This window comes from Acomys minous (assembly GCF_964271855.1).
Source record: "Acomys minous genome assembly, chromosome: 13".
Lineage (NCBI taxonomy): Eukaryota > Metazoa > Chordata > Mammalia > Rodentia > Muridae > Acomys > Acomys minous.
Window position 1 is genome coordinate 60,178,764 of NC_140495.1, and position 141,109 is coordinate 60,319,872.

At 51.8% G+C, this 141,109-nt stretch overlaps 2 protein-coding genes, 1 long non-coding RNA gene and 1 pseudogene across 11 annotated transcripts in view; 3 read left to right on the forward strand and 1 right to left on the reverse strand.

Moving 5' to 3' along the window:
- The first annotated feature begins 31,479 nt into the window (after positions 1-31,479).
- On the forward strand, positions 31,480-88,403 carry FOXP4 (forkhead box P4). Of its 5 annotated transcripts, none has more exons than XM_084753001.1 (17): positions 31,480-32,037; positions 50,502-50,739; positions 66,963-67,058; positions 75,004-75,126; positions 75,570-75,656; positions 77,138-77,285; positions 77,409-77,619; positions 77,847-77,951; positions 78,624-78,711; positions 79,733-79,816; positions 79,940-80,108; positions 80,224-80,300; positions 80,977-81,078; positions 84,294-84,415; positions 85,886-85,952; positions 86,241-86,410; positions 86,672-88,403. In XM_084753001.1, the coding sequence occupies exons 2-17, from the start codon at positions 50,518-50,520 to the stop codon at positions 86,817-86,819; spliced, it is 2,019 nt and encodes a 672-aa protein (XP_084609127.1). In that variant the 5' UTR covers positions 31,480-32,037; positions 50,502-50,517; the 3' UTR covers positions 86,820-88,403. The 5 variants fall into 5 exon arrangements, with proteins under 5 accessions (XP_084609127.1, XP_084609128.1, XP_084609126.1 ...); XM_084753002.1 differs by having other exon boundaries at positions 75,055-75,126; positions 77,406-77,619; XM_084753000.1 differs by having other exon boundaries at positions 31,481-32,037; positions 77,406-77,619.
- LOC311580721 (large ribosomal subunit protein uL10-like) lies at positions 60,997-62,452 on the forward strand (annotated as a pseudogene). Its single transcript has 2 exons — positions 60,997-61,005; positions 61,545-62,452. The product of its transcript is annotated as a large ribosomal subunit protein uL10-like (transcript).
- Positions 62,869-67,020, reverse strand: LOC311581089. The gene is made up of 3 exons (XR_014773652.1): positions 66,891-67,020; positions 64,205-64,358; positions 62,869-63,635 (listed from the first exon to the last, which is right to left on the reverse strand). It is a non-coding gene; the product is annotated as an uncharacterized lncRNA (long non-coding RNA).
- A 35,013-nt stretch (positions 88,404-123,416) lies between the features above and the next one.
- MDFI (MyoD family inhibitor) overlaps positions 123,417-141,109 on the forward strand; it is a 19,672-nt gene continuing 1,979 nt past the window's right edge. Inside the window, exons 1-4 of one of the 4 annotated variants that reach the window (XM_084751910.1) lie at positions 123,417-123,884; positions 125,155-125,229; positions 134,272-134,454; positions 137,959-138,183. In XM_084751910.1, the coding sequence (XP_084608036.1) occupies positions 125,166-125,229; positions 134,272-134,454; positions 137,959-138,183 (472 nt within the window). In that variant the 5' untranslated portion in view covers positions 123,417-123,884; positions 125,155-125,165. Of the gene's footprint in view, positions 123,885-124,046; positions 124,824-124,880; positions 125,062-125,154; positions 125,230-134,271; positions 134,455-137,958; positions 138,184-141,109 lie in introns of those variants that run through there. The other 3 variants (XM_084751913.1, XM_084751911.1, XM_084751912.1) reach the window with 3 other exon arrangements.

A 141,109-nucleotide genomic window follows, 5' to 3' on the forward strand; every position in this document is an offset into this window, starting at 1 on the left:
TCCTCTCACGTCAGGTGCTCATGTGACTGCCGTGAGGCTTTGGAAGTGAGTATGAGATAAGTGCAGATCGTCCACTTACGCCCGCTGTCACAGAAGCCCATCACATAGTCTCCTTATTTGTTTTTGTTTTATGTGTATGTGTGCCCCTGAGTGGGCACATGTTCCACCCAACTACAGATGCCCACGGAGGCCAAAAGAGGGCATTGAATCCCCTGATAACCGGAGTTAGAGATGATTGTGAGCTGTTATGTGGGTGCTGGGAACTGAGCTGAGGACCCTCTGCAAGAGCTGCCAGTGCTCTTAGCCACTGAGCCATCTCTCCAGCCCTATCTGTTGTTTCTTTCCATAAACCTCGGAAGCCAGCTGTGGGAGTGCACACCTTTAATTCCACCACACAGGCAGAAGGCAGGTGGATCTCTTTGAGCTGGAAGCCAGCCTGGTCTACACAGCAAGTTCCAGGACAGCCAGAGCCATATAGAGAAATATTGTAAAAAACAAAAACAATAACAAAACATAAACCCAGATTTTATCAGAGTCTAAGAGGTCATTTTACCATCCGTGCTTTTAGCAAAGCATGGTGGCACATGCCTAAATCCCTGGCATTTAGGATCTGACACCTCTGGCCTCCTCCTGTACCTACCTGCCCTCACATGCACATACTCACACACAGATACACACACATAGACGTACTTAAAAATAATTTAAAAGGCCACATGTGGTGGCACACGTGAATTTCTGTGAGTTCAAGATCAGTTTGGTCTACAGAGGGAATTCCAGGCCAGCCAGAGCCATATAGAGAAACCCTGTCTTTGGAAGGAGAAAAAAAAAAAGGCATCTCAACTCCATACAGAGTTTGGGGACAGCCTAGGGTACATGAGGCCCTGTCTCCATGGAACTGATGGCACTCTGGATCATCGGGAGAGCAAGAAAAACAGTGTCGCTCCCTACAGTGTCGTTCCCCACTAGGGAAGTGTCATTTCAAGTCTGACATCCATACCTCATCTTAAGGGAGCCCAAACCTCTGGGGTGTATCCCAGGGATCTTTCTGTGCCTCTGTTTCCCCAGCTGCAAAGCCTAGCTCATTACAAAATCTTTTCCTCGGATTTGTTGTAGAAATTAAGGCGGTGGTTCTCAGCCTTCCTAATGCTGAGACCCTTTAATACAGCTCCTCACCTTGTGGTGACCCACAACCATAAAATTATTTTCATTGCTGCTTCATAACTGTAATTCTGCTACTGTTATGAACAATGATGTAAAGGTCTGTGTTTCCCAATGGTCTTAGGGCACCCAGTGAAAGCCTCCACCCCTCACCTGCCCCCCCATTCAGCCCCCCAGCAGGTCGCGACCCACAGGTTGAGAAACACTAAATTAAGTGAATGATTTTTTTTTTTTTTAAAACAAGATCAGCAGGAATGTTGAAGGACATGTTAAAAGCCCCACCGTGAGTGCTTCCAGAATTCAGGTTGAAGGCAGAAGAGGACAAACAGCCAGGACCAGGTGACTGCCCTTAGGTTTCCTCACCCCCCCCCACCCCCAGCCCTACTCCTGTCTAGTGCACCTGGGCGAGGCCCACTGTGGCCTCGGTAAGGGGATGGAAGGCCAAGAAGAGGCTCACCTGCCTTCTATACAAAGTCCAGGGGGGCCCCACTCCCACAGCAGAGTGGTGGGTGCTGCCACACCCCAACCTGCCACCGCCTCTTGGAGTCTTGTGACAAGAACCAAACCTCCCCCCACCCCGCCCCTGCCTTCTCCTCCCCCTCCCCTTTCCCACTTTTATTATTTTCTTTTCCATAAAGATTTACTCTCTGCTGTGCCTCTATCAAGGCCCAGAAGATAAACATGTGGTCCCGAGGCTGAGAAACGCCAGGCCTGAAGGCCCGGCAACCCCCCACCCTGCAGCATAAACCCAGGGCTTTTAAGCAAGGAATGGTTTTCAGCAAATCTTCTGCTATCAGCAGAAACCTTTGAAAGAGTTTGTTTAAAGGCCAGAGAGATAAACAGCCAGGAGAAGCGTTTGTTTAAGAGGCATGCTCTGTGCGGGGCGGCGGCGGCCACTCTGGGGCCAGGATTTACATCTGTGGGGAGGGGAGCCCGCTAGGAGGCCAGGGTGGGGGGGCCTCTCAGGGGCACCCTTGGACTCCTGGGTGTGGATTCCAGTCCAGGTAAGCTACCTGAGTCCTGCGGGGCGGGGGAGGGGAGGGAGAAGTGGCGAGCTGTATGTACAGGTCCTCCTGGGCAAAAGGTGGTAGAGGGAAGCTAAGAGGAGCCCTTCTCAGAATGCAGCCGTTGGGAGGGAAAGTACCCAGAAGGGCTTGCACGTGGGATGGGGCCAGAAATCCCACGTGAAGGAGCTGAGCTATGTATGGCTCTGTCAGTAGCATGCCTGGCACACAGGCAGTAGAACAGAGCAGAGATGCCCAGAGCCCATGTCAAAAGCTTGGCCTGGGGTGAGGTGTGGAGGCAGGAAGGCCACTAAAGTTTACTGGTCTCCTGGCCTCTCGCCCAGCTGATGTACTTCAGCTCCACTGACAGGCCCTGTCTCAAAAAGTGAAGGTGGGGAGTCGGGGGTGGGGGTGGGTGTGGGGGAGGGGACCAGCAAGATGGCTCAGGGGGAAAAGATGCTCAGCACCCAGCCTGAATATCTGAGTGTAATTGCCAGGACCACCTACATGGTGGAAGAAGAGACTCTGGGAAAATGTCCTCTCTCATACATACGCAACCGTGCACACACAGAAACAAAGAATAATAATAAAGTGGTAAATAACTACAAAGCACACCTGATGTCACTCTCCGGCTACCACATCTATATTGTATGTACAGATCATATTAGTATATACACGCATCACACACAGTTAAACTGAAAACACAAAACTGTCCCCAAGCGTCCATTCTGCCATTTTCGAACTTCAGAGTAGGAATAGAGTCTCGGCCCACGCTACAAACCTTACACCCCACAACCCCACACACACCAGAGTGAACTCTCACACAGAATTAGATCTACTTGGCCTCTGACACCCTGGCAGGCCTGTCTCGCTGCATGCTAAGTATTGACCTTTCCACTGGCCAAATGTGCCGAGAACCCACTTTTCACCACGTGAAAGATGTATAGTTCAACATGCAACTGGCTACGGAGACCCCAGTTGAGGAATGGTTAAGGCTCCCTGGATGATGACTTTGGTAGGTGTTTCTGTAAAGGCAGAGGGACCCAGGCATGAGGACCTCCTCCGTGGGCAGATACCCAGAGGAGCGATGTGCTCTCCACAGAACCCTGAAATGGGTCCCACGGGCAAGAAGAACCATGGTACTTTCCACACCCTTGGTGTCCTTGCTGAGGTGGGTACGGGCTGGTGAGCCTTCAGGCAGGAAGCGGGCCACTCATATACTGTCTTTCCCCCAAGAACCTTCTCCCTTCCAGGCAGTAAGGACACAAGCTCTCAAGACGGGGAGACAATTCCAATGTGATGATGCCCTGGGGGGAGGGGGTCTAGGTGAGGAGCATCATAGCCCTTGAGGCAAGTCCTCAGGTGGGCCTGGGAATCTTTGCTTTCCTCCCAGCTCTGCCTTTCGCTAAGTAGGTGACCTGGACAACTGATTTCGAAGCTTCCTGGGTCTAGTTTTCTTCTCTACTAAGTGGGACTAATCTAACATCTCCTTCCCTGGGTGGGAAGATGGAAGTAGGGTGTTTGTGTATGGGGTATAGTAGATGCTCAGTAAACATTGGCTTTCCCAGTTGGGCCCCCTTGCACTCCCTCTTGGAAAGATGAGCTGAAAAGTGAGAGGTCTGTGTATCAGGTTCTGGAACTGGACAAAGGGAGGAGCAGCTAAGTTGTCTGCAGGCACTGAAGGGCCCTCTCATTGGACAAAGTCCAAAGTGACGCTGCGGGACTCACAAGGAGGGTAGGAACTCCAGAATACTGGTCTTTCTGTCACCCTCAGGAGGAAATCCAAGGGGTCGATGCTGTTGACCAGTACAAGGGACTTCGAGGCACAGAGATCCTGCGGCTGGGCAGAGGGAAGGCAGAGAGATGGGATGGGAGGGCTGCCCTGAGAGGAGTTTGGACCTACCAGATCTCTAGAGCCACTTTTACATTGAGATTTGGGGTTTTTTTCCAACACTTTTTTTTTTTTTTGGTTTTTCGAGACAGGATTTCTCTGTGTAGCCTTGGCTGTCCTGGACTCACTCTGTAGACCAGGCTGGCCTCGAACTCACAGTGATCCACCTGCCTCTGCCTCCCGAGTGCTGGGATTAAAGGCATGCGCCACCACCGCCCGGCTTTTTCCACCACTCTTAACAGGGGTTCCAAAAGTCAGCCATGTCCATCTCATGAAGAAAAGTCGTCTGTTGTTTGTCCTTAGTGTCCTGCCACGTGACAGGCCAGCTCACATCTGAGAGATAAGCCCATGCTAAATTTGGACCAGTAGCTTGTGAGCCTTAAGCGGGCAGCACAGGTGAGGTTTGCTGGGCCTTGAACGTGTTCTCTCTGAGGTACAGGGACAACACTCCAGCACCATGCGAAGGACAGAGGGACAGATGTGTTTGGGAGGCATGCTATATGTATTTATTAGTAATTAATATAAACATTTTATTTATATTATACGTAAAATATAGGTATTATGTTTATCACACAATTCCTAGTGTTCTAAAGCTCAACCTGGGCTTCTGCTGGGATCGTAGGATTGCAGCCACGGCCCAGACATTTATAGGGCAGCATTGTTGTCCCAGCCCCTCCCCTGTGGCAGCCAGAGTGCCTGGAGACCTCCGGGTTCCTTCTCTCTGCCCTGAGGATGCCTTGCCAAGGAGAACCCTCGTGCCTGGCAGCTGGAAGCCAGCACTTTTCTTTTCAAAGCGTCTCTATCTCCTTTGCCTCCTCCTCCTTCCTCCCCCCCTCCCCAATCCAAAAAAAGGGAGGATGCCCCTGTGTTGAGTACACAGCCTGTAATTTTGCTGTCAAACCTCAGCCAGGAGGTCAGTGTTGTGACTGGCTGTGTAAGTATCTCTCCCTTAAGGGTAATTACACTAAATTCCCCTCTGAAGGACAGCTCTCTCTGGATAGAATACAAGAAAAACCCCGCGTCCCTGTTCATGGAAATACTCAGGTCTCTGTGGCTGTCACTGGCGCTCTGGCACTGAGATACTTTGAGGCACTCTGAATCCTCTGAGTTGAGGCTGCAGGGTGACAAGACCCAAGGCCACGGGGAAGTATGACCAAACAGCAAGGGAGGAGGGCTCCAGAGGGCTCTGTCTTGGGCAGCTGGGGTTCTGGGTAGTCCAGAAGGGGCTTGGCTCTATTTGGAGTGTCTGCCTTAGCTGACAATACCCTGGACCAGGAAATGGAGAAGGTTCCATCTCCTGGCATCCAGACAGGAAGAGGAGACCCCTCCGCGCCCGCCCACCCCTCTAACAGGTTGGCCGCCAGAGCCCTGCATTGTACCAGGCACTAGAGGATCCCGCCCCAACAATGGACCAGTGAGTATGACCAGAGATGGACTGAAGATGGACCTGGATGGGGCAGCGATGCCCTTGAGAAAGAGAACTCTTATGCACAACAAAGCCCTCACAGGTGAACTAAAAACCCAGCACACCTGCCCATCATCAGGGGACACCACCTTCCCCAGTTTCCTTCTACCCAGAGGACCCAAAGATGGCAGGCAGGGGAAAAAAAATGTTCACAACCTTTCAGGTCTAGCATTGGAGCATCTCCTCACTGTCCCAGGGAGACCCCAGCGAGAACTGGGGAGTCACTTCACCCACAACAAACAGTTAAAAGGAAGAAAGCGGGTCTGGCGATATCAATGCACTTTGATAACAATAAACCCTGCTTTTAATTTATGCTAATGTGTGGGGCTGTGGTGACAGTAAGAACTAAATTACAGAGTGGCTTTCGAGCCAGTAATTATCCCTCCATTTTTCGCCGCTCTGGAAGATGGACACACAATTATGCTCTCTTGCTGTATATTAATACAGATTCTTGACATCTTCAGCAGACCCGGAGCTGTCATCCAGCTTTTTGTCTCCTTTAATTGAAAATTAATGGTTACTGGGTTGCCACGGAAACAGAGGCCACGGACGCCAATGGCGCTCACGTCTCACTAAGGGACTGGCGGCATCAGGAGTCCGGAATGACCTTGAAAGTTAAAAAGAAAAAAAAAAACTTAAAAAAAAAAAAGGAAGAAAGAAAGGGGAGAGGAGGGGAGAGGAGGACAGGAGGGTGGGAGACTGTGGGTCACATCTGAGAGAGCGAAGAGGAGGGAAGAGAGGGAGAGAAAGAGGGGAATGAAAAATTTTAAGAAAATTCCACAGGATGAGTGCTGGACAGAAAGAAATTAGTGTATTTCACCTCTCAAGTTGTTGGTTGGTTGATTGGTTTGCTGGGTTTTTTTTGTTTTGTTTTGGTTTTTGGTTTTTTTGTTTGTTTGTTTGTTTGAGACAGGGTTTCTCTGTGTAGCCTTGCCTGTCCTGGACTCACTTTGCAGACCAGGCTGGCCTCGAACTGATAGCGATCCGCCTGCCTCTGCCTCTGCCTCTGCCTCTGGGATTAAAGGTGTGCGCCACCAGGCCTGGCCGGTCTTGAACTTCTGATCCTACTGCCTCCACCCAACCAGTGGGTGCTGTTATTACAGGTATGTGCCATCAAGCCTGGCCTAGGCAGTGCTGGGGCTTGAACCCAGGACATTGTGCTTGCTAGACAAGCACTCTACCAATTGAACCACATCCTCAGCCCAATTACCTCCTCTCTCTCCCCGGACCGACAGCCTCTGCCTTGAGGGCCATTTCTCTGGTGAGGTGAAAGACAGTGAGTGAGTGGAACCAGGCCATGAGGGAGGGGTGGCGGGGGAGGGGCTTATCCAGGAGCCAATTGGGTGGTGCTGTTAGAAACAGGATCAGAAGAGAATACCACTGCCTGGGGAGCTGGGAAGCCATACACAGCAGGGGCCAGGTGAAAGGGCGCCTTCGGCCTTAAAACTTAACAAAAGACAGGAGAGAGTTATGGTTGGAGGTTTGTAGGGGTTGGAAAGCCTAGGCCTGGGAGGCAAGGCTTGGTTTACCCAAGAAGATTAGCACTGGGGCAGACTGCTCAGGGAATCTGGAATCTAGAAATACTGAGTTTAGGATTTTTTTTTTTTCTGGAAGAGGTTGTGGGCTCAGCACAGGAGCAGTGAAGAAGACCCCTGAGTGTTCTAACCCGAGAGCTGTGCTCTTATCAGCCAGGCCATCTGCTCCAGGGCATGCTGTTCACTAGTTCCTAAACACCCGCAGGGAACCCCAGGGCCAAGCTAGGCCTCAGGGGTCCTGAGGACAAACCAATGCTGACCCTTCCCAAGAAAGGCCGGAAATGGAAAGTGGGGGTAGATGGACACATAAGCAAACAATTACTGGATAAGCCACACTCCTTAAAAAATGTCTCTCTAAAGAGGTCCACTGTGGTGGTGTTTACCATAGTTTTGTTTTGTTTTTTTTAATGCAGATATAGTCTATATAACCAACCACTGGAAGAATGAGATGAAATGCTAATAAGCATAATAATAATAATAATAATAATAATAATAATAATAATAATAATAATAATAATAATAATAATATAGCTGCCGGGCATGGTGTCCCATGCCTTTAATCCCAGCACTCAGGAGGCAGAGGCAGGCAGATTGCTGTGAGTTCGAGGCCAGCCTGGTCTACAAAGCAAGTCCAGGACAGCCAAGGCTACACAGAGAAACCCTGTCTCGAAAAACCAAAACAAAAAACAAAAAACAAAACCAAAAAACAAACAAACAAACAAAAACAAAACAAAAAATAAGAAGCCAAGAGGCAGATCTTTTAAATCTTTTTAAAATTTTTAGTGTATGAATGCCATATCTGCATGTCCATCTGCAGGCCAGAAGAGGGCATCAGATCCCATTATAGATGGTTGTGAGCCACCCTGTGGTTGCTGGGAATTGAACTCAGGACCTCTGGAAGAGCAGATAGTGTTTTTAACCACCAAGCCATCTTTCCAGCTCTTGAGAATTCTTCTTTTTAAAGTTTTTTAAAATGGGTATTCGCGTCTGTATGTCTGAGTGTGTGCAGTGTGTATGTCTGAGTGTGGATGTCTGAGTGTGTGCAGTGTGTATGTCTGAGTGTGTATGTCTGAGTGTGTGCAGTGTGTATGTCTGAGTGTGGATGTCTGAGTGTGTGCAGTGTGGATGTCTGAGTGTGTGCAGTGTGGATGTCTGAGTGTGTGCAGTGTGGATGTCTGAGTGTGTGCAGTGTGGATGTCTGAGTGTGGATGTCTGAGTGTGTGCAGTGTGTATGTCTGAGTGTGGATGTCTGAGTGTGTGCAGTGTGGATGTCTGAGTGTGTGCAGTGTGGATGTCTGAGTGTGTGCAGTGTGGATGTCTGAGTGTGGATGTCTGAGTGTGTGCAGTGTGGATGTCTGAGTGTGTGCAGTGTGGATGTCTGAGTGTGGATGTCTGAGTGTGTGCAGTGTGGATGTCTGAGTGTGTGCAGTGTGGATGTCTGAGTGTGGATGTCTGAGTGTGTGCAGTGTGGATGTCTGAGTGTGTGCAGTGTGGATGTCTGAGTGTGGATGTCTGAGTGTGTGCAGTGTGGATGTCTGAGTGTGTGCAGTGTGGATGTCTGAGTGTGGATGTCTGAGTGTGTGCAGTGTGGATGTCTGAGTGTGTGCAGTGCAGTGTGACCCATGGGGTCAGAAGAGGGTGTTTGGTCTCCTGAAGCTAGAGTTATAAGTAGCTGTAAACCACTCCACAGATGGGGAACCAGACTCTCTGGGGGTACTGAGCCATCTCCCCATCTTATCTATTTTTTGAGGCAGGGACTTATTCTGTGTAGCCCAGACTAGCCTAGTCAGAGCTATACAGAGAAAGGTGATGTTAATTTTTTAAAAAGATTTATTATTGTATTTCATGTAGATGACTGTTTTGTGGGCAGAGGTCCAAAGAGTCAGATTCCCTGGAACTGGCGTTATAAATGGTTTCAAGTCACCTTGTGGGTGCTAGAAACTAAACCCAGGTCCTCAGCAAGAGCAACAGGCATGCCTAACCACAGAGCCGTCTCCCGAGTCCCTAACCTTGAACTTTTGATTCTGTTGCCTCCATCTGCTGGGAAAACAGGTGTGTGCCACCACACCCAGTTTGTTGGGTGCTTCAGATTGAACCCAGGGGCTCTGAGCATGCTAGGGTAAATACTACCAAACTATATAGAACCTGTATGAGACTCTTTCTCAAAGAAATTATTGCATGTGTGTATTGTATTCAGCCTCATGTCTGCAAATGAGCACATGTGTGGAAGGATCTCTAGTAGTGTATACAGTGTTACATGGCTACCTCTGTGCTTTTAGATCATATATGATCCTTATCTCCTTTGGTGTGTGTGTATGTGTATCTGTGTGTTGGTTTTGGTTTTTTGAGACAGGGTCTCCCGTAGCCCAGACTGGCCTTGAACTTGCTCTACAGGTGAGGGTGACCTTGAACTCCTGACCCTCCTGCCTCCCTGCTCCCTCTCCTAGTGATGGGATTACAGCTGTTCTCCATCATGCCCCTGTATGTTTTCTGAAATTCTATAATATGCATAACTTTGATTATGGTATTTTTTTTTGCCATTAACTCCAGGAACCAGCACCCTAGAGATTAAATTCCCAGCAAGGAGGAGGGGGCCTCCCCACATACTTATGCTGAGATGTGGCAGCTGGCCTATGGTTTTACCATAGAAACAGAGCCCTTCCCAAATTACGAAACCCCCATCCCAACCCCTCACTCAAATCCCCTCCTCACCTCAGATGGGGGAGGAGCTGAAGACTCCAGAAGAGCTGGCTTCTGGTCCAGGTGAGTAGATAGCCATGTGCCCTAGAGGCCATAGCCACCACTTGGTTCCTGAGCAAACCCTGAAATTAGCATGGCTAGTTTTTTGTTTCTTGTTTGATTTTTAGTTTTTTGAGATTTTTAGTTTTTCTGTGTGTAGCTTTGGCTGTCCTGGACTCGATTTGTAGACCTTGAATTCACAGAGATCCGCCCGCCTCTGCCTCTGGAGTGCTGGGATTAAAGGCGTGCGCCACCACACCTGGCTTAGCATGGCTAGTTTAACCCACATGGCTGCACATTCACAGGGATCATCAGCCCAGGGGCCAGGGGAGGGTCATATTCATTAAGATTCAGTGTTGACTGGACCTCATTGGTCACCCAGCTGATGATAAACCTTAAGCAGTCATTAACTACACACCACTATAATTCTTCTTTGTTGTTGTTGTTTTTCCCGAGACAAGAGTTCCTCTGTGTTAGCCTTGGCTGTCCTAGACTCACTTTGTAGACCAGGCTGGCCTTGAACTCAGAGAGATCATCCCGCCTCTGCCTCCTAAGTGCTGGGACTAATGGTGTTTGTTCCCACACGCAACCCTCTTTTTTTTTTTAATTGATTTTATTTAATGTGTGTATGAGTAAGAGCACAATATAATATGGCTCTTCTGCGTAGACATCAGAAAGCAGCTTTCAGGAGTCGGTTCTCTCTTCTATGCTGGGATCCATTGATCGATCTTAGGTCATCAAGCTTGCTTGGCAAGTGCCTGGTCTCATCCAGCCATCTACACACACACACACACACACACACACACACACACACACACACACACAGACAGTATATATACATACATATTCACATATGCAGTGTGTGTGTGTGTGTGTTGTGTGAGACAGGGTCTCATGTAGCACAGCTGGGTCTTGAATTAGCTATGTAGCACTTGTGACTACTACTCCTGAGCGCAGGCTAAGCTGTTCCTCTTTCTGAAGGTGGCTTTTGCCTTCCCCCCCCTGGGGTGTCTCACAAGGGCCCTGTTCTATCTTTACGTGTCCTGCAACCATATGGAAGACTAGAGTGACAGGGCAGAGAGCTCGTTCCTCCCTGCCCACAGCCTGACTAGCTGACCTGGGACATTAAACCGGGCATCTGTCCCATGACATAGAGGAGGCCGCCCCTCCTCTCAGCCCCCCTCCCTGCCTGTCCTTCTCCACACGTCTCCTGTCCTTGCCTCCACCTCTCCAGTCACCCCTGCCCACTTCCCTCCCTGCCCACTTTCCCAGAGAGCAAGTACAAGAGAACAAACGAGACAGACGAACCCAGAGGCGGCGGTGGTGGCGGCAAGGAGGGAGACAGGGGAACGGGCCTTCATTCCCCGGCTTCCCTGATCCCGACCTTAATCCCTGCTCAGCATCCTGTCAGCCGGCTGTTCGGAGCTGACATTGCTGCAGGCACCTTCTCGGCAGCCCTTCCTCAGATCTGCCTCCTCTGGGGACTTTTAAAGAGGAGCCTGAGGTTTCTCTGTTACAGCCTGCTTCACTCGCTGCCCTCCAGCAAAACCTGGTTTCCCGCGGGGCTGTCGGGAGGAGGGCTTCGGAGGAGGCGGTGCCAGTTCTGATGTTTCTGAGGAGGAGTTAGGATGGAGGGGGGTTGGGCCCCAGAGGTTTCTCGAGTGAGGGTCAGGCCTGGGGCAGGGGCCCAGCCAGTACTGCCTGTCTACATAGGCTGGGCAGGGATAGGGTGCTCTGGTCTTCGGGCTCAAGAAACTTAGAGTGGTGCTTGAGAAAGAATCTGGGGTTATGTATATAGGAAATCAGAACTTAGAGTGCGGTCAGCAAGATGGCCCAATGGGTAAAGCCAAGCCCCACGACAGTTTGATGGCTGAAACTCATATGGTGGGAGGAAAGAACAGACCTTTACTGTGCCCTGTGGGGACACAACATGTGAGCATGTGTATGTGGGTGCACATGTGTGTGCACACACTCACTGAATAAATGAAACAAGAAAAGGTTGTTTTAAAGAACTTGGAAATAGCTGGGTGTGGTGGCTCATACCTTTCATCCCAACAGAGGCAAGTAGATCTCTATGAGTTCAAGGCCAGCCTGGTTTACTTAGGGAGTTCCAGACACCCAGGGCTGCATAGTAAGACTGGTTAAAAGAAAGAAGGAAAGGAAAGAGAATTAAAAAAAAAAAAAATCTAACCAAAACCAACCAACAACCTTAAGAACTTGGTGTGGTTTGGAGAAGGGGTCAGGCAACGAATGCCAGCACCAAACAAAAGAAACATTTATACCTGCCAGGTGTTGCACGCCATCTCAAGGAGGGGGCAGGCTAATCCTAAAACCCACCCCTGCCATTTGCTAGCTGTGGCCCAGTTGCTTGCCTTCCTAAGCCTCCTTTCTTTCCTCTCTAAGGTTGGAAGTGGTGATAGTAACCGCTTTCTTACAGGATCCGAGGCAGAGTAGCTGGGTTTTACTGTCACTATTCAAGTCAGTATCCTCAGGGACTCAAAAATCTGCAGCTTTGGGTCTTCGAGAATGGTACTGGAGCCGGGTGTGGTGGCGCACGCCTTTAATCCCAGCACTGGGGAGGCAGAGGCAAGTGGGTTGCTATGAGTTCGAGGCCAGCCTGGTCTACAAAGTGAGGCCAGAACAGCCAAGCCAAGGCTACACAGAGAGACCTTGTCTCAAAAACAAACAAACAAACAAACAAATGAAAAGAATGGTACTGGAGTTGGGCAGTGGCACGCGCCTTAAATCTTGGCCCTTGGGAGGCAGAGGCAGGAGGATCTCTATGAGTCTAAGGCCAGCCTGGTCTACATCTTGAGCTCCTGGAGACCCAAGACTACAGAGAGATCCTGTCAAAAGAAAGAAAAAGAAAAGAAAAGAAAGAAAGAAAGAAACTTACTGTATCCACGATTACCGTATGTTATGCAGGATCCCAGAGAAGATGTTCTCAATCCTTGTATCAGAATCAAACTCAGTCTGTAGCCTCAACTGTACAAGGCAGCATGTCTGGTCAGCACAAAACGTCATACCATCTCCTGGTCCCTAATTGGTGTTGATAAAATCTCCTCTTTTCCATCCTTCCAAACTAATGTTGCCTTCCCTAGTCTCCAGCTGGAATCCACTCAGGGTAATTCCTGCCTCACCAGACAGGGTACTTCAGTCTTGGTCTGGGCATGGTGCAGGGGGATGCCTCAGGGGCCCCCTTGGCCACTGTTGCCTCCAGTGTTCAGGAAACCACCAACGGCTAGTCTCAGTATTCCTAGGAACCAGTCCCTGCAGGCTGACCCCTGGACACCCTATGACCAACTTGCTGAGTCCAAACCCTGAGAGGGGTCCTGGGAAGCAGCCTGTAAGAAGCCTTGCTAAATCTGCACCCCCCCCCCCTTACTGTTAAAGACTGCCTCCTTGTTAGATGTCCTGGCAAATGCCTGCAATCCGAACACTTGGAAGGCTGAGGCAGAAGAATCACAAGCTCAAGGCCAGCCTGGGCTACAGGACACCCTGTCTCAAAAGACAAATAGGGTGAGTAAGAAGGCTCAGTGGGTCAAAGTCCTGGCTGCACAAGACTGTCAACCTGAGTTCAGTCCTTGGGACCTACCTGGTGAAAAGAGAGAACCAGTCCCTAACACCCATATATGTGCACACACACTAAAATAAAAAGAAACTAAAATAAAGAAAACCCAGGCCAGGCATAGTGGCACATGCCTTTAATCCTAGCACTCAGGAGGCAGAAGAAAGCAGAGCTCTGTGAATTGGGGCCAACTTGTTCTACATCGTGAGTTCAAGGACAGCCCAGGCTACAAAGAGACTTTGTCTCAAAAAGGGGTGTAGGGGGAACCCACCTCTTGGTGGCTTTTCTCCCTTGCACTGGGTCACACTGTATGCTTTCTTTCTTATCTCCCCCGCCCCCTACCGCCCCCCTACCGCCCCCCTACCGCCCCACCCCCAGACAGGGTTTCTCTCTACAGCCCTGGCTGTCCTGGAATTCACTCTGTAGACCAAGCTGGCCTAGAACTCAGAGATTTGCCTGCCTCTGCTTCCTGAGTGCTGGGGGGAAAGGTGTGTGCCACCACTGCCCCCCCCCCCCCCGCAGTGTACGTTCTTATGTTGTCAAGATGTAAGGTCTTTTCTTAGCTAGAGATGTGGAAGCTGCTTGCCCTAGCCAGGAGAGGACACTTTGCAAATAACTCTGAGACCTCGGCCTGGATTCTGCCCTGAAATGGCCAAACTCTTCCCATACAGCTAGTAAAAGGTGAGAGCTTCCAGATCTAGTTTCCACAGTGGACCCTATCTTGCCAAGGTCCTTTGGTACCTCTGGATTCCTGCAGTAGTTGCCTGGGATATTCCTGAGGCTCCACGCCCAACAAAAGCCTTGTCACCCTGCCCTGAGAATCCAGGCTCTCTCAGGTGGTGGCCTGTGTCCTTTGGAGGCTGGCCAGCAGGCAGCTTTCTGCTGATTCCTTCCTCCGGCTTCAGTCACTGTGCCCACCTGTGGGAAGGGCCAAGGGGTTACTTCTTAGATTTCCCACAGTTCATATTTCCAGACAGCCCAACCTGTAGTATCCCATGGAAATTCCCACTGGCCTTAGCGTGAGTGAGGAAGACCAGTCCTGCCAAAGAGGTGCTCCTGGGGTAGGGGGGGCAGTGGAAAGAGGTGGCCTTTTCAGGAGCCTTGGGCCTGCATCTGAAGTCCTGACTGCCATGGCTAGTTGAACAGACAGAGCAAGCCCTTCCCCATGGTCACATCTGGGAAATCCATGCTGGGGGAACCTCAGTGAGATCCCCAACACTCAAAGTGAACCAGGGTAGGAATCTCTCATTCTTACTCTTTAAAAAAGAGACGTATTTTTACTTTTCAATCACGGTGTACATGCCTCTGCATATGGGCATCCGCACATGTGTGCAGGGGCCCACGGAGGCCAGTGGTGTTGAATCCCATGGGGCTAGTTACAGGCAGTCGCAAACCACTCAACATGAGTGCTAGGAACCAAACTCAGATCCTGTAGAAGCACAGCAATCGCTCTTACACCGAGCCATTTCTCTGGCCCTTTATTCTCTTGAGATTGAATTCTTCTGCTTCCCCCTCTACCCACCCCCCCATCCCCCACACCCCACCCACCAGTCCTGTGACAGGTGCAGGCTACCTGCAAAGCTGCTTTTCCAACTGGCTCTTTTTTTTTTTTTTTTTTTTTTTTTTTAACAGAGCCCCAGCCTTTAGCTGTCTGGCTCTTAAAGCAAGCCCATCTGTTTGGGAGGTTTCAGAGGTGGCTAGGAGGGCCTCCATGGTCCCTTCAAATCATTGCAGTGAGACAGCCCCTATTATCAGACAGTCCCAAAGCCAGGGTGTGATTCCAGGGTGAGAGGCAGTGCAGTGGGGGGAGTTGTCAAGGAACAAGGCATCATAAGAGGATTCTGGAAGCTAGACTCTGAAACTCCCATGGGTGTGAGACCAGAAACCCAAACCCTGGCCCTCTACCCCACCCCTCAAGCCACTGTCCGGAAAAAATAAACTATTTCCTGCGAGCAACTCCGAACCAGAGTCTGTGAGTCCGCTGTGACACATGTTACATAAATAGAAGCCACAGAGGGGAAAAGCCTGTTTTCTCTTTCATTATTTATCACTCTCTAACCATCTCCAGCTGGGTGAGTAAACAGGCGCATTGGCCCATAATGAAGAACAGACTGCTGCTGTGGGGCTGCTGGAGGGTGTGTGTGTGTGTGTGTGTGTGTGTGTGTGTGTGTGTGTGTGTTTAGAGAGCGATTGTGTCTGCTACTCCTGATACAAGAAGAGTGGAGGAGCGAGGAAGAATTTACGAGAGAGGAAGGCTGGTGTCTAAGCGGGTACCTGCTTCTAGAAGGCAAGGGGACATCCTCTGGTGGCCCATCTAGGGTAGGACAGAGCTGCCAGGTGCAGGTCTGGTGGGAAGAGGGAAATGCTGGAGCAGGAGGGAGGGAGGAATCAGAAGGAGAAGGCTGTGTGGGTGGGAGGGCATGTGAGATCAGAAGGCCAGTCTGAGGGTACTAATGTCTGGGGCTCTGAGCGTGACCTCCCTCAGGGTCAGGCCTCTGAGTGTGGCCATCACTGAGTGTGTGGTGGTAGAGCGTGGACCCAGAGGACCTGTGCGTGGCTGTTTGAGGCCACTGGTAGCATATTCCAGTATGTGTGACCTTGGATGTGGGTATGGGTACACAGATAAGTGTTACTGTGTGAGAATATTATATGCATGTAAGGTTTATGGCCACGGGTAATGTTAAGAAGCTAAATTGTACTCCTCCCATCCTACTGTGTGTGTGTGTGTGTGTGTGTGTGTGTGTGTGTGTGTGTGTGTTGTGTGTGTGTGTGACTTCCCAACATACAGCCCCTTGGAATATGATCTAATTTGGAAACCAGATGTTAACGTAAACAATAAAGAGGAATTGCAACTGGAGTTGGGTGGCCCTCAGGTGTTATGAGTGGGGGTTCAAAACTGTTCCTATGAAGGCACCAGCATATGAGAGAATGCCTTGAAACTGAAGGGGGCAATTGGAGTGGTGGTGTGTCTGTAAGCCAAGAAGCACCCAAGGGCCCCAGAATCTGGAAGAGAAGCCCCTCTCTCCCATAATCCTTAGGAGGAGCCTTTCTTTGTTTTTTGTGATAGGTCTCTTGTAGCTGGCCTTGACTCAGGTCATAGGCCTGCCTGCAAGTGCCTTACCCCACTGAAACATCCATCTCGTAGCCCAAAGCTTCTGAGCACATAGACTTGCCTCTATCCACTGCAGCCAGCCCATGTGGGAACAGCCTGAGTCCTACCATGCCTTAAAGTCCAGCACTCAGGGAGGCAGAGGCAGGTGGATCTCTGAGTCTGAGGCCAGCCTGGTCTACAAAGTGAGTCCAGGACAGCCAGGGCTACACAGACAGGCCCTGTCTCAGGGGGAAAGAAAAAAAAGAAAAAAGGAGCCCTACCTTGCTAGGATCTTTTCCCCTGAGAAGGGCTCAGATCCCTTGCCCAGCCACCTTCACAGTGATGTATCACCATGAAGCAGCCCAGTGGCCACAGACTTACTTTTCTTAAAAAGAAACACCTCGGGCTGTCGGGGTGGCTCAGCGGGTAAAGTGCTCACCTGTAAGCCTGACAACTTGAGTCTGGTTGGTGCCCAGCATCTACATGGTGAAAAGAGAGAATGGACTCCCGAAAGTTCCAGAAATGAAGTGACAGATGCTGATTGCCTCTCTCACACCATAACCACAGATGACCTAGGACCTGAGCCAGGATTGTGTGTGTGTGTGTGTGTGTGTGTGTGTACATGTGTGTGCAGGTGTGTGGTGTGGGTGTCGTGTGTATATTTGTGTGTGGTGTGCCGTGTGTAAGTATGTGGTGTGGTGTGTGTATATGTGATGTGTGTACGTGAATGTGGAGTGTGTGTGTGGTCTGGTGTGTGTGAGTGCGTGGTGTGTGTATGTATGTGTGATGTGCATGTATGTGTGTGTCTATGTGTATGTGCATGAGTGCATGTGTGTGTGTGTTTTGAGACAGAGTCTCCTGCAGCCCAGGCTGATCACCAGCTCCCTCTGTAGCTGAGGATGACCTGGAGCTTCTGGTCCTCCTTCCTCCCCTTCTGGGGTGCTAGGATTACAGATGCACAGAATCACACTAGGGGCTTGTGGCGCTGAGCCCAAACCTTTGGCCGCTCACATGCTCTCCATCCACAGAACTCCATCCCCAGCCCCCGACTGGCTTTAATAACAGAGGTAGTTATTTACCATCAGATTGATAATAGGGAGAGTTTTTGTTTGTTGTTTGTTTTAATTTTTTAAGACTTTATTTTATGTATGAGTGTTCTATCTGCATGTATGCCCGCATGACAGAAGAGGGCATCAAATCCCAGTATAGATGGTAGTGAGCCATCATGTGGTGCCTGGAAATTGAACTCAGGGCCTCTGGAAGGGCAGTCAGTGCTCTTATCCACTGAGCCATCTCTCCAGACCCATTAATAGGGAGTTTTGAATCCAATTACATGCTCCCTTCCTTCCTTCCTTTTTTTTTTTTTTAAATAGGCCTAGAACTCCCCAAATGTAGATCAGGCTGGCCCTGAAGTCACAAAGATTCACCTGTTCTGCCTTCTTAGTGCTGGTATTAAAGGTGTGTGTCACTGTGTCTAGCTGTATTAGTTACTTTTGCAATTCCCAGACTACAGCTCTGTGCAGGTACAACACAACAAGAGGGGGCATGGGGCTAAGGTGGGAGGGGCAGGGGTAGCTCATAGTTTTCAGAGAGTCCATCACAGAAGAATAGACACGGTGGAACAGCTTAGACGGTGGTGTCAAGAGCATGTGACAAATATCCTTGATATCACAGCCAACTCGGGAGCAGAGATTATGGCAGGAGCCAGGGAGGGATCAGGCACAGCCATCCAAGGCCTGCATATCCCCAGTGACCTACTTCCTCAAGCCAGGCCCCATCTCTTCAAGGTTTCCAGAACCTTCCAAAACAGCGACACCAGCTAGGGACTAAGTATTCAGCTCATGAGCCTGTGGGGCTATTTCATATTCAAACCAAATTATCAGTTAAGAGAGATGTTGGGACTGGCAAAATGGAAAAGCAAATAAAGGCGCTTGCCACCAAGTCTGATGACCTTAGTTAGAAGCCTGGGACTCACATGGTAGAAAGAGAAAACAGAAATCAGACAGTGACAGTGTACGCCTTTAATCCCAGATTTAGGAGGCAAAGGCAGGCAGATCTCTGTGAATTCAAGGCCAGACTAATTTTTCTAAGTCAGCAAAGACTTCATATTTCAAAGAGAGAGAGGGAGAGAGAGAGAGAGAGAGAGGGAGAGAGAGAGGAAGAGAGAGGGAGAGAGAGAGAGAGAGAGTAACCTTCCCCTGAATTCTACGTCTCTTGTTGATAGAACAGCACTACAAAAGAAATGACTAATTATTATTGTAATTTTAAATCAATAATGTGTATTATGAATCCTTACAGACCATCCTTAGTTCGGCCTCTTGGGCAGTAAAGCCAAAAATATTTATTCTCTATTATTGTGCAAAAAAAAAAAAAAAGTGTGCTGATCTGTGCTTCTACTACTTGCTCTGTCATTGTAGCACTAAATAGCTCAGATAGTGCATAAACAGATGGGCGTGGCCATGTCTCAATGCAACTTTACTTACAGAAAAGATGGTACGCAGGCTTTAGCCACTACAGCAGAACTCTGGAAGCCCTTTGCCATTTTATTTGGTTTGTTGGTTTGTTTGTTTGTTTGTTTGAGGGTTTCTCTGTGTAGCCTGGGCTGTCCTGGACTCGCTTTGTAGACCAGGCTGGCCTTGAACTCACAGCGATGCACCTGCCTCTGCCTCCCGAGTGCTAGGATTAAAGGCGTGCGCCACCACGCCCGGCCCTGGTGTGATAGATCAAGGAAAGCCTCCATCAGGTCGAGACGAGCCAGTGTTTGCTTGGACAATTCACTGGGCCAAGCTGGGCAGGGTGAGAGCCTGAAGTCAGAAATGGACGTCAGGACCTCTGAGAGCAAAGCCCACTCCGGGAAAGGCAGAAGTAAGCAACGGGAGGGCACGCCGGTGCTCTTTTGAGCCTCGTAGCACACAGCAACAGCGGCAAACCTCAACGAAACCTGCAGTTCCAGGAGCACATCTGATCCATTTCCATTGTTACTTAAGCTCCTTTGAAGTGGCTTTTCTGATGCGTGCACTGATACACAGCTCACAAAAGAAGAATGTGTAATCCAGCCTGGGGCATTCAGGGAAGACTTCCAAGAGGAGGTGCATGAAGACGGGTTCTTAGAGTCAGCAGTGAAAGCAAATGGGAGAAAGGATATTCTGCATGGAGGGCAGGGGTGAGAGGAAGCCCGGTTACACAGCACAGGTGTCAGGTGACAGAGCGGGAGGGGGGGGGAGTTGGAGGGGGGTGTGGAGAGGATGGAATGGGAGGTTTGAGAAAAGCACACCCCACACCCTGTGTGTCAGGCCAGGTTGCTGAATTAAAAATATATAAGTGAAATAAGTGTGTCTGTGTGTGTGTGTGTGTGTGTGTGTGTGTGTGTGTGTGTGTGTGTACAGGTGCTTGAGTGCTATGGAGTGTGTGTGGAGTGTGTGGAGGTCAGAGGACAGCTTACAGCTTTCAGGTGTCACTTCTCTCTTTCGGATGTGGGCTCTAGGGGACCAACTCAGACAGTCAGGGTTATGTGGCCAGGTCTTTTACCCACTGAAATGGGTCCCGGGCGGGGCATAACAAGTTCAGTCTGCCTCTCTGGGAATTGAATTCATGGCTTCACAAAGGCAGGATAGTAAACTTACTTTAAAAAGCATTCCCCCCCACCACAACTAGATTGCACATTTTTCTTGGAGTTACAGACAGTTGTGAGCCTCCATGTGGATGCTGGGAATTGAACCCTGGTCCTTTGGAAGAGCAGGCAGTGCTCTTAACCACTGAACCATCTCTCCAGCCCCCCCCCCCTTTTTTTTAAATATTTTTAGTGAATTTATGTGCATTTTCTTGAACATATAATTCTTTTCCTTTTTTCTTTTTTCTTTTTCTTTTTTTTTTCCTTTTTTTTTCTTTTTTTCTTTTTTCTTTTTTCTTTTTTTTGGTTTTTCAAGACAGGGTTTCTCTGTGTAGCCTTGGCTGTCTCACTTTGTAGACCAGGCTGGCCTCGAACTCACAGAGATCCACCTGCCTCTGCCTCCCGAGTGCTGGGATTACAGGCATGCACCACCACGCCCGGCTCTTTTTCTTTTTCTTATACAGGATCAAATATATAGCCCAGACTGGTCTCAAACTCACCAAGGATGACCTTGAACTTCTAATCTTCTAACCTCTACTTGACTACTAGGACTACAGATGTGTGTCATAACCCGGAGCATCATACATATAAGGCAAGCATCCTTCCAACTGGGCTATATTTTAAACCTGCTCTGTCCTCATTGCCCTTTAAGACACGGTCATGCTGTGTAGCCCAGACTGACCTCCCACTTGTGACTCATCTTCCTCAGCTTTCATCTTGCCAGGGTTACAGGTGTGGACCACAGGTCTAGCCTGGGGCTTTTTTGACCACTAAGGATGATGGATGCAATGGAGGGAGATTCTGAGAGAGAATCAGGCTGGAAATAGGGGTCCAGTTCAGAAGCCAAACTGTTCCGAGTCATCAGCAATGAGGGTCCCAGTGGCAAGCAGAGGATGGGTGGAGAAGGGAGCACGAGTGGTTCTGGAAATGCTTTGGAAGCTGCTTGGCAGGTCAAGTGCCTAACTGAGTGTGTAGAAGGGATAGAGGAAGCCAGTGGCTCTTAGTGGACCAATGAAAGAAGCAGGGTTTTGATGAAGGCAGTGATTCCAGAGCTGGGGATGAGCCTCCAATGGTAACACAAAGTCCAGGGCTTGCTCGCCAGCAGCGCATAAAGTGGGCCTGATGGTACATACTATAATCCAAGCACTCAGGAGGTGGAGGTAGGACCAGAGATTCAATGATGATGACTTGGGCTGGAGACATTTTGTTTTTGTTTTTCAAGACAGGGTTTCTCTGTGTAGCCCTGGCCGTCCTGGACTTGCTTTGTAGACCAGGCTGGCCTCGAACTCACAGTGATTCACCTCCCTCTGACTCCCCAGTGCTGGGATTAAAGGTGTGCGCCACCACAACTGGCCTGGGGTTGGAGACATGGAAGCTCACAGGAATAGGTGTGTGTGTGTGTGTGTGTGTGTGTGTGTGTGTGTGTGTGTGTGTGTGTAATCTAAGGCAGGATGATACAAGAAGCCACCAACATACAGGCACTAGTTAAATCCGAGAGAGTAAGGAGATAGAGAGCTGGCTCAGTATTTAAGAGCACTTGCTGCTCTTCTGGAGGACCAGAGTTCAGTTCCCAGCACCAATGTGACAGCTCACAATCATCTGTAACTCCAGTTCCAGGAGATCTGATGCCCTCATCTGACTTCTACAGGCACCAGGTAAGCATGTGGCATACATACATACATACATACATACATACATACATACATACATAAAAGCAACACACCACCCACAAAAAAAATTAAAATAAGCAAATAAACCAAGACAGCAGGACTAGCTAGAGGGCACAGGGTTAAAGGTCACGCTACGCAATGACACAAACTCAATATAGCTGAGTTCAATGCCCAGAACTCACATAAAGGTGGGAGGACAGAACCGATTCCACAAAGTTCTCTTCTGACCCCCCACATACACTATAGCATGTAGGACCCCATATGCACATATAATATTGGTAAGCAATATAAAGTAACTTTAAACCAAACTATGAGAGTAGATTGTCCAATAAGATAGTGTGAGGACAGCTTTGAGTCCAGCTCGGAAGCCTGGAAACCCTGAGCGCACGCACAGGAGGGGACAGTGGGAAAGGAAAGACGCCACTGAAACACACAAAAAGGGGGCGCTAAAGAGTGGCAGGCCCTGGCACCCCTCCCTCATCCCTCAGATGAACTCAGATGAACTTGGAAGGTTGGTCTCTGCCTACACCCACTCTTTGCCAGGAGGCTTGTTGTTGGTGTTGAGTTTTCTTTTTCCTTTCTGGTCAAGGAAATATTCATGGCTCCAGCTCAAGCTAACGTGGAAAGATAAGACATCTGCAAGCAGGCCTGCAGCCGTGCCTGAGGGGCTTGTGGAGAAAGATGCAGGCTCCATCTCCCTGGCCCTCTACACAGGGACTTGGGGTGCATTCCACAAGGCTCCTTGCGGATGCACTTCCCCTACATTGCTGTCCTCTCTTCCTCCTCTCCACCCCACTTCCCACCAATATTTTCTGGAACTGCCTCCTGGACCAACTGCTAGGATTCTTATGGCTGTTCTCCCTGTGGGAGGATGTAAGACACAAGATTCTATCACATCTTCCCCGGGTGTAACTTAGAAGGCATCAGGTCATCCTGCCTGCGGTCTTTATAAAAGAGGCAGACAGACAGATGTTGGGGCCAGAGAGACAGCTCAGTGGTTAAATGCACTTGTTGTTCTTGAAGAAGACCTGGACTTGGTCCCCGACATGGTACCTCACAACTGTCTATAATTCCAGTTTCCAGAGATCCCATCCCTTTTTCTGGGCTCTTGTATGTGGTGTACACACACACACACACACACACACACACACACACACACACACACACGTAAAATAAATAGATGTCTTTAAAAGGAGAGACTAAGCTGGGCACGGTGGTGCACGCCTTTAATCCCAGCACTTGGGGATGGCAGAGACAGGCAGATCGCTGTGAGTTCGAGGCCAGCCTGGTCTACAAAGTGGGTCCAGGACAGCCAAGGCTACACAGAGAAACCTTGTCTTAAAAAATAAAACAAACGGGGGCTGGAGAGATGGCTCAAGCGGTTAAGAGCACTGTCTGCTCTTCCAGAGGTCCTGAGTTCAATTCTCAGCAACCACATGGTGGCTCATAACCATCTATCGTGAGACCTGTTTCCCTCTTCTGGTGTGCAAGTGTACATGCAGGCAGAGCACTGTATATGTAATAAATAAATACATCTTTAAAAAAAATAAAACAAAGGGGGCTGGAGAGATGGCTCAGTGGTTAAGAGCACTGTCTGATCTTCTAAAGGATGAGGATTCAATTCCCAGCACCCACATGGCAGCTCACAACTGTCTGTAACTCCAAGATCTGACACTCTCACAGCAATCAGTGCACATAAATTAAAATTAAATAAGATACTTAAAAAAATAAAAATAAACAACAGCAACAAAGCAAAACAAAAACAAAAGAAGCAGACTAAGGTCTCCTCTGGTCCTAAGGTTCTCAGCATCACAGGATGAATGCACTTCAGCAGTGAGAAATTCTTTCCTGGACTGGGCATGTTGCACTGTGCCAAAACACTTGCCTAGCAAGCATGTAAAAGATCCAGCACCACAAAGCAACAACGCCCCCCCCCTCTCTCCCTCCCTCCCTCCCTCCCTCCCCCCCCTCTCTCTCCTCAGTTGCCTTTCTATAGGAAACGCTGGTCAGGCAAAAGCTTGGAAAGTGTCTTCAGCTATCATCCTTGTGTCCAGACACAGCCATCTTCTGTCTCACCCTCCAAGTGGCTCTCTTCCCGTCATTTGTCATGTCTCTAGCCTTCGAAGTCTTTACTCTTTCTCAGCTTTCAGTCTACAATGCCAGGTTCTGATTGGAACTGTCAGCCAGTCTCAAGAAAGCACAGGAGACTCAATAGCCCGGAAATACTTTCTACTTCCTGCCAGTGTCCACAGGACCTACCTGCTCCTCACCTCCCACCCTCAAGATAAGAATGCTAAGGAAGACTAAGGGATGGCTCAGAAGTTATGGGTACCCACTACTCATCCAGAGGATGTAAATGCAGTCCCAAGAACCTACATTCAACGCCAGAGGACCCAACTCCCTATTCTGGTTTTCTTGGGCACCTGTACATAAGTGACGTGTACTCTCACATAAATAAGAATTAAATCTTAAAAAACTATTTCATATTTACTTATTTACATGTGTGTATGTCTGTGTGCATTTATACAGGAGGCCAGAAAGGCCAGGGCATCCCCTGGAGCTAGAGTTACAGACGGTTGTAAGCCTTCTGATGTGTGTGCTGGAACTGAACTCAGGGCCTTTTCATGAAAGTGTCCCTAGCCATTGAGCCATCTCTTTATCTCCCTTCCAAACATCATTTTTAAAGTGTACTTTAATGCGTGTGTAGGTGTATTTTACTTGGATGTGTGTGCATGTGCCACATGTACGCCTGGTGCCCTAAAAGGCAAGAAGAGAGCATCAGATCCCCTGGAACTCAACTACAAACAGGAGCTACCATGTGGGTTCTAGGAACCACACTTGGGTCATTGGCAAGAGGACTCAGTGCTCTTATCTGCTGAGCCACCCATAACTCCAGCCCCACCCCCAGTAAAACCTAGCAAAACAAAACAGAGAAATGGTCTTGAACCCAGCTCTTCGAGGGAAACACAGGGGAGGGGTGAGGAGATACACATTGTATCAGAAGCCATGGCCTATTCTTTGTAATCATGAGAGTGTGTTCCAACCCCACTAACCTTCTTGCCTCATATAAAAATATAACAACTCAGGCCGGGAGTAGTGGTGCATGCCTTTCATCCCAGCACTCAGGAGGCAAAGGCAGGTGGATCTCTGTGAGTTTGAGGCCAGTCTGGTCTGCAAAGAGAGCCTAGGACAGAGGTGGGGAAATATATATATATATATATACATACATACATACATACATACACATGCCCATAGAAGCAGCCTGAGAGTACCATTGCATTGCAAACATGTGACCTGAAGGAATCCATGCAGGAGAGTAAGGAAATAAGACAGGAATGGGAGGAAGGCAATAAGTGATGTGCTTTCAGGTCAGCTACTAAGTGTGGTGCCAACTCCATCAGCAACCCCTGGGTATGTACAGTTTGTGTTCCTGAAAGTTATCTTTGTGGTGGTGTTTGTTCTACTGGGACAGGGTTTCACTCTAGCCCAGGCTGGCCTCAGACTCATGGTGATCCACCTCCCTCCTCCTCCCTCGTGCTTAGATTACACGTGTGAGCCGCTGTTCCCACACTTCTGTCCTTCCTTCCGTTTTTTTGTTTTTGTTTTATTTGTTTGTTTGTATTTTTTTGTTTTGTGTTGGGTTGGGTTTTTCGAGACAGGGTTTCTCTGTGTAGCTCTGGCTGTCCTGGACTCCCTTTGTAGATTAGGCTGGCCTCAAACTCACAGTGATCCACCTGCCTCTGCCTCCCAAGTGCTGGGATTACCGGCGTGCGCCACCACTGCCCGGCTCTTACTCGCTTTTGAAGTGCTGGGAATCCAGCCCAAGGTTCTACACAGACTAAGCAAGGCTTCTACCAGCGAGCTGCATCTTTGATCCATGCTTGAGTGGATTTTTTTTTTTGAGTGGGATATTTATACATCATATCCTATGTGTTATGTTAGAGGGCTCTCCTAGAAGATATTAACCCCCACACTCACGTTCTTCCTCCCTGTGGGGGAGTGGGCCCTGATTCTTCAAAGGAACCCTCAGGGAAGGAAACCAGTCATTGGTTATGGGGAACTGAAGGGTGAGGCAAAACAAGATGGCAGCCGCATCATGCCCATAGAAGATGAGGTCGTGTGGTGTGCAGGGTGCTAAGTGCTGAGTCTGGGGTACCGGTCTGATCCGCTGAGTTCCAGCCTCACTCAACACTCCAGCTGCTGGGCTCTGGGAATCTCCAGCTGCCTGACAATGGAGAGAATTGTGGGTAAGAAGGCCAGAGGCCAAGCACAGATGAGGTTGGAGGAGAGTGGATCCTAAATAATAAGGGGAAGGCCAGAAAGAAGGGGAAAGGAAAGTATCATAAAGGGAGTCCTGTGGCTCCAGCCTGGCATAGAATATGGCTGGGGCAGTGTAAGGAAACCTCTTAGACACCACACCCAATACAAACGCATAAAGGTTCTTTTTATCTTATCTTCGCTTTACTTTTCTTTTCTTCTGTCCACCCTACATCCATTGTCTGTTTGGGATACTGCTTGCTTGGGGGTGGGGGTAGGGTGGGGTGGAGAGGCCACTGGAGATACAGCCCAGTGATAGTGCCTTCACATAGCATGCGTGAGGCCTTACTTTCCATCTTCCGCCCCATATGGGACAGGGTGTGAGGATGGCAGTGGCTGGTAATGTCACGTGGGTAGATGGTATGGTGGCACTCACCTGCAGTCCCAGCACTAGGCAGGCAGAGGAAGGAGGACTTCCATGCTCCTGGCCTTGAGACCAACCTGGGCAAACGCAATGCAGTGAGATTCTCTCTCTCTCTCTCTCTCTCTCTCTCTCTCTCTCTCTCTCTCTCTCTCTCTCTCTCTCTCTCTCTCTCAGACACACACACAGAGTCTCTCCACTGTCTCACTATGTAGCTCTGGCTATGCTGGAACTCACTATGTAGACCAATTTGGCCTCAAACTCCCAGAGATCTGCCTGCCCTTGCCACCTGAGTGCTGGGATTAAAGGCGTGCGCTATGAGATTTCATCTCAACTTCACCTCCCTATAGACTGATAGAGACATGGCTAAGGTGCCAGTGATGTTCACCTGGTTTGTGCTAGATCTTTCTCACTTTTCCCACACAGAAGATCTTTTGATCCATTGATGCTGCTCTCTAATTAATGGAAAACAGCTCATGGCTTGTCATCATATTGTTCATTTCCTGATCTTTAATCAGAGATTTCCCATCAGTCCGTCCAAAATCCCTGTGTCCACCACCACGGGGGAAAAAAAATCTAAGTGCCTGTGTTCTGTAAAGTAATTTCAAGGCTGCTGCAATCACCTCCCCAGGCTCTGGCACAGGTCAATGCTTCCTCACCCAGGCTCGTGGGCCTCCACTCTACAGTGCCAGGGATGTAGGCCCACAGCATGGTCTTCTATTCGGGCCAATATGGTAAACTGATAAGCCTCCTGCAGGGGCTGGGGCTCCCTCTTAGTGTAAGGGGGAGTCTACAGAGTGCCTGGAAGGATCCTGGCACAGCTCATTAAGATATCAACCCTTAATGAAATATTTCTTTGTTTAAATTGTCATTTATCTAGGGGAGCAGGGGCCCTTGTGGGAAGAAAACACTGCCCTTGCATCACTTTCCCCTCCTCCACTCAGCAGACTCTGGATCTTTCTGAAAGGCTGCAAAGGGTAGATGAGGAGGGGGCAAACTTCCAGGGAGGGGGGCCTGGGGGGTGGGGAGAGACAGAGGGAACAACTCCTCAGAAGGGAAATGGGGAGGAGTGTCACAAAAGGAAGGAAACTGCAGTGAGACCATGATGGGCAAACATCCCGAGTCCTTCAGCGACAGGGAGGTGGTAAAGAAACAGACACGTGTGCCATGGAATGTTGTCTGGAGAGTCTGGTGTGACACAGAGACACAGGTGCAGAGCATGCTAAACTCGAACTTGTTATGTGGACTCTGGAGCCTTTTGCCTTGGCCTCCCCGTGTGCTGGATTAAAAGGAGGATCCAGAGAGGAGGCAGCTGCGAGCACACAGCTCTCTCTGAGAAGTCAGAGCTCTGTGCCAAGCAACCAAATCAGGCGGCTCACAGTCATCTGTAACTCCAGCTGCAGGGCATCTGGCACCCTCTTCTGGCCTTCTCAGATACCGAACACACTTGTATGTGTACACACACACACACACACACACACACACTCCTTTACAAAAATCTTTCAGAAGTGAGTGGGGGCTGGAGAAATGCATCAGTTATTATGAGCATCTGTAGCTATTGCAGACGACCTGGGTTTAGTTCCCAACACCCACCTTGAGGCTCACAACCATCTTTAATTCCAGTTTTAGGGGATCTGACACCCTCTTCTGGTCTCCTTGGCACTATACTCATGAGGTGCACATATATAGATGCAGGTAAAACACTCCTATGCACACAAAAAATAAAATAAATGAATCTAGAAGGAGAAAGCGATTAAAAACTTGCCAGGGGAAAGAAAAAGATACGCTCCCTGGCAGTGTGATGAATTGAAACAAAATATCTGGGTCTAGCTCTGTTCAGAGTATGGAATTAAATACACTGTTTCTAAACACAAACCCACCATCTTGTCCTCTCAAGCCTCCTGCTGGAAACAAGCTCCTCTAGTGGCCAGCTGGTGCTCAGGAAAGTCTGTTCCCCAGCCCAAAGACGACTTGATAGCAAGCACTTGCCAGGCCACCTCCTTTATTTGTTTTCTGACGCAAATCATCCCTCCTCTCTGAGCCACCTTTGCCAGTAGGTTTGCAGGGGGGGGGACGGGGGAGGGACAGGGGGGAGGGACAGGGGGGAGGGAAGAGCCACTGCAGGTGGCCCAGTACGCACCAGAATTTCCTAACTGGCAGCTCTTAGGACTTGGTTACCTCTGGCCTTCTGAGCTCACCGGAAGAGAATTGGGACTCCTAAAGGAAAAGCTGCGAGTTTAAGGCAAACACTTGAGGCCATGTGACCAGGCTTTGCCCAAGCTTTCCTCATGCCCTCCTCCCAACCCCTTAAGAGGGCATCCTCCCAATTCTGTGGCTGAAGCACAGGCAGGCTAGGACCTATAATCTGTCCAGGCCACACATACGTTAAGTGGCCAGGATGATGGTCAACCTAAGGCTGGCCGACTCCTCCGGCCCTCGTGGTCCTAACTTTGGCCTTCTTCTTCTAGTCAAACCCACAGCTACCACCTGAGCTGCTTGGGTACTTGTATGCTGGATGGGAGGAGGCATGGCGACTCCCCCTGGGGAACTTAGGGCTCCTGTGGGGGAACCCCTCCAAACTCTCACATTGGGGTTGGGGGGAAAGACTCTGGGCTGGCTACTGTGACTAAGACATGTTTGTTCTAGTACCTTCCTTCAAGAGGTCTGTTTCCTCCCCCTGAATTGCCTCAATTAGGACAAGAAGGGGTCTTCTGACTCCCTTGGGCTTCCCACCATGACTCACAAGTCCCACAGTCCCACAGGGGACTGAGTGGGCCCGAGAGCAGAGGGGTAAACCGAAATGCAAGAAAAACAAAAACCAAAGTTATTTTCCCAGTGTGCCCTGTGGGAGGTGGGGGAGGGGCTGTAGCAGTAAAGCAGCCTTCTGTGTGCAGCACAGGTCACCTCCCTGACAGAGACACCTTCCCTTCCCTATTCAGAGTCTCTTGTCCCTGCTCCACCCACTGCCTCTCCTGTGGACAGGATGGACGGGACCTGGGCAGCAGAGCAGGGTCACCAGCCCAGCAGTCCCTGGCTCTCTGTACACCACGCCGCTCCTCAGGCTGCCTCTCCACAGAGGGTAATATGAAGATCCTCTAGTGAAAGAGCTCCAGGATGACAAGTCACTCCTGTTGGAACGGCTCCATCGCTCATTAGCTATGTAAACTTATACACGCTGAGTGCCTTTCGTGCCTCAGTTTCCTCCTCTATAAAGGAGAGCTAATGAAATATCTCATAGGCTAATTATGAAGATGAAAAGAACCACCATGCCTGGCCTGAGGCGGGATTCACATGTCAGCCATTGCCTCATTGGATTAAAAGATTTTTAAATTTTAATTTATTTCGTGTGTGTACATATGTGCCATCGTGCATGTGTGTGGCGTAGAGGTCACGGAACAACTTTCAACAGTCAGTTCTCTGTGACTATGTGGGTCCCAGGGTCCAACTTAGGCCTATAGGTAGGTGATAGGCGGTGTCTCTACCCACTGAGCCATCTGGCCAGCCCTGTTTTGGATTTCTGAAACCCCATCTGTAGGTGAAGATGACCTTGAACTGCTGAACCTTCTGCCTTTACCACCCAAGTGCTGGCCACAACATCTACTGTCATTTGATTCCTATTTCTACTGGAAAGGTCAGTGTGATGTCCAAATATGAGTGAGCTGTGGGTGTGGCTAGGTGGGAGAACGTGTGTTTACTATTTATGAGGCCAAATTTGCTCTCCAGCAACACAAATAACTAATTAAATAAGTGGTATAATAGCCCTTCCCAGCTTGGCACCTATGTGTCTGCAAGACTTCAGCAGGGTCTACGCCTGTTGCATCTGCCTGTCCAGTAGGCAAACACTCTCCAAACCTGTTGTTATTTTCACCAATTTTCAACTCCTGGCTGTAGCACTCACAGAAAAGGGGCAGAATAAGTGAGCAGAAACAGCTTAAGCTGAGCATCATCTCTGAGACCCATTTTTAGAGTTTTCTCCAAAATATGCTATCCCCAGGAAACTAGGCCTAGTCCTTACCCGACGCATCCTCTATGGGGCACGGGCCTGCCTGTCCTTGGCCACCTGCCTCAAGGTAACCTGAAGCCAAGAGAGCCTTCCAGGCTCACAGGTTTCCTGGGCCCATCCCATAGCAGAGGTCTGGGGACCTGGCATCACTGGACAAAATGGGGCAGCTACGGATGGTGCCTGAGGGGTCCCTCACCTCTTCTCACACCCAGACAGGGAAGATGTTCGGGGTAGAGAGTGGGAGGATTTTTTTTTTTCCAGTTCTCCACCAGTCTGAGCTTGGCGCCTGCTACCCAACTTTGCCCTGCCCCCTCTCGGAACGTGGGCCTTTCCGTGCCCGGACTTCCCCCTCCCAACCCAAACACACCCACTGTCCCCACCCCCCACCCCCATCCTCCCAGCCCCCCCTGGGCACAAGCGGTATTCAGGGACGCCCGAGTTTTGTTTACAATCTAATTTGTTCAGATAATTGCCTCGACTTTGCTCTGTGCTTGGCCCGCGTGGATCCAGCCTGAAGCCCAGTCTTCATTGGTTCTCACAGCACTTTATAGGAAATTCCCCTTTGCAGACCGAGGCAGCGCGTGCACGCGGGGCTGGGAGAAAGACTGTTCACAAAGCCCAGAAAGAGCTCCCTAGCCCCAGCCCCAACACAGTGAGGAGTCGGAGGGAGGCTAGGCAGGGCCCTCGCCGAAAGCCTGCTCCGGACTCCCCGGGCAGTGGGGGTGCTGACCACTCCCCGCGCCAGGCGCAGCCCGCCCGAAACCAGTGAACCGTGTGCCTGCCGGACTCGGCCGTACCTCCAGGCTCCTGGAAAAGGCCACAGTTAATAAAGCATCCCATAGGATGGGTCCCCAGGCCAGAGTGAATCTCTGCGGCCTATCTGCTTTGGCAGATATGTAGCCCCATGTCCCCATTTTTCCTTCCCCAAAGTTCGGTCCACGTGGTCTTCGGCTTGCCGCTGGCCGCCTCGCGGGGGGAAAAGTGGCTGCACCTGCTTTAGGCGAATTATGGTAGCACTAGAAGTTAGTCTCCCCTCCCTCCGCCGCTCGCTCGCTCGTTCGCTCCCTCCTCCCAGTCGCTCGGCGCGCTCCCTCCTTTCCTCCACCCCTCCGGTCCCCCGCCCGGTGCGCCCCGCCCGCGCGCCGATCGCTCGCAGCCACTCGCAGCCGGGGCTCAGTCGCAGCCCCTCGGAGTCCGGAGCCGGCCGCCCTTGCGGACCGGACAGTGCCACCGGCGGCCCGGACGGAGCCCCCCAGCACGCGAGCAGGGCGCGGCGCAGGCGGCCGCGGAACGGTGGGGAGGAGCCCCGGCCGGAACCAGGGCTGGGCCGGGGGCGGGGACGCCGGGGTCCCAGAACCCCGGAGCCGGAGCGAGCTCAGGAGCGTCGCGGGAGCCCCGGGAAGGACGATCGGAAGCCGGAGAGAGCCAAGCCATCTTACAAAGTGCGATGCCCCCAAGGGGCTGAGGCGCGCGGCGTTTGGCCCTGGAAAGATCGCCCCGGAGCGGCGCGGCGCTCAGGGGCAGCCCCGGCGAGTGGCGGCGGGCCCGGGCTGCGACCCGAGCGAGCCCCATGCCCCGTGCGGGCTGACGGGCCGGAGCCCGCACTGAGCGGCCGGGCGGGACAGGTAAGTGGCCGTTCCAGGGACCCGGGTGGGGGCTGGGCCGGCGACTCGTCCAACTCCGTAGCTCGCTCACTCTCTGCCTGTTCTTTGGCTCACTTTGTGTTTGCAAACTGCCCGCCCCAGGCGCGCCGGGCCCCGGGAGGAACCCGGCCCGGGGCCGGAGCACTTTGTTTCAGCTGAGCTGGCCACGGCGCATTGAGCCTGGTGAGTTGAGAGACCCTGCCCCCCGGCCCGGGCCCCTAGTGGACCCGAGCTGTCTGGGGAACAGGTGGGGGCTGCGGCGCGGGGCTGGGGGCAGCGGGAAGCCGGCCAAGGGGGTGGCTTGGAGAGGCCACTGAGGCCCGCCCTGCCCCAAGAATCTGGGCTCCGCCCCCTCCTGGCCTCGCTGCTGGGAATGGGGTGTTAGGGGGCGCGACCCCCCCTCCCGGAGTGAGACAAAGAATACTTCCCGGCCCGGACTTTCCTGAGCCGGGAAGGGAAGTGGTGAAGTGGGATCCCCCCCTAAGTCCAGTCTGCACGGGACTCCCCAGGATAAGCAGAAGGGCTTAAGTGTGTGTGTGTGGGGGGGGGGGTCGACCAACAATCTCAAACACCTCGTCGCCTTGGTTTGCGGAGATCGCACCTCGGAAGTGCTGAGAACTAGTCAACCCTCTTTCCCCGCATCCCTTAATCAGATCTGAGATAGAGCGGAAAACTTCTTGGGCACTTAAGAGACTGGTAATGGCCCCTGTGATTTTTGTGCGCCGGAGCTGGTCGGTCGGGGATTGATCTGACGGATACCCTCCCTATTCGGACAGAACTCTGCAGACTAGTGGGGTTTGAGAGTAGGGGGCTAAGGTAACTGGAGGGAGGACCCAAGGCCACCAGAGATGAGGCTGCCGAAGTGACCAATCTGGACTCCATTCCCCCCAGACCGAGGATTCTGGTGACTCGCTAGACAGTCCTCTCGTTCTCCCCAGCACCCTCCTGGCTCGCCGCCACCCTCCGCGGCGCTTAAACCTTGCACTCCGCTTCTACGCAAAACTTCAACTTCTTGGGCTTCACCGGAGCAGTACCCGGTGGCGCCAGAACCAGAATGTGGGGTGCTCCGAGAGACCTGGGGCCGCAGTTACCTGTGTGAAGGAACGTGTGATTTCGTGGGATGCGGATTCCGAAGCAAAAGCTCTGACCATCACAGACAGATTGACTCTTTTCCCCTCAGCTGAAGTGGCCTCGTGAACACTCTGATATTACATCTGTAGGTTGGGACGACAAGGATATTGGGGGGGGGTCCTTTCTTTCATACAGTGCCCTTCTCTTGCGCCCTGGGCCTCTCGTGCCAACACCGCCCAGCGGGTTTCCACGTTCTCTTGCTTGGCACCTAGGGTTTCCGATATCTGTAGATAACACTTGTGGTGCACCTTTGCACCGGGTCTTCCCACCTGACGGACCGCGGCTCTCAGATCCCAATTTACCCAGCTTGGAGGCCCGGAGGAAAAAACTTGAGTCCGAAGCTACCGTTTGGCTTCTCAGGGTCAATCCGAGAAGATTTTTGGCTAATGCGGGATTTTTACCTTGAATTTAAAGGCGTCTTTGCCCGGTTTGCAGAGCACCCGCCTGGATTAGCAACCGATGGCTTTGGTTCTGGAATTCGGGGTTGGGAGAGTGAGCGCAGCTTCAGTGACTGTCGCTGTGCTTTGCCTGAGTGTCCCATCTCCCACGAAGAAAGGAGCAGCGGGTGGTCCACGTTGTTCCACTGCTCCCCGGAGAAGCTTTGACTTCCAATCTGCCCCCCCCCCCCGCGCCCCCGCGTTCCCGCAAACCTCAGTGGGTTGGCCCTTTGGCCTAGGTACCCTGCAGCACCGGCATTTTAAGCCTCTAGTTGACATCAACCGAGGAGCCAGGAGGAGCCTCCTGAAAGGGGAGCCTTCGGCCTCAGACGACCTCTGCCCGCCCCCGCGGAAAACCGCTGTGGGGAAGTCTGCACGCTTTTCTTTCTTTCTTTCTTTCTTTCTTTCTTTCTTTCTTTCTTTCTTTCTTTCTTTCTCCTTAAACTTAAGAAACTTTTACCTTGCCAGGGTGATTTAGGAACTGTCCCTTGGAGGCTCGAGAGTCACTTGGAGAGGCTTGCTGGCTCCGAGGTGCCCCAGAACAGCGAGTGGGCAGACTGTGCAGTGCATCACCACTCTAGGCAGTTGGGCAAGGTGGCCTGGGTAAAAGGGATGTTGTGAACCCCCCCCCGTCCCCCCACTTCACATCTACACCTATTGCAGACCCGGTGATATCCAAACCTCAGCTTGTGGGGACCCCTAAGTGCCTGGTTGGGCTGTTCTTGTGTCTTATTTTCTGGGCAAGGGTTGGAGAGACTTGAGACAATGTCTCTTTATGTGGCCTAGGTTGGCCTCAAACTCAGTGTGCTTCTTCTGCAGTGGCCTCTGGGATGCTGGGATTACAGGTTGTACCACATGCTACACCACACCACCACACCACCACCACCACCACCACCACCACCACCACCACCACCACCACGGCTCCTGCTTTATTTTGCCTTAGTCCCAACCTTGACAATAAGACGGAAGAGACCGTGACTACAGTCTGACACTAAGGCTAGGCCCCTGGGTTGGAGGTTGGATTTGAGGAACCTCTGAACATTGGGGTGCAGGGCTGATCAGGTCCAGCTTGCTGGGGGACCTGCTCCTGTTCCTTTCTAGATATCCCCACCCATTTCCTCTACCTTTGGCCAGAAACTTCCTTTCTGACTGTCTGGCAGGGAGAGAACCCTTCTTCCCAGGAATGCGCATATCCCGCTGGGCGCTGGCTCCAAACACACCTTTTCCTAGCAGGGGAGGGCCCCAAGGAGGATTGGAAGAGGGTGGCTTTCTTTGATCTGGTAATTTCCTCAGTGGTTGCTGAGAGCTCCAACCCTGTCTAGGCAGATCCCAGGCTGGGTACCAGAGTACCCTTGTGGTGCTGATGGGAGTCTCCTGTGGACTTCAGATTACTAGAAGAGAAGAAACAGATATGGGGGAGGGGTGGTAGGGAGCTGTGTGGGGTGGCATGAGAGGGAGCTGTGTGAGAGCGGGAAGACACATTTTTGGTTTTTTTCGAGACAGGGTTTCTCTGTGTAGCCTCGGGGCTGTCCTAGACTCACTCTGTAGACCAGGCTGGGAAGGGAAGACACATTTTAACCCTTCATCGCCCTTAGTACTTTTTGGAAGGTTTACCCTCTAGAGACAATGCGCTGCAGTTCAAGCCTTTATTCTTATTCCCTAAGCAGCGCAAAATACTTTCCTTCCATCTTCGTGGCTTCTCAGCTTCCCTGCTCCCACCCCTTTCCTTATCTTCTCTCAGTTTCCCCAGGTCCAAGGCAGCCATGGGCCGATTTTTGTCAGGATTCTGTACCTCCGTTGGCCGAAACGCTTCCTCTGAGGTGGTTCCGGAGCCCTAAAACCCAAGGCACAGAATTCGCGCCTCCCTAGGGCCAGACGTGTGTCAGAGTGAAAAGGGCTTTGGAAGTTGGCACTAAGATAGGGCTCTGGGGAACTTAATTAAGCTGCTGGAACCTCAATTTTCTTAGGTTGTAAAGTAGGTCAACAATGCCCAGAGTAGAACAGCAGCTTGGGAGTTGAACGGGAGGAAAAGTTCCACACCCCAGCAAGTGTCTGGCCAGTAGAGTGGAATGCCGGCCAGCGATGGCACTTGTTTCTTCCTTTTTTTTTTTAAATTTACCAGCACTGCCAGGCCACTTATTGGGCTGAATATTGGAAATATTGGAGTATAAACCTTCATTTTATAGGCTGGAAAATGAAGCCAAAGGAAGGTGGCAAACTTGTGTGAGGTTTTCGCTGTTGCTCCTCTGGCACAGAGCTAGGTCTAAATTGCTGGCCTCCAGAATAACCAGGGCCTGGAGCCCCTGCTGTAGGTAAGGGAGCCGGGCACAGAGGGAACTGGCCACTCCTCTCAGCAGCATGGCCCAGCCTCCTCTCTCCCTAGTGTGTCTGGACTGTACTTGCTTTTAGTAAGGGTCTGTAGTCCCTGACTGAACCTACCCTGGCTTGTCCTTTAAGCCTTAAAGGTAGTAACAGAGACAAATGCAAATGAGATGGCCCTGCTCCAGAAGGCTGAGAAAAAGAAAAAGAAAAAGAAAAACAAAACAAATTACTGGAAGACTACTATCTCTTCCTTTCAAAACGGGAGATTTCCTATTGTTTGCAAATGGAGCTCTCTGTTCTTATAGGAAGCCATCAGGCAGAGAATCTCAGGCAGGTTTGGGACCTTCCACTGAATGGTCATGTCAAAGCAGCAACAACCTTTCCTGCAGGGAGCCTGAGGCTGGCAGACCTCCCCATCACCCGCCTTGAACTCTCTATGGAAATGAATACTTTTGCTTACTACCGGTTGCGCCAAGCCTGGGTCCCAGTGGGAACCCCCGCTTCCTGTGGCCTCTGACTTTGTGCATGTTCTAGGCTCTCAGAGGGATTGGGGACACTCTGATGGAAAACAAGAGCACCCACACAAAAGGTACCTTCAGCATAGAACCACGGGATGAGGGGTCATGCAGTTCTTCTTGTTGTTTCGTCCTCCTTGGTTTCAGGACAGATGGACACACACCCATGCGTCTTCTCCCCAACCCTATCAGGCTGCGCTTTCAGCCTCACGTGTCTCCTCATATCCCTGCTCCCTTCCTCTGTGCCACTGCCTCAGGATGGCTGGGCTGCCTGGATGGGTGGGGCCAGGTGGACACCAAGGGGAATTTGTTTTCCCACTGGACTTGGTTCTGGTGGCCTCTGACCCCAGCCACTACTGTGTACATGAGCAGGGGGAACAAATGGTGGATTTCCTCATAGTGGGACATTGTGTAGAATTAAGAGTTCCATTTGTTTGACGTATGGACAGGGACAGAAGTGACCCAAATCAATCAGTCAGTCTGTCTGTCTGTCTGTCTATCTATCTATCCATCCATCCATCCATCCATCTATCATGGTGTAGGGCATTGCATGTCTCAGAATTCTGACTGGCAGGAAGAGAGGGCGGGGAGTGATGGCTGCCGGGTGTGAGGACGGGATTTGGGGAGTAGAGATGGGGTGCCCAGTATGTCCATTCTTTTGAACCATGTGCCTACTGTGTGCAGCAGGCAGACGCATTGGAAGGACCCAGAGAAGAGAGGAAATAGGGGGGCCTCTCTTGTAACTCAGAAAACCCAAACTAGAGCAAGTGGTGGGGAATGTAGATCTTTGAGTTCATTGCTAGGGTTCTGACGGTGCCTATGCTGGGCCAGAGTTCTTGCCTTACCCCTACCCTACCCCATTGTGAGGGCAAAGTGGAAGGATGGGCCGGCAAGGAGAGGGTTAAGTTTTCCTCAACCTTGCCAAACCAGAGCTGGCTCCTGAGTTACAGTTATAGCTGGGCCTGCATTTCTAGGGGGTGGTTGTCCCCATTTCTAGTAGACCCAGGCCTAAAGATGCCACTCCCCAAGAGAATGACTTCCTCCTTTTCTGCAGGAATTCCCTGTATGAAGGGAAGAAAAAGGCCCTGCCAGGGAGAATTTAAGGGGAATAGTGAAACACCGAGATGTGCCCAAGGTCCAGGGAGGGGGCAACTGCTAGAAGTGCTGGGGGAGTGAAGCCGAGGCTAATGGCGCTCAGAGTACTAGGTTGCCTTGAGGGTCTTGTCTTCAGTCATCTGGGAGAATCGCTCCTGGGTTCCCCTCAGAGACCACAACACCAGCTTCTGTATGCGTCTTTCTCCAGTACCAAGAGCATCAACCACCCTTGCTCCTTGGTGGAAGGTCACAGACAACTGAGACCTGAGCCTAGGGATGACGTTGTGAGTCCCCTAGACGCACTGTGTGTGTGGGTTCCTGCAAGGCACTGCTACCACTGCCTCCGCCACACCCCCTCACCCCCTCACCCCCACCCCCCCACCCCCATCTGGCCACTGGCATGCTGTTCTCTGTGGGTATCAGGTTTCCTGTTCAGTTGGTGAATGGGCATCCTCCTTTCCCTGGCCTCACTTTGTTGAGATTGCACTGTCTTTATCTCAGGACCGCGGTCTACTGCATCTGAAGGGGCTTCCTGAAGGGGGCGCTGTGGAACTCGGGGCAAGGGACCCTGTGGCCCTGGCAAGCCTCCTCTTTGCCAATTAGAGACCCAGAGTCTGACTAAAAGGGGGCGCCGCCCGCCTCCTCCTGCCTGATCCCCATCGACAAGATTTCCCTTCATCAGAATCGCACATCCTCCAGAAATTAATTTGATGCCTCTTGTTATCAATTAATTGAATCTCGTTGGGAGAGAGCTCCGAGAGGCAGGCTGCAGCGTGGCCCTTCTGTGTTTCTGTCCCCCAACCCCCACTTAGCAGGACAGTGTAACCCTCCCCCCAAACTCTTTCTTTCTGCTTTTAATTTCACATATTTTCTAAAAATCAACACCCCGCCGTGTTTGCTTGGATGGATACTTCCAGCTGGGGACTGGCTGGACTTACCTCAGAGTCTTCCTCGTTTTTTTTTTTTTTCTCCTTAAATAAACAAAATCTCACCTTTCCGGGTTTGTCTCTGACCCCGATCCTGTGTGCTGCCAGGGCTAGAACTTGGGAGGGGTTGGGACAGCTACATCCTAGTTAAGGAAGGAGATACACAGGATCAAAGTAGGGATCTCTCACCACCTTTTTTTTTTAAAATAACATTTTGTGTGTGCACACACATGAGCATGCATCATGGCGAACCTGTAGAAGTCCAAGGACAACCGACAACCAGCTTTTGGGAGTCAGTTCTCTCCTACCACGTGGATTCTGGGAAATCACACTTAGGTCATTGGGCTTAGTGGCATGCACCTTTACCTGCTGAGCCATCTCACTGACCCCGTCCTCCCACCAGCTTGGGCCGTCCTTTTTAGGAGTTATTTAGAAGTTGTTTGCCCTTGGCGGAGTGGACTTGTCAATTGTAGGGCTGAAGACACGGATGTGGACCCCCACCCATCCCCACCCCAGCTTTCTAACAGCCAGTATCTTTAGGAACCAGCTCTCAGCAGCATTCCCTTGAATGAAAGACGCTAGAGGAAAGTTCTATAAGATCTGCGCCCTAACCCCCCGCCCCAAATCTCCCTGGGAAGATACTTACTTTGCAGCAGTTCTCAACCTGTGGTTGCAACACCCTCCCCCCAGGGGGGTTGGTTGCACATCAGATGTTTACATTACAATCCATAATAGTAGCAAAACTATAGTTATGAAGTGGCAATAAAATACTTTTGTGGTTGGGGGGGCGGTCACCACAACATGAGGTGGCAGCATTGAGAAGGTTGAGAACCACTAGCCTACCCCACATCCAGGCGTAGTCCACAAGGTGTGACTGTCACTCTCAGGACAGAGGAGGGACCGAGGCCCGGGGAGGTGATCTGACTTAGTTGGAATCACCTACTCGCCGGAAGTTGTCTCCTGAAATGCTTCAGTATTGCAGGGTGTGTGTGTGTGTGTGACCAGTTGACTAGTTTCACCATTGATGATTTTTTTTTGTCAGCTCCCACCCTGTTCAGCCCATGGTAAATGTCACATAAACATTTTTGAACAATCAAACGCAGCCTGTATTTATGTGAAGTGAGGACATATTGAGGCTGAGTGACAGCTCTGTCTCCCCTGGCCTCGTCAGTGGCCATAGTAGCTACTGAGTGCATATTACTTTGCATTTTTCTTCTTTTTCTTTTTCTTTTCTGTACGGGTGTTTTGCTTGCATGTATGTCTGTGCACCACATGTGTGCCTGGCTCCCACAAGATCCTCTGGACGAGAGGCCAGTGCTCTTAACCACCTCTGCAACCCCAGCTCTTTCTCCTCCCCCGACACCCCCTACCCCCCGAGACAGGGTCTCTCTGTGTAGCCTTGGCTGTCCTAGAGACTCACTTTGTAGACCAGTCTGGCCTCAAACTCACAGTGATCCACCTGCCTCTGCCTCCCGAGTGCTGGGATTAAAGGCGTGCATCACCACCGCCTTTTGAAACAGGCTCTTACTGTGTAGCTGGGACTGGCCTTAAGATCATATATAAGCCCTGTCTTTGCCTCCCAGTTTCTGGGATTATAGAAATTAAAGCTGGTTAGCATCTTTCATATAGACATTTACCTGATCCCAGTATTTTCAAAGGACACCTAGGGTTAGGGCTGGTAGAGAGAAGCTGCCTCAAAGGCTCCAAAAAGCCTTTGCAGCTCAGAGAAGATGTTTAAGGACACTCTTGCCCAAATCAAAGGCCCATGGTGCTGCCTGAGACTTGATGGCGGTGTGCAGTTCTTGTTGGATTTAGGTGGTACTAGGGCTTGAAGTAGATACCATTAAACTCCGTGCCTACCAAGTCTTTTCCCCTTTCTCCTTTGAAGTGAATGTTAAAGCTCGTGGCTCCAGAGGCTGTGCAGGTCGGAAGGAGCCCATCCTCATCCAGGTAAGGCTCTCCATGGAAACCCATTGTCACCTCCTTACTTGTTCCCACTCAAGACGGATCCTCCTTGTTTGGGCAGGAGCCTGATTAGAAGAATCCTCGACCACCGCCCCCAACCATTCCCCTCACCAGAATCTCCCATCTTCATAATAATAATAATAATAATAATAATAATAATAATAATAATAATAATAATAATTTGATGCCTCTTGTTATCAATTAGTTGATAGTGAGGTGCAGTCCTCTAAGTATGGGATCACAGTGCATTCTGGCCCCGCTGAGGCCTAGAGAGAACAAGACACCTCCTGAAACCAGTCTCGATGGAGAGTCAGAGAGGGGTAGGGGTACTCAGCATTTACATATCTGCATGCCGCTGTGTTTTAGATGCCCTTGAACTGGTGCCTGAGATCCTTCTGGAGGCCATGCCTAGAAATCTTCTGTGGGGCCAGAGGGGCCAGGGCTCCCGGGTCAAGGGCCATGGAGTTCCAGACCAGGTGGTTCTGCCACAGACCTACAGGAACCCCCAGTGCCAAGGGCACCACCAGAACCAGACTCCAGACGGGGCTCCAGATGGTCACTTGGGCCCTGAATGGGTTGCCCCTACCCCTGAACCGGCAGGCCCCCCACGTAAGACGTCACTATTTAATTAGCTGTGTCTGATTAACCAAACTTGGCATTAGGCTCCTCTTGCCCTCATCTTTCTCAGCTCCGAATCAATGGCTTTGATATGCTAATTAGGGAGTAATTTAATTTCAAAAGGCCGCAATTAACAAGGGTGTTGTGGACATGCTGTAGTTAAGCGGAGTAATCTAATTTGCATTAGTAACAAGCAGGGACTAATTAGAAGCTTAATTAGACACTTAGATGGCTCTTATGTTTACTTTCTTAATGAGATGGAGTGGGCTCTTTGGTTCTCTCTCAGTCTCTCTGTCTCTGCCTCTCTGTTAATCCTTCCTTTTGGTCATGGTAATAGGGAAGAGCATTGAATGAGGCGTCCTTGCCAGGGCCTGGTGGAGGCATTGTGTGACATCCTCATTCACGTGGTAAAAGGTGGAATGGAGAGAGAGCTCCGGTGCAGTGTCTCAGGTCTGTGGATTTGTCACCACTGGGGTGGAATGCTGGGAAAGGTCTGGGGCCAGACGACCTTGTCAAGTCGTTTGTTATCTTGGAAAACTGGTTCCTCTTTCAAAGTGAGCCACACCGAGTGTGGAAAAGAGAAGAGGGTTGGGGTGTGGTGGAGGCCGTCAGGGGCCCCCCAGTGAACTGGCTGTGATTGAGAAGCACAGGCTGGCGGGACACAATCACAGGAGGCTCAGGGGGCTGAGGCAGGACAGTCTCACGTGTAAGGCCTGTCTAGATTACAGAGTGAGTTCAAGGCTAGCCTCGGGTACCTTAGGGAAACCCTGTCTCACACTTGAGGAGATAAAAATGCATTTTGAACTGTTGATGTCATAGCTCAGTAGTAAAGCCTTTGCCTGGCATCTCTGAGGGCCTGGGCTCAGTCACCAGTACCATTCATGGTACAGACACGCAGATTGGCGCAGAAGGACTAAATAAAATACATCGAGAAATTGTGCTTTGGGGGCCTTACTGCTTTGTGACATAGCTCAGAAGTCACCTGCAGGAGGCCTTTCCAGAGTATCACACACACCCCCTCCAGGCAGCCATTTTCCCTTTCAGTGCCTAACATAAAATTTGCAAAGTGGAGTGTGTGGATCTGAGTGCATTTTTTAAGCCTCCATCACTCTGAAGAACCTTACGCACTTTTGTTTGCTTGTGAGATTCTTTTTTCACTCCACCAAAGCCAAGGCTGTGTTTTGGTCACCTCTGTTTGCCAAGATCCCAACCACACGCATCCAGCATCAACTGCAGGACAAGGTCCACTCTCCTCTCTCTCTGTTCCAAGGGCTTGTTAATGCTGCAGGGGCTTAGTGTTGGGTCCTTATGTAGAACTGAGACGGTTTCTGAGGAGGCGCTGTGAAGAGCAGAAGGAAATGGCCACAAAGGTGTGTGAGCCTTCAGGATGAAAGGTCAAACCGGTGCTAATCGAGGGACATCAATGAAGTCATGAGCTTTAAAGATACACAGTGACGGCAGATGCCTGTAATCTGAACCACTTGGGCGGTAGAGGCAGGAGAAATCAAGAGTTCAAGGTAAACCTCAGCAAAATTGCTAGTAGGGATAATATAAGACCCTGTAGTCCCAACATTGAGGAGGCCAGGAGGAACGTCGGAGGTCCAGGCCATCCTGGTCTAGCTAGCAAAATTGTGTCTCAAAAAAAGCAAAGAAGATGACATAAAAGAAGAAGAAATGATTGCTCCTTCCAAGCAAAATATAGAGTCTATCCTGTGCTCACAGCAGTCTAGGCCTCAGACTCTGGGAGTTAACAGAATAAACTCCAAAGGCATGAGAGATAGACCAGGCTAACCCCAAATTTCTAGTGATCCTCCTGCCTCTGCTTTCTAAGTGCTCAGATTACAGGCTTAGGAAGCCAGACCTGGGTGCTTGTTTTTTAAAGACAGTATCTAATAAGTATATAGCTCAGGCTAGCCCGAAACTGTCATCCTCCTGCTTCAGCCTCCCAAATACTGTGATTATAGGTGTGCACTACCACACTCACCTATACATTCCCCCTTCCAAAATATTTTACCAAGATGTCTGTTGCTTTTAGAATTAGAAAATTTTTGTTTGTTTGTTTTTTGTCTTTTAATTTTTGTTTTTCGAGATAGACTCTCCCTGTGTTAGCCTTGGCTGTCCTGGACTTGCTTAGTAGACCAGGCTGGCCTCAAACTCACAAAGATCCACCTGCCTCTGCCTCCCCAGTGCTGGGATTAAAGGCATGCACCACCACCACGTCCAGCTTTTTTTTTTAATTTAGGGGAGAACCTTCCCTAAAAAGATAGCCTGGGACAGTGCCTCAGATTCACAGTCAAGGGCTGTGTAGGAGAGGAGAACTTTAAAGTGGGCTATCCTTGCCCCTGTAGCGCTGAAGTTTTGTGCTGAGAGACTTTGAATGGTCCCTGGAGTTGGGGGCAGGTACCTCTTAAAGCGCTGCACGTCATTTGTGGAGGATCTTTGGCTTGGTGCTCAGCCACATCTGGGCAATGGCCTCTGACCCACAGATGGGATAGTCCCTAGGAGGATACAGTGTAATTTGTTCCCTGAGGTGAAACTCAGGGCGTTGCTCATGGTGAACAGATGCTATACTACTGAGCTGGGCCCTCAGCCTTTAGTGGCCTTCTAGCTGTGGGTTCTACCTTAGCATTTCTCAATGGCTGCTGGACGAAAGGGGTCAGGTGAAAGTCTAAGCGACTGCAGGACCTTCAGGCACCCCAGGAACTGCCCTTGTCTGACCCTGTCCCTCATGCGCTATGTCTTATTGATCCCGAAGCATCCTTGGAGGGAAAGTTCATTGGTATCGGCCCCATATTAGACATTTGGACGCTAAGGTTCAGACTGGTGACCTCAGTGATCCATGTCATGAGTCGTGCCAGGAAACGGTTAGCACTGGGATGGCTAATGAGTGCCTGGTTGAAGTGGCTGCTGTCCTGACTGACCCCTCTCTGCTCCTGGCTGTCACTGAGAAAGGAGGTCCCTGGGTCCTTGACTTGAGAGGTACACTCCGCTGCCTGCAGGACTGAGGTTGATGGCTCTGAAAAGCTGTTTGCTTCCTGTTTCTTACTGAAGATCGGTTAGGCTAGCCAGAGAGAAAGGGACAGACAAATAAGATGGGCTCCATACTGTCGTCTGTGTCATATTCATGTGGCCTAGGAAATACCACCGTTTCAAAGACCTTTAGTCCTAGAAAGAGCTGAGCCCAGGAGGCTCTCTTTTGGTAAATGAAGGCCTTTGCATTGGGTTTTTGGAGTATGCAAGCAATAATGTGCCTGGCCAAGCCGGTTCATCCTCCATAGCTAAGGTTCAGCAGAGGAGGCCTTCCCTTTAATGGCTTCTGCATTTAAGATAGAGCCCCGAGTGTGTGGAGGGCTTTCGGATAATCAAAAGCCACAATGGTTTGTACACACGAAATTCTCAAGAATAAAGGCATTCTAGTTTTTTTAAATTAGAGTCCCATTTATTCCTTATACTCACATTAGATAGACCCCGTGTCCTCCGAGAGGCACTGTTTATGTGCCTTTATCATTTGTCACCCCTCACGGGAATACGATCTCTGCAACGATCTCTGCAACGGCAGGCTTACGCCTAGTCTCTGCATAGCCAGCGCGGTACTCTGTTGCTGCCTAAATGCTTCGCAAACTATGAGTGGATGAAGGATCACGGCTGGTGCAACAGACTCCTAGCTGGCTAACCGTGGAGGGAGAGAGAAAGGACTGCCCTTCAGGCTCTTGTGGCTAGATCTCAATTTCTAGCTTAATTGGACCCTAAGTGCTTGTTGAGTGAATACTTGGCCTTGGTGCGCCATCAACCTGTTTGGGCCACGGGAAAGCTTCTAACTGAAGTTTGCTCTGCTCCTCGGAGCTCTACTGCCTCAGACTAGCGGGTCAGTGGCACTGGGGACATTTAGGCAATACAAATTACCTCCCTATTCAGACCAGTAGAATTAGATGGAGCTCAATACGAGCACGCTAAGGTTTTGGTCCGTCTCTGGGCTCCTTCTCTATTGAATTGTGTTTTAAGCTGTTTTATCGCTCGCTCCCACCCCCACCCCGCAACTGCAGTCAGCGTCCTCATCTTCCTTTGGAGTTTTAAGCAGACAACTTTCACATACTCGCCTCTAGTCATTCAGCAAGTTTGTGTGACCGACAGGGCTGCAGCTAGACACCAGTTTTCTAACCCCCCTAAGTGTCAGGATCTCAGCAGGACCACGTTCTGCTTCTGGAGGGGGGGGCACCAGGACTCTGGGTACAGGTGACCTATGGCCACGCCCCCATCTGGCCGCCTTACCAGCTGCTCCCCGGGACGCGCGCCCTGAGAGCGCGCTGAAGCTGCTCGGTCTCCTCCCTCCTTCCTTCCCTCGCGGGTAAACTGCGGGCATCCATCAGTCTGTTAATTGCACTAATTAGAGATCGCGGAGGTGTTAATTGGAAAACCCTGGTATTGTGCCTGTTTGGGGGACGAAAACGTCAATAAAAATTAATTGATGAGTTGGCAGAGCGGGCGGCGCGGGTTCGCGGCGAGGCGCAGGGTGTCGTGGCAAATGTTAGTCGCTCAGATTAAGCGACTGTTAATTAAAACGCGACAGTAATTAATACTCTCCACGCCATATGGGCCCGCGAAAAGGCACAAAAGGTTTGTCCACGTGTAGGACTCTGGTGTCTTCCTCTCTGCCTCCCAAAAGCACCCCAGGCCTGAAGTGCCCTTTTGGCCCCTAACTAGGTGCAACTCGTCACTTCCGGCAGGGGCGGATCCTGCCTGGTTTAGAAAAGGCGTTGCTGTCTTTGCTCCCGCTGGGGTGCATCATAGAGGCAAAAGCCTCAGGGAAAGTGGGAGCCCCCAGGTGGCCACAGCGTTCCTGAAAGAGGTGGCTGTGGCTTTGACCTAGCTTCCTTCAGAAGACACCTCCTGGAGCCCGGGTTTGGCCATGGCTCCTTAGTGGCCACACTTCGCCAAGGGAAATCTGGAGAGTGGGAGACCAGGATCTACTCACGTGTAGGATCAGAGCCCTCCAAATCCTGGCTCTTACCCTATCCACCTCTACACACCCTTTAAATGGTCTTCCACCACCCACGATCATCTGGGAACGCTGAGGTGCCAGTGAGAAGGCTAGTGTTCGCAATCTAAGGAAAATTTGAAAATGTTTGGTGCTCACTCCTTGGTGGCTCTCTAGGGGAGGGAAAAGCAAGGGCTGCTGGCTTCTCCTTCACTGTTCAGCTGAGGTTGGCCTTGAACTGCTGATCCTCCTGCCTACCCCTTGTGAGTGCTGACAATTTCAGAAACACACTACGTCTGGAACTAAGTGGTCTGATCTCAGCTATGTGTGTCCTTCCCTGCTGCTGTAATGTTGACTTATACATTGCTGTGGAAAAGGGGTGACAGGGATGGATGAAGTCAGTAAGAGTCAAGTGTAAGAATGAAGGGGTCCCCAGAGCAGCCAACTGGGGGTGCATGTTGGATGGAGCTTTTGGGATAAAGGACTACAGCTGTGACTCTCGTGGCCTCCTCGTGGCTCCCAGCAGCACCCAAAGACTGTGGCTTCACGTCCACCAACTACCACCAAAACTAGGGAGTTTTGCCACAACCCCTCCCCTGCTGCCCCATATGAGCTCCTGAAACAAACTCCTTTCTCCTGGAGAGAAGGCAAACGGCTTTCGGCTGACTTGTGACCCAGCATAGGTTGCCTTCTCTCCTAGCCAGGGTCATAAGGCCCACCACTCCCTCTCGGTTACTAGGCACTGACAGCAAAGTGTACTCCCACAACACCCCATCCCACCCAGGCTCTCAGCGCCTGCTCACCCACAGTACAGGGAACACCCCGTCTTCATTACAGCACCCTGCAGAGAGGTGGGCAGGAGTCCTGAGGCTGTTGGCAAGCTTAGCCTTAGAGGGCAGGTTTCCCAGGGCAGAGGTGAGGCTTCCCAGAGGGCCTGGAAGTTTGAGGGGCTGGTGGTGGTGGTGGTGGTGGTGGTGGGCGGGAGCCTGGAAGGAGGCGTAGGGGGTGTGTATCAGTGGGCAAAGGCGCCAGGAGAGGGCAGAGCGCCGCACCAGGGAATGGCCCTGCAGAAATGACTTTTCAAATGCATATAATCTCAAGCATGCAAATGAGAGGTTTGCTTCACCCTGTTCAATGTGAGTGATCGGCCCTTGAATGGCACATGGCCTCAATTATGTAGTTCACTTGGGTTTTGCTATAGCCCCCCCCCCCCCGCCCCAAAGAGATGGGACAGGAAGGGACACCTCTAGTGGCACCCTCCTTCATTTCATTCTCCGTGTTCCAAACTTGCTGTCAGAGCCACAACTTTGCTGTGCTCCTGTGAATGTTGGAAGGGGACCACTTTCCCCCTCCCCCCCGGGGGGGGGAGGAGGGAAGTAGCTGCCGGATTCTCTTTGCTTTCTCTTGCGCGTGCTTACACCCCTGAGGCGCTGGGCTTTGTCCCCTGGGGCCCAGGAGTTCTCAGATCTCAGAGCAGCTAAGTCTGGGATTCTGAGCCGGCAGCTGCTCTCTACCCTAGTATGGCTGGAATTGGAGGAGAGGGAGCGCTGAGTGGGCCGTGTGCTCCTGCGCGCCCCTGCCGTCTTCCTATTCCCTCACCCCCAGCTGAGACCCAGGCCCGAGTGGGGGAAGTTGCTCTCCGTAGTTTGCAGGGTGGGTGGTTTCAGGGGAGGGGGCTAAAGCCCTGTGCCTCGGTGGGTGGAGGCCAGAGCCCACCCCATCCATCATTTGGCAGCCACTAGCCCTGGGGCTGACATGGCCATTAAGGCTTGGAACTGAGTGCTTAATCTCTTCCAAACCGTCGCCCCCACACCCTACCCCTGCCCTAGCTCCTCTCGGAGCTCGGGGGTGGGAGCCACCGATGAGAGAGGACACAGTGGGACTGAGGGCCACTTCAGCAGTACCTGGACACTTAGGATCCCTTTCCCCAACCTTACAGGAGACAACCCAGAGTCAAACACAGAGAAAGCCTCCAGAGTGGTGTTGTGGCCCCTCTGCACCCCAATACCCTTCCACTCCTCCTACTCGGCTTCCAGCGGGGATAAAGGCTGAACAAGTGGTCCAGGGGAGAGAGGGCAATGCTTAAATGTTGGGGAAGGGAGAGAGATGCTACTGGGAGCCTCCACCCTGGGGAGAGGAGTAATTTAGCCACTTCCTGCTGTTTCCCTAATCTGTTACCTGGAGGGCCTCGTGCTATTGGTCGAGAGAGCCACGTGGGACCTGGCTGGTTTCTCCACTCCCCGCTGGATACTCCAGGGGCTTGGTCCCCCTGTGACGTCAGGCAGGTTTTTAACCACTCCTCACTGCTGCCCTCGCAGTTAGATGGAGAAGGGGCTATCAGGGCTTCCTTAGACAGGTGCCTTGTCTTGAAGGAACTCTAAGAGGTGGGGGCTACTTTGACAGACAAGGAAACTGAGGTCTAGGGGGTATGCGACATACTTTAAACTGCAATCCATGGTGGGTACCAACTGTTCCCTTTAGGGTGATTGGATATTCATGAGGTAATAGAATCTAGAATTTGAGAAGAGCTCTGTGTGTGTGTGTGTGTGTGTGTGTGTGTGTGTGTGTGTGTGTGTGTGTACTACTGAATGCTGAGGGGCAGGGCTGAGGCAGGGACTTACTCTGGAGCTCAGGTTAGTCATGAACTTGTGATCTCTCTGCCTCAGAGTCCCAGGATTGTAGACATGTACCCCGGGGGTCAAAGACATACACACCAGCCCTCCTAGCTTCAGAATAGCTTTTTTTTTGTACTAAATGTCCCCTCCTGAGGGCCTCATGTCAAGCCGGTGGGAGGTTGGGCTTCTACAACTAAGGGAAGGGAACTCAGGCCTGGCGTGGTGGCGCAGGCCTTTAATCCCAGCACTCGGGAGGCAGAGGCAGGATCGCTGTGAGTTCGAGGCCAGCCTGGACTACAAAAGTGAGTCAAGGACAGCCAGGACTGTTACACAGAGAAACCTTGTTTTGAAAAACAAACAAACAAACAAACAAACAAACAAAAAAAAAAAAAAAAAAGGAAGGGAACTCAGCCACTCCTCTCTCTCCCTGCTCGTCACTGCTCCAGATGCAGGCCTCTCTCTGGAGAATTTACAGGGGATCCATGTCTAAGGAGGAGCGATTCAGGCCTTGTCCCTTGTGCTTTGAATAAGGCACCTGACTCTTGGTTTTTTCAAGACAGGGTTTCTCTGTGTAGCAAGAGCCTTGGCTGTCCTGGAACTCTCTTTGTAGACCAGGCTGGCCCCTAACTCACAGAAATCCCAAGTGCTGAAATTAGAGGTGTGCGCCACCACCGCCTGGCAAATTAATTGTTCATTTGTTGTCAGTTTTTCCCCCTCAGATTGTGTGTGTGTGTGTGTGTGTGTGTGTGTGTGTGTGTGTGTGTGTGTGCGCGCGCACGTGCGTATAGACACACGCTTATGCTGGTGTCCGAGGAGGTCAGAAGGGGGTGTCAGATCTCATGACGCCGGAATTATAGGCAGTTGTTAGCACTCCTGTGTGGGTGCTAGGAACTGACAGCAAGTGCTGTTAACCTCTGAGCAATCTTTGCAGCTGGATGTTTTTGAGGCAGGTTTTCCTGGAGTTCAGGCTGGCCTGCAACTCCCCCTATCATAGTCTCCCGAACTGAAAATTTAAGTGTGACAGGTTTTTTCTTTCTTACTTAACTCACATACTCCCTGCACTCCCATTTACTTAGTGGGGGTGGGGGCGGGTAAAGGAAGCCAAAGTACCACCTGCCAAACACACTCTGTCCTTGAGTGCATTTACTGCCCCATTTTCGGGGTGGGGCTTGGGCCTGTGAAATCCAACATGCTAAGCCTTTATTTTACCTAAGCCTATACTCCTTGCCTCTGTTTTCCCATCAGTGAAATGGGTCTTGAATACATATCTCACTGCTCTGGTGAGGAGGGTCTCCTGGATTGTGGGTAGTAATAAATAAAGCAAAATAGCCTGGCTGATGACTTGGTAGGGGGCCCAGGATGCCTTCTGTAGATGAGGGCTAGGACTCAGGGCGGCTAGTTTCCTGTGTTATTAGGGCCTTCTGTGTCCCGGGGGGAAAAGCAGCTCCTGCCCGGAGGCAGCTCCATATCTTTATGGGAACAAAGGCAAAGGCGGAAGGGAAAGAGATGTGGTAGGTCCCAGCTATAAGGAAAAAACAAAACAGGTTTAGGACCCCAGGGGAGAGGCAGGGGCTCATCTCCTACCCTTCCCCCATCTAGTCTTACTGGAAGGACAAAATGGGAGGTTAAGAGTAGGTCGCTGCCCCTTACCCACGACCCTAAGGAAGCGGCGACACTGAGAGGGTCGCAGGAGGGGCTTCTGGGAAGTTGAGGAAGAGACACCCCAGAACGAAGAGTGGGTGGAAGAGGCGGGTGGCTGGGAGCAGCTTTCAGTTGCAGTCCCAGGTAGAACCTGCCCTGCTCATCTATCCTTGAGCCTCAGCCCCTCCCCCATGTCTCTTTTCCAGGTCCCTATAGAGCGACATGATGGTGGAATCTGCATCGGAGACAATCAGGTCGGCTCCGTCTGGTCAGAACGGCGTGGGCAGCCTCTCTGGGCAGGCTGATGGCGGCGGCGGGGCTGGGACCGCAGGCACGGCCCCGGTGGCTGCCGGTAGGGACGGCTCAGGCAGGGATGCCGCCAGCGGAGCTGACAGCAATGGCGAGATGAGCCCCGCGGAGCTTCTGCACTTCCAACAGCAACAGGTAGGAGCAGGCTGACTTCCCCAGGCCTTTATTCCCACCCCCTCTGGATCACCGGTATCACTGTTTGTCTGCCTAGCAACCTGGCTTTTAGATCTGTGAGAAGAGCCAGCCTGCAGGGACTTCTCTGTGTGCCTCCTGTTCTGGTGGCTAATCTGAGCCTGAGGAACTAGCTCTAAGTGGTTACTGGGGGCCCAAGTTTATGGAGTTTGAAATAGTCCCACCAAAGCCATAAGGACCGACAGCCGCCTGGGCAGCAGGCTTTAAAAGTCTGTTTTGAGTGGCTAGGTGTCTTGGCTCTTAACAGGCACGTGGCCTGGAAGCTAGTTGTATCCACAGGGCTGGCTGGGGTGGGGTGCTGTACTGGAGTGGCTTTATTTTGTACTGTGACCCATCCGTCATCCCAAGGCTGCCTAGGTTTGCTGAGCTATGAAGAGGTTAAACTTATAGGCACCAATGGCCAAAACTTCTGGAAAGAGGCCCAGGAAGAGGAGGGAAAAGCAGTCACAAACATATACACATTATTATTAATTATTATTATTATTATTATTATTATTATTATTACTGTTGTTATTATTGTTATTATTAATTAAGATTTGTTTTTATATTTTTAATTATGTGCATGTCTGCATTCTGCATACAGTATGTGCTTATGCGCTCAGGCGCCTGCAGAGGCTCCCAAGTGTCAGGTACGGAGGAGCTGGAGTTACATAGACTATTATGAGCCACCTGATATGGGTACTGGGAGTTGAACTCAGGTGCTCTGGATGAACAGCGAATATTCTTTTTTTGTTTGTTTTGTTTTTGGGTTTGCTTTTGTTTTTGTTTTTGTTTTTCGAGACAGGGTTTCTCTGTGTAGCCCTGGCTGTCCTGGACTCACTTTGTAGACCAGGCTGGCCTGGAACTCACAGCGATCCGCCTACCTCTGCCTCCCAAGTGCTGGGATTAAAGGCGTGCGCCACCCCTGCCAGGCTGAACAGCAAATACTCTTAACAGCCGAGCCATCTCTCCAGCCCAGGCTTGTGTTTGAAAGGCTCACACCAGGAACCTGTGGGTTTCCTCTTTTATGCTTATAATCTCCACCCTGAAGTACAGGGCTTCAAGAGTTCAAGGCTGGCCTCTGAAGATCTGGGGGCACTGAGTGGACCCCCCCCCCATGTCCCAGCTCTACCCAGTGGGTGGGGTGGAGGGGACCATGATCAACCGGTGCAGAAGAGCCAGCCCTGATCTTGGGAGTCTTCCTTTGACTTTGCCTCTTAAACCATTGCTGGTGGCCTGGAAAAGTAGAACAAGAGAACCCTGCACGTGCTCCAGGCCTCCATGCCTCCTCCAGACACTGCTGTCATTAGGCTCCTCCCTACACCACACCACCCAAGGCTGTAGGGTTGCACTCACTGGTGCTTCAAGGGGGGATCAGTGGGCTTCAAAACAGGGACAAAAGGTGCCCGAGTCTCAGCCAGCGCCGGATCAGCCCTTATAGCCCTGGCCACTAAAATCCTGAGTTGTTAGGCCCAGAAGCAGTCGAGTGTGACAGTCCACACACTTGTTCAAGTAGGCATGCACAAGTAAAGGACTTACAGTTTCTCTGTGAGTTTGCATATGTGTGCTCTTGTGTGTAGAGGTCGGAGATGGCTCTAGGGTGCCTTCCTAAAACACTCTCCATCTCTGTGGGTTTTGTTGGCTTGTTGGTTGGTTTTGTTTTGAGACAAGGTCTTACTGTGTAGCTATGGCTGGTCTGGAACTTGCTAATGTAGATCAGGCTGGCCTGGAACTCAACAGAGATCCATTTACCTGCTTCTGCTGAGATCAAAGGAGTGTGCCACCACACCTGGCAGCTTATGTCTTATATTATATTCTGTGTGTGTGTGTGTGTGTGTGTGTGTGTGTGTGTGTGTGTGTGTGCTCTTGCAGAGGACTTAGGATTGATTCACAGCACCCACATTGGCAGCTCAACCTTCTGCAACCCCAAACTCGGGATTTGATGCCTTCTTCTGGTCTCTGTAGGCAACTGCACTCATTGTGCAGTTGTGAAAATACACATAATTAAACATAAATCTTAAGTTATATATTTATATCTCCCTAGAAGTTTCCTAGGCCACATGTTTTGTATGGCTGCTTTGGACCCTACTGGATCTCCTTGCAAGGAGATGCAAAATTTCAAATGTGGCAAGGGGTTGGAGAAGCTGCCTAAACTTGAAACTTTAATATAAAAACAAAAACAAACAAATAAACAGAAAAGCCTGGGGCCAGCAAAATGGCTCAGGGGCTTGCCATCAAACCTGGCAGCTTGAGTTCGAACCCTAGGACTTCAAAGGTGTAATAAAAGAATGGACTCCAACAAATTGTCTCCTGACTGCCACATATGCTCTGTGGCTCCTGTACACACATGCGTACCCACAAAATAATAAATAAAACCTAATTTTCAAAAGCAAAATAGAAAGCTTGTCATGAGGCATGAACACAGGCCTCTGGGTAGCTGGGGCGATGTCTGGGTGGGAGATACAGAATTGCCTGTTCTGATCAAGTTTCTGGGCTCCACCCTGTACACGGGCTATGACTTACCACCTCAATTCCACGGTCCAGTTGTTCCTGTTTGTTTTCAGGACCATCCCAAAGTCCTGGAAAATCCTGTATCAGCTTCACAAATAAACTGGGATGTGGTTTTGGAGGCAGGGAGAGGGCCGGTTTATCCATTTGGGCTCACTGTGGGCAAAGTGCCCAGACCAAGGAAAATATGTGAGACTTTAAAAAAAAAAAAAAAAAAAAAAAAAAAAAAGGTTTCATTGGCTCCAAACTGTAAAAATAACCTGCAAAATTAAAATTATGAAATGTTCAATTAAAAGGAAACTTAGTCTGTGGGTCATTCTTCCACTTCCAACAGATGAATTGAGGCTTTGGGGGAGAACACCCAGCAACTCTTGGTCCTCCGAAACCAGATGTTGTTACTGGTGGGCTAAGCAAAATGGAGAAAGAAAAGTTGATCTGTTGGCTCCACCCGCCTTTCAGCCACAAGCAGGAAGTCTGCGGGAGACAGCATTTGGATTCACTGTGCCATTAAATGTCACTAAGCCTTACCCTCCCTGGGGAGGGGGCAGTGTCATTCCCCCCTCAGAGAGGAGGCAGCCCTGACAGCTTCCGGGTGCCACCGTCAGGATCAGCCCTCTCTCTTGTCAGTCCCACTGCACGCCCGCCGGTCACCTGGGTGCTAGAGAAGGAAGAACCTCTCACACACAGTAGGTGCTAAATCCATGTGTCGAGACTTGGTGAGTGATGATGCTTCTTGCCTGACTATAAAGGTCTCTTAAAACCAAAAGGAGGAGAAAAAAAAAGGCAAGACCCATGAGATGATGGACCAGTGGGTAGAAACACTCACAGAGCCTACAGTGGAAGAAGAAAAGCAACTGTTGAAAGTGGTCTATACACTTATTCCATGACATATAATAGTAATAGTAATAGTAATAGTAATAGTAATAATAATAATAATAATAATAATAATAATAATAATGTTACACCATGGCATCTAATGATGATGATGATGATGATAATAAAAAATAATAATACACTTACACCATGCACTCTATTAGTAAAAAAATTAATAAGAATGCAGTAGCACACGCCTATAATCCCAGCACTCAGGAAGCTGAGGCAGGAGGATCTCAACTTTAAGAACAGTCTGGGCTACTTGGTGAGACTGATCCAAACATCAGCACTCCTGAGACTCTGGTGACAGCTGAGTGGAAAGACTGTTTGTGTGCAAGCGCGGGGACCTGAGTTTGGATCCCTAGCACCCACATAAAGTTGGATGTGGTGGGGCAAATCTGTAATCCCAGCACAGTGTGTTAGAGTGAGGGGGAGACAGAGGATCTGGTTGGCCATTTAGTGTAGTTGAAACTATAGGGGCTGAAGAGATGGCTCAGAGGTTAAGAGCCCTTTCTGCTCTTCCAAAGGTCCTGAGTTCAATTCCCAGAAACCATATGGTGGCTCACAGCCATCTATAATGAGACCTGGTATCCTCTTCTGGTGTGCAGACAGAACACTGTATACAAAATAAATAAATCAATCTTAAAAAAAGAAAAAAAAGAAAAAAAAAAGGAAACTATAAGCCCCGGGCTCAGTGAGAGACACTTGAAGAACAGATCAAATTTCAAAACGTAAGGTGGCAAAGCTATTAAGGAAGACATCCCAGGGCCAACTGCTGACCTCTTACACATGCACCTGCACAGGTGAGCAGACTGGCACACACATGTGAACACACACAGAGGTGCACAAGCATACCCTTTGAACACTGTGGTACAGACAGTACTTAGGAGGTGGAGGCAGGATGCTGAGAAATTCAAGGTCATCCTCTCGTACATAGAGTTGGAGGCTAACCTACATGAATCCATGTGTTTAAAAAAAGGGGGGGGCGGACAGAGGGAAGGAGGACTCTGCCCACTGGCCTAAGTGGTCACTCTGGTGCCTGCTTAGAGACAGGTTTGACATTCTGTCACCCTGCCCTTCTAGAGTCTTCCAGCCCCGATCCCTTTGTCTGTGGGCTCCTGTCTCTTTGCTGAGGGTAAACAAGGCCTGGAAATACAGGCCTGGCCTTTAGAGTAATGAGCTGAGTGACAGCCAGACAGGGCGAGTCAGAAGTCAGGACTTGAGGCTGGAGCAAACAGTGCTGAAGAGGCTAGCCACGTCACTTTCAGAACGGGAGCTAGTGTCCTGTTTCCGTGCAACAGCAGGCTGGGACCTTGTTTAAACAGAGGTGAGGGGGCGACCCAGCTTAGCTGCCAGGCCAGTTGGCTGCACGGAGTCTCTTGCTAGCTGCCCCATTTCAGTGTTTCCAGAGCCTTTATTAGTAACACAGCCACTGGAGTACCGAGCTCCATTGTCCGTCCGTTCCCACCCCCCCAGGGGCTTTCCCCACATCTACTGTCATAGTCTCTGTGGGGACTGTCCTGTGAAGATGTGTGGGAGCACCTTTCAGGTCCACTCGCTAGCAGAAACACTAGGGCAGGGACGGGGTGCAGCTCGGTTGGTGGAGCACTTGCCCTACATACATCATGCCCTGGGTTCGATTCCCCAGCACAAACTGGGCATGATGCCACGTGCCTGTAGTGCCAGTACTTGGAAAGTGGAGACAGGAACAGAAGAAGTTCAAGGTCATTCGCTACCATATTGAGTTGTAGGTCAGCCTGGGCAAGGAAGGCACACTTGAACCTTATTCTGCCTCTGCTGCTGAAACTGCTATAGGGACCCACAAACACCCTTTGGGCTTGGGCTGTGGGATGTGCGCCCCTGGTTTTGGAAGGACTTAGGGACTGGTCTGGCTTGCTGGCAGACAGCTGGACTTGGAGCCGGGTAGGGCTGAACTGGCAGGGTGGAGGTAGGCAGAGCCTCTGGCCACTGAGCTGAAAGGCGTCCTGGGCCCCTAGCGCCAGCATTCCCATTGTCCTTTGGGTTGCAGGGGTGACAGGTCAGAGAGGGTCACCAGAGGGTTGCCTAGCGTCTGGGAACTCCCACTGCAGTTGCCATGGCAACCGGGCCAAATCCCACCCTGGTCACATCCTGTGAGGAGATTCAAAAGAGTTGGGGGGCTCAGCACAGTAATGGGCTTTTAACTCACCCCCCCCCAAAGAGACTGGGGGGTGGGGGAGGTCAGGGAGTTGGGGGAAGGGAGACGAAGAATGGAAAGAACCTTTCCTCCATCTGGCCCTCTTCTGCCCAAGCTACTTAGAAGGATCTGGGAGCTTCCAGAGGGGATCTGCCCCGCCCCACTGCACACAGGCTGCCAACAGTCATCTGAAGGCTCCCTGCTGGTCAAGGGGCCCATGTCCTCAGTACTCCAGCCTCGTGCCCTGGAGTCGGCCACTTCAGCTCTGTAACTACCTTCTCTTTGTCCATCTGGAGACAGAGTCCCTCCCCAGAGGAGCTGAAGTGTACAGAGAGAAACTGCCGGGGGGTGGGGGGGGGTGGGGGGTGCGGTGGTGGTGGGGAGGTTGGGGGAGCGCTTCAGAATCATACCTCAGCCACAAAAATAGATGGGGGAAGAGCGACGGAGAAGTGTTAGGGCTGGAGGGCACGAGGGGCGTGGCTGCTCTCCATTTCCCGAGTTAGTGAGCCAAAGGCCACCCTATTTGCCAAGAGGTAGCTCCTTTAGGAGAGAGGAGGCAGAGGGTGGGGGGAGAGGAGGGACCCCTGGCTTTCCTCCCGGAGAGGATGCTGAGCTTCCCAACTCTGGCTTCTGGGCCATCACCTCCTCCTCATGGTCGCGGATTAGTCCCCATTGCCCCCATTGCCGAGGACTGTGGGACTGGAGGAGGATTTAGGGGGATCTCTTCCTCCTGAGGGCAAAGGGCTGAGGGGGAGGGTTGCACCCCAGCCACCTGTCAGACTCTCCTAGGACCTGCAGCAGGGGCTGGTGTTGCTTTGAAATGCCCTAATGGGAGCCTTGGGGAAAGGTCTGCCAGTCTAAACCCAGCCCTCTGTAGAACTAGGTGGGCTCAGGCAGTATGGCATGTTAGACCCACATCTAGAGAATCCGACAGCTAAGAGGCTGGCGTGCCTGACTATACACCACCCCGTCTACCCCTGCACTCCCTCCTTGTCAGTGGCTGGATACCATCCCCTCAAACAATGGGACCCCAGCCCCAGCTGGCTTTGGCTGTCACTGGGAGCTCACCTGTGCTGGCGCCTACAGGGGGAGGATGGAGAAGCCTTTCCAGGACAAAGTCCTCTCCCTGGTCTGCACCTGCTGAGGCCAGCCTCTTGTGAAGAGGGTACCGTCTGCAGAGTTGGAATGAGGGCCCTGATACGGCCAGTGGCGGCCGACTATACAGGGATGTCTCCCACCCGCCAGGGCCTGCCTGCCTGTGCTTCGCTGGTTTTCATTTTAATGATTCTAATTTGAGAATGTGCCGATGTCATTTTTACGAGGTTGGTGTAAAAAAAAAAATTTACAGCCTTTTCCAAAAAGCTTTCTTAAAAAAAAAAAAATCCAAGGGAAGCAAAGTAGCATCACTTCGGAGGGGGTTTTATAGCCTTCTCCACCACACACTCTTTGCCGCCCCCTTTGCTGTGTAATTTCATCTTCATGTCTCGTCACTAGAGGACAAAGCTTTACTGCTCAAGAACCATGTCTTCTCCCTAGGTTAGTTCCTTACATGGTGGTTGCCACTGGCCTCAGGCCTCTGACCCCTGTCCATCCCCTCCCCCATCTGCCGGAAAGGAGTTTTGAGGGGTGGGTGTGTATGTAAGGAGCACTTATTAGACACCTGCTGTTTACCAGCCAGAGAGTTAGGAATCACTCTTTGCTTAAAGTCTTTCAGAGGACCATCCTCTCCCCCTGCCCCTCCCCCCATTACCAGGTGTTGAATGAGGTGACCTTGGTCCGGCTTGCCTGGCCTGCAAGAGAGCACCTGTAATACAAGTTCTCGAGAGGCTGAGCAGGAAAGTCATGCGCTTGAGGCTAGGCCACAAATAGCAAGACTTTGTCTTTAAAAAATAGAAACAGGGCTGGAGAGATGGCTCAGAGGTTAAGAGCACTGACTGTTGTTCTTCAGGGGTTCCTGAGTTCAATTCGCAGCAACTACATGGTGGGTCACAGCCATCTATAATGTGATCTGATGCCCTCTTCTGGCCTGCAGGTGTACATGCAGGCAGAGCGCTGTATACATAATAAATAAATAAATACATAAATCTTTTTTTTTTTTTTAAAGGAAACAGATGGGGCTATAGAGATGGCTCAGTGGTTTAAGAGCACTGACTTTGGACTCAATGACTGGGGTTTGATTGCCAGCACTCACATGGTGACTCACAACTGTCTGTATTCTGATGCCCTCTTCTGGTCTCTGTGGGCACCAGGCACATAAGTGCTATACAGACATGATGCAGGCAAAACAAACAAACAAGCAAACGCAAAAGACCATACACACAATAAAAGAAAAGAATTATTAAAAACAAAAAAACCCTCAACGGATTAGGGATGTGAGTCAGTCCGGTAAAAGAGCTTGGTATACAAGCATGAAAACTTGAGTTCTAGTCCCTGTGCTCATTTAAAAAGCCTGGGCTCTCAGTGCTGGAGAGGCAAAGGCAGAGGCAGGCAGTGTGTTGGCCAGCCAGCTCAGCCAAATCCGCAAACTCGTGAGAGACCCTGTCTCTAAAAATAAAGGGAACGCTATTGAGGAAGATAGCCGGTGTTGACCATTGGTCTCCACATGTGAGACAGATCTCCCTCCTGCTTTGCTTTTTTTCTACCTCAGGGCCTTTGCACCACCTGCTTTTCAGCCTTGAATACTCACTCTCCCTGGGAAGAATTGGCAGCCTGTGTGGTGAGGAGCCTCCTCGGGAGCCTCCCTTGGCGTGCTCTGTGCAGCTTGCCTTCCTCAGCATAAGACTTAGCAGTGTCAGGATTTGCCTGTGTGTTTGTCTGGTGGTCGTTCGGCCCAGTAACTAGGCAACTCAGGCAGTTAAGAGTTGTTGCTCCTTGAACTCAACAGTGGCTCCTGGGACAATAGGTCAGTGACTGAGCTGTCCTGGGACTGAAGCTGACAGCCTAAGAGTGCTTCTCAGATGTGAGACTCCGGGATGGGGCAGGTGGAAGTAGGATTCCCAGGAGCCTTCTGGTCTCCCCTTCACCTAAGTCCAGCCTGCACCCAGCCCACACTATTGATCAACACAGGACCAGTAAGGTGCTCAGGGACTAAAGGTGCTTGCCCCACCTGCTTGGTGATCTGAGTTTGATCCCTGACATTCACGAAACTGTCAACATACTATGGATGGGACTGAGTTCCGGTTTTTGTCAAACATTTCCAGAGGCAGACAAGAAAGTGTGGTTACTGTCGAGGAGGGCTGCTCTCAGCACACAGGTGAACGCGAGTTACAGGTGTGGAGTCTTCCATCACTCGTGGCCGGCTCTCGTTCCTTCTCCCTGCAGAGACCAGCTTTAGGTCTCTGGCTGTGCTTGTGTCTCGGGTGAGCCCTTGGCCCCTTTCTGGATCCCCATGTCCCTTGTTTCAAGACAGGGGTTCTCTTTGTAGCCTTGGCTGTCCTAGACTCACTTTGTAGACTAGCCTGGCCTCAAACTCATAGAGATCTGCCTGCCTCTGCCTCTCTGAATGCTGGGATTAAAGGCGTGCGCCACAGCATCCAACTGAGACTTTTTTTTTTTAATGAATTAATGTAATTATTATGTATACAGTGCTCTGTCTGCATGTACACCTGCAGGCCAGAAGAGGGCATCAGATCTCATTATAGATGGCTGTGAGCCACCATGTGGTTGCTGGGAATTGAACTCAGGAACCCCCAGAAGAGCAGACAGTGCTGTTAACCTCTGAGCCATCTCTCCAGCCCCGAGACTTGTTCTTTTTACCGCAGCCCTCATCCCTGTTCTCACAGCTCACAGCTTCAGCCTGCATTCTAGACCGGCTGGATGCTTTCTGATGCCGTTCATCTGCCATAAGACACTTGTTCTTAATTGTGGAGAATCTCGCTGATGACTTGGGGGTGCAGGAGGGGAGTTCAGCTCCCACTAAAGAGACTCAAGTTTCTCAAGGTTGAGAAGGTACAGGGGCGTGAGAAGGGTGTGAGCCAGGTGAAGTGAAGTGGGCAAACCCTTCATTCAGGTGACACTGTGCAGTAAGCGTGACTACCCAGTGAAAAAGTTCAGTGACAGTGATAATACTTAGACTCTGAGTGCCAGGCACTGAGCTAAGTCCTCGGCGTATGCTGTCCCCTGTATTTCTGCACAGGATCCACATGAAGGGAGTTGGAACTCACTCGGCTTTTCAGAGGAACAGACTGAGGGTCCGGCATTGCTAAGGTCATCCAGTATAGAGGAGGAGGAAGAGATCTCTGTCTCAACCCTTTCGCTGGGGTCTGAATTTGTTGCGGTTTTGGTTTTGGCTGTACTGGAATTCCCTCTGTGGACCAGGCTGGCCTCTGAACTCAGAGATCTGTCTGCCTCTGCCTCCCGAGTGCTAGGATTAGAGATGTGTACCTTCTGAGCTGGGATTACAGGCACATGCCTCCTAGCCTGGCTTTCTGTGATGCTGGGGATGAAACAGGTTTCATCCTGTTTCATGACAAGAGCTTTAGGCACACAAGTCAAGCACTCTACTACCTCATCCGCTTAGCTGCATCCCCGGCCTGCGTTTGCTTTTCAGTTTGAGGACTGGGAGGAGAAAAAGGAGGCTGCTGGGGTGGGAGTGGGAGGGCTCCCCAGTTTTCAATCTCATCAGCTCCTCCCTCTTTCCTTTCTTATCCTTCAAGATTTCCCTGATGACACAGGTGAGGCACACACACCTTTTAATCCAGCACTCAGGAGGCAGAGGCAGCTGGCTGAGTTTCAGGACAGCCTGGTCTACAGAGAGAGTTTCAGGGCAACCAAGACTTCATAGTGAGACCCCTGTCTCAAAAAACAAAAAGATTTCCCTTGTCCCATGTCTGGGCATCTAAACACCTTTTCTTCTCAGGGACCATGCTTAAGAAACTCTGGGACGTGCCGGGTGTGGTGGCGCACACCTATAATCCCAACACTCGGGAGGCAGAGGCAGGTGGATCTCTGTGAGTTCGAGGCCAGCCTGGTCTACAAAGTGAGGCTTGGCTAGGACAGCCAAGGCTACACAGAGAAACCCTGTCTCAAAAAACCAAAAAACCAAAAAAAAAAAAAAAAAAAAAAAAGAAAGAAAAAAGAAAAAAAAAAAGGAAAGAAAGAAAGAAACTCTGGGACGCTCACTTGCCAGGCGTCCTCATTAGAGTGACGCCATCTTTAACCCCTGTGTAGCAATCTCTAACGCACTACCACCATAATGCCCAGAGAAGACTAGAAGTCCAACTACTTCCTTAAGATCATCCAACTTTTGAATGATCACCCAAAATGCTTCACTGTGGGAGCAGACAATGTGGGCGCACAGCAGATTGCATGTCCCTGCGAGGGAAGGCTGTGGTGCTGATGGGCAGGAATACCATGTTGCACAGGGCCATCAGGAGCCACCTGGAAAACAACTCCGCTCTGGAGAAGCTGCTGCCTCACATCCGGGGGAATGTGGGCTTTGAGTTCACCAAGGAGGACCTCACCAAGATTAGGGAAATGCTGCTAGCCAATAAAGTGTCAGCTGCTGCTCGTGCTGGCGCCATCGCCCCCTGTGAGGTCACTGTGCCAGCCCAGAACACAGGTCTGGGGCCTGAGAAGACCAGGCTTTGGGCATCACCACTAAAATCTCCAGAGGCACCATTGAAATTCTGAACGATGTGCAGCTGATAAAAACTGGAGACAAAGTGGGAGCCAGTGAGGTCACACTACTGAACATGCTCAACAGCTCGCCCTTCTCCTTTGGGCTGATCATCCAGCGAGTGCTTGCCAACTGCAGCATTTATAACCCTGAAGTGCTTGACATCACTGCACAGACTGGACTCTGCACTCTCGCCTCCTACAGGTTGTCTGACATGTTGCCAGCCTCTGTCTGTTCATTGGCTACCTGAATGTTGCCTGGGTGCCACATTCTATCATCAGTGGGTACAAGAGGGTCCTGGCTTGGTTTGTGGAGACTGACTACACCTTCCCTCTTGCTGAGAAGGTCAAGGCCTTTTTGGCTGATCCATCTGCGTTGGTGGCTGCTGCCCCTGCTGTTGCCACTGCAGCAGCCAGGGCTAAAGCCAAGGAAGAGTCGAGGAATCAGATGAGGATGTGGGATTTGGTCTCGTTGACCAATCAAGTCTCAAAGCAACCAATTAAGCCAGCTTAATTCGAGAAAACAGAAATAAAGGCTTACTTCTACTTAAAAAAAAAGAGAAAAAGAAAAAAAGAAATTCTGTGACATCCCTGGTCTCCTGCTCTGCCTCAACCTGCTTTACCTCCCAAGTACTGGAAGCTTAGACTGGAGAGTAAAATACACACACTTCAGGTTTTGCTGACAGCCCGGGGGCCTTTTCGTGAGGCCCTTGGCCTTGGGCCTAGTTCGTTGTCTATAAAGGGAACATAGTCAGCCTGCCCGGCCTAGCCTATTGCAGGGATGCTCCCAGACATTTCTGGAAGTGTCCACAGAAGGGCTCTGGCTCTGGCTCTGGTGCTGTAGGCCTCTCTGCCACCCCAATACTCTGCACAAGTGTTTTGGATACTGCAAGATTCGCCCTCGAACTTGGCATCAGCCTACTGTGTGCTGGGGTGGGATTTATACCTACTGTGTGCTGGGGTGGGATGCTCACAGCTGCATTTGACAACATTCATGCTCTTAAGGGGTTCCTGGTCCAGTGAGATGACTTAGTAAAGTGCTAGCTGTGTAAACTTGACCTCTTGGGGTTCAGTCAGTCCCCAGAACCCATTTAAAGGGAAGAGGGGAAAACAGACTGTGAAGTTACCCTCTGATCCCCACACGTGCACCCATGTGCATGTGCACACACAATGGGTGGCTCCGTTCTAGCCAGCATCATTAAAGAAGGTGAGCTGGGCTATGTGAGGTCAGGGCTTGTTGCTTCCATGTAGGTCCAGTGGTTTATTTAACCCTCAGTGGCAGGAGAAGAAAAGACATTGGCACTTGTTCCTTTACATCTGAGTGAAACTCAGATGAAGCTTCAACGTCCAAAACTTGCCTGATCCATCAGGCAAACAGTCTACAAAAGAGCAGCCCAGGTTGGATGCCCAGGGCTCACAGCACTGTCCTCAGCCAGGGTCTGGGTGTCTGAACAGGGAAGCCCATGGCATCAGGTGGAGCCCAGGACAGCAGTTACTGCCCGCTGAGCAGTGTGTGACCTTGGCCACCCAAGGAGCGGAGCACAGTCCTGGGTCTGTCCACACCCATCATTTTGCACCTACAGTAGATTCTTTAGGTGGGTTTAGGTTCCAGCTGGGTCAAGGCTGGCTCTAGGCAAGCATGAGGAAGGACCTTGCTTTGTGGACCATCGGCTTCCTGTCACCAGGCCTGTGTGTGGGGAGAAGACGGTGAGTGACTGACTGAATGAATGAATGTGAGTGGCTGACTATGCAAGTGACTGACTGACTGACTGACTGACTCACTGACTGACTGACTCACTGACTGACTGAGTGAATTAATGAGTGAGCGCCTGAGGTCCTGGAGACCCCGGGGCCCTGTGTGTTCTCCTCCAGTCTTTCCTCTCACCTCCCCAACACAGTTCAGTTTCCTGCCTGCCCTGGGAGTTATTTCAGGTCCCCTCTGCCTCTGACACGTCTCACTTCAGGTGTGCTGTCACACTGTAGGAACACCTCTCTTCCTCCTCCTTGTCCCCTTGATGAGCTGGCCCTTCCAGGACTCAGTCAGTGCCTTCTGGGAGGCCTGCTCAGAGCTCCATAGCCCGTGAGGTCCTCCTCAGTCTCTGTGGAGACCACCCGCTCCCAGCACCTGGGGACAGGACCAGCACACAGTAGGCTCTTCATTCATGCTAATGAAGGTGGGAGAGAGGGAGGGGGCAAGGAACAGACGAGTGCATGGGGGGGGGGCAGCGGTGACTAGAGAGAGGTGTGCAGCCTTACCTGACTCAGCTGGCCTAAGGGGGAGACCCCTAGGGCAGGGTGGAGGGAGGGAAGGACCACTTCTGAGGTGGGAAATGGAGGGCCTGTTGCCTCCAGGAATGGTCCGCTGGTCCCTGTCATTGTCCCCACACTGTAAATCTTGTAATCACATGCTCTAGGGAACCACAAAGTAAGAGAGTTGGTGAGGAACGAACCCAACTCCTCAGGCTACATTCTGCTACCCCAGAGGCTGGCCAGGCACTCTTCCCCCATTTCCCCAGAAATCCCTCTGCTGTTGTCCCCCACATCTGGGGTTTGCCCCCTTCCCATTGAGGGCAGCTCTGGGGTCAGCCCCCACTCTCACCCCTTCCCACCTAGTCTCTGACCCTGGCTGCCCCTTCTGTGCTGTCTTCACCTTTAGAGGGCAGGACTCATTCTGTATGGTTAGGCCTGGAGGCCAGTAAAATCTAGGCACCTGAGGGACCCTCGGCCACCTACCTCCTGTCCTCACATCAACCTCTCTTCCTATAGTCTCAACAGTCTCTTGACCCAGGAAGGTCCTGTTTCTGCTTTCTAAAGAAAACCCCTTCAGGAGAAGCAGCATTCTGACTCTGCCTGAAAGTCTGGAACATTTTGGGCAGGGAGGTGCTGGGGTGGTCAGGGTCTGGGGCTGCCAAGGAGCACACGCGTTCCCATAGATACACCACTGCGTATTTAGATAGTGTCCTAAGGTAAACTAGACTGGAGGCCAAGGAAGCTGTGCCAGTCAACACTAGGAAGGGCCACGCAGGTGGATTGTATATATATAGTCGCACTGGGTACACAGTGGCTGCTCAGAGGGTGTTTGCTGAGCTATGGGTGTCCACCACGTGCATCCATGGTACTGCTGGAGATGGGGGTAGGGTTGGACCACTGCTAGAGTGCTTGCCTAAGGATGTGTAGGGCCCTGGGCTTGATCAGTGGGGAGCCCTGGGAAAAGGAAAGGAAAGGAAAGCGGTTCACCTTAACCGATTCTGGAGCAGGAGGATAGGGACGCACTTGAGAAGGAAACAGGTTGTGTGTGCCAGTGTTGAGAGCCAGCCACAAGTTGGGCCCTTTTTATCTAACAAGTGTGGGCCAATGGGAATTAGAGAGCCACCTGGGAATTACCGAGAAGAGAAGGGCATACGCTTCCCGAATGCCAACGAAGCGACAAGCATTGGTCTTTTAATCCCCTCCGCGTGATTCTGAAGTGGGTAGCGTCCCAGTTTTACGGATAAGGAGACATAACTATTGAGAGACGGAATGACTTACCCAAGGTCACAGCTGCTGAGCTCCAGAGCTGGGATTGCAGCCCAAAGCTGCCTGGTGCCAGAGCTCTGCCTCCAGGCACACCCTGCCCCCCCCCCCCAATACACTGATACTCTAGGGGACCTTTGAGGTGCCTGGAGCTGACTGGACAGGTCCCCACTGTCACCACCTCCACCTCTAGGTCTTAGGGACCAGGTCTTCACTGGGCCCAGAGGAGGCAATTCCTGGGTCTCCTTGACCCTTCAATCTCTTGCTAGACTTAGCACTGCCCCCCTGTTCCCTGGAAGCACCCTTCCCCCTCCACTGCCTGTTCTGTTCCTAGGACTCCCCTTGGCTCAGTCCTTTGTCACTACATCCAAGCCCTGACACCCATGTGACTCTTTTGTTTGTTGGTTTGGTTTGGTTTGGTTTGGTTTTTCTAGACAGGGTCTCGCTCTGTTAGCCTTTGCTGTCCTGGTCTCGCTTTGTAGACCAGGCTGGCCTCGAACTCACAGCTATCCGCATGCCTCTGCCTCCCAAGTGCTGGGACTAAAGGCGTGCGCCACCACACCCGGCTTCCCATGTGACTCTTGATCATTTAGTCACAGCCTTCATATCCGAAAAGCTTCCTCTGGGCCCATGACCCTTCTCCGCCCTGCCCCACCTCCACCTGACCCTTCCCCTCCACCCCACCTGACCCCCACCTGTGTGCCTAGCAGTGCTCCCTTAGCTTCTTGGGTGACACCCACCTCCCGCCCTGCTTCTTAAACCAGACTTCCTGGGCTGGTCAGTTGGTCTGTTGCTTTACTTGACCGAGCGACTTGGCTGCCTCATCTGGAAGAGGAGGCTGCTAAACTGCCTCACAGCTTTATATAAAGGAAGATCAAGAGCTTGTCTGTAGCCTTGAGGGTTAGGATTCTGCCCCAGTCTGCCTAGCAACCTGTGACATCATGGCCTACCTGCCACTGGGTGTCCCCCTGCTCAGGAGTATATAAAGGACAACCCCACCTACTTCTTTCTTTTTCTTGTTTCTCTTCCTCTGTTTCCTCTCTCTCTCTCTCTCTCTCCCCCCTTCCTTCACTCCCCAAGCTCATACTTCTCCATACTATATCTGTTATGTGGCACATATTTCATATTTCATATCTCAGATGTCATTAGTATTTAAAACCGAGTGAGGTCAGAGGATCTCTGAGTTCAAGGCCAGCCTGGTCTCAAACATAGTGAGTTCAGTGTAGCCATGGTCTGTCCAGTGGATTCCCTGATCCAGGCGTGAGTCCTTGAAGACTGTAATGTGGTCCCTATGACGGTTATCAGGTACTACTGCCTCCATCCCGAGCCCACATGGACCTGTCACCCTCCCTCACTACCTTCTATGGTACTTCTTATCTGCCCCTTACTGGATCCACAACCGCCCCACCCCCACCCTCTTTCCCTGTACCTGTCGCTGAGCCCAGCCAGTTCTGAGGGCATCGCTGGGGCCTCACACACTGACTCAGCCCCTGTCTTACAGGCTCTCCAGGTGGCCCGGCAGTTCCTGTTGCAGCAAGCCTCCAGCCTGAACTCCCCGGGGAATAATGACAGCAAACAGTCAGCCTCTGCCGTGCAGGTGAGAAGGGAGGGGTGTCACCCACCCTTACTAGGCAGGACTGGGATGGAGGACAGGGGCTGGGGTGGGGGGTATTCTTGGCACAGGGGGAGATCAAAGACTCCTTAGAGCCAACCAGTCTTCCCCAGCCCTATGCTCCTGAAAGAAGTGCAGTCCTTGCAGGGTGGGGCGGAGACACTGACACCTTGCTGGTCTTCACCTGGTCAGCCAGGCCAGGGGCTGCCTAGCTTCTTTGTCTGCACCTCTCTCGGGCCCTGACTCACTGGGGTTCCTCCCACTGTCTCTCAGGCGGTCCTCCTTCCTCCTCATGTGTTACCCAGCCCCTAAATTGAGTCTTGCCCCTCCCAGATTTCTCAGTTGAAGAATCACTAAGTCTCCCTCCCCACCCCCTGTCTCTCCCCGTTTCCTGTCTCTTGACATCTCTCTGTCTCTTCTGTTTTCCTTTGCACAATCTGCCCTTTTTTTTCCCTTCTCCCCTACCCCCCCCTTCCCCCCCAGCCTGTCGGCCCATCTGGCTGGCTGGAGGGGGAGGGGGAGCGGGAGGGGGTGGGGACGCCTGGCCTTCTGTTTACCTTTTGTGTCACAAAGAACTTGGGAGAATCGCAGTCTGGGTCCCAGTGGGTCACTCACTACTCTGGCAAATCGCCTCCCCCCCATCCTAGCCCCCTGCTCCCCCGCCCCGTCCCTGCTGTGGGGGTGGGGGTGGGGGTGGGGGATGGGGGTGGGGACGGAGGGGAAGATTAAAACTGGCTCTGAAAGGAAGTTTATGTAAGGAGGAAAGGGGTGAGTATTGTGCTGAGTTGATCCTGAGCCCTCCCGCGCCCTAGGGGACCTGGAGGACTTTGGAGAACAGGGATATTATGTAGGTTCAGGGTGCTCGGATGCCAGACCGAATGTGGTTGTAGGAGAGGGGCCAGTGCTCACAGACAAGTTGTCTGGGTTTTTTTTTTTTTAAAGCCCATGTTTGGAAAGGGCTTTTAAAAAGTTCACGGTGCCAGACATCTGTGCAACCATGACTGTCGGTGGCCTGTGGGCAATCTAAACCATCTAAGAGGTCTTCCAAGAGCTGGCAAAGGGGTGTGGCTGAGGTGGGGGCGGGGCAAAGCCTGGAAAGGCACCAGAGGGAGGGGGAGGGGGAGATCTCAAGAGCAGACAGTTCTCACGGGCTGTCAGACTAGGTCTCACAGGATAAGGAACCTCCCTGTGGGTCTTCTAGAGCAGCCCCTCCCCATGCCGGCCTGGATTAGGTGAGGTGAGAGCTGTGAAACAGGAGGAGACCTCCTACCACCACCACCCCCTGCAATTGGAAAGCGGCTTGTGAACCCCAGCAGGACAGGAGTTGGGTGGCTTTGAGAGGAGAAGCAGCATCAGGGGGGACTTTCCAGCTGGGTGCTGGAATGGTGACCTGAAGGTCACTTCCTTAGCATGTTTTCCCCTGCCAGAGAGAGAGAGAGAGAGAGAGAGAGAGACAGACAGACAGACAGACAGACAGACAGACAGTTCAGCAGTTACCAAGGACTGCTCTTTCCCTTTCATATGTAGGCACAGGTGTGCGTGTTTGCATGCAAGTCTGTGTAGATACAGGTGAAGGCCAGAGGATAATCTCACATGTCATCCCCCAGATAACCTCAGAATCTTCCCCTCCTCTTTGAGGTGGTCTCTCCTGTGGCCTGGTGCCCACCAGTTAGGTAACAGTAACACTAGTTGGCCGGCAGGTCCTAGGGGTGGTTGTTGAAGATCAGACTCCGTGTCTTCCCAGGCGTTTACCAGATGAGCCACCCCCCTCCCCCATCCCCCGTCACTAACCTGGATGCAGAGCCTCCTGTCCAAGGCTGGTCCTCTTACCTACCCAGGGGACAGCTGCTATTATTAATCCATTTGCAAATGAGGAAGGCAAGTCTCAAAGAGGGTGTCTAACTAGTCCAAAGTCACTCCATGCCCTAATTTCTGTTGCTGTGATAAAATGCCCTGACCCAAAAAAAAAACAAAACAAAACCAAAAAACGAAAAACCCACCCCCCACCCCCGAAGCTTAGTAGGGGAGTGGGTTTATCTGGTTCAACGTCCAGGTTATCTTCTGCCGTTGCAGGGATGTAAAGGCAGGAACCCAAGGCAGCTAGGCGCATCCCTTCCAGGACCAGAGAGAACGAATGCATGTGTGCCCAGTGTCAGTTTGCCTCCTCTGCCCTTACAATGGTCCAGGAATGGTACTGACATGCCGCTCTTTTTCAGGCTAGGTCCCACCCCACACCTGTCAATCACTGTAGTCAAGACAATCCCCTAAGGCCATTCCCACAGGCCAAGGTGATCCAGACAGTCTCTCACTGAGATGCTCTTCTCAAGTGATTCCAGGTTGTATCAAATGGACAGTCGAAAACCGTCACACCCGGGCTAGAAGAATGGCTCGGAGGTTAAGAGCGCTGGTTGTTCCTCCAAAGGTCCTGAGTTCAATTCCCAGCAGCCACATCATGGTTCACAACCATCTATACTGAGATGTGCCTTCTTCTGGCCTGCAGGCAGAATACTGTCTACCTAATAATAAATTTTTAAAAAATCTTAAAACAAAACCTGTCACACACCTACAGAGACTAGACTGAGCCCAAAGAGCTGGCTTCAGATCTCTGTTCCATGTGGTACCTCAATCAGAGAAGTACCAATGCCATTCAAGCTCCTGGGACCCCAGGGACTTTGAGGGGTCCTTGGGACTGGCTGGAGCGGAGCTCTCCCCACCCCCACCCCACATTCCTGTTTCCCCTGTAACCTACTTTGCTTTCCGTGTCTCTCATTCCCCATCTTCACTATCTCTAAGGAGGGATTGTGGGAACTCTGTCTTCATGTCCCCAGGGCCTGGGAGCCTAGAAATAGCTTTTCTGTGGGCTCTACGCTGGTGGGAGAAATGGGAGGACTAAGGCTGGGCCCCTTCCCAGAAAGTCTGTGCTGTGGATTTGAGACTTGAGGGGCACAGGTGACAAAGGGAAGTCATTTGGGGACCCATAGGCACGTTCTGCACTTGCCCCTCCCCTCAAGCCTCAGTTACCATCTTCCTGCTGACATCGCTATAGGCAGATGGAGACCAGCTGCAGGAGGCTGAGCAGGCAGCCAGGAAATTCAAGGGGGCAGCCAGAGCCAGCCAGGTTCACTGGTTTGTCAGCTCCGCAATTCTGGAAGCCATGCCTTTTTTTTTTTTTCAGCTTTGTGTTTTATGGAGTTTTATTTTGCTTTGTTTTTCTTTTTTTTGTTTTTTGTTTGTTTGTTTGTTTGTTTTGTTTGACATAGGGTCTCAGCCAAGCAGTGGTGGTTGCATGCCTTTAATCCCAGCACTTGAGGGGCAGACCCAGGCCTGGCTGACCAGGCGGAGACCAGGAAGGTGTTAGTATCAGGCGCTTGTCTTGGTTCCTTCTAAATCAGGGTACCTTACCCAGCACCCTGCGTTTGAAGTGGGTGGGGGGGCTAGTCCTGAGTATTGTTGGCATTCAGCCAGCCTCCCTGCTATGCCACTGTTATTGACCATTTAATTGCCTAGGCTGGTCTACAGATGGACTCAGAGCCATTGAGCCTCCCCGCTCGCTGACCAGTGGCCCATATTTGACGCATCCCATCCCAGAGAGTCTGTGGGGACACCATGAGAGAAGCCCCACCTCACTTCTTAGGACCCCATGTGGGGCATAGTGATAGTTGGGCCAAGCCGTCTCATTGCCTCTTTATTGGCTCCACTGGGCCGGCCACCCAGAGATCAGAACTCACCGTGAGGTCCGTCCAAGTCTCCATTGAGGCTTCTGTAGCCAGCTGCTCAGCCCACTGACAGGAGGCATGAGGGCCAGAAATGCCTTCTAAGGTCATCTCTTCCATTCCCCTGCCCCCAAGTCAGAAAGCCCCAAGGAAGAATAGGCCATGTGTGCTTTGCTGGTTTCTACTGTCAAGTCATTCACGTCCTGGTGTGTCCGTCCTCCCTCTCTCCCGCTTCTTGGTCAGTTCTTGCCGTGGTGAGAACTGGTGAGTTTTCCTGACTCCCTTTGTCCCCCACTCTGTTGCTGTTGTTTTGGGGTCGGGGCACACTGTGTGACCTCCACTGTCTGTCCACGTGGAGATGATGCACACTATGCAGTGGCTGCCGGGGGCATTCGGGGAGCTAAGGCTTGTTAAAGGGCTCAGCCACCTGCCTGGCACCTGCTCGGTCGGCTGTATTTTTCTCCTCCGGGAGGCCGAGAGGAGATGTTCAAATCCCAGCGGCCAGATGGGAAGAGGGATGCTTAGTGATTTCAAAGAGTAGTGAGTGATGAGGGCCAACAAGAGGCTCAGTGGGTAAAGGTAGTTGCCACGCAAGCCTGAGTTCGAGCCCCTAGAACCCGTGGTGGGGAGAAAAGCCAGCTTGTGAAAGTGGGACAGACAGACAGATGGACGAGAACACACACACACACACACACACACACATACACACACACACCCCACTAATAATACTGATAAAATAAGATGAAACTACATTTTTAAAAGAATAAACCACGTAGTGGTGGTGCATGCCTTTAAGCTCAGCACTTAAGAGGCAATAACAGACAGATCTCTGAGTTCAAGTCCAATCTGGTTTAGAGAGCCAGTTCCAGGACCCCTGTCTTGAGAAACCAGAGGAGGAGGAGGAGGAGGAGGAGGAGGAGGAGGAGGAGGAGGAGGAGGAGGAAACTTCACCGCGGAAAGGGTCTCTCTAAGGTCGAGGCTGCCAAGGTGTTGACCTGCAGGCTGAGGGGGCCTCAGGCCAGGTCCTGTGCCTGCTGATAGGTGCCTAAAATCAGGTGGGTGGCAGTGCAGGAACTCAGACTGGAAGTACCCCAACACTGAGCATGTCCTATGGATGACCTTCCCTTCCTCTTCTCATGGGGAGCCCCAGCTGAGAGGCTGACAAGTCTCAAGCCCCGAGTTCTTGAGTCAGGTGACCTAGCTTCCTAGTCCTGATGGTAACTGCCCATTCCCATTTCTTTCTCTCTCTCTCTCGCTCTCTCTCTCTCTCTCTCTCTCTCTCTCTCTCTCTCTCTCTCTCTCTCTCTTTGGTTTTTCAAGACAGGGTTTCTCTGTGTTGTCCTGGACTTGCTTTGTAGACCAGGCTGGCCTTGAACTCACAGCAGTCTGCCTGCCTCTGCCTCCTGAGTGCTGGGATTAAAGGTGAGCGCCACCACACCCGGCCCTCCATTTTCTTGTATCTGTCTGTCTGTCTGTCTATCTATCTATCTATCTATGTATCTATGGTTTTTTTTTTTTCAAGACGGCCTCTCTGTGTAGCCTTGGCTGTCCCAGAACTGACTCTGTGGACCAGGCTGTCCTCAAACTTAGAGATCTGTCTGCCTCTGCCTCCTGAGTAATAGGATTAAAGGTGCGTGCCACCACTACCCAGCTTATTTTTAGTTTTTCAGGATAGTGTTTCTCTGGGTAGCCCTGGCTGTCCTAGAACTTGCTTTATAGAAACCAGGCCGGCCTCAAACTCAAAGAAGTCCTCCTGTTTCTGCCTTCTAAGTACTGGGATTAAAGGCATGGGCCACCTGGCTAAGTTTATTATGATGATGATGAGGATGGTGATGATGATTACTATTATTACAATGTGAATCAGTGTCTCGTGCATCCCAAGCTGTCTTCAAACTCAATATGTAGTTGAAGATAACCCTGAACTCGTGACCCTCCTGCCCCTGCTTGCCTGATGCTTGGCATTACAGGCGTGTGCCAGAACACCTGGTCTTACACAGTTGCTGGGCTTCACCCACCCCCACCCCCACCCCCGGGCTTTTGGCACGCTGTTTCTATCAAGAGTCCCACATCCTGAGCCTTGGGGTTAAAACTTCAAAGAGGGTACTCACCCTGAGATCTCAGCCACATGGCCCCTTCAAGTTAGACTTAGCCAGTCCCTATCTGCCACCCTTACACCTCTAGGCCTGCCTGTGGTGGGACCCCTGCCCTTTGTGGACAAGAACTCAAATCCTAGCGCTATCATAGCCTTATGACCTGTCTGATTCACTTCCAGGTTTAAAGGGGGGGGGGAACCTGAAAATACAAGCCTTGCTGTCCCCCCCACCCCCACCCTACCCCTGTGCCCGAGACTAAAAGCTGGATTGTCACCCTTCCTGGGGGGTTAGTACAGATCTGGGCTGGAAGTCCTGGGGGAAGCTCAGGAGTAAAGCCCAGGCGCTGGTTATGGATGGGGAGAAGAATAATTAGGGGCCCTGAGATTTCTAGGGGTGGCGGCCACCCCTGAATCTACTGCAGCTCCCTGCTTGCTCCTCTTGCTTGGGAAGTTTCCAGTCTCTGGTTAGCTCAGAGCTGAGGCCTGAGACTGGCGAGGGAAGGAACTCCTCCTCCCCCTGCCCCACAGGCCAGGCTGGGGTTGGAGAGGGGAGGTCCCCTAGGCAACTAAACCCGTCTCCAGCCAGGACCTGCTTGCTGACCTTGCCCCTTCCCCTCCCTCTGGGTCCTAGGGCCTACAAAGAAACTTCTGGTCAGTTGGGGAAGGCATTTCAGTTTAGGGAGCAAGTACTTAGTTGAGCACCTGTTGTGTGCCAGGATCTCCTCCTCCATCAGGGGATGGGAGTGAGAAATTAGTTATGTGTGTGCAGGGCTCTCAGAGTGGTGGGGTGTGTGTGGGGGGGGGACAGACAGTCTCATCAGAGCACCTGTCTGCCACTCTGGGACTGTATTACTTAAACTGCCTCGCTGTGACTGAGGGAGCTCAGGGAAGGCAGAGCTGTGGAAAAACATGATGTCATTGTTTTTCCTCCGGACCCGTTTACTGTAGGTGAGGCCTCTGCAGTTCCTAACACAGTGCTAAGAAGACCAGGAGACAGGCAGCTACTCAGCTTGGGCTTCAAGAATCCTGAGTTCGTTTCTTGTAGCCCAACTCTTGTGTTGGAGGTTTGAGGCCAGTGACATCCTGGAGAGGGCAAATGACTCTAAGCCTGCTGGCCTACTATGCTTTCCACCCCACCGTAGATATGAGCTCACTCAATGCATGGTCCCAGCAGCGTGTGCTCTCTGGGCCTCTGCTCCGGACCACCACGTGCACCATGAACACTTGTGTTCTGACAGGGACCAGGTGGCCTCACACCACAGTGTGAGCATGTCAAGTGTGCGCACTGCACTCTGTAGCTCTGGCTGGCCTGGACTCTGCTGCATCCACCAGGCTGTGATGTCAAATTCATGAGGTCTGCCTACGTGCTGGGGTTACAGGCAGTCACCACCGTGTCCAACACATGGGCAACCTTTGGTCCTGTCTCTCAGCTGCTCTCCTAAGCAGGCTCGCCTTGGCTGGGAGTCTCAAACATGCTAAGAGCTGGAAGTGGCCCAGTGGCCTGTTCCGGTGCCATCCAATCTTCCACATCTGGAACCACGCGTCCCATGATCACAGCCAAGCTTATAGGCACTAGCCTCTGACTACTGTTGTTAATCAGCTAGTAGCCTGAAGCGGTCGACACTTTTGCTAGTTAGTTACCTTTTATCTGAGCACAGAGTAAATCGTGTCCAGAGACAGCATTTTGCTGTGCCGTGGTGTGCTGTGGTGCAGTGGCTCGTTCTGTAATCGCAGCACTTGGAAGGCTAAGGCAAGAGGAGTTCAAGCCTGGGCTGTAGAGTGAGAATGTCTTCAAATAAAACAACTGAGTTACAGAGGCACAGGCCTGTGATCCCAGCACTTGGGAAATAGGAAGATTAGAAGTTCAAGGCCAACTTGGGACACATGATGAGACCCTGTCTCATCACCCTCTGTCAATAATAATAATAATAATAATAGTAGTAGTAGTAGTAGTAGTAGTAAACAATAATAAATACATTTAAAACAAGGAGTCAAAAGAGACAGAGCCCCATAGCAGGTGGCAGAGCCGGAATACAGACGCAGGCAGGTGCACTGGAGGCCACCCTGCCGTGCTGTGGGCGGGGCTCAGGGGTACCTCCTCTGACTCATGGGGTGAATCCCACAGGTGCCTGTGTCTGTGGCCATGATGTCGCAGCAGATGCTTACTCCCCAGCAGATGCAGCAGATCCTGTCGCCCCCTCAGCTGCAGGCCTTGCTGCAGCAGCAACAGGCTCTCATGCTCCAGCAGGTGAGTCTAGCCCCAGGGCAGCATCCTTCACTTCCTTCTCTGCCTCACGGGCAGAGGCAGAAACCAGAGAGACTGCCCAGGCCAGACGGATCTGCATTCCTTCTGGGCTGCTGAGCTAGTCTCCAGCTCCTAGCTCCTTCCCACCCTCCCTTCCCAGGTGCTGGCCCCTCACTCCTGTCTTTAGAACTCTGGGGGGGGGGGCAGGAAACAGGATGAAAAGTCCTAGAACGCCAGGCCGCCCAACCCGTCCCCCCCACCCCCCTCTGTGACCTGCCGAAGAGATCAGATCTCTCTCCCTGCCTGGCCCTCCCTGTTGATGGAACTCCCCTGATGTGCCTGCAGGAGGAGCCTTGGCAAGGCAGGGCTGGTTTTGCATCTAGCAGCTCCTGGCAACTGTCCCCCACCCCACCCCCACCCCCACCCCCATCCTCTTTTTCCCTCAGCTGCAGGAATATTACAAGAAGCAGCAAGAGCAACTCCACCTGCAGCTCCTCACCCAGCAGCAGCCTGGGAAACAGCAGCCCAAAGAGGTGAGTGGCTGTGGAGCCCAGCCCAGTACAGTGACGCCACCCCCCCCCACCCCACCACCCAGCCCCGCACCCTTAAACTCCAGTTCCAACACCTACAGCCTTCTCCTTCGAATCTAACCAAAAAGAATGGCCTTGTGGGAATAGTCTGAAGCCAGGAGAAAGTAGGGAGGAGAGGGTTCAAGAAAAGAAGTCAGGGGCGAGCACTCACAGGTCTCCAGCCTTTTACTTCATATCTATTCTTTCTCTCCTTGCCTCAAGTTGTATTGCACATGTATGTAGGAGTATGTCATGCGCAAGTCATCGGCTGCGCCTGGTGGCCTTTGCTTATGTGAGCCAGCTGTCCCATCCTGAGGACCCGCAGCAGTGCACCTCCCGCGCCTTCGCCTGCCCTAGCTTCTGTCCTGCCTCGTGATGCCTTGTGCAGCCCTCACCAGTTTACTCCCCTAACTCCCCAGCCTTCTGCCACAGTGCCTCCTAGGAGGTTCCCTCAGGTCCCCGGTGGCCCAGACATGTCTCCTTCCTGACCAGACTGCAGGACCACTTCCTGGTAGCCCCTTCCCAGAAAGCTGCTCTGATGCAGCCAAGCACTCCCCAGCCAGCCAGCCAGCTTCCCAGTATGCTTCCAGCTGGTCGGGACCCGCTTTTGTTCTCTCTTGCCTCCCCTAATTGCCGCCCATAATATGCACCAGCCCACCCTCCAAGGTAGACAGGCAGAGATAGCCTTGCACCCCAAACATCCAGGACATGCTTGACTCTCTGGGCTCAGGAAACTTGCTGAAAGCCTGACTTGTCAGGGCCTGTGTGAAGAACTGAATGAGGAGGGCTTGGGGGGGGATTGGGGGGGAACGGGGGGGGGGGGAGGCTATGCGCGAGCTTGTGTCTGGGCAGTAGTGATGATGTCAGTTTTCCGGGACCCAGCCGAGGCTGGTCATCCACTCCTTTAGCACTGTATCTAAAACGCAAACTAGGATAGGATGGGGGGGGGGCGTGGGGGAGGAAGTCTTCCCCACCCCAGAAGAAGGGGGCCCAGGGCACGTGGGAAGGGTCTCCTCCTGGTGGGAGTGGCCCCCAGATCTGACAGGCTCATCCATCACTGCGATGAGAGCCCCCACCCCCACCCCCACCCCCACCCCAACCTAACCACCCGCACACAGCTCACACAGCTGCTGTGTGCATAGCAGAAGCTGCCGCCGCCGAGGAGGAGGGAGGAGGGAGGGCGTCGTGCTGCGTGTCTGGGCCTGGCTGTGTGTGTTTGCGCGTGTGCGTGTGCGTGCGTGCGTGCATGCGTGTGTTTACTGCGAGGAGGCATGCAGCCCTATGGAAGCTGGGCCGGGAGCAGAGAAGCTGCAGCTGCAGACGCTACCACGACAGCTCCAGGGGCTGACAGGCCCTGGGAGGGGGTGGCGGCAGCGTGGGGGCCAGATGGCACGGCTGAGGCCAACAGCACCCCTCTCTGCCCACCCTCTCGGGCTCCCTCCCAGGCTCTGGGGAACAAACAGCTGGCCTTCCAGCAGCAGCTCCTACAGATGCAACAGTTGCAGCAACAGCACTTGCTCAATCTGCAGAGGCAGGGGCTGGTCAGCCTGCAGCCTAGCCAAGCCTCGGGGCCCCTCCAGGCCCTCCCGCAAGGTGAGCGATGCCCCCACCCCGCCCCCAACCCCACAGCTCTCACCAAGCCCTGCAGAAAGCAGGCGCAGCAGGCCTGATGCCTGCCGTGCTCCCAGCCAGCCACCCTCTCTCTCCCGGCAGCAGCCGTGTGCCCGACAGACCTGCCTCAGCTGTGGAAAGGCGAGGGTGCCCCAGGGCAGCCTGCTGAGGACAGCGTCAGGCAGGAGGGGCTGGACCTCCCCAGCACAGCTGCCACTGCTACCTCGTTCGCCAGCCCCCCCAAGGTCTCCCCACCCCTCTCCCACCACCCCCTACCCAACGGACAGCCCACTGTGCTCACATCTCGGAGAGACAGGTATGGATGGCCCTAGTGGGTAGCACGGTAGCACGTGGCAAAGCCCTGCTCTGGGTTGTACCTGGGTCCTCGAGGGAGGGAGGGAGGGAGGGAGGGACCCAGGCGTTCACCTCTTCTCCCAGGGTATACAGAACGGGAAACCAGTAATAGAGACAAAAGCTGGGCCCAGGGCTGTTAAATGAGGATCCCTGGGGCTCTGACCACGGCCTCTTTCCTCCTCTTTCCAGCTCCTCCCACGAGGAGACCCCCAGTTCCCACCCCCTTTATGGACATGGAGAATGCAAGTGGCCAGGCTGTGAGACCCTGTGTGAAGACCTGGGCCAGTTTATCAAGTAGGTGTCACCTCTTCCCTCCAGCCTCCTCTTGGCACCTGGGGTCCTAATGTCAGAGCTGAACTGAGCTGCGAGGCAGCCTAGCTCTTCCCTTGCTTTCTCTATCCCCCCCACCCCATATTCCTACTGGCAGCTTCCCCCACCCCAACACCCTCCCACTCCAGAACGGGGTGTCAGAGGAGGAACCCTATCTCTCCACACATCCTGGAGAGTGATGGCCTAAGACGGGGGCCAGCCCCGCTGCCGAGGACAGGCAGGGTGGGAGGCAGACAGGCGGCTGGCAGCAGGCGGCCAGCTGCCACCACAGTGCCAAGCTCTGTCAGTGACTGATTAACTCCGCTGTCTCCCGGACCCTTGCAGCATCAGGGTCAAACAAATTGTTTTCACGCTTCGTCAGAGGTTTACTTAATTAGTTCATTTGCAATTAGATCTCTCTGTAGCCCGGGTTTTAGCTAAGACATCAAAGGAAGCTGAGGCGAAAGCGTCCTCAGTTGCCGCCCCCCCCCCCCACCTTTTGTTCCACCCTTCTCTCTTTGTATCTCTTGTTCTGTCTGCTTTTCTGTCTAAGGGCTGGCTGACAGACTTGAGGTTGGAGAATGGGTTGGAGAGGTGAAGTAGGAAAACCTGGGTCCTCACTCTCTCTCTCTCTTCCCTGCTCTCCTCCTCTCTAAGACACCTCAACACAGAGCACGCTTTGGATGACCGGAGCACGGCCCAATGCCGCGTGCAGATGCAGGTGGTCCAACAACTGGAGATCCAGGTGTGTCCTGAGGGGGTGCAGGGAGGGGGCACACAGGGGACTCAGCCTTGCCCAGCATGGCACAGAGGGTCCTGGGAGGGTCCTATGGTCAGAGCCAACATCTTATGCCCTCTCCGTCTCAATCACCATAGTGTAAGGTGACAACTGCTGGGTTTGCGGCCATGTATGCAGAGAGGCGTTTTTACACAAAAACAAGGGTAATGTGAATGGCTAATGTACAGGCCTGCTGTGTGGTGTGCTTCCTCGGTCATCTAGGTGGCTCAAGGAGTCCTCAGAAAAGTCTGCCTGCATGATAGCATCTCCATGTGATGCAGGCATGAGGGGCCTGAATAACTTTCAAGAGCCACTCAGTTCAAGGAGGGACTGGGATTAGAACCAAATACCCCGGCTCCTGCACCAAGTCCTTAAGAGAGTCACACTCAGTCAGCCATCCATGGTTAACCACCTCTGGCTCCCAACAGGGCTCCCTGTGGAAAGAGGGTAGCTGTAAAAAGATGCATCGAATTTATGAATGGGGGAAGTGATTCACTCATCCATGCCCACATGCCTCTAACGTAGTGAACCAGGCGGGTACTGGGGTGTTGTGCAGCCTCAGATTCTGCCTTCCATGGTGATAAAAAGGCACGTTGATGTTTGGAAGAAGGCTGCCCATGTGTAAGGTGGGAAAGAGAGCCTAGGACACACATGGAGAGAGAGAGAGAGTTTTATAGCCTGATCCTGAGGGTGTGGAAGGCCAGAGGGGCAAAGAATGGCCGAGGCCTTCAGGAAGTTTTCAGAAGTGAGGCACAGATAGAACAGAGGTGTGTGTGTGTGTGTGTGTGTGTGTGTGTGGTGTGTGTGTGTGTGTGTGTGTGTGTGTGTGTGTGGTTGGTGCGTGCGTGCGTGCGTGCGTGCGTGCGTGCGTAGAAGAGGAGGGGAGAGAGCTTTCTTCTGAGGAGAACTGGGAAGGATGGCCTGTAGGGGTTAAGAGCCCGTTGCTTCCCGCTCACTGTGCCCCTCCTCTGCCTGTGCCTTTTCACAGCTCGCCAAGGAGAGTGAGCGACTGCAGGCCATGATGGCACATCTGCACATGCGGCCTTCCGAGCCTAAGCCCTTCAGCCAGCCAGTGAGTGCTGCCGGGTGTGGTCCCCCCCCCCCCTGCATCCCACTGCATAGCTCTGGCCTTTGAGGACAGCCCCTTCCCCATTGCTCACAGCTGAACCCATTACCTGGCTCCTCCTTCTCCTAGGTGACCGGCTCTGCAGACCCATTCCCAGATGGCCTGGTACACCCCCCAACTTCAGCCGCTGCCCCCGTCACACCCCTGCGGCCCCCTGGCCTGGGCTCTGCCTCTTTACACGGTGGGGGCCCTGCTCGCAGGAGAAGCAATGACAAATTCTGCTCCCCCATCTCCTCAGGTGAGGCTACTGTGGGAGGGGTGTCTCCCCCCCCACCCCCCCCACCCCCGCCCAGCCCCTAATCCCCAGGCAGATTCCCGATCTGGTTGCCTCACCTTCTGCCTGTCCCCCTCAGAGCTGGCGCAGAATCACGAGTTCTACAAGAACGCTGACGTCAGGCCCCCCTTCACCTATGCCTCCCTTATCCGCCAGGTAAGCATGGAAGGTAGGAAGCGAGCTGCACCCAAGCCTCCTGATACTTGACCAGGAGGGTCCTGGGACCCTCTCATCTGGTCTTCCTCCTGCAGGCCATGGCTTAGTTTGCCTGCAGCTCACTGGGTGTGTTCCCACCGACTCTTCCTGTATATCCAACGCCACGCCCACTTCTGCATACACACATTTAGCCTTCACACTCTTCTGTGCCTTCTCCCCTGTCCACAATCCTCATGTTCTTCATGCTCACCCAATATTCTTATGGACACACATGGACAGAGTCTTACACATGTGTCTACTCTGTGGTACTTCCTACAGGTGTGCACTCTCTCACACTCTTGGGGTGCACTTTGCCTGAATAAGGACAAATTCCAGCCCCCCCTCAACAACAGTGCTTCTTCCATTCCTCCAGATAGGGCCTGTGAAGCCCTGTTTCCCGCCCTCTCCCCCTCCCCCAAACCAGATGAGGCCCCAGTGTCCCTTCTGCACATGCACAGCATCTGGAGGCCGGGCTCCTGATAACCTCAGCTCCTGTTAGCTGGGACACCCAGTCTTGCTGTCCATCTTATCTGGTCCACCCACATTGCAGTGGGTCCCCTGTCCTTCCAGGTGGGCCAGGGGCCGTGAGCCCTCTGGCTCTGGGCTGAGGGTCTCTCTTTCCTTGCCTTGCCTGCAGGCCATACTGGAGACCCCAGATAGGCAGCTGACTCTAAATGAAATCTATAACTGGTTCACCAGGATGTTCGCCTACTTCCGAAGAAACACTGCCACCTGGAAGGTGAGGCCTGCCCCTACCTCCCCTCATCCTGGCTTCCTTTAAACCTCCACGTCCCATTGAGACCAAGGCTGCCTAGCAGGTTCTCTCCCATAATTCTGTGGAAATAGCCCACCCACCAAGGCCACAGGCAGCACACACACACACACCCGTCCCCCGCCTCCCCAAGCAGGAACTTGCACAGTGTGCATAGCTCCATTGTGTAGATCAGGGACTTGCCATATTGCCCAGGCTGGTCTTAAAACCCTGCGTTTGGATGCTCACATGGAACCCAGCCCTGTGTGTGCTAGGCATGTCCAGGTCCAGCCTGTGCCACCTCTTTAATGAGAAGAAATTACTATCCTCTTGTATGGTACAAAAAATCGAGTGGGTGCTCAGCTTAGCGGCAGGTCCTGGGGTGAATCCACAGGTATTTCGTGGGCCTAGATTTCATCGCGGAAGGCTGGTATGAAATCCAGGGGAGGTCGCAGGAGGCCCATGGACCATTCCCAGGAACACAAATGAGCACTCACGCGCCACACAGCTCACCAGTGGCGGGGAGATAAGTGCCTCTATCCAATTAGTCACTTAACACTTTCAGCCATAAGCATTTTCCTAGGAGACCAGAGGAATGCAAGACCCTAGGAAAATGGGACACAGTGATGTGGGCTCGGACACTAAACCATTCTATAGTCAAGATAGGGCCGTATATGTGTATGTGTGTCTTGGACTATGTAGCAAGGTGGGGAGGTGGTATCTAAATTGAGGAGGAGAAGGAGGAGGGGGGGAATGTAATGGCCCCTTTAGGAAGTCTAGACACCAGCGAGGGGCGTCCCTAAGAATCCTAATTGTTATCTCTGGCTCTCGGGTCCCCCTGCTGGCCAGTGAAAAACTTGCAGTAAAAAAACAGAAAACAAAAAAACCACAAACCACCACCTCCTGTCGTCTGCCGGTCTCTCAGAGAGAGTAAAGGCCTGGGGGAGAAGGGGGCCAGGGTACCGCCAAGCACTGGGTGGGGTCTACAATTGCCTAGCCGTCTCCACCTTGGTAATGTACAAAGGGCCTATCACATCATCCTCCCTTTCCTATGCCTAGCTCCCAAAGCTTAGAGAGACTATGTGGCAGCTGCTCTGATTGGTTATGAGTGATGTCACTTCCTGGCAACCACAGCCCTGCCCTCTTTTTGAGCCTGCAAAGCGTTCTAGCCACCCCCCACCCCCCCTTTCTGGTCCAGCCTCCACTTCCAGGCCAGGTCCAATGGCAAACTTTACAAACAATACCGTCCAATCACCTAAAGTTTAATATAACACAGAACCTGGTTTCTATGGGACCTAGTTTAGGACGCTTTCTTAGCGTCTCAGTGGCCTTGCTAAAAACAAATCATCTGGTCACTCTGCCTCCAGCCCTGTTTCATCCCTCTTCCCCCCCTCCCCACCCCCCAAATCTGGTCCAGATAGTGTGGCTTGTCGCTACCTGCAGCACCCAGGGGTGCCACGCTGCCCTATCAGGTCACACTATCTTGGCGTGGGATCCACATTGACTTTCAGAGAGTTTTCAGCCAGCCAATTTCATTCATGCTGCTCTGGCAAAGTGTAGCTTGTCGTTTCTTCCTTCTGTTTTTGTACCTCCCATATATTTTGTACCTCCTCAGAGTCATCTCCCTCGACTTTATTTAGGGTCTCTTAATCCCTAACCCACAACCCGTCTGGTCCCCATCTACTTTAGACCCAGGGCATCCAGGCTTGGGAGTGGGTGTGGGCCAAGCCAGCTGCCATTTCTTGGGGACAGAGCTACCATCTGCCAAGTCAGTGGTCCTCACCGGCCCTCCCGTGTCCATCTCCTCCTAGGGCCTGTGTTGTGGGCCCATCCTTTTGTTTACGCAGCCCCCCGCCAGACCCCTTAAATTGCCGTTAATGTTTCAGCGTAACGAATTAGTCTCTCATCACGACTCAGGCTTCGAAATGAGGGGAAAAAAAAGCCCCGGCGAGGCCACCCTCGGAAATTGGGGTCATTCTCATTTGCAAAGCGGAGGATCGGAGCCCCCGTAATGCGGGCAAATTTATTCCGAGGCAGGAGCCCCGGCGTGATTAGGCCCTTTGTAATTATCGCTCCGTGAGATTCCACTCCAGCCGCCCGCCTCCCTCGTGGATTAGCAAGCGAGTCGGAAAAATACACAGGATTTAATTAGAGGCAAATTAAAATTGGTAATGAAATCGGGCCAGTTGCAAGAGGCACGAGTTGGTTGGGAGAGAGGGAGAGGGGCTCTCCAGGGGCACCCACTGCCCGCCCTGCCCGCTTTCTTCCCCGTTTAGAAATGTAAAGAGGAGATAGGGATGAGGCAGATTGGCGGAGGCCGATGTGGGTACAGGTAACGGGGACAGGGCTGGGGCTGAGAGAGACAGAAAAACTGACAGCAGAAAAATATGGAAGAGGGACCGAGGGACCTGGGGACAGGAGATGGTGGGTCAGGGCCCTCACCCAGGCTTCCAAAGGGAATAATTGGGCCCAGCAACCCCCACCCATGTGTCCTACCAACCAGGTGACCTCAATTTCTGAAATTCTCTTGCCAGGAGGAGGCGGTAGTGACAAGGTGACTTAACCTCTCTCTCGTCTTGTCTCACAACTGTGCATTTAGGCTGTCTTTCCAAGTCAGCAGTTGCTTTCCACATGTATTAGGCTCCACTGTATATGTGGGCTCCCAAGAAGCTGTCTGTTCAGAGCCACAGCTCAAAGCCTCGCTCCCCAGACCCCTAGGGGTTGAGTAAAGGGGCATGATATAGTTGCAGAAGCTATTTGCAAATTTAGAGCCCCTTGCGTGCCTGAGGCACAGTGTCCCAGCCTCTCTAAGCCACCAGGGTCCATGTTACATCTTAAAAATCAGAAAGCCAGGAATGACCGATGCCAGTATATCGGTCAGTGAGGATGGGAAAAGGAACATTCATTTCTCTGGCGGCAGCAGTTTCTGTAGTCCTGGCTGGCCTATACAACTCCCTATGTTGACCGGGTTGGCCTCTACCTCCCAAGTGCTCGGGATTAAAGGTGTGTGCCTCCACACCCGATCCGAGACGGTGTTTTCTAAGATGAGGCAGGAGGAGGGAGCTCCTGGCAGCAGAGGCAGTGAGGGCCTCCCTCTCGCTGTCCCTATCCCTGTCCTGGGAACATGAGATGTGGGACCACAAGGGGATTCTCTATGCGTGTTCACGGCAACGGAGGTGAACCCCCGTACTCTACATCCTCAGAATGCCGTGCGCCACAACCTCAGCCTGCACAAGTGCTTCGTCCGAGTGGAGAACGTCAAGGGGGCCGTGTGGACCGTGGATGAGCGGGAATATCAGAAACGGAGACCACCAAAGATGACAGGGTATGTGGGACCTAGCTGAGCGGCCTGTACCCATTCTGGCCTGAGCCAGCTTGGCTTCTGCTTCTCAAGGAGACCCTGGGTTCCGTATGCCTGCCACCCTGAGAAGGCGGTGAGGGTGGGGGAGACCAGCAATCTGCACGGACGTGATGGGCAATCCAGAGATGGGCGCTGGCATCTTCTGTTCTCACTTCTAAGAATCGAAGGGAACAGGGTACCAGAGAGATTGACTCCACAGTAGTTTTGGCCAGAGCTGGGATGTGGGCTGAGGTGACAGCTTCTATCCTACACCCCACCCCATCATAGGACAAGAGCCCTGGGCTCCACGTCTTCCTTTCACAGTGGAAGAGTTGAGTGGACAGGGTAAGGGGCTGGCAGAAAGCCACACAGCAGGTTGATGGCAGAGCTGGGTCTAGAACCAGGCCTCACATCGGGGTTATGGTCTGTTTGACCACACATTGGGTCAGATTGTCCCACCAGCGCCTACTTTCTTGTCCTCACACACTGGCCACCGGCCCCCAGCTCAGGGGAGACCTGAAGTAAGTTAAGATGCCTTTAGCACTCAGTGTTTTTTTCCTCAAGCCTTGCTGGGCAAGTGCAGGTGAGACTGCTAAATGCCCTACCATGTGCCCACACCTTTAGCCTCCGCACTTGGTAGTGCCATCTTGTGGCCAGCCTGGGTCCTGTTGCAACCTACTGTGTGACCTCTGAGAGGCTCTGTGGGAGGGAGAGAGCCCCAAGCCTTGGCTCCCCCAGCACCCCTAGCTTCTGTGGCAGAAGAGACCATTAGATACATGACACTCCAGCGGGCAGGTCTGAGCACATGGCTGACGTGCCCAAGTTCAAGTCAGTCAGGTTTTCAAGCCCTGGCTGTCCAGAAACTCACTCTGTAAACCAGGCTGGCCTTGAACTCAGAGACCCACTTGCCTCTGCCTCTCAAGTGATGGGATTAAAGGCGTGTGCCTGGTGGGGAGACTATGAGAGAATGATCAGAGAGAGAAACTGCTGGCCATGCCCTGTGAAAAGGGGATTGTGGGAGTCCTGGTCCTGTGAGTCTCTCAGCCCCTGACTGCGCTGCTAAGGCCGAGGCCGGCGGTCCCTGCTCCCTGCAGGGCTGCGAGCTTTAAGAACAGAGCAGAGGGGCTGGAGAGATGGCTCAGAGGTTAAGAGCACTGCCTGCTCCTCCAAAGGTCCTGAGTTCAATTCCCAGCAACCACATGGTGGTTCACAACCATCTATAATGAGATCTGGTGCCATCTTCTGACATGCAGGCAAAACACTATATACTTAATAAATCTTTGAAAAAAAAAGAAAAAAAAAGAAAAAAGAGCAGAGCCGAAGAGAACAGAATGGATCCAGCTGCAGCCTTGCCCGCAGCAATGGGAGAGCGCGGTGCATCTCTTCATGTTGGCTTTGAGTCAGGGGAAAGTCGTGCGTGGATGCGTGAGTTAAGATTGCCCTCTCTCCCCTCAGGAGTCCCACTCTGGTGAAGAACATGATCTCAGGCCTCAGTTATGGGGCACTTAATGCCAGCTACCAGGTGACTGAGCTGATCTGCTCCCCTCTGCCCTGTCCCTCCCCCCCCTCCCCGCTTTGCTTAGCCTCCTCCCCCAGAGGAGAGGAGTAGGTGGGAAAGAGGGTAAAGACTGCTCCCCACTTTTAGCCTCAGCCCACAGCCTTATTCCAAGTCTGTAACCTGTGGGCATAGCACAGGCAGCCTGGTACAGCCATCAGACTAGGGTCCTCTGACCCCAGGCGGGAATGAAAGGGCCACTGATGGGCCAGGCCAGCTTTCCAACCTCGGATATCTCCACCCTGTGCGCTTTAGGCTGCCCTGGCAGAGAGCAGCTTCCCTCTCCTCAGCAACCCCGGCATGCTGAACCCTGGCTCAGCCAGCAGCCTTCTGCCCCTCGGCCAGGATGACATGGGTGCCCCTGGGGAACCACTGCCCAGCAACGGGAGCAGCAGCCCCCCTCGCCTTTCCCCTCCTCAGTACAGGTGAGTACACATGAGCCCCTCAGTCTGTCACGTGTCTCTTTGCAAAGGACAAGTGAGCTCCACAATTCTCTCTTCCCTCTCTCTCTCAGCTTTCTATATTCTCTTCCCTATCACTCCCCCCCCCCCCCCACTTCTGCCTCTCTCATCTCTCTACACAGAGCCTGGGGAGAGGTTAGACCTCAGATAATGGGATGCTATCGGGATTCTGGATTAGCGGGGAGGCCCTGGCACCCACATTTCCACATCACTCTTTCCATGCAGCCACCAGGTGCAAGTAAAAGAGGAGCCCGCTGAGGCAGAGGAAGACAGGCGGCCGGGGCCTCCTCTGGGCACCCCAAACCCCAGCACTGTGGGGCCTCCGGAAGACAGGGACCTGGAGGAGGACCTGCCAGGAGAGGACATGTCCTAAGAGCTGGGTGGACAGGCAGCGCAGTCCAAAACCCTGCCACCCAGTCCGGACGGACCCCGGCCCACCCACCCCACTCTACAGCCCCTCCAACCTCAAGGCACTTCGGGGGACTCAGACGGGGGAGTCTGGGCCAGCAGCTGCCCACACCACCTGACTGACAGACGCCTGGAGGCAGGCACGCCTCTGCCCCCAAGAGAACACAGAACCCTTGGCCTGGGTCCCGTAGAGGACATGGAGGGCCCAGGCCCTCTCAGACCCTCCCTGTATCCCTAACCACCACCACCAGCAGCAGCAGCAGGGCCCTCCTTCCCCACCAGCGCTCCCCTCCAGGGCCCCTTAGCACAGGGGAGACCCGCAGGCGGGGCTGAGCCACCCTCATACCCCTGACCTTTACCCCCTCTGTCCTGGCTGTAGCAGAGGTTTCTGGTCAGAGGACCCTTCCTGGTTCTGTCTTCCCTAACCATTCTTTTCCCAACTGTGAAAATTAGTTCTCCGGCCCCAGCTCCCAGCTCACTGGGGCAAACCGACTGGGAGTGCAACTGTAGACCAGCCCCTCAGCTGCTGGGGTGGAGCAAGTTCTGCCCTGCCCTGCCCTCCCCAACCCCCCCACCCCACCCCGGCCTGAGTGAGACAGGACCCAGACTAAGCAGGCTTCCACCCCACCCTGTCTGGGTGCTCCTGTGACACCCCAACTTGAGGAAGCACTGAGGGACCCCCATGCTGGGCACCTTCAGAGCTGTGTGCATTGGTGGCCTCTGTGGCCTGAGCATCAGCACAAAGCCAGGCTGGAACCATCCTCACCCCCCAGCCTATGGGTCCCCACACTGGAGTCCTCTCAACCCCTCAGCATCTCTTCCTGTTCCCTCTCCCCCCCCCCTCACCCCATCCCACAACCCCCCAGTTAAACGGATGACCAAAGACCTTTCTTATGCCGGAAGCAAAAACCAAAACTTTTTGTTGGCTTCTTCCTTTGTCGCCTCCTGAACACCCTGCCCCCCCCCCCCCCCCCCCGCGCCCTGGCCCCAGGCTGGAAGCTCTCTCCTTCCACTTAAGTTATTGTTTTAAACCAAAGTTTACAGTGTCTGTTGGTGGCAAGGCCCTCTCCTTCCCTCCCCGCCCCCTCCCCAAGGGTCCAGGGGTCCTTCCCACTTCCTCTCTGCTCTTTACCTGCCAAAAGAGAAGGGGGTGGGCAGAATCCTGCCCCCACCCCCCAGGCTGCTTCCTGGGGACCCTTCAGACCGCTCCATAGGACCAAGTCCCCATCATTGCTGGGAGAGTGGATTCTAGCAGAAGAGCTGGAAAAGTTAAGGCCCCCACAGACCCCCTATGGGGGACCCACAATTCAAGGCCACGGACTGGGTGCAAGGGATGCCCAGAGCGCCCTGACGAGGCCCCTTCCCTGAGAAAGACTCCCTGGATGTTTCCCAGGAGCACCCCATATTCCCCACCAACCCCTGTCCCTGCCCTACACAAGCTGCCCTCCTGAGAGGCAAGGGCCCCACCCTCACCCCAGCCTTCCCCATGTATCCCCACCTGTGTTCCGTTTGACCAGCACAGAAATATTAAAGTCCTCTATTTACTGGGCCCTGTGTGTGTCACCAAGGCGAGAAAGGGGAGGGCCCTTGGGGCCGGAGGGCTTGCTGGAGACAGGAGCATCTGGGCGAGCCAGGTCTGTGAACCTGTACCAGGCACAGAGGTGATCCTCTGGCGCCCTCCTCTTCCTGCTGGCACCATGACAGGCTTCTGAGTCCAAAGTGCCAGGCCCTAGGATTGCAGCTGGGGTTGCTGACTGGTCCTCGGCCAGGGCGGGGCACTCTTATTTCATCTGGGAGCTTAGTCATACACCTAGTTACCTTGGGCGCTGTCATTGTGGCAAAGTGTGTGCTGCCCACGCATGGTGCCCAGGTAAGCCGCCATGTCCCCTGGGTGGGCACATGTATATCCTGACACTACAGAATTGGTTACCTGTTTGCCCTGTAGTGCATGTGTCTGCAGTGGCCTAGTGCACGGGGCTCTGGTTGGGAAAAGAATGGTCTGGTCCGTTCAAGGAAATCCTGCATAGTGAGGAGGAACAGAAAGGAGAGAAGTGGCCGGACTATTAGTCCCAAGGTGAGTTCTGTCCCCCGTGAGTGATGTCCCCTCTGAATGCTGCCCCCTGGGGCACGCACTAGGGCCTCATCTGCAGGCCCTCTCTGCTATACCAGTGTCACCTTGCAGGAGCTTGGAAAGCTGGTGGGCTAGCAGGAGTGGGGCAGGGTGCAGGGCGAGTGCAATCACCCTGCAAGCTGCTGGGACTTTCCGATGACTGGCTGTGGAATGGACGGCCTGCTGACCTCTGCCCTCTCATTTGCTTCTAACCTTGGCTCACTGACCCCTCCCCCCAACCTTAGCAAGAGTCTGAGATGAACTCCTTGTGTCTGTAACACACACACACACACACATCGAGAGAGGAACAGGCTCTGCTTGGAGAGACACACACACACACACACACACACACACACACACACACACACACACACACACACCAAGAGGAACAAGCTCCACTTAGACACACAGACGGACAGACACTGTTCACCCTGACAGGCAGCACACTGCTGGTGCCCTCTCTGCCCTCCGAGGAGGCTGTGTGCTGCCTGGACAGCGCCGACAGAGCAGTCTAACTTGACACAACCTCCTAACACCTTAGCTTTCCTTTCCCCTCTCCCAGACCCCAGGAGACCCTAGGGGTGTTAGCTGCCAAGTAGCTAATTCCCTTACCCTACCCCTGCAGAAAGAGGGTCTGTTCCGATAACTGTTCCCATGGGGGCAGCCTGCTTACCCAGACCCATCAAGGAAAGAAGTCGACTTTTCTCCTCACCGCCAGCTTTGTGCTCAGGACAGTTCTCCCTGCAGTCTAACTTTGGTTTCTCCCGCTTCAGCTAGGACCGCTGTGGGTCTTGTGTCTCCCCATTCTTCCATATAGTGGTGGAAATGCTCGTGGCATCTAGAGTAACTGCACAGGGAGTTGCTAGGATCCTTGAGCCTAGAAACGCCTCACTTTTCTTTTTTGTTTCCGAGTCAGGATCTTCTTTCAGAGCCTTGGCTGTCTTGGAACCAGTATGGAGACCAGGATGAACTCAGCCGGGCCGCCTGCCTCTGCCTCCCCAGTGCTAAGGTTGCAGATGTGTGTCACAATGCTGCCAGCACTTTTACCCTGCCTCTCTGTCACTTTCCCATCAGGAAGCCCTCCATGCTGTAGATCTTGCCTTCCTACTAGGTTTTTTGTTTGTTTAATGACGTCTCTGGTTATTTAATTTTTTGCTTTTGTTTGTTTTTTGTTTTGTTTTGTTTTGAGACAGGATTTCTCTGTGTGGCCTTGGCTGTCCTGGACTCGCTTTGTAGACCAGGCTGGCCTCAAACTCACAGCGATCCGCCTACCTCTGCCTCCTGAGTTGCTAGGATTAAAGGTGTGCGCCACCACGTCCGGCTCCTATTTATTTATTTTTAAAGATTATTTTATGTATCTGAACATCTTGCCTGCATGTATGTGAGTGCATCATGGAAGTGCCTGGACCTGGAGTTAGAGATGCCCATGTCTTTGTCTGTCTGCCCCCCATCCCCGCCACTGCGGCTAGCAGCTTGTCCTGGTCTTACCATTTCTGCCCTGGTGGAGAAGCTCTTTAGAATCGGACCCTGGTTGCACACCCTGCGCCGGTTTTGCCCCCTGCCAGAACTCACCTCTCTAGCCCAGGGCCTGTTGCCCGCGGCCGGCAGAGGGCGCTTCACACAAAGCCGACCCACCGCGCTGGACGCTGCTGCGCGCTTGGGGAGGGTGGAGCCAACTCTTTGAGGACCCTCTTGCCTAGGCCAGGGTTCCTTTCGCTGTTTTTGTTGGGGCTTTCCAGATAGTTCCAACTTGTACATTCTACAGCAAATCGGAAAGAAGGAGGAAGAATGTGGGGACCCGAAGCAGAGACCTCCACAGCTGCTCACTCCAGTCACAGGAAAGGATGACGCCAGTTCTAACAGGAATACATACTAATATTTACCCTGGTGTGGTGGCCTATACCTGAAATCCCAGCACCCCAGAAGCAGGGGGATTGGGGGTCTAAGTGCATTCTAGTTCATATAGTCCTAGGCCAGTCTGGACTACATGAGACCCTGTCTCAAAAATATTCCTCAAAAAAGCATTAACATTTAATGAGACTTTACTGTCTGCCAGATGCTTCTAGAAGTTTTGTCTTTCATTCCCCACAACTCTGGGTTAGATACTGTATCCCCACTTCTCAGAAGGGGAAACTGAGGGTTGGCCTAATGAGCTAACTTGGTGGCTTGTGCCTGTAATCCCAGCATTCAGGAGGCTGAGCTCTGGGAAGACCAACATTGAGTTCAAGGCTAGCCTGGGCTACAGTGTGAGGAGGAGGTAGGGGCCGAATTAACCCCCTGGGCAAAGGAGAGACACTTGGTACCTACCAGAGATATTCAGGAGGGAAACTGAGGTACAGAGAGCCTCGGAAGCGAGATTTAGACAGTGGCTTTCTGAGCCCCCAGCTGATATTCTCTAGGCAGAATGTGGTAAAGCCGGGCTTGCAGCAAGGCTGAACCGCCCTAAGGAAATAATCACACCCAGGGCCCTTCTGCAGCACCTCTGGGCAGAGCAGACAAAGAGAGCCTTGTCTGAAGTGGGAGCTGGCAGCCCCCACATGTGCACGCACACACGTCATTGATTGGTTTACACCCAGAGGCCCCTTCCACGGGTCACATGGAAGTCCCACCACTTGGGCCTGGCCCCCTCTCCTGGTCTCAGGATCAAAAGTTTAGGAAAACAGGGCGGACACGCTGTCTCGTGGGGTAAGGGCGCTTGCTACCAAGCCTGGCAACCCAAGTTCAGTCCCCAGGAACCCAGATGGTGGAAGGAGAGAGGGTTCTACTTTGACCTGCACACTGAAGTCCTCCCCACACATAAAATAAACAAATGATGTAAAAAAAAAAAAAAGTTTAGAAAGACGGCCTGTCCCTGTGTCCGCCTAGCCTGAAAGGTGCATTATCCTAGTGGGAGGGTCCAGGCAGGCAGGAGCTGGCCACCCCTGGTAGATGAGCTGACTGACAGTGGCAAAGTGGGATGGGTGTGTCCTCCCACCAGCACCACCACCCCCCCTTCCTGGGACCTGGGTTGACCCCAGGGTATGCCAGGCCACTCCCTGACCCCTGCTCTGCAGAAGCTGGGCAAGCAGAGCTGCTTCTGTGACCCAGAGGTGAGTAAAAGCCATGCCTGTTGGGGCAATACACTGGGTAGTGCTCTGTTGGTCCAAAGAGGGGGGAACCTCAAGTGTGCTACAGTGGAATAGTCTACAGCAAAGAAAAAGAATAACCAAGAGGTCCCAGCAGCAAGACCAATGTGAGAGTAATGGGTGAAACACATCAGACTCCTGTTTGGCTATGGAGCAAGAGGGATGGCTAAAGTCTCAAAAGACAGACCCGGAAGAGAAGGCGAACTCAGGCCAAAGCAGTGGCCTGGTGATGACAACTTAAGCTCCTAGCACCCTAGGAAGACCTCCCCCCCAGGACAGTCAGAAGACAGTGTCGGGGAGGGGAAGTGTAGGGCTGAGACTTGCTTCCAGAGATTTCAGTCATAATGGGAGAGAGCAGACCCTCAGGGAAGGGGACATGGCCTCTGACAGAGGTCCTAGAATGACTCTCATCTGGGATGACGGCTTTGAGTAGAGGACAGAACAGGATTCCAAGCTTGCGTGGGCCAGACTTCCTCTTGTTTGAACCATCTTTTGCCATACCCCCACCCCCTCCACCCTTCCACCCTCTCCCCACACCTCCACCCCCTTACACACACACACACACACACACACCACACAATAAGGAAGCTCTGTTCAGAACTCAGCTCAATATAAAATGCTCAGGAAAGAGGGGTGGGGCCCTGGGGTGGCCTGGAAACCATCACCAGGCTGAGTTAGGCAGGGAGGAAATGGGGGAGGGAGTCCCACCAACAAAGGCTGGAGCCCAGTGGGTGCCCTGGATAAGATGCTGGCTCTCTGACAGTTGGGGCTCCCATGAGCAAAGAGGTAGGACCAAGCAATTGTCAGGAGGACAGGCACTCAGCACCTGAGAATGACAAAGGTCCCTAAGTGCCCCCCCCAGGCTCTGTCCACCTACCTGCAGCTCTTTTCTACAGCCATCCCCCTCCCCCTACACACACACACACACACACACACACACACACACAGCTGCCAACTCACACACTTACACTTGTCTCTAAGAGAAGCTGGTGTCACTGTGTCTCCAGAAGGCTCGTCCAAGAGGCCATCGTGTTGCTAAGCTGCCACAGGTGTGCCACCAACTGGGGCCTGATTTTGCTCCTGTGTCAGAGAGGACCCCAAGCTGGTTCGAGTGTCTTCGCCCTATGCACAGAGCACACAGAAAGCTTATCAACATTAACTGGGCCTCTAGTTTACATCCAGGCTGGTCCTGGGGAACCTCATGGTGGACGTGTGTGTGTGTGTGTATGTGTGTGTGTGTGTGTGTGTGTGTGTGTGTGTCACAGACCAGATGGCAAAACAATCACCAGTGTGTAATAAAGTAAACTATTAGGGCCTGAATTTGAGCCCCAGAATCCATGTTGCATTTAAAAATTTTTTTAAACCTTTAAGGCAGGCATGGCGCGTACTTCCCAGCCCTAGAAAGGCAGAGACAGGAATCCTCCCCTCTTGGCGCTTCCAAACGGGGAGTGTAGCTTACTCAGAGGAGCCCCAGATTAGAAAAACCTTGTCTAAAGAACTAAATGGACAGGTCTGTGAGAATATCAGCTGATACACACGTGTGCACACGCGCACACACGCAAAACTTGAAAGACTTCTTCAAAGAGCCTACTCTAGCTGGTTGTGGTGGCGCACAGGAGGCGGAGGCGGATTGATTACCCAGTGTTCTGGGCTAGCCTGGCCTACACAGTGACATCCTCCTTCCCCATCCCCACCAAAGGACAGAACTTACACCAGCTCCTTCTGCTGTATGCCGCTTTCCATGGGGGAGACAGTCCTTCTTGACACGTCCAAGCGCCTCAATTATTTAAAAGGCCTCCAATAAAGAATATTATTAATATATGACAGTGAAGGCAGCCGCAGAGAAGCAGCATAGATAAGTAATGAAATGTAACGGGCCAGTCACTCACACATTCAAAATTTATTGAGGCTGTCCCACACACAAGACACTGATGAGATCTTAAAGTACAGAATGGGTTAGCCAATCTCTCTCTCTCGCTCTCTCCTCAAAGAGCCAGGGAGCCGGATGATAAGCAGACACAGGAGAAAGGGGATGTAGAAAAGGCTGGCTCTGTAACTCTCCCGGGCATTTGCGTGATGCGCAGGAACTAGGCAGAGGGAAGCGTTGGGAAGGATGACAGACTCCTGAAAGAGCTTGGGAGGCTTCGGCCTGGAGAAATGGTGGCAGCTGCTGCTCAGCTCAGAAACTTGCACTTCTGCTCTGGACAACATCAAATATGTTTGAGCAAAGGGCTGGGAATGTAGGCCAGCTTGGGTATGGTGGCTGCAAGCAACCTCTCTCTCCCTTCTCTGTTTTTTATTATTGTTGTTGTTGCTGCTGCTATGGTGTGTATGTGATGTGTGTCCACCACGGCACACACGTGGAGATCAGAGACTCCCACTTGTAGAGGCGGGGGTCTCCCTTGTTTCTGAGGCAGTGCCATTTATGTATTTCGAGCTGTCCTGTCTGGCCCTCGGGCTCTCGGCCTTTGGTCCTGACTCCGCCTCCCTCTGCCACAGAAGTGCTGGAGTGACAGATGTTAATCAGCATCTAGTTTTCTGTGTTTCCCAGCAACTGGACTCAGGGCATCGCCAAGCACAGCGAGTGTTCTTACCGGCTAAGCCTCTTGTCTGTCTTGTTGTTTGTGTTTGTTGCTGTTGTTTTGTTTGTGAAACAGACTCTGGTCAACTTGGCCTCTAGGATAACCTTGAAGTCTGGGTCCTGCTGCCTCTACCTCCCAAGCCCTGAGGTTACAGGTACCAAGCACAACATGCAGCTCCTCCTCTTCTAGTTTTGTAGTCCTGGCTGGCCTAGAACTCATTATGTAGACCAGGCTAGCCTTGAACTCACAGTGATCTACCTGGCTCTGCCTTCCCCAGCCCCCAAGTGCTGGAATTAAAGGCATGTGTCACCATGACTTTTTTTTTTAATATGTGTGGGTGTTTTGCCTATGCATTTGCCTGCACATCTAATGAGTGCAGTACCTGGGGAGACCACAAGAGGGAGTTAAATCATCAGGACCTGCAGCTACAGATGGCTGTGTGCCACCATGTGGATGGGCGGAATCAAAACAGATCCTCTGGAAGAGCAGCCAGTGTTTTTTATTTGTTTATACTGTTCTGCTTTTTGACACAGGGTTTCTCTGTGCAGCCTTGGCTATCCTGGACTCACTTTATAGCCCAGGCTGGCCTCGAACTCAGAGATCCTCCTGCCTCTGCCTCCCGAGCGTTGGGATTAAAGGTGTGCTCTTAGCCAGCGTTCTTAATCACTAAGCCATCTCTCCAGCACCCTGGAGTTTTGTTTTTGTTTTTAATTCATTTTATTTTGAAATTATGAGGATGTTTTCAGGGAGGGGTTGTGTGCGTGTGAGTGCAAGTGTTGAGGAGGCCAGAGGCCTGGGATCTCCCGAAGCTGGAGTTACAGGCCGTTTCAAGCTGCCCAATGTGGGTGCTAGGAATTGAATGTGAGCAGCACACGCTTTTAACCCCTGAGCCAGCTCTCCCACCCCCCCCCCTTTCTTCTTTTTTAAAACGGACTTGTTAAGGAAGCAGAGGTGGAAGGCATTGTGAATTTGAGGCCAATCTGAGCTACAGAGCCAGACCCTGCCTGAAACTACAAAACAACAAAAGCCTAAACACAAACCAAAGAAAACTAAAACCAGGCGGGCATTGTCATTTTGTAGATCAGCTGTGAGGGCAAAGCCTTTCATTCCTGCCCCAGCTGTGAGAAGACGGATCTGGGTGGCAGCTGTGAGAAGAGAGAGGAAGGGGAGTGGGAGGGAGGCATGAGGAAGGAGAAAAGGGTGACCTTGTTCCACAAATAGGAGGCAAGGAAAACAAAGATACAAAAAAGGGATGCGATGGTTTTCAGGCTTAGGTAGCTAGCGGTGGTAGTGGCGGGTGGCGAGAACCAGGGGCAGGAAGAAGGGGGGGGAGCTCATTTTGTGGTGGAAGATGAAGGCCTGACTCTGAGTCCAGCGGAATTTGAGGTGACAACAGAAACCCCAACTGGAGCAACTCCTAATTAAAGATGGAGGACGGAGACCATGTACCTCCCCTTCAGCCTCCTGAAGCTAGAGACACTCCAGTGAGATCGATTTATTTTAAGGAATGGACTCCTGGAAGATGAATTCAAGACAAGACGCCAGGCTGGGAGAGTGAGTGGAAGGGAGGGTGGTTGAGGCAGCCAAGTCCTCAGCCCACAAGGGGGGCCCAGATGCAGCCTTCCTTTCATGGTGGACTCACGCTGGGGCCTCAGCTCGCTGCCACCCGCACACATATGCAGGTACACACACACACACACACACACAAAGTAAATCTGAAATAAACTTTTTCTTTTTCTTTTTTGAGACAGGGTATTTCTTTTCTCTGTATACCTCTGGCTTGTCCTAGAACATTCTATGTGGACCAAGCTGGCCTTGATTTCACAGATTCAACTGCTTTAGCTTCCCAAGTCCTAGAATTAAAAGTGTATGCCACTATGCCTGACTAAACTACTTTTTAAAATCACCCTTTTTTTTTTTTCAGGCTCTCACTATGCAGTCCTGGCCTAGAACTCTCTATGTTGACCAGACTGGCCTCAAATTCACAGAGATCCACCTGCCTCAGCCTCCTGACTGCTGGGATTAAAGGCGTGTACTACCATGCCTGGCCTAAAATAATTACTTATTCTCAGATACCATGCTACATCCATGAAATAAAAGTCACTTGTAGAACAAAATGAGGTCTTTAGAAATTAAAAAAAATTATGACAGAAGATATGAAAATAAAAGCCATGAAGACTGGAAGGTAAGGCAGGGCCGGGCCAGGCATGGTGGGACAAACCTGTGGGCCAGCAGAAGCCTGCGACAGAAGGGTTACCAAGGACCCCAGGCCAGCCTGGGCTGCAGAGCAGGACCATGTCTTTAAAAAGGAGGAAAAGAAGGAACGAATGAACCAGGGCCAGGGATGCAGCTCAGTCAGTACAGGGTTTGCCCAGGATGCACAGGGGCCTAGACTCCCTGTCCAATACCGCATAAGCCAGGCATGGTGACACGCCGCAGGCTTCATGCCAGGGACCAGGATGTAGAGGGAGGCAGGGGTATTAGGACCTCAAGGCCAACTTCTGCTACAGCCCGGGATATGTGAGGCCTTATCTCAAAACAAGACGAAGCAGGGGCTAGAGAGATGGCTCAGCAGCTAAGAACACACTGGGCTCTGCCATTGAACCTTTGGTTTCCAGCACCCACACATCGGTTCGCAACCATCTGTAAGGCCAGTTCTGTAGGGGGGAAGCCAATGCCGCCTTCTGGCTTTCATTAGCACTGCACACTTGTATTGAACATTTGTACATACAGGCAAACGCTCGTATACATAGAATAAAAAGAAATGAATCTTTAAGGATAAGTAAATATTTTAAAACCAGGGATAAGTTAAGTCATTACTTATTAAAGTATTACAATTGATAATACCATATAAAGACCATACTAAAAGGACACACACACACCATAAAAATGGAGAAGACACTGTGGTACCAGCTACTATGGAGGAAGCCAAGGCAGGAAACAAGCCTTAGCCCAGGACTTCAAGGCCAGCCCAGGGAACACTGATGACTTCCCAAAAGAGACAGGTGGGGGTTAGTTGGAGAGAAAAGGGGGAAGGGGGAAAAAAAGCAATCAAGAGTTTTTCAACTTGAATTTCCAGGCTCTGTGAGCCAAAGAGCAAGTAAAAACTTATTCCCCGGGGGTACCGCCACGGAGTTTCAGAACGCTGACAGAAAGAGCAGGTCTCATGGACTCGCGGAGACGCATCAAAAAAAACCCAGAGACTCAAAGTAGCTCTTGATTGTTCAACGGCACCATGGGGGGGGGGGGGGAAGAGGGAGGGAGGAAGGGAGGGAGGGAGGGAGAGGGAAAGGGAAAGAGAGAGGGAGCACATGCATTGCCTTTGACATTCTGAGGGGAAGTTATCCCCAACCTGAAACTCACCCTGCCTGCCTATTAATTAAGCACAAGGGAGAAACATGTGGAGACATGAAAACTCCCTAAACCGAACTCCTATTCACCACTTATGGCGACTGAGTGATCTGTGGCTGCCACACACACGAAGCGCCCAGGGTCAACCTCAGAGCTCTGGAGACACTAAGCCAGGGACAGAGCAAGGGACCAAGCCAGAGCAGAGAGGTCCAAGGCTCCCAACAAGAGTTTTTCCAGAAGGCTCCACCTGGCATGTTGGTGCCTACCTTTCAATGTATTATAATGGGGTCTACACTGCAGGTTCAGGGGTCAAGAAAACCACCACAGAACAAGAGAAGGGAGTCCCCCCACCCCAAAAAAAGGGAAATGTCTGAAGGAGAGCCAAGGCAACATAGTCTGATCATAAACTACACTTAGGCCTAGCCCTGATGATGACGGCACCTTCCCCGGGTTAACCAGGGGCTGACTCATGCTGGAGATGAGAGACAGGGGCTCTGAGAGCGGTCGCCATGTGAGGAGTGGATGAGAAAATGTCACCTGTGTTTTTCAGAGTAAGACTTTAATTGATAGCTAAAGAGGAAGGGTGAAAAAGTCACAAAGTCAGTCTCTCTTTAAAGAATTTTTAACTGTGTGTGTGTGTGCGTCTGTTTGTCTGTCCATGTGAGTACAGTACCAGATGAAGGTGTCAGATCCCCCAGAGCTGGAGTTTCACGTGAGTACTGAGAACCAAACTCAGGTCCTCTGCAAGAGCTGCAAATGATCTTAATCAGTGAGCCACCTCTCCATCTTCCAAAGCAAGTTCTTTAAAAACAAACAAACAAACAAACAAACATGCACGCATGCATGGACATGAGCCAGAGGAGAACTTGCAGAAGTTCATTCCTTCCACTATGTGGACCCTGGAGACTGAACTCGGGTTGCCAGGTTTCAAAGCAAGCGTCTCTGCCCACTTAGCTATGGCACCAGCCCCTCCATCTTGTTTCTAAAGACAAGGTCTCTCGCTGAACCTGGAACTTACCAACTCAGCTGGGTCCTCCAGCCTCTGCCTTCACAGCATCGTCGGGCTTCCAGGACAAGGCGCCTGGCTTTTTACATGGGCATTGAACATCTATAGTCAGGTCCTCGTGGTGTGTGTTGGCAAGCACTTTACCAACCCAGCCATGCCCTCAACCCCACCAACCTCCTCTTCACAGACGGGTACTAAAAGTCAGAAAGTCCGCTCAAAGAATTGGGTTGTGTTTGGGGTGGACGGGAGGGGGCGTCCACGAGGAGGGGGATCCTGCTTTTCTAACAGGCGTAGTAAAGCAGATGACGTTCCTGGTGCAGGAGAGCGCTGAGCGCCTCCTTGTTGGCCACAAGAGGGTCAAGACCAAGGCTGGAGAGATGGTTTAGAGCACTGAAGTCCTGAGTTCAATTCCCAGCACCACATGGTGGCTCACAACCATCTATGCTGGGATCTGATGCCCTCTTCTGGCCTGCAGGTGTACAAGCAGATGGAGCGCTCATGTAAAATAAGTAAATAGAGGGTCAAGGCCACACAGACATAGAGTAGCCCCATTCACCATGTTCTTCTAGCACCCAGCCCAGGACCTGTCAGGCAGCAGGCCCCCGGTTACATGACGGCAGAGTGAGCCACTGGAAGTTCCAGAGGGCAGGCAGCTTCTGCTTTGCCATATCGCTGGATGGACTAGGAACCAGGTCTATGAAGGAATGAGTGGCAGCTTCAGGGCTACAGTGTCAGACTCTTAACTCTCTTTCTGGAGCCCCATGGCAAGCAGATAGTGCCCATAGGCTGCAGACAGGTGCTAGTTATAAGAGGAAAACACCTATACACACACACACTCTCTCTCTCTCTTGTATGTGTCAATGCCAGAGGCACACATGGCACGTGTGAAGGTTAGAATAACAAACTCTGCCATCAGGTCTCATCTTCCACCTTGCTTGAGCCAGGTCTCCTGCTTTGCTGTATTTACTGTTGTGTGTGCCAGCCAAGCTGGACTGCAACCTCCAAGATTCTCCTGTTGTCATCTCCTCAACCCTGGGGGAGAGGAGGACACATAGGAGGAGGAGGAGGAGGAGGAGGAGGAAGAAGAGGGGCAGGAAGAGGAAGAGGAGCAGGAGGAGGAAGAGAAGCAGTAGGAACAGGAGGAGCAGGAGAAGGAACAGGAGGAGCAGGAGGAAGAGGAGCAGGAGGAAGAGGAGCAGGAAGAGGAGGAGGGGGGGGAAGAGGAGGCTGCTGCCATTCCGAACGTCTTATGGGAAGAGGCCTATGTGGTTCTTACCAGAATTGTGTCACGCTGTCAAAGCTGGAAGAATGGACATTCACTGAAGAGGAGGTGGCGGCAGGGACCTTCCTATTCTGAGGCCATACAGAAGAGTCCTCGGGCAGGGCCAGTGCGATAGTTCCCTGGGCAAAATGGAATCTCCACCAAGATGGGCAACCTGAGTTCAGTCTGTGAGAACCGCATGGTGGAAGAGAACAGACTCCTTCAAACTGTTCAAACTGTCCTCTAACTTTTACACACACACACACACACACACACACACACACACACACACACACACACACACGAATGATAGATTGATAGATAGACAGACTGATTGATTTAACATCCAACAGCATAGTCCAGGCTTCCATCAAGGATCAGGAAGCTACACAACAGACCCCACTGTCCACTCAGTAGCTTCCAGAATAGTCTCACTTTGCTCTTAGCTCAGCTGTGACAACCTCTGAAGCTGACTGACTTTCCCATCTGTGACGCCCCATGCACACACCCCTCTCTTCTCCAACAATTGCACCAAAATTTTTCCTTTTTCCTCCCAAGTTTCCAAAGAAATGCCGGCTGCCTGTTGTGACACCCTTGCACGCAGGGCCCTGGAGGGGCTCCTGGCCAACCCATTCTGCAGAGCTTGACCCAGGCATGCACAGCAGGATCTCTAGCCTCACGTGCTCACAGGTGGACAGCGTTGTTAGCAGGCCACCTTGTCCTTCCTGCCTTGTCCATCAGAAGAGAGTCCAGCTACCCCAGGGGAGCAAAGGTCTCAAGGTTGGAGCCATGAGGAGAACTTTAGGCAAGATGTCACAGGCTGACTGGGAGAAGGAGGGCACAGAGAGTTCACAGAAAGGGATGAGGGTGAAGAGATTTGGAAAGAGAGTCTTGGGTGACCCCCAGCTCAGAGACTCTCCATATACCAAGAGGACGATCTGTGCAGGTGGCCTTGTGACAGCCATTTTCTAGATCCGCACAGCAGGAGGCTGGTCACACAGGGCAGCAGGCTGATGAATTGGCTGAGCCAGGGGACCTGTGAGGAATTACTACTCAACCAGCACCCTGTGACACCAGGACGTATGTCACACAAAACGAGGGGCAAGGAGGGCAACAGTGCTGTCCCAGTCAGCCTGGATCAGGAAGCCTCTGGCCATGGAGAGCCTGGTCACCACCCTCTGAGCTTCAGTTTTGTCACCTGAAAACAGATCTAAGAACCCTCAAGGATCCAGTCAGGATGGAATGGCCTAGAAGCCTCTCACCAGAGCTCCAAATGTCTATCCCATATAAACTCCACGCCAAGGTTGAACACGGTACGTGCTCTGAGCCCAGCACTCGGGAGGCCAGCCTGATCTACATAGCAGGTCCCAGGCCAGCCAGGACTACTACGTGTTTCCACGGTGTCTAAACAACAGGAAAAACCACTCCAAATCTTCCGGGCTTTAACACTACTTATTGCTACACTTGTGACTTAGGAGTAAAGCCGGGCAAGCCTGTTCCTCATCTGGCTGCATTCTGATGGGGGTGCTTGCAATTCCTGCAGGCTGGCTGGACTTCCGCCCAGTAACTTGCCCAGAGTCCAGGGAAGCCAGCCTGAAGCACCCAGGCTGGGCTGGAGAGCTGGGGATGGGGGTTGGGTACCTATAATCCTACCCATAGGAGGCTGAGGCAGGAGGATGAAGAGATTAAGGCTGGCCTGGGCTACATAGCAGAACAAACAAAAACAACCAAAGCCTGGGCTGGCAATGGCCCGGGTGTCACTTGTGGAATTTAATCTCTGTTTTTCAGAGTGAGACTATAACTGATGTCTTAAAGGGACAGGGCACTGGGATGAGAGAGATTGTCAGGGACCTTGGGCACAATAAGAAGTGACCTCACATTTGATTTTGTTGTTGTTGTTGTTTGGTTTCTGTTTTTTTGTTTTGGTTTGGTTTGGTTTTTTTTGAGACAGGGTTTCTATGTGTAGCCTTGGCTGTCCTAGACCCACTTTGTAGACCAGGCTGGCCTTGAACTCACAGTGATCCGCCAGCCTCTGCCTTAGAAGCCACCACACCTGATTTTTTTTTTTTTTTAAAGATGGGATCTTCTATACCCCAGGCTGGCCACACACTCAAAGTTCTGATCCTCTTGCACACACCACCCAAATACTGTTGTAAAAAGGAGTGTACCACCGCACTTGGTTTTATGTGATGTGGGATACTGAACCCAGGGCCTTGTGAGTGCTAGGCGAGCACCCTCCCAATTGAGCCACATACCCAAGCCTTGAATTCTTTTGATTCCGTCAGATCATAATTTTTTTTTTGATTCATAAGGATCTTGGCCTTAATGTGGCCAGCCAGGAACCCCTCCCCTCTGCAATTCTAGCCAGCCTCTGGCTCTGACCCAGCCATGTCTCTATCTTTGTCTGGCCTACGTTTATTTTTAGGACTGCCAAGTGGCATTGGCTTCTATTCCCAGGGTGACAAGGAGCTTGCTGAGTAAAGAGTCCATCTTAAAAAAAAAAAAAAAAAAAAAGGAGGGGAGGGGCTCAGAACCCATGTCTCAGCTGCAAGCTTCACGCTCTCTCCCTACTGACATTTCTTTCCATGAGTCTGTTGTCCCCAGGGGCGGGGGGGAAATCAATGCCCCTAGCACTTCTACTGTCATTAATCTGTGTTCACTCCAGCCTATCAAACCTGTCCTCTACAACACTTCATTCTCCATAGAGATTCCGTGGCGTCTTCATAAGCCTCTTCCAGAACCCTCCCCACCACGGTCTGCGCTTTCTGCCCCACCCCATCCTCTCCTCCCAGGCAATGCAGAGAGAAGCAGCTGGCTTCTGAGTGTGCAACCAGGCACAGCCACACTCCAGAGCACAGCGGCCAAGGAGTCCTCGGACATCTACGTTGTCATAAAAGTTATCGCAGCCCATTCTGTAAAATACAGGCTCAGCTAGTACGGGGAAATGCATGTTCCCAGGACAGACACCGGCCGCCAGCAGACTGGCTGTCAAGGGCTCTCTGCCATTGTGCCTGCCTGGTCATTTAAGAGACTAGGGAAGGCAAGACCAACCCTGTCCTCGGCTCGGCTTTCAGCAGGGCAGAGTGGGTGGGTACACGGCAGGGGATGCAGGACTTTGTAGGCTTCGACCTTTTCCAAACCTGCTTTATTTGGGGTTCTGTAATGCTCATAACTCCCTTCCAACCCACCTTCCCTAGATAGGAGAGAAAAGAGGTTAATGGGAACAGGAGAAGTAGACCTTTTTGGATTCATTTCCTGGGAGCGATTCCCCTGGCGTAGTCATCAGGATTTCAGCAGACCAGCAAGTCAACCAAAGTTGCTGCTGGAACCTGGAACAGCAGCAGAAGCCCGGAACCCCAAAACATTCTCTGGAGCGTCTCGAAGTGGAGCAATGAACAGACAAACAATACCGAGACCCAAAAAACCCCTGCCGCCTGTTTCGGACATATATATATATATATATATATATATATATATATATATATATATATATAAATATCTCCTCTCAGCGTCTGTACTAAGATGTGTTTCAGCTGGCGAAACCAAGCCCCCTACACGAGGCGGTTCATCCTCTAGTAGATGGACATCACCTGATCTCTCACAAGTCTGTTCCCCATCCCGCACTTGGGATCAAAACAAAAGCATGTTTACATCCACTACAGGACTTACTATCAGTAAGTTGTAGGTGAATGTGGCCTTCAGACTTCATTTTTCTTCTGTAAGACAAGGAAAATATTTATTCAACTTTATTTTTGTTTTTTTTTGAAAATGGGGTTTTATCATAAGCTCTGTAGCCCAGAGTGTGAACCAACACACCTGACTTGAGAAAGACATTCTCTCTCTCTCTCTCTCTCTCTCTCTCTCTCTCTCTCTCTCTCTCTGTGTGTGTGTGTGTGTGTGTGTGTTTGTGTGTACACATTCTTATACCTTAGTCCAGGCAGGTCCATAAGTCACTATTAACACAGAAAGACAGAAATTAAAAGCAAAGTCTTAAATTTTTTTTTTTTAACTGGGGCTGGAGAGATGGCTCAGTGGTTAAGGGCACTGACTGCTCTTCCAGAGGCCCTGAGTTCAATTCCTAGCAACCACATGGTGGCTCACAACCATCTATAATGTGATCTGATGCCCTCCTCTGGCCTGCAGATGTATCTGCAGGCAGAGCACTGTATATACAATAAGTAAATATTTTAAAAATTGTTATTTATTTATTTTTGAGATAAAGTCTCACTATGTAGCCATAGCTAGCTTATGACCCTGTGTAGATCAGGCTGGCCTTGAACTCACAGAGATCTTCCTGCCTCTGCCTCCTTAGTGCTGGGATTAGGAAATGTGTGTTGTCATGACTACTTTTTTATTATCTATCTATCTATCTATCTATCTATCTATCTATCTATCTATCATCTACCTACCTACCTATCTAGTTATTTTAGGTATGTTCTCCTATAGCTCAAGCTAACACAAAATCCCTATGTAGCTGAGGATGACCTTGAACTTAGGATCTCCCACCTTAGTGCTGGGGTTAAGGGCAATCCCTGCCACACCGTTCTTCCAACAAAGGCTCTCTATGCTGAAGAGGCAGGGTGCTGGGTGCTGGTCCTTTTTCTTCTTTAAATTAGATTTTAAGTGGTCTTCAAATGTGAAAGACAATTGTAGATGGCTTTTCCCGGGCCAAATGAAAATTTTAATACATATATTATAGTAGTTTAAATCCATATGGCCCCCACAGACACATGTGTTTGAATGCTTAGCCACAGGAAATGGCACTATTAGGAGGCGTAGCCTTATTCGGAGGAAGTGTGTCACTGTGGAGGAGGGCTTTGAGGTTGTACACACTCAAGGTACACCCAGCGTGGCACACAGTCTCCTTCTGCTGCCTGCCAATCAAGATGAAGAGCTCTCAGCTCCATCTCCAGTGTCCACCTGCACGCTGCCCTTCTTCCCACCATGATGATAACAGACTAAGCCTTCCAAACTGTCAGCCAGTTAAATGTTTTCCTTTATAAGAGCTGCTGTGGTCATGATGTCTCTTCACAGTAGTAAAACCATAGCTAAGGGGCTGGAGAGATGGCTCAGTGGGTAAGAGCACCACCTGTTCTTCCAAAGGAACTGAGTTCAATTCCCAGCAACCAACCACATGGTGGCTCACACCATCTATAATGTAACCTGATGCCCTCTTCTGCCCTGCAGGAGTACAAGCAGAAAACACTGTATACATAATAATAAAATCTTTTTTTTAAAACCATAACTAAGATGTTTTTTTCTTATAACAAAAAAAAAAGCCAAAAAACTTGGGTTCCCCTACATCCATTTTTTTAAAGTAGTGAAAGGGAAAATATACAAATCACGGAATGTAGGTAATATTAAAAATCTGAACTGGGTGTGGTGGCGCACACCTTTAATCCCAGTGCTTAGGAGGCAGAGGCAGGTGGATCATTGTGAATTCAAGGCCAGCCTGGTCTAACAAAGCAAGTCCAGAACAGCCAAGGCTAACACGGAGAGACCCTGTCTCGAAAAACAAAACAACAACAAAAACAAACAAACAAAAATATCTGAAAGTCAGTTGAAGGGCTGGCATCAATGTTTCATTTAATAATTACTTAAAAATCAATAACTCACACATTTTTGAATGTGTATTTTGCAAAAGCTTCTTCTTTATGTTCTAATTTTAGTAAATATTACCAGTCACAATTTTCTTTTTCAAGAAATTTTATTCTTATTTATGTACATGTGTGCATAGGCACATGAGGTGCTCATAGAGGCCAGAAGAGGGCATTAGATCCCTTGGAACTGGAGTTAGAGGCGGTTGTTAACTATACAGTGTGGTAAACTTAACTTTGGTCCCCCGTGAGAGCAGCAAGCGCTCTTAACCTCCAAGCCATCTCTCTGGCCCCAGTTAGAGTCTTTTCTATTTTTTTTTTAAAGATTTATTTATTTATTTATTTATACAGTGTTCTGCCTGCATGCACACCCCAGGCCAGAAGAGGGCATCACATGACATTACAGGTGGTTGTGAACCACCATGTGATTGCTGGGAATTGAACTCAGGACCTTTGGAAGAGTAGGTGGTGCTCTTAACCACCGAGTCATCTCTCCAGCCCCAGTTAGAGTCTTACAATCAAGATTTTCATGCAGTAACTCTATTGGTAGCAATGACATGAAAGACTAAAATAAAATGTAATCTGAATGATGATTCATGCCTGTGATCCTGAAAGTTGATTAGTAGGGAGACTGAAGAAGGAGGAGGGTCACGGGTTCGAGGCCAGCCTGAGTCACCAAATGAGTTTAAGGATGTCTGGGAAAGTTAGTAAAATCCTGTCTCAAAATAAAAGTGGCCTGGGGATGCAGGTCAGTGGTAGAGAATTTGCCCAGCATAGTGAGGTCCTGAGTTCAGTCCCTGGGGGACAGCGGGGAGAGGGAGATGGAAGTCATTGGTAGAGCACCTGTGTAACGTGTCCAAGGCCCTGGATTCAATCCCTAGCACTGAAAAACAACAGTGAATAAACAGATCAATAGATGAGTAAAATAAATAAAAATGTAAGGGCTGAGAAGGTTGCTCAGTGGGTCAGAGCATTCCATGCACACGCCTGAGGACCTGCATTTGAATCTGCAAACACATAAAAGGTTGTGAGTTCCTGTAACCTGAGCACTGTGTCAGGTAGAGACTGAGGGTCACTGTGGCTTACAGGTCACCAGCCTAGCTCTGGTAGCATCACGCAGGATGCAGGTAGCAGGACACGCAACATACTCCTTTGGCCTCTGCCTGTGACAACTCAGCTGGTCAGGCTTGGCAGCAAGCCTTTACCTGCTGAGCCGTATCGCCAAACCACACATAAAATGAATTTTTACCCCCTCACTCAATCTGGGCCTCCAACTGTGCATTAGATTGCTTTCTTTCTTTTCTTTCCTTCTTTCTTTTTCCTGGACTTGCGTTGTAGACCAGGCTGGCCTCGAACTCACAGCGTGCGCCACCACACCTGGCTTAGATTGCTTTCTATATGCCTCAATGTTGCTGGTGTTTTGTTTATTCTCCCGCCCTAGTTTCCCTATGTGCCTTTTAGGTGTGTTTCATCCTTCACTTTCTTCAACAGTATCAAATGGCTTTCTCCAGCCCAGTGTATCTTCTATTTAAGATACTTTGTTTCATTTCTTGAAACCACATTTTAGTTTTGTTGGTGAATATTAGCAATTAATATTCATTCATATATTAGCAAAGCCTAGTTACTCCTCAACCAGTAATTTTCCCCCAAAAAACATACACATTGAGACTATGATTTATTTTTAAACTGTAGGCACTATACCAGGCAGATTCTGAGCTATTCTAAGCCTAGGACCCTTAAAACCCATATAAAAGATCCGGGCACGGTGGCGCACGCCTTTAATCCCAGCACTCGGGAGGCAGAGGCAGGCAGATCCCTGTGAGTTCAAGGCCAGCCTGGTCTCTATGGTGAGTCCAGGACAGCCAAGGCTACACAGAGAAACCCTATCTGGAAAGACAAAAACAAACTCAGGTCCCCTTCTTGCCCAGAAAGCACTTCACTGACTGACCCATCTTTCTACCACTCCCCCTTTAATTGAGGTAGAGTCTCTTACAGCCAAGGATGACCTTGAACTACCCGTGTAGCTGAAGGTGACCTTAAATTTCTCGCCTTCCTGTTCTCTGTCTCTCAAGGTCTGGGATGGCAGACTTGTACCACCACACCTGGCCTCTAGGTGCTGAGGATCAGACTCAGAGCTTTGTGAATGCTAGGCAAGGACACTAAATAAACTACCCCCAAGCCTGGACTTCTAGTGTTTGAAGGCAGAAGACTTCCGCCTGGTTTCCGGTACTTCAGCATGGCCAAAGGCTGTCATCTGGTTAGCAAGATCATTTCTTTGCAGGTGGCTGTGACATATAGAGGCTTCCAGTGAGCAGACAGTGGCTCTGAGCCCCTCTGCCAAGAGTCTGGGAGCAGCCAGCACTGACTAGGGTGTCCCTTTGTGCTGTTTACCCACCTGTCCGTGCCTCAGTCTCCCTACTGTCAAACGAAGGTTATGATGTTAGTATTGACTCAAACGGTCCTTCTGAGACGCTGAGTAGCTATTGCATGTTCAGCTTGGCCTAGGTCCTCAGGGGTCATTCCTTTGTCTAAAGTCACCAGGAGGCTGAGGTAAAAAGAGCCTCCTGTGTCATTTCCTCTTCGTTCTTTTGTCCCTCCTCCCTGGGAAGTCTTCTTCACCTCTCCCTCTCTCCACAGACTTCTCTCTCAGAGGACACACTCCTGTCTGCTGCCTTCTAAATGCAAGCAGAAGCAGTCCTCTTTCCTCCTTCCCCAGAAACTCCTTGCCTCTTTTCTCTGCCAACAGGCCTGAAAGAGTCCTGTGCTGACCACCTCCCACCTCTCACTGCTCCAACAGCCCCTTTACTGTGAAGGCTGCTCTCTTCCGGCCCCCTTGACACATGGCGACACCAACAAAGCCCTTTCCAGTGCTTCCGTGAGCTTGCAGGACTTCCCTTCTCTCTGTTGCTCTTTTTTTTTTTTTTTTTTTTCTTTATTTGGTGGTGGTACTGAGGGTGGACCAGGGCCTCACATATGCTGGGCAAATGTTCTACCACTGCAGTTTTGAGATGTTTCTATGATCCAACATATGGTCTTTTTTTTTTTTTTTTTTTTTGGTAACAGTTTATTGAAATGTAATCCACCCACCATACAATTCACCTATCTAAAATGTGCAGCTCCCTCCCCCTAAATGTGCAATTGAAAAGATTTTAATGTAGACTTGTGCAGCCATCACCACCATCAATTAATAATATAATTTAGTTAGCTTGTAAACGATTTCTTTTCTTTTTAAGTGTGTATGTGCATATGTGTGCACACACCCGCACATGCACACATGCACAGGCGCCATGGCATCTGGAGCCGGAATTGCAGATGGTTGTAGGCAACCCCACATGGGTGCTGGGAAACAAATGTCAGTCCTCTGCAAGAGCAGCAACACAGTCACCCTGTGCCATCTCCCCAGCCCTTAGTCAGTACTGGTTTTTGAGCCAGAGTGTCGTGTAGCACAAACCGACCTGGAGCTCACTCACTATGCAGAGAAGGCTGCCCTTAAGCCCCTGAAGGTCCTGCCTTCATCTCCTGCATGCTAGGACTCCAGGTGTGAGCCCCATTGGTGGCCCTGATGCCTTCTGTGGGCTGAGGTGCAGCTCATCCTGTCTGAGGGTGCTGCTGTTTGGAGAGGGAGTGAGTGTGGCACATGTGTCAGAGGAATGTGCTTGCTCACTAGTGAGGCCCTGGGCTCTGCAGGATGGTCTGGGGCTGCGCAGAGAAAGGGGCAGGCTGCAGCTGAGGGTAAAAGAAACACTGTGTTATCGGGTATGGTGGCACACGCCTTTCATTCCAGAATTTAAGAGGCAAAGGTAAGGCGGATCGCTGTGAGTTCGAGGCCAGCCTGGTCTACAAAGCGAGTCCAGGACAGCTAAGGCTACACAGAGAAACCCTGTCTCGAAAAGCCAGGAAAAAAGAAAGAAAGAAAGATAGAAAGAAAGAAAGGAAGGAAGGAAGGAAGGAAGAACAGGCACTGTGCGGGCTTCTCTTCCCCTTCCTCTGGCCTGTGCTTACAAACAGCTGCTGATGTCATCTCTGCAGGGAAGTTTGCCTGCTCAAGGCCAATTTACACACACGGCTTCCATGAAGCCTCCCAGATTCTCACGGTTTAGTGTCTCTTGCCCAGTCAAACAACGGCAGCATGGTTCCCGAAGGCCACAGTTCTACCCCGCCCCAGGTCACATTAGTGTCTATCAGGGTCTTACCCTCCCCATCCGGAACCTGCGCTTGGGGGCTAGGGCTCCAGAGCATGGCAGCTCGAATAAGAGTGTCCCCTATAGATGCGGGCATTTGAACATTTGGTCCTCAGTCAGTGACGCCATTTGGGGGTTGAGTTATAAAGTGCCGCTTTCTCTGGGATCGGCATCAACAGTTCCGTCTCTCTGTCTCATTCAGCTTGTGGTAAAGATGTGATCTCTTAGCTTTGTGCTCCTCCTGCCCTGATGGACTCATCTCTTGCAACCATAAACCAAAACAGGTTCGTTCTTCCTCAAGTTCCTTTGGCTGTGGTGGGGTTCTGTTGGTGTGTTCTTTTGCGGGTTTTGTTTTATGCCTCCGGATGCCTTGCCTGCCTGTACCTGTGTGTACTGTGCGCATGCCTGGTGCCCTCGGAGGCCAGAAGAGGACACCCTCCTGCAACTGCAACTGGAGGTACAGATGGCTGTGAGCCAACATGTGGGTGCTGGGACTCGAACCTGACTCCTCAGCAAGAGCGCTGATAAACCCCGAGCCGTCTCTCCAGCCCCACGGTCATGAAGCTTTATCCCAGCAAAAGAGAAGTAACTAACACAGCGAGCATTGCCTGAATGAGGGGATGAAGGAGCGAGTGAGTGGATGCCTGCCGGATACTCCCGAAGATCTACAAGGTTTGTATAGTGGAGATATATCAGCTACTTTTCTTGTTACCATGACCCGACAGACTCGACCAATAGCTTGAGCGTATACGCACTGAGTCCACCTTGGCAGCAAAGGCCTGGTGGCATCCAGCTAGTGCCTGGCTCCTGGCTGCTGCGGCAGAGGGAGTACCAGGCTGAACCAGGATGCAGAGAGGCAGCGGGAAGTAGGGTCAGGCTGTAAACCCCGAAGCCCACTCATTTGTAATGGTGAATAGCCAGTATTGACACATCATTACTAACTGAAGTCCCAGTTAATTCAGGTTTTCCTAGTTTTGACTTAATATCTTTTCTGGGGACCAGGATCCTGTCCAAGACATCTTATATTTAACTGCCAAGCCCCTCCCCACACACACCAATTATTTTTATTTTATTTTACTTTATTCTTTGGGGGTTTTTGAGACAGGATTTCTCTGTCCTGGACTCACTTTGTAGACCAGGCTGGCCTCAAACTCACAGAGATCCACCTGCCTCTGCCTCCCAAGTGCCAGGATTAAAGCCATGCGCCACCGTGCCCGGCTTTATTTTTCTTTTTTAATATGAGTGTTTTGCCTGCATGTATGTCTGTGCACCATGTCCGCGACCAGTTTTCATGGAGGCCAGAAGAGGGTGTCGATCCCCTGGAACCCAAACTACAAACAGCTGTGAGTGGCTGTCTTAGTCAGCATTAGTATTGTTGTGATAAAACGCCGTGACCGGAACAACTTGGGGAGGAAGGGTTTATTCGCTCACAGTCCCATAGGACAGCTCATCATCAAAAGCAGTGACGCAGGAACTCAAGCAGGACAGGAACCTGGAGGCAGCAGCTGATGCAGAGGCCACGGAGGGGCACTGCTCACTGGGTTACTTCCCATGGCTTGCTCAGTCTGCTTTCTTACAGAACCCAGGACCATCAGTCCAGGGAAGGGCCCTCCTCCATCAACCACTAACTAAGAAAATGCCCTACAGGCTTGCCTACAGCCCAGTCTTATGGAGACATTTTCTCAAATGAGGTTCCGTGCTCTCGGATGACTATTACTGTGTCAAGTTGGCATAAAACTAGCAAGCACACAGTGATAGAAGGAATAAACCAGCTCCTTCTGGTTGTTCCAATGACCTCTACACTCATGCCATGGCTGGTGTGAACCCAAACACAAACACATAGAAATTAAGTGTTTAAAATACAAAAACAAGCCAGGCGTAATGGCACACACCTTTAATCCCAGCACTTGGGAGGCAGATTGCTGTGAGTTCAAGGCCAGCCTGGTCTACACAGCGAGTCCAGGACAGTCAAGGCTACACAGAGAAATCCTGTCTCGAAAAACAAACAAACAAACAAAAAATACCAAAACAAGACAAAACAAAAGGAAAACACAAACAAACAAAAAGCCCAAACCACCTGGCCCCATGGTAGGTAGACACGGTAGGAACACATGAATACACTGCCTTACATCGCAAAAAAGACCTTGTAGAAACAGAAGGATTAGACCTTGAAATGGGATGACCTCCTTGGTCAACCAACACACCACACAATCCTCAAAACGAATTGGCCTTTGGTTGAGACCAGAGAACCAGGGTAACTAAAGCCAGAGAAAACAGCAGCACAAGGACTCTATTTTCCCTCCCAGATGCACCCCAAAAAGACACAGCCCTATCTACACCCTCAGGTTATCCCTGTCAGCCCTGAGTTGGTCTCTGACTTAAGAACTTTAATTAAAAAAAAAAAACTCCACATGGCTTAATGCTGCTGATGTCATGGTAATTGCAGCAGCGGTGGGAATGAGCACACGTGCTGACAAGCGTGGCTGGTTGTGGGAAACAGAGTCATTGGGCAAAAATTACTGTTCACTACCTTCACACAAGCTCCCCACCCCACCCCCCAGACCTGCAAATTCAGTTCTTTTAACAACAAACCGTCGCCAGGACAACACTGTGCTGGGTGTGGCACCACATAGCTGTAGTTCTAGCACTCAGGAAGCAGAGGCAGGAGGATTACAGGTCCCAGGCTAGGGTGAGATGGCTCTGTGGGTAAAGTGCTTGGTGCCAAGCCTGATGGCCTGAGCTTAATGCCTGGGACCCAGATTCCTTGAAGCTGTCCTCTGATCTTTACGTGCACATGCCTCCCCAATACATAAATGCTGCACCACCATCATCATCACCATCACCATCATCATCACCACCACCATCATCATCACCACCACCACCATCATTATCACCACCATCATCATCATCACCACCACCATCACCACCATCATCACCACCATCATCATCACCACCACCATCATCATTATCACCACCACCATCATTACCATCACCATCATCATCACCACCACCATCATCATCACCACCACCACCATCATTATCATCACCATCATCATCATCACCACCACCATCACCACCATCATCACCACCACCATCATCATCACCACCACCATCATCATTATCACCACCACCATCATCACCATCACCATCATCACCACCACCACCATCATCATCATCACCACCACCATCATCATCACCACCACCACCACCATCATCACCACCACCACCACCATCATCACCACCACCACCATCATCACCACCACCATCATCACCACCACCACCATCATCATCACCACCATCATCACCACCACCACCATCATCATCACCATCACCACCACCACCATCACCATCACCACCATCATCATCACCACCACCACCATCATCATCACCACCATCATCATCATATTACAACCACCCAAGTTCCTAGCCATACTGAGCCACAGAGTCAGAACCCTGTGTCAAAAAGTCCCATCACTGGGGAGGCAGACACAGAGGCAGGCCGACATCTGTTAGTTCAAGGATAATAGTACATAGTGAGTTTTAGAACAGCCAGGGCTAAGTAGTGAAACAAAAAAGAAGAAAGAAGGAGGAGGGGGAGGAAGATGAGGAGAAAGAGGAAGAAGAGGAAGAGGAGGAAGAGAAGGAAGAAGAGGGGGAGGAAGAGGAAGAGGCAGAGAAGAAGAGGATGAGGAAGAGGAGGAGGAAGAAAACAACAACAACAAGATGAAGAAGAAGAAGAAGAAGAAGAAGAAGAAGAAGAAGAAGAAGAAGAAGAAGAAGAAGAAGAAGCCAAACAAGGGTCAAGGGTCACCTAGGTTGGTCAGTAATAAAGTAAAGGCAGAAAGAGAAAACCCAGTCCACAAACTTGTTCTCAATGCATACATTAGGACATGTATGTCCCCACACAGACATCATACGCCTTGGGTAATGATAATAATACTTTTTAAAGCTCAACAAAACCGGATGTGGTGGTCCATACCTGCAGTCTAGGCCCTGGAAGGCAGCAGGTGGTGTTGATCATCAGATTGCAATGAGCTGAGGTTCTCCAGTCAGCCCTTTGAGGTCCAAAGAGATATGTTCGCTGCTTTGTCTCCGGTCAAGACTCCCTGTGACAGTGTGGGTGTGATGTACCCCCACAGCTTGGTCCCCAACTAGTAGTGACATGTGGGAAGGTTGTGGCAATGTTGGGAGGCGAGACCTAGCTGCAGGAAAGTAAATCTCAACTGGATGGGCTTGGGGTTTACAGCCCGACCCTACTTCCTGCTGCCTCTCTGCATCCTGGTTCAGAGATGTGAGCAAGCAGCCTGGCACTCCTGCTGCAGCAGCAGCCAGGAGCCAGGCGCTAGCTGGATGCCACCAGGCCTTAGCTACCAAGGTAGATTCAGTGTGTATACGCTCAAGCCATTAGTCGAGTCTGTCGGGTCGTAGTAACAAGAAAAGTAGCTGACCTATCTCCACTATACAATCCTTGCAGATCTTCTGGCCTGCAGGCAGAATACCATTTACATAATAAATAATAAATAAATAAATCTTAGGAAAAGAAACAATTCTTTAAAAATAAATAAATTTTTCTAAAAACAAAAAATATTATAAAAGAGAAATAATTAAGAGTTTAATAAGGTCTGCAAGAGGTGCAGTTGGACCCCTCATTTTCTAGGTAAGGAAACTAAAGCATGAAGCTTCTCTCGTGAGGACCTAGGATGAGACCGGGGCGTTCTGGACACAAAGTCTGTTTTGCTGATCCATTGGAAGTGATCACACTCCTTCCTTTATCTCAGGAGCCTTCTGAGGTGAGACTGTCCCCTTTCTCCAGCCTAGTGGCAGGATCTCGCATTGTGAGGCCTGGCTTTCTCTGTCACTCTCTCATGGACACTGGGCATCTTTGATACATTGGTGCTGGTATTCTGGGGTCAGGACACCCCACCCACGAGAGCTTCAGTCACTGCTCCCCCCTGAGACACTCATTTGGCCATGTTTGGAGACATTAGGGAGTCAGTCAGCTCTCTCCTTCACCCCAGGAACTGACCTCAGGCCTTCAGTCTTGGAGCCTGTGCCTTTACCTGCCAACCATCTGGGGGTAAATACTGCTGGTATTGCCGAGCAGAGGTCCTGCATGCTGTGGGGCACCCTAGAGCTCACAGCATAGCTCCCCAACGAAAATTATCCTTCTCCCAAATGTCAGTAGTGCTGCTAAGGCGGAGAAATGTGCTCTGGTGACCTCCCTAGGACTGGCGGCTTCCTGTTGTCCTAGGAAATAGGACATCCTGCAGGTCTGCCGAGAGGCCCCCAACAGAAGTCAAGAAGACTAAGGGAGGGCAAGACAGGCCCCAAAACAGACACCGTCTCTAACAGTCTCTCCCGTGTTCCTCTGGAGGACAATTTTATGTCTCTAACCTCAAGCATGAGTTCTGAGTTTGGGAAATACGGTTAGCATAAGCATAGCGGCGACTCTGTGATTGAAAACCCCACCCTGGGGAATAGAGTTTCTTCAGCCCAGGGGCCTCTGTCACTAGACTCTGTGACCTTCATCGGGGTCCTCTTGGCAGGGGCGCAAGACGCCCTATTTCGCGGCGCAGGAGGAAGTTGCAGGCCTTGAAGAGGTCAGGCCTGAGTCAGCCTTTCTTGGCCTCTGATCCCAAAGCTCACAGAAACATGAAAGAGATCATGGCTGGGAGCCAGGGCACCGGCTGGGGGAGGCGTGGCAGGGAGCGGGCAGTGCCGAGTCAGCCTTCCCGAGGCTGGCCGGGCAGGCAAGTCATGGCAGCTGTATTGGTTGGGATAAGTCCAGGTTCTCTGGACTCTGACATCTCTGGACATAAAAGGCGGAGAACACTAGCCCTCTCTGTTGGAGAGAGGACCGAGCAGTCAGAGAGAGCATCTTTAGTGGGTACTGACTCAGCACTGGGCGTAGCTGTGGGAGAAAGTGGAGCGGGCCAGACAGGAATCACCCTGTCTTCTGGAATGTCCTGCTGTGTACCTATAAACCTCGAACCTGTTCTAGTGAGGCCCTGGGAAGAAGTTGGGTTCAAACACAGTTTCAGAGAGGAAAGAGAGAGACAAAGGAGGGCGGAGTGGAGGGGTGTTGTAGCTTTGTCCGAGAGCCTGCAGCTTCATCCCTCCTCATCTGTATTTTACCTGAAGCTAAAAAGCCAAACAAACTGCATTCTCAATACTCCGCTCCTGGTGGGAGGGGCTACTGAGAGACCCGGAAGGCCCGAGGGTTGGAGGGTCGGCCTGAGGAGGTGACTTATGTGTAGTGGCAGGCAAATGAAGGAGGCGGTCCGCAGCAGCAGCAGCAGCAGCAGCAGCAGCAGCAGCAGCAGCAGCAGCAGCGCAAGTGTGGGGATCCTTAGGGACAATCACCCAAGTCCTGTGTCTGGCTGCCTGACCAAGCCAGTGAGTCCCTTGTGCTCCAGCCTTGGGTCGCCAGCAGCTGGACCAGCATCCCTCACCGGCCCTCTAGGACACTTGCAAGACAGCACTTCCTTGCTCACAACACAGCCTTCTCCTTGAAGTTTCTATTTTCCTGATTGGCCCCTGATTGAGACAGAACATATCCCATGATAAAGGTGAAAATCGATGGCAAGATCCAAAGCAGGAAGGAACTGCAAACTCCTGGTCATCTCCCCCTCAGTGGAAGGCTGGCTCCACACATCAGCCTGGCTGCTTCAGGGTAAACCACCAGTGGTCCATGGATACACAGGGCTACACCTGGGCTCTTCTCAGTTCCACTGCCTGCCTAGGCACCCACAGTCCCATCTTACTCTGTCTGCTGTTACGAGATGCTTTCTTCTCACTGCCAAACTCAACCTACTCCCCGTGTATTGTAATTTGCCACTTTTTATCATTAATGTCAGAGGCCGTCAAATAACCAGCAGCCAGAGGTAGTCAGTCAGATTCTCTCTCCCCAGCTCCTGAGGTCACACCGTAGGGCATCCTGGAGTTCAGGAATCTCCCAGAAATGTATTGGAAATGTTATTTACTTGTGGAGTAAGTTCTTGGAGAGGGAACCTATAGCTCTCATCAGATTGTCAAAGGAATACAGGCTCCAGAAAAATTACAACGAGGAGGTAAGACAAGACTGTAGAACACGCAGTCCTTCAGGCAGAGAGGGGGGATTTTCCGGGGCCACCCCTGTGGCTTTCCCCACGGTGGGAAACTTGACCGTGTAATTGGTGGCAGTGGGGACTGTGTCTGTGCTCTCTCCTGAGGTGGAGGAACTATGCCATTATCTCTACCCCTGTGGAATTCATGAAGATCTACTGCATTTGCCTGTGCTGTTCATACTACGTCATTTTATGAAGACAGACGTAGATTCCAGTTTGTCCAGAGGCATAAGTAGTAGTGTGACAGTGAGTGTGACGTCAGAGCGATGGAGCCACAGGCCAGGGAAACCAAGAATGGTGAACTGGGATCCTCTCTCTCTCTCTCTCTCTCTCTCTCTCTCTCTCTCTCTCTGTCTCTCAGAGAACTATTGCTTACTACTTAAAGAGGTTCTGTTTGGGGTGAAGGAAAGTTTTATAAACAGGTTGTTGTACAATATCATGAGTATAATTACGCCAACTGACTTGGACCCTTCAAAATTGCTGAAATGAGAAAAAATTCTTTATCTGTTTTTTTAAACTGCTACTTAAAGCAATAATGTAATGTAACAAAACCCACTGAAGTGTGCACTTTACTGGGTGGAATATTGAAGTAATTTATATATGGAGGAACAAATTTCCCAGAAGAGTCCTGGCAGTGTCTCTTTAGGTACCATACCACAAAGGGCATGGCCCATGAGAGAGATAATTAATAAACCTGATTTCATTCAAATTATAGGAAAAAAAACTGTCAAGAAGGTAAGAAGACAAGACCCAAAAAAAAGTATTTGCAAAAAAAGCTATATCTGTTAAAAAGCTGACTCAACGGATGAAGAGTGCTTGCTGTACAAACCGAGGACCTGAGTTCAAATCCTCAGTGGCCACTTAAAAAGCTGGGCCTGGCCATACTGCCTGTAACTCCAGAGCTGTGGGGACGGATAGAGGAGGATGGCTGGGGTGAGCTAGCTTACACCCTACTGCTACGTGTTCAGAAAACACAGTGAGGAATGATAGGTCAGAACACTGGTGTCCTCCGTGTCCTCCGTGTCCTCCGTGTCCTCCGTGTCCTCTGTGCATACACGGTGCACACACCCACACCCGGTTCTTTAATCATACAAAGAACTATCAAAACTGGTCCATAAAATAATGAACCCAGACATCTCACCAAAGCAGATATATAGGTTTATATAAGATATATGATTAAAAAAACATTTTAAAAGTTACTGTATATATATACATATATGTGTGTGTATGTGTGTGTGTGTATATATATATATATATATACCGTAGTTTCCACGCCCTCGTTCCTTCTCTTCCCCAGTCCCTCCCTCTGACCTCTCCCATCCACTCATCCTTCTTTCTCTTCAGAAAAGGTCAGGCCTCCCATGGGTATCAACCAGCCATGGCATAGCAAGTTGCAGTAAGATTAGACCCCTCTTTTCCTATTAATGCAGGAGGAGGCAACCCAGTAGGAGGAAAGGGTCCCAGAGGCAGAGGCAGAGGCAGAGGCAGCCCCCATTCCCACTGTTAGGAGTCCCACGAGAACAGCAAGCTACACAACCACAACATATGTGCATAGGGCCTGGCTCAGTCCCATGCAGGCTCCCTATAAAAAAGTGACTTCACATCATACATTATTAGAAAAATACAAATCAGGCTGGAATTCTAGGTGTGCACCGCCACAAACAGCACCAGCTCCTGTGCTGGTGATCCAGTCCAGGGCTCCGTGACTGTCAAATAAGCCCTTTACCAAATGAGTCACACATCTTGTGTTGATTCCTTCGTGTGTGTGTGTGTGTGTGTGTGTGTGTGTGTGTGTGTGTGTGTGTTTTGGTTTTTCTTTTGTTGTTTTTGTTGTTTTGTTGGTTTTTTTCAAGACAGGGTTTCTCTGTGTAGCCTTGGCTGTCCTGGACTCACTTTATAGACAAGGCTAGCCTTGAACTCACAGAGATCCACCTGCCTCTGCCTCCTGAGTGCTGGGATTAAAGGCATGCACCACCACACCTGGCTGTGTTGACTCCTTTTAAGACAAGGTCCTACTATATATCCAGGCTGGCTTCCAATCTGCAATCCCCCTGCCTCAACTTCCCAATTGCTGGGATTACTACAGGTATGTGATACCACATCTGGACACAAGAGAGCATCAAGGAAGGGTTGGGAGGGAAGTAGGTTTTGGATCGGGTGGTTCTTCTGGTGATATTTATTATGTGTTTGTGCCTATACACAAAAGTGTGAGCCAGGCGTGGTAGTACATGCCTTTAATCCCAGCACTCGGGAGGCAGAAGCAAGTGGATCACTGTGAGTTCGAGGCCAGCCCTGTCTACAAAGCAAGTCTAGGACAGCCAAGGCAACACAGAGAAACCTTGTCTCGAAAAACAAAAAAACAAAACCAAAACAAACAAACAAAGTGTAAATACGATGGGGAGGGTATGTGCCACGGTGCACATGTGGAGGTCAGAGGACCACTCTATGGAGTGGATCCTTTCCTTCCACTTGTACACAGATGAACTCAGTCCATCAGCCTTACGGAGCTCAGCCATCTTACCTGCCCTATATCCATCGCTCTTTTGAATCAAGGTCTTATGTAGCCCGGGCTGGTCGGGAAACTGCTGCATAGATTAAGATGGCCTTGAACTCCTGTTCCCTCTACTTCCACCTCCCCGTGCAGAGATTACAGACGCTCAGCATCATGCTCTGTTTGCTTTGCCTTTTGACACATAGTCTCCCTATGTAGTCCAGGCTGGTCTGGAAGTTGCTGCATAGCCCAAGCTTACCTGGATCTTTCTGTCCTCCTGCCTCAGCATCCTGAGTGTTGGACTCACAGGCAGATACCTGTATTGTGTCCACTTAGAGCAGGAAAGTGGTTCTTAACTCCAATGGAGCAGCCTCCTCCCATGACACACAACCTCTCCATTCCCGCCAAGCGTTGTGGCACATGCCTGTAGTCCCAGTTAAATGGGAGACTGAGGCTGCAATGACCGTTTGAACTGAGAGGTTGGGGGTCAGTCTAGGCAACACGGTGAGACCTCAGCTCAAACACAAAGCACACCCCCTTTATATGAGCCTCACCTGGGAGGCTCCTGCCTCATAGACACAGTGTCTTGCCTTTGGATTTTAGGGCCCCGAGACCACAGCTGTGGTCCAGCTGCAGCATACAGCCCAGCTGGCTGGCCTCTGTCCAAGACAGGAAGTGGGGAAGACTGGCACATGCCGCTGGACATGGAGGGGTAGGCACCACTGGAGTGGCCAGGCCTTGTGATTGCACTAAGGGGAGGGGGAGACTGGAAAGGGTCTTGCTCTCTTCTGGAAGGCCTTGGGGGGGGCTACAGAGTTTGCGCTAAGACTTGTTGTCATCTTGGTTATTTAGAGGACTCTGGAAGGAGAAGAGCAAATGCCAGACTGGGAGTCTACGCTACCATGTGACTTGTGTTAAGCCCCTCCCCCTCTGGGTGTCTTTTCTCCCCGCTTATATGATTGGGATACGCAGAGCCTTCCCTGTACAGACACCCTGCCGGGGAACACACTAGTAGGCACGCAAAGTCCTTGCAGTTGGGACCTTTCACTGCACTGTAAAACAGGAAATATAGGAACCGGAAAAGTGGCTCTTCCAGAGGACACAGAGTTCAGATCCCAGCACCCACATCAGGCAGATGCCAGGTGCTTGAAACTCTAGCTCAGGGGATCTCCTGTCTGCAGCCTCCCCAAGAACATGCACTCGTGTGCACACACACATACATATAATTAAAAATAACAAAAAGGAATATTTAAAAATAAATAGCCAGGCGTGGTGGCTCACGCCTTTAATCTCAACACTTGGGAAGCAGAGGCAGGTGGATCACTGTGAGTTCGAGGCCAGCCTGGTCTACAGAGAAACCCTGTCTCGAAAAAACAGAAAAACAAACAAACAAACAAAAAAAGAGGGAATATAGGAGGAATATAGGCTGGAGGTGGCTCAGTGGTTAAAGTGTGAAGACTAGAATTTGGATTCGCAGAACCCACGTAAATGCTGAGTGGGGCCCGGAGGCCTGCCTCCGACTTCAGCCTCAGAGGGCAGCATCGGGGAATCCCCACAACAAGCTGGCTAGCAAGACTAGCTCTATCTGTGAGCTCTGGGTTTGATGGAGAAGAGGCCTTTCCTCCATGAGTAAGATGAAAGAAGAAAGCCCGCATCAGACTTGGGCTTCCACATACATGTGCATGCACACTAATACACATATGTACACCCACCCACATACGCATGCCATATACAAGCATGAAAGTAGAGAAAAGAATAATAAATAAAAAGGGAAGCCAGGCATGGTGCCACATGCCTTTAATCCCAGCACTTGGAAAGCAGAGGCAGATGGATTTCTGTGAGTGGTCAGCCTGGTCTACAGAGGAAAAGGAAGCCACTGGACTGTTAGTGGACACGTGCAGGTAGATAGGGCCACCAGTTCCTGAGGCGGAATTTTCCTCTAAACCTAACAGTTGGTTTCAAGAAAGCAAAGGCTAGCTGGGCAGTGGTGGTGTACGCCTTTAATCCCAGCATTTGGGAGTCAGAGGCAGGGGGATATCTGTGAGTTCCAGGCCAGGGCTACACAGAGAAGTCCTGTCTTGAAAAACCAAAAAGAAAAAAAGAAGAAAAAAAGAAAGAAAGAAGGAAAGGGCTGTACCTGGGTGCAGAGCCACCTGAATGCATCTTGGTTCTCCCCTAAAATACCCAGGCAACCTGGCCAGGTCTCTCAAGAAGAGAATCCCAGGCAAGGCTAGGCGGGACATCTGGTTCAGGTACAGACTTAAAAAGGGCAACCAACTTCCTTCATCTCACTTCTGTCAGAACGGCTATCATCAAGGGGGGGGGGGGTGACCCACTAATGCAAGCAGGGGGCCCTTATTCACTGCTGGTGGGAATGCAAACCTGTGTTTCTACTCTAGCATGTAATACCATCCTGGGGTATACGCATGAAGGATGCCACAGATACTTGCGCGCCCCCCCCCCCATGTTTTCTGTTGTGCTTTTCATAACAGGAAACAGAACCAGCCTAGACGCTCATCAACCCCTCAATGGATTTTAAAAATGTGGTTCACACCAGGCAGTGGTGATGGTGCATGCCTTTAAACCTAGCCCTCAGCAGGCAGAGGCAGGCAGATCTCTGTTTTCGAGGCCAGCTTGGTCTACAGATGAGTTGCGGGACAGCCAAGGCTACCCAGAGAAACTTTGTTTTGAAAAACCAACAAACAAAAAAAATGTGGTACAGTGAAACCACAATTTGGGGGAAAAATGGATGAAACTGGAAATTATGTCATGCAAAATAAGGCAGATACTTCATGCTTTCTCTTAGCAGTGGGGCCTTGATTTAAATATATACATACACATGTTTATATACATATGTGTGTATGTATGTTTCTAAACAAACATACAGATATGGGTACAGCCATACATGTGTATATATCTATAAATATGTATGATCAGATGATAAACTCTAGGAGAGGGGATCATGAGAGGATGGAAAGAGATCTGAAGGGAGTTAGAGAAAAGCAAAGGTGACGGAGTAAATGTAATAAGGAGGGAACCAGGTAACAGAAGCAGAAGAGACGGCAGCGGGGGAAGGGAACAAGTCAAACACGTACCATGACAAAACTCATTGTTTTTTATGGTAATCTAAAAATTAACAATACTAGTAATCACTGGGCCTGGGGACACACACCTTTAATGGCAGCCCTTGAAAGGCAAAGCAAGTGTTTGAGGGTAGCCTGATCTACACAGTGAGTTCCAGGCCAGCCATGGCAACATCGCAAAACCCTACTTCAAAAAACAACTCAGGGAAGCCAGGCCGGAGTGGTGCTCACCTGTAATCCAACACTTAGGAAGCTGTGGCCAGAGGATCAGGCGGTTCAGGCCAGTTTGCCCACACAACGAGACCCTGTCTCATCCCAGGTCCTCGCCCTCACGGAAATGCTTTTTATTTATTCAAATACGGCCGCATAACAAAAAGCTCGTGAAGGGTGTAGTTCAGTTGCAGGAGTGCTTGTCCGTCACGCAGGAAACCCATCTCTAGGACGCAATAAACCGGATGTGGTGACCTGTAATCAGAGCCCTTGGAAGGACAAGCAGGAGGACGCGAAGTGTGAGGTCACCATCATTGGCTACCCAGGAGTTTGTAGCCAAACTGGACCCCTGAAAGCCCTGTCTCAACAACAACAAGTTCACTGGCCACAAGTACCCTGCTTGCTGAGTCCTCAAAGGGAGCACACCTGTGTCACCAGCATGGGTAAAGTGAAACCTGGACTCCTGACAGGGGGGGCCAATAAGGCTCAAGGATTGCATTAGTTCCAGGGACCCTGATGTGAAACAGAAAACTTAAAGGTGGGACGCTGAGGAGCTGCTTTTGAAGGCTAGAGAGACCCAGCCTACTGTAGGCTCAGGTAAGCCGGGAAGAATGCAGCAAGAGCCAAGCCCTCCCGCGGGGCGCGTCGGAGTGACTCAGCCATTACCGGGAAGGAGGAGTGCGCCCAAGCTCTTCGACGCCCACAGACAGCAAGCAGCCTGACCTCCGAGGGCCCTGGGGCGCCAAGTCCCCCCGCAGCGAGCATCTAGACATCCAGGGCGGGACCCCCCTCCCGTCCCTCTTTCCTCCCAGTGCAGCCACTCCAGCCCATAGCCTGGACGTGGCTGCGGGTGGCGAGAGCACTGTGGGCGCCGTGGGGGCCACCTGGGTCCTGGCCCCGACGGCGCCCAGAAGACCTACAAGAGCTGTAAGTAGTGACTTCCAGGACTGGGAGGCGACCGTGGGGAAGGTCCGTCCTTGGTGTCCCAGCTTCCCTCTGATGGTAACGCGGACTGGGAGGAGGTGGCCTGGCGCCTCCCTAATTAGCCCTGGTGTAGACTCAGACGCCGCGGCTAGAGGCAGCTCAAGACGTAGGTCCCAGAGGGGCTTCCTACCTGGGTATCACACCTCCATGGGCCTGCCTAGCCCCACCTGGCTGCCTACAAGCTCTCGGAATCGGGTCCTGGGGTCACTCTGAGGGTCCTCGAACACCCCTTCCCCTCTGCTTGGTGACAGCTCCTCCGCACAGCCGGAGTTTACAATTCCAGCCGGATCAACAGATTGGCCTCTCCTGACTACACTTATTCTCATGTTAGAAAGTGGGGGTGCCAGCCTGGACCCCAAAGAGAAAATCAGTCCTTTTTCTGAAACTGGCGGGAATAGGGAGGCCCCAGGGATGCTTTTGGCTGCTGAGGGACAGGGGAGGCTGGTGAAACACTAGCCGGGTTTCCTGGAGGACCAGTTTCTGGCAGGCTGAGCCCCAAACTCTAGACACCCAGCTCCGCAGTGGAAATTGAGGGCATGAACAAAGGGCACGACCAGAAGAGCTAGATTGCTCTGGTCTTTGGGACAACGCGATTTGAGGGCTACTGCTATCCAGACCACTGTCCCGGAGCGATTATGACTTCTGGAAACTTGTACAAAGTTTAAGACCGGGGGAAAACATGCGGCCCCTTGTGCAACCCGCGAAGTTCTCCCGGCCTGGGGAGGCGGAGATCTGGGGAGACTGGAGCCCCTGGCTCAGAGCGAGGGGAGGAAACCAGACGAGCTGGCTTCCTGTGGGGGCTCGGGCCTCGGACGCCCCGCGGACAGACGTGTCCTGCCTTGGCAGCCGCGAGTCTCGCACGGGGGAGGGGACGCGTAGGGGGTTGGTGGCTGAGACAGCAAGGAGGGGGCGGGGACGGGGTGGGCCAGGGATGAGGGGAGGAGCGAGGGGGCTGGAGCCAGAGAAGGAAGAAGGAAGGGGCGATCGGTGGGTGCGAGCTGGCGCTGGAATGGGAGCCAAGAGAGAGTGAGGGGGAGGGGGGGCGCGGGCGACACCCAGGTGTCGCATGGCAGGGTCCACGCGGTGAGCTAGCTGCCTGGGCCAGCAGCGCGCAGCTTGCGTGAGTATGCTCTAGGGCACCCCAGCCAGTCTCCAGTTCCCCACGCACACGCGGGGGAGGCCCGCCCAGCCTGCTGAGCGCTGTTTTCTCCAGGTCCCGGGCCGATGTCCCAGGTGAGCGGTCCATGCGACCCGCCCCATGGAGTCCCCAGCGTTGCTCTGGACCCAGGTAGGAGCAGGAATGGAAATTGAAGATGGACCGGAGTGGTGTGGAAGGCTGAGAGGGGTTTTGGAGGGAGGGGGTTGCAGAGATACAGGCGGATGGCCCCTAGGAGCTTGGGTGGGGGTGGGGTGAGAGGGACCTGGTCCAAGGAGAGAAAGGGGGAGTAGAGGGTTAGGGTGAGGAGGCAGGGCCCGGAGCAGGCGGCCATGGCTGTGTGGAGTTGGCTCCTGCTCCCCCCAGCCCCACCTACACACACACACACACACACACACACACACACACACACACTCCGTGGTGTCTGCCCATAATATTGGGATTTGTGTCACAACCATTTCTGCCCAGTGTGTAAATATTTATGAGGGCCTTAGGCGGGGTGTGTGGCAGGAGTGGAGGAGGGGGGCGGTGTCCGAGTTTCTCATCTTCCCTTCCCCCAAACTAAGCAGAGTGTAGCTCCAGCGCTTTTAGAAAACTTTTGTCTGAGCAACTAGTGGCTACGAACCTGGCCTCTTCCCTCCTTGCTAGCTGCGGTTCCCTCCCCTAGTCCCTACCCTGCGTGGCGCGCGCGCGCGCGCGCGCGCACACACACACACACACACACACACACACACACACACACACACACACACACCCCCCGTAGTAAAATGCCCCTTCCCCCACCTCAGAGGCTAAACTACCCTGATTCTGCTAGAAGCCTACAGACTGAGAAAGGGTGTGTGGCTGGGGGTGGGGGTGGGGGGACAGACTGCCAATCTAACTTTCCAGTCCAGCACAGTCTAGAGTTTTCCCTGAGGCGCATATAGACAGTTCAGTTTCCTTCAGAGTCAGGGTGGGCAGGGTGCAGAAGTGTAGGCCCAGATCTTCTGACTTGAACCCCTATTTTGGCTCAGTTAGAGGCCCTGCCTTCTTCCCATCCAAACTACCCCCTTCTTTCCCGAGATTGTCACAATAATGAAGATTTCCCCCACCCACCCCCAATCTTGGGCCTCAAATGCCCCTCATGGTCTTGGGCCAGTCCTTTCCCCTTCTCTGGCCTCAGTCTCCACCTCCCACCTCCAGCTCCCGCCCCCTGCCCCTGGGGGATGTTCTCCTGCTGCCTGTCTACCTGGTCTGGCCCCTCACAATTGTAGAGGTGGAAGAGCGCCCCCAAAACCTGAGGGATGTGTGGCCAATGGAGGCCAATGTATCCGTGCTCCGTCTTCCCTACGTCTCGGTCTTACCAAGATAGAGCCCTTGCTACCTTGAGACTTAGAATTCTGGGGAACTTCCGCTGCTCCTCCGAGGACCAGGCTCCTTTAGTTTGGAAGGACAGTGGAGAGCAGCGGGGTTGGGAGGCCTTTGTGTCTGGGAGCCTTCACTGTCTCTCTTGGCCTCTCTCCCACTCCCAGTTTTCCACGCTTTCTCCCTTCCCTTATTCGTTTTCTCTGCTCTCTCCTCTGATCGCTCCTTCCAAGATCCCCTCCCTTGTCTGACCTGCTCTCCACCCAATGCAGAAGAGGGGAGCAAAGTATGCTAAAGACAGGCTGCAGAGTTGGGGAGGGGGGCTGCTGGAAAGGCTCAGTTCTGAGCTATAATTTTAGCACCCCCCCCCCCAGTGTTCCTGCAAGCCCCTTCTCCAGCCTGACCCGGGCCAGACAATGCAGCTTTTATAACACTCCTGTTCTGTTCTGCCCGCTAGCTACCCAGGAAGCCCAAACCGCAGGAGACTCAGCCAAAACCCCACAGAGGCCTGACTCTCAGACCAGAACCCCCCCTTGCTCCCTGTGCACCCACAGAACAGGGAGGCCGCCGCACTGTCCCCTAGAATGGAAGCTGCTGGATGGACAGCCAGGAAGTGGCATGGCCCCCCCTCTCAGGCATTGAAGCTACAGATGGGGAGGGCACTCAGGGCAGATGGTCAAGCCCTCAAACTCTGAGTCCCCCATTGCCCTCTACCCCACCCATTCCTGAGAGCCCCAAAAGCCTGGCTCCCTAACCCACAAGATTTCTGCCTGGCACTGGGGCGTCACATTTCTATCCATGGCTCTAAATTCAATTTCCTGGGAATTGGAGCCTTTGGACCTAAAGTTAAACAGCTGGATTGAGCCTAACTGGCAACTTAGGTCCTCTCCAGTCCTGGGTACGTGACTAGTGGACTTGCGCTTGTTAAACCGACATTAAAAGAGTCCACCTTTTCTGGTCTCCTTGGGGTTCAAAGCCAGATGCCATCCCTAATCCTTGATGTATGCTCTCTTTCCCCTTCCCCTAACCTGGGGCATCTGAACACCAGCATTCAGCCCCCTTGATGTGCAGACAGACAAGGGTCTGGTGTCACGGGTGTCAGGCAGGGGAAGGCTTTCTGGAGAAAGAGATGACATTGTGGCTGGACCAGGAAGGATGGTGGCAGTGTGGTTGTGAGGAACTAAATTAGCATAGGTAGTTTGGCCAGAAGCTGTTATGATGGCCCAAGGGTGTGGATAAGCTCGGCTGCCTAGAACACAAGACCTTTGTACATTGACTGAAGATGTGTGATTGGGGCCTAGAGCATCTAATCATGCAGAGAGTAAAATGTGGGGGTATCAGCCACCACTCTCTGGCCTAACATGTCCTAGTCCTCTCTCTCCAGAGACAATGCTGGGGGTGGACTAGGAGCCCCTGAACATGAGAACTGGCCAGGCTTGAGGTGAACGCTGGAAGAGGGTCCCCTCTTCCTTCCCAGCCAAGAGCCAGACCCCCGCTCTGCCCCCCACCTGGTGGTTAACAGACAGAAAGAATCTCCCCGACTCTGCGGTGGGGTGTGTGGATTTAAATCCACACCTTCCACTCCTTTCCTAACACTCTGCTGTGTAGACCAGAACCTTACCCCATGTCAGGGGTGAGCGTGTGTTGAAGTGAATCCTGTCTGGATTTCAGCAGGGTACATGACACTAGCATGGCTTGAGGTCACCGTGTCAGTTAATAATGATGTCACTCCGCTCAGGTGGATAAGGCAGACGTACTACTTCCTGGGTGGCCAGCTGGCACCTGTAAGGACTCCAGCTGAGGACAGCCACCCCTCTCCAGCCATGCCTTCAGTGGGGTCCTTTAGGCATGCCCACAGTGTTCCCTCTTGGCCTTTCCCAACTACACCTTTCTTCCATCCTCTTCTACAAGCACACTTCAGGAAAGTCTCCTCAGATATGCTCTCTTACCTTCCCCAAGGCTGGACAGTGGAGCCTTTTGGTCACAGAAGGAAAACTGGGCTCTTTAGCTTCTTAATCTGCAAGTCCTCTGCCCACCTGTGTCCGGCTCTTGTGTCACACCTGTCCCAGAGGTGCTGTTCCCAGCTCATGTCTTGGGGTCCAGATCCTCAGCAGTTCTTCCTGCCTCCGCTTCTTCCTTCCTGCTGTGCTGGCCTGTCTCTGAGCGCACGCTGTGTTCCCCTCTTCTGCCCGCCTCCCTCCCACGTGACCTCCCTAGCTTCAGGAGGTCTGTGCCTCTGTGCCCAGCCTGAACCACCAATAATAGACTTGGTCCCTCCAGGGTCAGCTTCCTCAGGCCATGGTCTGGTCTCTCTAGAACTTTTTTTTATTCCTTCCAGGTTAAAGGTCACCAGCCCTGTAGGCGATTCTTGTTAGGAGAGACACTTGAGTAAATAGGACAGAGATGGGGAGTCACATCCTCCTAAACATCTTTCTTGCCTTCCTTCTTCTCAGGCCCCGGGGGCCAAAAGAGCAGGAATCTTGACTGTTCTACGCGACTGCATACTCTGGTGACCTCAGGAGAAAGGCCTAACGACCAGATCGTGTTCCAGGCTCCCAGCCTCGATAGCACTCAGTGTGCTCCTCATGCCTACCAAGCTGGTGGCTGTGGGGTCTTGGTTCCTGATGATCTCACTCACTCCCAGTGATTGTTTAAGACTCAGTGGCTATTGCCTTCTCCGAGTTCCTCCTGGCACATATGTGTGTGCATGCATATACTCATACCTACACACACACACACACACATACACACACATACATATATACACACACCTACATACGTACACACCTATACACATACCTATATGCACACACATCCTCATAAACACACACACACCCCTATATATACACACAGACCTACACATACACACACACCTACAATAGGCACACACATACACACCCCTACAATAGGCGCGCACGCGCGTGAACACACACACACACACACATGGAGGGGGCTTTTAATTTTTTTTTCTAAAGATTTGGTCTCAAGAGGTCCAGGCTGGCCTTGAACTTGTTATGTAGCCAAGGCTAGCATTTAACTTTTCTTGATCCTCTTTCTCTACCTCCCAAGGGCTGGGATTATAAGTAAGTGATGCCACAGCCCACCAGGATCCTTAAAAGCTAGTGCTACACCAAATGCTCTTACTGTTGAGCTACACCCCCAGCCCTCTTCCTCATCGGTCCTTACAAATATCCCTGCTGTTATTTATTTACTTATTTTTTAAGATGGCTCTTGCTACATAGCTTGGACTAGACGTCAACTCTAATAGCATCTTGGGTACCAGGCTTTCAGCCCTGCACCATCACACCCAGCAGCCTATAGTACGTTCTTTGTTGTATTTTGCTTTTTACCCAGTCTCATTCTATAGCCCAGGCTGGCCTGGAATTCATGGGCAATCCTTCTGCCTGAGCCTCCCAAGAGCTGGGATTACAGATGTGAGCCACCATGCCTGGCTAGCTTGCTGTAACTCTTTCCCCTCAGTGTATATGGTAGCCACTCGCACCATGACAGGCGGCTTTCTTTGGTGGTGGCCTGGTTTGTCTCATGCTAGTCCCCCCCAGTGCCTGATTAGGTTAGGCACCTTTTAGATACTGATTGGTGCTGCTGGGATGGAGGGACGAAGGGATGGAGGAATGGCGGGATGGTGGGATGGAGTGATGGAGGGAAGGAAGGATGGAGGGATGGAGTGATGGAGGGAAGGAAGGATGGAGGGATGGAGTGATGGAGGGAAGGAAGGATGGAGGGATGGAGGGATGATAGGATGGAGGGATGGAGGGAAGGAAGGATGGAGGGATGGAGGGAAGGAAGGATGGAGGGATGGCGGGATGGAGGGATGGTGGGATGGAGGGAAGGAAGGATGGAGGGATGGTGGGATGGCGGGATGGAGGGAAGGAAGGATGGAGGGATGGAGGGATGGAAGGATGGAGGGAAGGAAGGATGGAGGGATGGAGGGAAGGAAGGATGGAGGGATGGAGGGATGGTGGGATGGAGGGAAGGAAGGATGGAGGGATGGAGGGAAGGAAGGATGGAGGGATGGTGGGATGGCGGGATGGAGGGAAGGAAGGATGGAGGGATGGAGGGATGGAAGGATGGAGGGAAGGAAGGATGGAGGGATGGAGGGAAGGAAGGATGGAGGGAAGGAAGGATGGAGGGATGGTGGGATGGAGGGATGGAGGGAAGGAAGGATGGAGGGATGGAGGGATGGAGGGATGGAGGGAAGGAAGGATGGAGGGATGGCGGGATGGAGGGATGGTGGGATGGAGGGAAGGAAGGATGGAGGGATGGAGGGAAGGAAGGATGGAGGGATGGCGGGATGGAGGGATGGTGGGATGGAGGGAAGGAAGGATGGAGGGATGGAGGGAAGGAAGGATGGAGGGATGGTGGGATGGAGGGATGGAGGGAAGGAAGGATGGAGGGAAGGAAGGATGGAGGGATGGAGGGAAGGAAGGATGGAGGGATGGAGGGAAGGAAGGATGGAGGGATGGAGGGATGGAAGGATGGAGGGAAGGAAGGATGGAGGGATGGAGGGAAGGAAGGATGGCGGGATGGAGGGATGGTGGGATGGAGGGAAGGAAGGATGGAGGGATGGAGGGATGGAAGGATGGAGGGAAGGAAGGATGGAGGGATGGAGGGAAGGAAGGATGGAGGGATGGAGGGATGGTGGGATGGAGGGAAGGAAGGATGGAGGGATGGAGGGAAGGAAGGATGGAGGGATGGTGGGATGGCAGGATGGAGGGAAGGAAGGATGGAGGGATGGAGGGATGGAAGGATGGAGGGAAGGAAGGATGGAGGGATGGAGGGAAGGAAGGATGGAGGGATGGTGGGATGGAGGGATGGTGGGATGGAGGGAAGGAAGGATGGAGGGATGGAGGGAAGGAAGGATGGAGGGATGGCGGGATGGAGGGATGGTGGGATGGAGGGATGGAGGGAAGGAAGGATGGAGGGATGGAGGGATGGAGGGAAGGAAGGATGGAGGGATGGCGGGATGGAGGGATGGTGGGATGGAGGGAAGGAAGGATGGAGGGATGGAGGGAAGGAAGGATGGAGGGATGGCGGGATGGAGGGATGGTGGGATGGAGGGATGGTGGGATGGCGGGATGGAGGGAAGGAAGGATGGAGGGATGGAGGGATGGAAGGATGGAGGGAAGGAAGGATGGAGGGATGGAGGGAAGGAAGGATGGAGGGATGGCGGGATGGAGGGATGGAGGGAAGGAAGGATGGAGGGAAGGAAGGATGGAGGGATGGAGGGAAGGAAGGATGGAGGGATGGAGGGAAGGAAGGATGGAGGGATGGAGGGATGGAGGGATGGAGGGAAGGAAGGATGGAGGGATGGAGGGATGGAGGGATGGCGGGATGGAGGGATGGCGGGATGGAGGGATGGAGGGATGGAAGGAGAAGGGAGAGCTAATGGGTAAATGAGTGACTGTTGGCAAATAGCTCCTCTGCTGTGCATTTTGCCCTGAGGGCTAGGTATGTGTGTCCCCTTCCCACACAAAGTAACTCAAATTCTGGAACAAACCATGTATGGCAGTTCACGATTGTAATCCTGGCACTCAGGAAGCCGAGGGACGATTGCTCACTATGTTCAAGACCAGCCTGAGCTGTAGAGTGAGACCTTGTCTAGAAAAGGCTTGGGTGGGGGCGGGGTGGCGTGGGGGTGGGTGGGTGGAAAGATGGTTCAGCAGTTAAGAACACTTGATGCTCTTGCAGAGGAGGCAGGTTCGGTTCCCAGCACCCACATCAGGCGGTCTGCAACCTGCTGGGACTCCAGCTCCAGGGCATCCAACGCCCTCTTCTGGTCTCTCTGGACACTGCTACTCAGTGTGTGTGTGTGTGTGTGTGTGTGTGTGTGTGTGTGTGTGTGTGTGTGTGTGTACGTGTGCAGATTTTAAAATAAGACAAAACTTTTTTAAAATCCTGAAATTAGCTCCTCTTTACGTCTTCATGACAATGTGTGTGAGGGTCATGGAGAGACATTTCTAGGGCCTGGGGGCTGGTGTCAGGAACTAGAAATTCAGATCCAAGTACCTAGCTGCGTTTTTTCACGCCAACTCAGTGTCAGCCTTCTGATCACATCAGGGCTGGAGGTGGCTCCATCTAGCAGACAGCATGATGTCTCCTTGGCTGCAGCTCCGCTTGTCTGTTGTCCCTTATTTCAGCCCCGTGACTCACCTAGAGCCATTTGACTCTTGCATCCTTAATCCAGGTCGTGTTGCGGGGTGGGGAGGACTTTCAAGGGCCCCTCACAGAGGTGGGGCGGGGGCCGGCGGCTGGAGAGACTGCTTAACCTCTCTGGAGCAACTCTGAATGCCAGGAAGGACCTAATACATAGCCTGCTGCTCTCCTGGCCTCCTGCACCTCCTCTCCGCCCCAGCTCCCATCTGCAAGAGGGGCTCTTGGTTTGCCCTGGGTGGGCGGAAGCATCCCTACTAGGGCTTGCAGTCCTGTGCGCTACCCAAAGGGCTTCTGGGATCTCTGTCCCCTTGGGGAAGAGGAACTAGGGGCTCGCTAACAGGGTCTCAGGCTCAGCACATAGTTAGGTGGCTGCTTCCAGGCCCCAGATCCGAGTGCCACATCTTCATGGATGGCTCTGGTCATCCCCCTCCACGGCTCTCATCTCTTGCTCTCCCACCTGATGACAGCTGGGGGAGGCTGTCTATGGAGGCCGTCTCTGTTCTGTCATGGGACCTATTTCCACTTACATGGCCATCCTTGGTCTCTTCGTGGTGTGTACAGGGTGCATTGGATGCTGACCTCTGACCTTTGTTTCTCACCGCCGTTTCCTTCCACCTCCCTGCCCTCATCTATGCAGCCTGCCTCCCCACAGCCCTGCCCTTTGGTGTCTGCCTCTTTCAGAGTTACATGGGAGGTATGAGGGGAAACACAGGTAGAGAGGCCCTTGCCCTGAGACCACTGCCATCCCACCGCACAGCCTGGGGTCTGCTGAGTGGCCATTGCCCCCCCCCCAAATTGTCATATCTTGGGCCCTCTGACCCCTGGCTTTACCTCCAGACCCCACCACCCACCAAATCCTCACCTCCCATCCCCTGTCCTTTCCTAGGAGCCCTGAGTCCTGCTGCTGCAGAGGGACCTGCCGTTTGAATGTGGCTTCGCTCCCTCCTCCCGCCCACCCTGCCCAGAGCCACTCTAATTACATGGGCCTGTGGTTCACCTCTTCCCCCAGAGCTCCTGGCCGTCTCCTGGCCTCTCTTCCTGCCTGGGGCCCCTCCCTGCTCCTCACCCCCAGGTTGCTCTCTCACTCTTCTCCCATGCCAACATCCCCTCTCTGACCCAGTTTCTCCACATCTGCCTCCTTCCTGCCCCATAGCAGTTCCCTGCCCGGGTCTAAGTCTTTGTCTCTCTTTACGGCTGACTTTCTTGCTGGTCCCAGAGGCAGCCTGTCACCAAATCTCAGCAGCTCTGCCTTCCCCACCCAATCTCCTGAAGTCTCTTCCCGGCCCCCTACACGCACACACACATACACACACACACACACACACACACACACCGGCATCTACCCCACAGTGCTTGTCTGTCTCCATGGCTGAACAGCTTGTCCATTTTCTCCTACACTGTGGGCCTCTCCTCCTGTTGCCACATGCATGTGCTCACATGCATGCCCACACGCCCTTGCGCACACGTGAATTATGATTCCGGAACTTTCAATTTGGAAGTCAAACCCCACAGCCAAGATAGGGTGATAACTGGGTGACTTGTGAAGGGACCAGAAGTGGGGCTCACTGAGTGCTCTGGGCTGCAGCTCAGACCTGGGCCTGGGTACACAGGAAGACACCAGGAAAACCGTCCTCAATCAGATGCTTTTTTCCCCAGCCCAAACCATGTCCCTCCTCTCTGGGCTGGAGGCAGCGGCAGGATCCACTCACCCTGCAGAGGCATCGTCAGAAGAGGGCTCCCCGGAGGAGGTGGCACCCTCCATGCCCCAAGACAGTGGTCTTGCAGCTCACCAGCCTCTGAACAGCACTGACCTCGATGTCCCCACAGAAGCTGTGACATGTGAGTCCCAGGGCCCTGGGGTTTGGGGGGAGGGGCAACATTCAGGGGTTGCCCTAGAAAATCTAACCCAGCTATGTTGTCAGAAGGCGCTATCTTCGCTGTGGGTGCTAGGCAGGGGAAGGGCGAGGTGGCTGCCCTATGCAACTCTCTACCCCTCTACTCTGTAAGAGGCCAGGCTCCAGGCAACACAGCTTGAAGTTGCAGGACCAGAGGCACCCTTTGCTTCTAAGAGAGAGAATTGGTGTGCTGGGCAGGGCCGGAAGGTAAACACAAGGCAGCATACCTTTCAGGGAAGGACCAGGGTGCCAAGGAAAGAGGCACACTCCCAGCTGCTCGGGGCCTGGCTGGAGGTTTCTAGAGCACTCTAGGGGCCAGGCAAGGGGGTGCCAGAATCATTCCGTGTAGTATCTCAAAGCGGATTTCCATCTTTGAATGAGCTCGAGTGCTTTCCTAAAGAGGCCTCGCCAGAACTCTTGAGGAAACTGAGGCACAGACCTAGACCAAACCAGACACGAGCCTGCCACTCAAAGTCTCCTGGCCCGACTCTGCTGTGCCCACCTGCCTTGTTGGCATAAACAATGTGGCCTCCTACACCTCTAGCCAGGGCATCTGGGGCTAAGCTGGATAGCCTGGAAGTGGGATTCTTGACTCCTAGGAGAGCAGTGTCTTCAGCATACGCACACGCACACACTCACACACACACAATTGAGAGAAGGAGGTCATGGCTGTGGCCACAGGGGGGGAGTGGGACAGACACCCCTGTGTCTATGGCCTTGAGTGTTTGCACTGTGACTCAACACCACCCCCACCCCTTGGCTACCCCACAGCCCAGGCCACAGGCAAGCTTTGTGTCTGCGGCACCTCCCAGGGCCCTAGGCTCACCGCACTCCCTCCCTCTGGCCACTGCACCCATGTTTAGGCAGCAGGGGCAAGGACAGTGAAGCTGGCCAAAGGCTCAGCCCAGGCTTCTCTGTGGAGCCAGGATGATTCAGGCCTGGCCACTCCGGAGGCTTTGCCCCTGTTTACCAGGTGCAGGCCGCCCCAGCCCTGCCTGCCCAGGCTTCCAGCACGGCACCGCTGTTTCCCACACCTTGTCGTTGGCATTGCCCTCCCAGACTCCAGGCCGCCTCCCTCCACTTCTTGTTTGTTGTTTGTTTGTTGTTTGTTTTTTTGAGACAGGGTCTCTCTGTGTAGCCTTGGCTGTCCTGGGCTCACATTGTAGACCAGACTGGTCTCGAACTCACAGCGATCCGCCTGCCTCTGCCTCCCAAGTACTGGGATTAAAGGCGTGTGCCACCACGCCCAGCGCCACCAGCTCTCCCATCGCTTCTTAACTGTGGAATCTTTTGGGAATTCTACCAGCTGGTCCTCAAGGGTTTTCACCTGAGAAATGGACCAATAATGGTTTTCTTGTGGTTTGTAAAGACATTACTACATGCAAGTGTCTTAGTTCTATACCTCCATGACCCTAATACCCACTCAAAGGTGTTAACTTCCCCCAATGGACAGCACGTTCTCCACAATTGTGTGGCGAGCAGGGACTGACTCGGGCATGAACTCTGGTGCCCCCTATTAGACCACTTCTCCTTGGTGGGGAGACCTGGTGACACTCAGAGGAAGAGTAAGTAGGCTACCAGGAAGAGACCTGATAGGCTGTGATCTTATAGTTGGGGAGGAGGTCCCCTTCTGTCACAGAGCTAGGGGAGGGGAATAGGACGAAAGAGAGCAGGAGGGGGGAATAGGAAGATACAAGTAAGGGGGTAACAATTGAGATGTAATCTGAATAAATTACTTAAATAAAAATTTTTGAAAAGTGTCACTCAAAAACAACAACAACAACAACAGCCCATGTTAACTTATAAGAAGTGATTGTGTGAGTGTAACCGTTTAGTCCCCAGCCTTTGCCCCACCCCTTGCTCCTCTCAGTCCTGAATTCAGCTCACAATCTCAAATTAGTTCCACTTCTTAGATTTACTAGCTGTGTGGTCTTGAGAAACTCACTGACCTCTCTGGAATTGTGTTTCCTTATCAATGTAAAAAAAAAGAAGAAGAAGAAGAAGATAGTGACCCAGGCATGGTAGTCTACACCTGTAATCCCAGCTCTTGGGAAGTGGAGGCAGGGGGATTTCCTTGTTTTTAATAGCTGAATAGTATTCCATAGTGTAAATGTACTACAGGTGTGTGTGTGTGTGTGTGTGTGTGTGTGTGTGTGTGTGTGTGTGTGTGTGTGTTTAATCCATTCTTCAACCGAGGGATATTTAGGCTGTTTCCAGGTTCTGGCTATTATGAATAAGGCTTCTATGAGGATGGTCGAGCATATGTCCTTGTGTGGTGGAGCATTTTCTGAGGCAGAAGGATCAGGAACTTGAACAGCATCATTGTCACCAACATAGTTTGTCTGCGTCCTGCTTTGCCTACAAAAGAGGGTTCCGGGAGAAGACAATTAACAAGTGTTGGGGGCAGTGACCGGCCACCACACAGGAGTGTCCAGCTCCTTTCTCTCTCCTGAACACCCAAAGCCCCTGACATCTCCCTCCTGTGAACTTTAAATCCAGAAGCCAGCCTGGAGGAGTGGAGAAGTCAGGGCTCTAGGGCCCAGCTAAGGGTTGGGAGTACTTTATGTCTGCTGAGGCACTCAGCACGGGGCTGGGGGACTGGGGGGGGGGATTAGGGGGAGTGGGGAGTGTTGAAGACCTCTTGTGACCCCTTGCAGTCCCCCATCAACATAATACACACATATGCATATATGCTCACCTCCTGAGACTAGTGCCAAGCTATTTAACTGAGCACCCTTTGAACGAGATCTAGAAAGGAGCCAAAGAGCTGAGGCTTTAGGGCAATCAACTCTCAGCTCAGCTTCCTAAAATTGGTTGCTTAGGAGGGTAACTGGCCTTCCAGGAGCCTCTCTCACCAGCTCCTCTCCGGTTCCCACTTCCCCATCCCCACCCCATCACTTAGACCCAGGAGCCCTTCAGCTGCAGGGCAGGGTGGGACTCTGCAGAGTATAAAGGGGCTGCTGTGAGGGGCCCTCTGGAGTCCTGGGCCAAGGATGCGTCTCCAAACAGATGTTCCCAATAAGTCACCCAGCAGCACCGAGGGCAGAAACAGCTGGGGGTTTGGCAGAGGCCAAGGTGAAGGTTAACCGATTCACTGCCATCTTAAGCAGCCTCAGCCGAGCGTGTCTCCCCGACCCAGCCACTCTAGCCCAAAGCCCAGAGTCTAAAACAGGAGAAAAGATTTCATGTGGGGTAAGAAAGTGGGGTCCAGGCCTCCCTGCTTTGCACCCCTGGTTTTGTTTTTTCTGGAGTGAGCACTGCTTATAGGAGCCGAGCCCTAGTCTGCCTCTGGTCTACTCTGGGCTAGTCATTTCTGCTTTCTGGGCTGCAGTTTCTCCATGTAAAGAAGACAAATCTGCCTTAGCTGCCCTGAGGTGCATCTAAGAATGAAGCAGGCACGATTCACATTGATCCCTCTCCTCATCTTCTTTTCTTTTCATCTCTCCAGGCCAGCCTCAGGGGAACCCCTTAGGCTGTACCCCACTACTGCCAAATGGCTCCGGCCACCCCTCAGAACTGGGCAGTGCTGGGCATGTGGGGAACGGTGCTCTGGGAGGTCCCAAGGCCCATCGGAAGCTGCAGACACATCCGTCTCTGGGCAGCCAGGCCGTGGTGAGGAAGAGCAAGGGCAGCACTCGGTCAGCCTCGCAGGTCCCCCTCCAGGCACAGGACGGTAAGGCCCCTGCCACCCCACATCCACAGGCAGGCAGTATCACCAGCTTGCTGCTTAAGAATGCACAACTTAATCCCAGCACTTGGGAGGCAGAGGCAGGAGGATCGCTTTGAGTTCGAGGCCAGCCTGGTCTACAAAGTGAGTCCAGGACAGCCAAGGCTAACACAGAAAGAGACTCTGTCTGGAAAAAACCAACCAACCAAACAAACAAAAAATGCACAACTTGGCCACGCTCCCAGGGTTGGGGGCCAGTGAGTGAGCGGGTGGGCAACATGTAATCCCAGCACTCAGGAAGGCAGAGGCAGGTGGATCTTTCTGAGTTCAAGGCCAGACTGGTCTACAAAGTGAGTCCAGGACAGCCAAGGCTACACAGAGAAACCCTGTCTCGAAATGCAAACAAACAAGAAATTCACAACTCAAAACAAACAAAACACAGCTCAGCTGGACCCAGTGCCTCATGCCTATTGGCTCAGCACTTAGGAGGATGAGGCTGGAGGGTCAAGGCCATCTTGGGCTACATTTCAAGACCCTGTCCCAAGCGATGACAACAACAAGCCAGGCGTGGTGACTCACACACACCACTACAATCCCGGCACTCCGGAGTTTGCTCCCTGGTACCTCCGTGGTGGAAAGCAAGTACTGACTCCTACAAGTTGTCCTCTGACCCCCACATACATGTGGGATGTGTGTACAGAACGGCAGGCCTCCAGCCTCCAGCCTCCAGCCTCCTGTGAATCATCCATGGGACCAAGGGAAAAAAAACAGCTCGAGGCTACACAGAAGCCAAGGTGAAAGGTAATGCAAGGGGACCGAGAGCTGGACCCCTCGGACCTTGATGTCCGCTCAGTAAGGCTTGCAAAGCACACCTGGTCGCTGAGGGGACCTCCGTTCCAGCCCAGCACTCTTCGGCTTACTCTAACAAGGAGTGTAACCACTTGGGCAGATTCATTATGAGCCACTTTATTTCTAGAATCAGAACAATTGGGGGGGGGGGCTGAGTGCTCAACATACACATGGCCCTGGTTTCCATCCCGAGCATCAAAGAAAACCAGTTCCTTTAGGAGTGGGCCATCTGTTTAGTCCAAGTGACAGGAGAGAATAGAATGCTGCTGAGCTGGAGGCAGGTGTGTGTGTTGGGGATGTTGTGTGTGTGTGTGGGGGGGGGGGGCGGGGCGCAAGGTACAGCAAAAGAGGCCAGAGGTTCTCAGATCAGACACCCAGGGTCAGTTTCAATGGCACAGAGCCTCTTCCAGCTGCCCCAGGTCAGCCATCCGCTTGCCCCGAGTAGCATGTGTGGAACACCATCCATAGTTCAGGAGTTACCTGATCTCAGCCCTGTTCATGTTTGGGGGACACCCGCACCCCCGCACCCACCCCACCTCCACCTCCCACCCCCGGCCTGGTGAGCTGCAGGCAGGATTTAATGTGTGTGTTTGTTGTTGCTGCTGCTTTTAAGATTTTTTTTTTAATGGGGCTGGAGAGGTGGTTCAGCGGTTAGGAGCACTGACTGCTCTTCCAGAGGTCCTGAGTTCAATTCCCAGCAACCACATGATGGCTCACAACCATCTATAATGTGATCTGATGCCCTCTTCTGGTGTGCGGGCATACATGCAGGCAAAACACTGTATATATAATAAATAAATAAATCTTTTTTTTAAAAATATTTTTTTTCATTTTATTTTATGCGTATGGGTTTTGCCTGCACATACATATGTGTGTGTGCCTGGCACCCTCAGAGGCCAGAAGAAGGTGTCAGATCCCTTGGGACTGGAGTTAAGTGGTTGGGAGCCACCATGTGGAAGCTGGGAATTGAACTGAATGGAATCAAACCCAGGTCCTCTGCAAGAACAACAAATGCCAGGGCTGGAGAGATGGCTCAGCAGCTAAGAGCACTGTCTGCTCTTCCAGAGGTCCTGAGTTCAATTCCCAGCAGCCACATGGTGGCTCACAACCATCTATAAAATGATCTGATGCCCTCTTCTGGCGTGTAGGTGAGGAGCACTGATATACATAAAATAAAAACAAGGGCTGGAGAGATGGCTCAGAGGTTAGGAGCTCTGCCTGCTCTTCCAAAGGTCCTGAGTTCAATTCCCAGGAACCACATGGTGACCATCTATAGTGTGATCTCATGCCCTCTTCTGGAGTGTAGACATACATGCAAGCAAAACAGTGTATACTTGATATAAATAAATACATCTTTAAAAAATAAAATAAAAATAAATAATAAATTTAAAAACAACAACAACAAATGCTCTTAACCACTGAGCCATCTCTCTAGCCACCTCTACCTCCCCCTCCCCCATACATGTCTGCATTTAATTAAGGCATTTTGAAACCGTTTCACCCCTTGGGGCAGATTCTGACAAAGTACTGTATGACAGGTAATCATTCACATAACTTGCCTTAGGGGTGAGGAGGTGGCTAGGAGGTAGAGCTCTTGTCTAGCAAGTTCAAGGCCCTGGGTTCAATTCCCAGTGGGACAAGAAAGTAAATAATAATAACAACTGTGCATTCTGGGCATCCGCTACATGCTAGGGACCTAGCCCATGCACTCATTCACTAGAAAAGCACACACGTGACCATCATCCATGTGACAAGTACAAGCATAGACAGTCACAGCAGCATGTGAACGCCCACACCAGTGTGGAAGGCTAAGGCGGGACAACAGAAGGTACGGAGGCTGGGGTAGGGAACACAAACATTGAGGTGATGGGTGTGTTTGTGGCGTTTTGCAAGTGGACTGAGACTCCAGGCAGGGAGGGACTCTGGGAAGGCCTTATCAACTATGCCAACTATATTGGGGGGCGGGGAGTGTGCACAAAGATGACCTAGTGACACGTGCTGATGATTGGGATGGACTGAGGGTTTTAAATACAACAGTGATTTACCACATTTGAAGAGAACTACCGTCTCCATGCTGGGCCCA

Bases quoted from the DNA above. Each gene is read 5' to 3' on its own strand.
- FOXP4 (XM_084753000.1), top strand. From the start codon at position 50,518: ATGATGGTGGAATCTGCATCGGAGACAATCAGGTCGGCTCCGTCTGGT. The intron at 77,620-77,846 runs GTATGGATGGCC...TCCTCTTTCCAG, and splicing joins CTCACATCTCGGAGAGACAG to CTCCTCCCACGAGGAGACCC. The intron at 81,079-84,293 runs GTGAGGCCTGCC...CTACATCCTCAG, and splicing joins GAAACACTGCCACCTGGAAG to AATGCCGTGCGCCACAACCT.